The sequence below is a fragment of the Microchirus variegatus genome, assembly GCF_963457635.1.
Source record: "Microchirus variegatus genome assembly, chromosome: 7".
NCBI classification, from domain to species: domain Eukaryota; kingdom Metazoa; phylum Chordata; class Actinopteri; order Pleuronectiformes; family Soleidae; genus Microchirus; species Microchirus variegatus.
The window spans coordinates 3,612,313-3,756,491 of NC_139808.1; the positions used below are offsets into that span (position 1 = coordinate 3,612,313).

Here is a 144,179-nt window from a genome sequence, read left to right on the forward strand (position 1 = left end):
GAATAACTGTGGATGATGAGGACACTGAAGGTTCACTTGTTTCAGAGACACTCACAGAAGTTGTTGATTCTGTGATCGCTGTTGCTTCACTTGTGGGAATAACTGTGGATGATGAGGACACTGAAGGTTCACTTGTTTCCGTGACACTGGTAGAAGTTGTTGATTCTGTGATCACTGTTGCTTCACTTGTGGGAATAACTGCGGATGATGGGGACACTGAAGGTTCACTTGTTTCAGAGACACTGGTAGAAGTTGTTGATTCTGTGATCGCTGTTGCTTCACTTGTGGGAATAACTGTGGATGATGAGGACACTGAAGGTTCACTTGTTTCAGAGACACTCGTAGAAGTTGTTGATTCTGTGATCGCTGTTGCTTCACTTGTGGAAATAACTGTGGATGATGGGGACACTGAAGGTTCACTTGTTTCAGAGACACTCGTAGAAGTTGCTGATTCTGTGATCGCTGTTGCTTCACTTGTGGGAATAACTGTGGATGATGAGGACACTGAAGGTTCACTTGTTTCAGAGACACTCGCTGAAGTTGTTGATTCTGTGATCGCTGTTGCTTCACTTGTGGGAATAACTGTGGATGATGAGGACACTGAAGGTTCACTTGTAGATGTGGATGTAATTTGTGATGTTGTGAGATCGGTGTTCAGGGAAGTCGTTTGTGAAGCTTCTGTAGTTTCAGGATTCTCAGTGCTCGGTGCTTGAGTGAGAGTGGTCAGAGGGGCTGTGATGGATTCACTTGTTTCAGAGACACTCGCAGAAGTTGTTGATTCTGTGATCGCTGTTGCTTCACTTGTGGGAATAACTGTGGATGATGGGGACACTGAAGGTTCACTTGTTTCAGAGACACTCGCAGAAGTTGTTGATTCTGTGATCGCTGTTGCTTCACTTGTGGAAATAACTGTGGATGATGAGGACACTGAAGGTTCACTTGTTTCAGAGACACTCGAAGAAGTTGTTGATTCTGTGATCGCTGTTGCTTCACTTGTGGGAATAACTGTGGATGATGAGGACACTGAAGGTTCACTTGTTTCAGAGACACTCGTAGAAGTTGTTGATACTGTGATCGCTGTTGCTTGACTTGTGGGACTAACTGTGGATGATGGGGACACTGAAGGTTCACTTGTTTCAGAGAAACTTGCAGAAGTTGTTGATTCCGTGATGGCTGTTGCTTCACTTGTGGGAATAACTGTGGATGATGGGGACACTGAAGGTTCACTTGTAGATGTGGATGTAATTTGTGATGTTGTGACATCGGTGTTCAGAGAAGTCGTTTGTGAAGTTTCTGTAGTTTCAGGATTCTCAGTGCTCAGAGCTGTGATGGGTTCACTTGTTTCAGAGACACTCGCAGAAGTTGGTGATTCTGTGATCGCTGTTGCTTCACTTGTGGGAATAACTGTGGATGATAGGGACACTGAAGGTTCACTTGTTTCAGAGACACTGGTAGAAGTTGTTGATTCTGTGATCGCTGTTGCTTCACTTGTAGGAATAACTGTGGATGATGAGGACACTGAAGGTTCACTTGTTTCAGAGACACTCGCAGAAGTTGTTGATTCTGTGCTTGCTGTTGCTTCACTTGTGGGAATAACTGTGGATGATAGGGACACTGAAGGTTCACTTGTTTCAGAGACACTGGTAGAAGTTGTTGTTTCTGTGATCGCTGTTGCTTCACTTGTGGGAATGACTGTGGATGATGAGGACACTGAAGGTTCACTTGTTTCAGAGACACTCGCAGAAGTTGTTGATTCTGTGCTTGCTGTTGCTTCACTTGTGGGAATAACTGTGGATGATAGGGACACTGAAGGTTCACTTGTTTCAGAGACACTGGTAGAAGTCGTTGATTCTGTGATCTCTGTTGCTTCAGTTGTGGGAATAACTGTGAATGATGAGGACACTGAAGGTTCACTTGTTTCAGAGACACTCGTAGAAGTTGTTGATGCTGTGATCGCTGTTGCTTGACTTGTGGGACTAACTGTGGATGATGGGGAAACTGAAGGTTCACTTGTAGATGTGGATGTAATTTGTGATGTTGTGACATCGGTGTTCAGAGAAGTCGTGTGTGAAGCTTCTGTAGTTTCAGGATTCTCAGTGCTCAGAGCTGTGATGGGTTCACTTGTTTCAGAGACACTCGCAGAAGTTGTTGATTCTGTGATCGCTGTTGCTTGACTTGTGGGAATAACTGTGGATGATAGGGACACTGAAGGTTCACTTGTTTCAGAGACACTGGTAGAAGTTGTTGATTCTGTGATCGCTGTTGCTTCACTTGTGGGAATAACTGTGGATGATGAGGACACTGAAGGTTCACTTGTTTCAGAGACACTCGCAGAAGTTGTTGATTCTGTGATCGCTGTTGCTTCACTTGTGGGACTAACTGTGGATGATGAGGACACTGAAGGTTCACTTGTTTCAGAGACACTGGTAGAAGTTGTTGATTCTGTGATAGCTGTTGCTTCACTTGTGGGAATAACTGTGGATGATGAGGACACTGAAGGTTCACTTGTTTCAGAGACACTGGTAGAAGTTGTTGATTCTGTGATCACTGTTGCTTCAGTTGTGGGAATAACTGTGGATGATGAGGACACTGAAGGTTCACTTGTTTCAGAGACACTGGTAGAAGTTGTTGATTCTGTCATCGCTGTTGCTTCACTTGTGGGAATAACTGTGGATGATGAGGACACTGAAGGTTCACTTGTAGATGTGGATGTAATTTGTGATGTTGTGACATCGGTGTTCAGAGAAGTCGTTTGTGAAGCTTCTGTAGTTTCAGGATTCTCAGTGCTCGGTGCTTGAGTTGAACCTGTGAGGGTGGTCAGAGGAGCTGTGATGGGTTCACTTGTTTCAGAGACACTCGGAGAAGTTGTTGATTCTGTGATTGCTGTTGCTTGACTTGTGGGAATAACTGTGGATGAAGGGGACACTGAAGGTTCACTTGTTTCAGATACACTCGGAGAAGTTGTTGATTCTGTGATCACTGTTGCTTCACTTGTGGGAATAACTGTGGATGAAGGGGACACTGAAGGTCCACTTGTTTCAGAGACACTCGTAGAAGTTGTTGATTCTGTGATCGCTGTTGCTTGACTTGTGGGAATAACTGTGGATGATGGGGACACTGAAGGTTCACTTGTTTCAAAGACACTTGCAGAAGTTGTTGATTCTGTGATGGCTGTTGCTTCACTTGTGGGAATAACTGTGGATGATGGGGACACTGAAGGTTCACTTGTAGATGTGGATGTAATTTGTGATGTTGTGACATCGGTGTTCAGAGAAGTCGTTTGTGAAGCTTCTGTAGTTTCAGGATTCTCAGTGCTCAGAGCTGTGATCGGTTCACTTGTTTCAGAGACATTCGCAGAAGTTGTTGATTCTGTGATCGCTGTTGCTTCACTTGTGGGAATAACTGTGGATGATGAGGACACTGAAGGTTCACTTGTTTCAGAGACACTGGTAGAAGTTGTTGATTCTGTGATCGCTGTTGCTTGACTTGTGGGAATAACTGTGGATGATGGGGACACTGAAGGTTCACTTGTAGATGTGGATGTAATTTGTGATGTTGTGACATCGGTGTTCAGAGAAGTCGTTTGTGAAGCTTCTGTAGTTTCAGGATTCTCAGTGCTCAGAGCTGTGATCGGTTCACTTGTTTCAGAGACATTCGCAGAAGTTGTTGATTCTGTGATCTCTGTTGCTTCACTTGTGGGAATAACTGTGGATGATGAGGACACTGAAGGTTCACTTGTTTCAGAGACACTGGTAGAAGTTGGTGATTCTGTGATCACTGTTGCTTCACTTGTGGGAATAACTGTGGATGAAGGGGACACTGAAGGTTCACTTGTTTCAGAGACACTCGCAGAAGTTGTTGATTCTGTGATGGCTGTTGCTTCACTTGTGGGAATAACTGTGGATGATGAGGACACTGAAGGTTCACTTGTTTCAGAGACACTCGCAGAAGTTGTTGATTCTGTGATCTCTGTTGCTTCACTTGTGGGAATAACTGTGGATGATGAGGACACTGAAGGTTCACTTGTTTCAGAGACACTCGTAGAAGTTGTTGATTCTGTGATCGCTGTTGCTTCACTTGTGGGAATAACTGTGGATGATGGGGACACTGAAGGTTCACTTGTTTCAGAGACACTCGCAGAAGTTGATTCTGTGATCGCTGTTGCTTCACTTGTGGGAATAACTGTGGATGATGAGGACACTGAAGTTTCACTTGTTTCAGAGACACTGGTAGAAGTTGTTGATTCTGTGATCACTGTTGCTTCACTTGTGGGAATAACTGTGGATGATGAGGACACTGAAGGTTCACTTGTTTCAGAGACACTCGTAGAAGTTGGTGATGCTGTGATTGCTGTTGCTTGACTTGTGGGAATAACTGTGGATGATGGGGACACTGAAGGTTCACTTGTTTCAGAGACACTCGGAGAAGTTGTTGATTCTGTGATCACTGTTGCTTCACTTGTGGGAATAACTGTGGATGAAGGGGATACTGAAGGTTCACTTGTTTCAGAGACACTCGGAGAAGTTGTTGATGCTGTGATTGCTGTTGCTTGACTTGTGGGAATAACTGTGGATGATGGGGACACTGAATGTTCACTTGTAGATGTGGATGTAATTTGTGATGTTGTGACATCGGTGTTCAGAGAAGTCGTTTGTGAAGCTTCTGTAGTTTCAGGATTCTCAGTGCTCAGAGCTGTGATGGGTTCACTTGTTTCAGAGACACTCGCAGAAGTTGTTGATTCTGTGATCGCTGTTGCTTGACTTGTGGGAATAACTGTGGATGATAGGGACACTGAAGGTTCACTTGTTTCAGAGACACTGGTAGAAGTTGTTGATTCTGTGATCGCTGTTGCTTCACTTGTAGGAATAACTGTGGATGATGAGGACACTGAAGGTTCACTTGTTTCAGAGACACTGGTAGAAGTTGTTGATTCTGTGATCGATGTTGCTTCACTTGTAGGAAGAACTGTGGATGATGAGGACACTGAAGGTTCACTTGTTTCAGAGACACTGGTAGAAGTTGTTGATTCTGTGATCGCTGTTGCTTGACTTGTAGGACTAACTGTGGATGATGAGGACACTGAAGGTTCACTTGTTTCAGAGACACTGGTAGAAGTTGTTGATTCTGTGATCGCTGTTGCTTGACTTGAAGGAATAACTGTGGATGATGGGGACACTGAAGGTTCACTTGTTTCAGAGACACTCGCAGAAGTTGTTGATTCTGTGATGGCTGTTTCTTCACTTGTGGGAATAACTGTGGATGATGAGGACACTGAAGGTTCACTTGTTTCAGAGACACTCGCAGAAGTTGTTGATTCTGTGATCGCTGTTGCTTCACTTGTGGGAATAACTGTGGATGATGGGGACACTGAAGGTTCACTTGTTTCAGAGACACTCGCAGAAGTTGATTCTGTGATCGCTGTTGCTTGACTTGTGGGAATAACTGTGGATGATGAGGACACTGAAGTTTCACTTGTTTCAGAGACACTGGTAGAAGTTGTTGATTTTGTGATCACTGTTGCTTCACTTGTGGGAATAACTGTGGATGATGAGGACACTGAAGGTTCACTTGTTTCAGAGACACTCGCAGAAGTTGTTGATTCTGTGATCGCTGTTGGTTCACTTGTGGGAATAACTGTTGACGATGGGGACACTGAAGGTTCACTTGTTTCAGAGACACTCGTAGAAGTTGTTAATTCTGTGATTGTTATTGCTTCACTTGTGGGAATAACTGTGGATGATGGGGACACTGAAGGTTCACTTGTTTCAGAGACACTCGTAGAAGTTGTTGATTCTGTGATTGCTGTTGCTTCACTTGTGGGAATAACTGTGGATGATGAGGACACTGAAGGTTCACTTGTAGATGTGGATGTAATTTGTGATGTTGTGAGATCGTTGATCAGGGAAGTCGTTTGTGAAGCTTCTGTAGTTTCAGGATTCTCAGTGCTCGGTGGTTGAGTTGAACCTGTGAGGGTGGTCAGAGGAGCTGTGATTGGTTCACTTGTTTCAGAGACACTCGCAGAAGTTGTTGATTCTGTGATCGCTGTTGCTTCACTTGTGGGAATAACTGTGGATGAAGGGGACACTGAAGGTTCACTTGTTTCAGAGACACTGGTAGAAGTTGTTGATTCTGTGATCGCTGTTGCTTCACTTGTGGGTATAACTGTGGATAATGGAGACACTGAAGGTTCACTTGTTTCAGAGACACTCGTAGAAGTTGTTGATTCTGTGATCGCTGTTGCTTCACTTGTGGGAATAACTGTGGATGATGAGGACACTGAAGGTTCACTTGTTTCAGAGACACTCGCAGAAGTTGTTGATTCTGTGATCGCTGTTGCTTCACTTGTGGAAATAACTGTGGATGATGAGGACACTGAAGGTTCACTTGTTTCAGAGACACTCGTAGAAGTTGTTGATTCTGTGATAGCTGTTGCTTCACTTGTGGGAATAACTGTGGATGATGGGGACACTGAAGGTTCACTTGTTTCAGAGACACTCGCAGAAGTTGTTGATTCTGTGATCGCTGTTGCTTGACTTGTGGGAATAACTGTGGATGATGAGGACACTGAAGGTTCACTTGTTTCAGAGACACTCGTAGAAGTTGTTGATTCTGTGATAGCTGTTGCTTCACTTGTGGGAATAACTGTGGATGATGAGGACACTGAAGGTTCACTTGTTTCATAGACACTCGTAGAAGTTGTTGATTCTGTGATCGCTGTTGCTTGACTTGTGGGAATAACTGTGGATGATGAGGACACTGAAGGTTCACTTGTTTCAGAGACACTCGTAGAAGTTGTTGATTCTGTGATAGCTGTTGCTTGACTTGTGGGAATAACTGTGGATGATGGGGACACTGAAGGTTCACATGTTTCAGAGACACTGGTAGAAGTTGTTGATTCTGTGATCGCTGTTGCTTCACTTGTGGGAATAACTGTGGATGATGGGGACACTGAAGGTTCACTTGTTTCAGAGACACTAGCAGAAGTTGTTGATTCTGTGATCACTGTTGCTTCACTTGTGGGAATAACTGTGGATGATGAGGACACTGAAGGTTCACTTGTTTCAGAGACACTCGTAGAAGTTGTTGATTCTGTCATCGCTGTTGCTTCACTTGTGGGAATAACTGTGGATGATGAGGACACTGAAGGTTCACTTGTAGATGTGGATGTCATTTGTGATGTTGTGACATCGGTGTTCAGAGAAGTCGTTTGTGAAGCTTCTGTAGTTTCAGGATTCTCAGTGCTCGGTGCTTGAGTTGAACCTGTGAGGGTGGTCAGAGTAGCTGTGATTGGTTCACTTGTTTCAGAGACACTCGCAGAAGTTGTTGATTCTGTGATTGCTGTTGCTTCACTTGTGGGAATAACTGTGGATGATGGGGACACTGAAGGTTCACCTGTAGATGTGGATGTAATTTGTGATGTTGTGACATCGGTGGTCAGGGAAGTTGTTTGTGAAGCTTCTGTAGTTCCAGGATTCGCAATGCAGACAGGGCCTTGGTGAATGTCATTGACGCAGTCTTCATGCAGATTACAGTAATTGGGGTTTGTTTTGCATGGTCCAACACACTGCCATTGACCATCAACGATCTCGGCAGTGTATTGAGCAAAGTTAGAGCAGTTAATATAAGGCATCAGGTCGGTTACATCTGATGAAAAAAAAAAGTAGCACGTTTATTCAATTTTATTTTACTAGAGTAACAACAAGGCCAAAATATGCCAAAGGCGCATGCCAACTATCGTACACTTACTGTAAACTTCAGTTGGCAAGAAAGTGACGTCGTTTAATGTCACTTTACTGTTGTTGAAGGCTTGAGAAATCTGATCACGACTGTCCGTACTATTCAATATAGCGGTCAACGCTCCATCAAGTTGAGTGTTGATGAACTCGATTTGAGTTGCATTATTTGGATAGGTGTACTCTGCCTGACTCGCTGCAACAACAGATCCATTTCTGCAAATAGCAAATTTCAAACACATCACCGATAGTAAACAATCTGCAATTAAATGAACGGTGATTTAAATCAGTAATGCTCAGTAAAAACTTACTTTAAAGACGTGACTTTGATGAGTTTAAAGTTCTGTGGGTCTGCCATCTGGCATAGCGCTGTGAGCTGAAACAGAAAAAATATTGAAAGTCATTGTTTAATGAAACACAATGATAAAGCTGCAATTATTTTAGAAGAAGAAGAAGAAATAGCGGGAAAACATTCTTCAAATTTGATCACTTGTAAATATTATTAAAAAAAACATACTTACCACCTGTTCTAATGTGCGGATGAATTCCAATGATGCAGTTGAGGTTAAATCATTAAAATCAGGTGAAAACACGACCTCGATTTTCACAACAACATTTGCTTTACCAGTCGGAAGTGCTCCAGTATCTAAAAAAAACAAAGTTAAAATTAAACCGAGATGGTGATACTGAAACTTACATGAAGTTGTTGTTTTTTAATCACTGAAAACACGTGGCAGGAAATTTAAAACTGTTTTGAAATATACAGTGGATAAAAAAACTCACCAATACTGGGAATGGTGTCATTTGCTCCATATGAACAATTAGCACCATAAACAAAATCTTGACAGGATGGTGTTGTTAGCTGAGATGTTGGAATTGGTCTTGTGGTCAGTGGTAGTGGTGTAGTGGTTTGTAGAGTGGTTGACAAAGTACTTTGCTGTGTTGAGATGTGTGTAGAGGTGACGGATGATGAAGAAGTCAGAGAAGTCTTAGATGAAGTTGTTGTGAAGAATGTTGTCTTTGTTGAGGAAATGTTTGCTTCAGTTGTTTGAGAGATACTGGTAGAAGTTGTTGATTCCGTGATTGTTGTTGCTTCACTTGTGGGAATACTTGTGGATGACGGCGACACTGAAGGTTCACTTGTAGATGTGGATGTCATTTGTGATGTTGATGGAGTTGTCAAAACTGTGTGCTGGGGAGACGTCTGTGAAGATTCTGTAGTTCCAGTATTCTGAGTGGTGGATGCTTGTGTTGAACTTGTGGGGGTGGTCAGAGGAGAAGATGTGATGGATTCACTTGTCGAAGTCTGTCTGGAGGAAGTCAGCACTGGTGACGATGTTTCTGGTGTGATGGAAGTGTGAATTGATGTTTCTTCTTTCGTGGTTGCTTCACTTGTGGTTGACAAAGCTTCAGTACTTTGCTGTGTTGACATCTGTGTAGAGGTGACGGAAGATGATGAAGGCAAAGATGTCTCAGATGAAGTTGTCGTCGAGAATGATGTTGTCTGTGTTGAGGCGGGTTCAGCTGAAGTTGTTGGAGAGATACTGGTAGAAGTTGTTAATTCTGTGTTCGTTATTGCTTCACTTGTGGGAATAACTGTGGATGATGGGGACACTGAAGGTTCACTTGTAGATGTGGATGTAATTTGTGATGTTGTGACATCGGTGTTCAGAGAAGTCGTTTGTGAAGCTTCTGTAGTTTCAGGATTCTCAGTGCTCGATGCTTGAGTTGAACCTGTGAGGGTGGTCAGAGGAGCTGTGATGGGTTCACTTGTTTCAGAGACACTCGCAGAAGTTGTTGATTCTGTGATCGCTGTTGCTTGACTTGTGGGAATAACTGTGGATGATGGGGACACTGAAGGTTCACTTGTTTCAGAGACACTCGCAGAAGTTGTTGAATCTGTGATTGCTGTTGGTTCACTTGTGGGAATAACTGTGGATGATGGGGACACTGAAGGTTCACTTGTAGATGTGGATGTCATTTGTGATGTTGTGACATCGGTGTTCAGAGAAGTCGTTTGTGAAGCTTCTGTAGTTTCAGGATTCTCAGTGCTCGATGCTTGAGTTGAACCTGTGAGGGTGGTCAGAGGAGCTGTGATGGGTTCACTTGTTTCAGAGACACTCGCAGAAGTTGTTGATTCTGTGATCGCTGTTGCTTGACTTGTGGGAATAACTGTGGATGATGGGGACACTGAAGGTTCACTTGTTTCAGAGACACTCGCAGAAGTTGTTGAATCTGTGATTGCTGTTGCTTCACTTGTGGGAATAACTGTGGATGATGGGGACACTGAAGGTTCACTTGTAGATGTGGATGTCATTTGTGATGTTGTGACATCGGTGTTCAGAGAAGTCGTTTGTGAAGGTTCTGGAGTTTCAGGATTCTCAGTGCTCGGTGCTTGAGTTGAACCTGTGAGGGTGGTCAGAGGAGCTGTGATGGGTTCACTTGTTTCAGAGACACTCGCAGAAGTTGTTGATTCTGTGATCGCTGTTGCTTCACTTGTGGGAATAACTGTGGATGATGGGGACACTGAAGGTTCACTTGTTTCAGAGACACTCGCAGAAGTTGTTGATTCTGTGATCTCTGTTGCTTCACTTGTGGGAATAACTGTGGATGATGAGGACACTGAAGGTTCACTTGTTTCAGAGACACTGGTAGAAGTTGTTGATTCTGTGATCGCTGTTGCTTCACTTGTGGGAATAACTGTCGACGATGGGGACACTGAAGGTTCACTTGTTTCAGAGACACTCATAGAAGTTGTTGATTCTGTGATCGCTGTTGGTTCACTTGTGGGAATAACTGTGGATGATGGGGACACTGAAGGTTCACTTGTAGATGTGGATGTAATTTGTGATGTTGTGACATCGGTGTTCAGAGAAGTCGTTTGTGAAGCTTCTGCAGTTTCAGGATTCTCAGTGCTCGGTGCTTGAGTTGAACCTGTGAGGGTGGTCAGAGGAGCTGTGATGGGTTCACTTGTTTCAGAGACACTCGCAGAAGTTGTTGATTCTGTGATCGCTGTTGCTTCTTTTGTGGGAATAACTGTGGATGATGGGGACACTGAAGGTTCACTTGTTTCAGAGACACTCGCAGAAGTTGTTGATTCTGTGATCTCTGTTGCTTCACTTGTGGGAATAACTGTGGATGATGAGGACACTGAAGGTTCACTTGTTTCAGAGACACTGGTAGAAGTTGTTGATTCTGTGATCGCTGTTGCTTCACTTGTGGGAATAACTGTGGATGATGGGGACACTGAAGGTTCACTTGTAGATGTGGATGTAATTTGTGATGTTGTGACATCGGTGTTCAGAGAAGTCGTTTGTGAAGGTTCTGGAGTTTCAGGATTCTCAGTGCTCATTGCTTGAGTTGAACCTGTGAGGGTGGTCAGAGGAGCTGTGATGGGTTCACTTGTTTCAGAGACACTCGCAGAAGTTGTTGATTCTGTGATCGCTGTTGCTTCACTTGTGGGAATAACTGTGGATGATGAGGACTCTGAAGGTTCACTTGTTTCAGAGACACTCGCAGAAGTTGTTGATTCTGTGATCGCTGTTGCTTCACTTGTGGGAATAACTGTGGATGATGGGGACACTGAAGGTTCACTTGTTTCAGAGACACTCGCAGAAGTTGTTGATTCTGTGATAGCTGTTGCTTCACTTGTAGGAATAACTGTGGATGATGGGGACACTGAAGGTTCACTTGTTTCAGAGACACTCGTAGAAGTTGTTGATTCTGTGATCGCTGTTGGTTCACTTGTGGGAAAAACTGTTGACGATGGGGACACTGAAGGTTCACTTGGTTCAGAGACACTCGCAGAAGTTGTTGATTCTGTGATCGCTGTTGCTTCACTTGTGGGAATAACTGTGGATGATGGGGACACTGAAGGTTCACTTGTAGATGTGGATGTTATTTGTGATGTTGTGACATCGGTCTTCAGAGAAGTCGTTTGTGAAGGTTCTGGAGTTTCAGGATTCTCAGTGCTCGGTGCTTGAGTTGAACCTGTGAGGGTGGTCAGAGGAGCTGTTATGGGTTCACTTGTTTCAGAGACACTCGCAGAAGTTGTTGATTCTGTGATCGCTGTTGCTTCACTTGTGGGAATAACTGTGGATGATGGGGACACTGAAGGTTCACTTGTTTCAGAGACACTCGCAGAAGTTGTTGATTCTGTGATCTCTGTTGTTTCACTTGTGGGAATAACTGTGGATGATGAGGACACTGAAGGTTCACTTGTTTCAGAGACACTTGTAGAAGTTGTTGATTCTGTGATCACTGTTGCTTCACTTGTGGGAATAACTGTGGATGATGGGGACACTGAAGGTTCACTTGTTTCAGAGACACTCGTAGAAGTTGTTGATTCTGTCATCGCTGTTGCTTCACTTGGGGCAATAACTGTGGATGATGGGGACACTGAAGGTTCACTTGTAGATGTGGATGTAATTTGTGATGTTGTGACATCGGTGTTCAGAGAAGTCGTTTGTGAAGCTTCTGTAGTTTCAGGATTCTCAGTGCTCGGTGCTTGAGTTGAACCTGTGAGGGTGGTCAGAGGAACTGTGATGGGTTCACTTGTTTCAGAGACACTCGCAGAAGTTGTTGATTTTGTGATCGCTGTTGCTTCACTTGTGGGAATAACTGTGGATGATAGGGACACTGAAGGTTCACTTGTTTCAAAGACACTCGCAGAAGTTGTTGAATCTGTGATTGCTGTTGCTTCACTTGTGGGAATAAATGTGGATGATGAGGACACTGAAGGTTCACTTGTTTCAGAGACACTGGTAGAAGTTGTTGATTCTGTGATCGCTGTTGCTTCACTTGTGGGAATAACTGTGGATGATGGGGACACTGAAGGTTCACTTGTTTCAGAGACACTCGTAGAAGTTGTTGATTCTGTCATCGCTGTTGCTTCACTTGTGGGAATAACTGTGGATGATGGGGACACTGAAGGTTCACTTGTAGATGTGGATGTAATTTGTGATGTTGTGACATCGGTGTTCAGAGAAGTCGTTTGTGAAGGTTCTGGAGTTTCAGGATTCTCAGTGCTCGGTGCTTGAGTTGAACCTGTGAGGGTGGTCAGAGGAGCTGTGATGGGTTCACTTGTTTCAGAGACACTCGCAGAAGTTGTTGATTCTGTGATAGCTGTTGCTTCACTTGTAGGAATAACTGTGGATAATGGGGACACTGAAGGTTCACTTGTTTCAGAGACACTCGTAGAAGTTGTTGATTCTGTGATCGCTGTTGCTTCACTTGTGGGAATAACTGTGGATGATGGGGACACTGAAGGTTCACTTGTTTCAGAGACACTCGCAGAAGTTGTTGATTCTGTGATAGCTGTTGCTTCACTTGTAGGAATAACTGTGGATGATGGGGACACTGAAGGTTCACTTGTTTCAGAGACACTCGTAGAAGTTGTTGATTCTGTGATCGCTGTTGCTTCACTTGTGGGAATAACTGTTGACGATGGGGACACTGAAGGTTCACTTGTTTCAGAGACACTCATAGAAGTTGTTGATTCTGTGATTGCTGTTGCTTCACTTGTGGGAATAACTGTGGATAATGGGGACACTGAAGGTTCACTTGTAGATGTGGATGTTATTTGTGATGTTGTGACATCGGTCTTCAGAGAAGTCGTTTGTGAAGCTTCTGTAGTTTCAGGATTCTCAGTGCTCGGTGCTTGAGTTGAACCTGTGAGAGTGGTCAGAGGAACTGTGATGGGTTCACTTGTTTCAGAGACACTCGCAGAAGTTGTTGATTCTGTGATCGCTGTTGCTTCACTTGTGGGAATAACTGTCGACGATGGGGACAGTGAAGGTTCACTTGTTTCAGAGACACTCGTAGAAGTTGTTGATTCTGTGATCGCTGTTGCTTCACTTGTGGGAATAACTGTAGATGATGGGGACACTGAAGGTTCACTTGTTTCAGAGACACTCGTAGAAGTTGTTGATTCTGTGATCGCTGTTGCTTCACTTGTGGGAATAACTGTGGATGATGAGGACACTAAAGGTTCACTTGTTTCAGAGACACTCGCAGAAGTTGTTGATTCTGTGATCGCTGTTGCTTCACTTGTGGGAATAACTGTGGATGATGGGGACACTGAAGGTTCACTTGTAGATGTGGATGTAATTTCTGATGTTGTGACATCGGTGGTCAGGGAAGTTGTTTGTGAAGCTTCTGTAGTTCCAGGATTCGCAATGCAGACAGGGCCTTGGTGAATGTCATTGACGCAGTCTTCATGCAGATTACAGTAATTGGGGTTTGTTTTGCATGGTCCAACACACTGCCATTGACCATCAACGATCTCGGCAGTGTATTGAGCAAAGTTAGAGCAGTTAATATAAGGCATCAGGTCGGTTATATCTGATGAAAAAAAAAAGTGGCACATTTATTCAATTTTATTTTACTAGAGTAACAACAAGGCCAAAACATGCCAAAGGCGCATGCCAACTATCGTACACTTACTGTAAACTTCAGTTTGCAAGAAAGTGACGTCGTTTAATGTCACTTTACTGTTGTTGAAGGCTTGAGAAATCTGATCACGACTGTCCGTACTATTCAATATAGCGGTCAACGCTCCATCAAGCTGAGTGTTGATGAACTCGATTTGAGTTGCATTATTTGGATAGGTGTACTCTGCCTGACTCGCTGCAACAACAGATCCATTTCTGCAAATAGCACATTTCAAACACATCACCGATAGGAAACAATCTGCAATTAAATGAACGGTGATTTAAATCAGTAATGTTCAGTAAAAACTTACTTTAAAGACGTGACTTTGATGAGTTTAAAGTTCTGTGGGTCTGCCATCTGGCATAGCGCTGTGAGCTGAAACAGAAAAAAATATTGAAAGTCATTGTTTAATGAAACACAATGATAAAGCTGCAATTTTTTTAGAAGAAGAAATAGCGGGAAAACATTCTTCAAATTTGATCACTTGTAAATATTATTAAAAAAAACATACTTACCACCTGTTCAAATGTGCGGATGAATTCCAATGATGCAGTTGAGGTTAAATCATTAAAATCAGGTGAAAACACAACCTCGATTTTCACAACAACATTTGCTTTACCAGTCGGAAGTGCTCCAGTATCTAAAAAAAACAAAGTTAAAATTAAATCGAGATGGTAATACTGAAACTTACATGAAGTTGTTGTTTTTTAATCACTGAAAACACGTGGCAGGAAATTTAAAACGGTTTTGAAATATAGAGTGGATAAAAAAACTCACCAATACTGGGAATGGTGTCATTTGCTCCATATGAACAATTAGCACCATAAACAAAATCTTGACAGGATGGTGTTGTTAGCTGAGATGTTGGAGTTGGTCTTGTGGTCAGTGGTAGTGGTGTAGTGGTTTGTAGAGTGGTTGACAAAGTACTTTGCTGTGTTGAGATGTGTGTAGAGGTGACGGATGATGAAGAAGTCAGAGAAGTCTTAGATGAAGTTGTTGTGAAGAATGTTGTCTTTGTTGAGGAAATTTTTGCTTCAGTTGTTTGAGAGATACTGGTAGAAGTTGTTGATTCCGTGATTGTTGTTGCTTCACTTGTGGGAATACTTGTGGATGACGGCGACACTGAAGGTTCACTTGTAGATGTGGATGTCATTTGTGATGTTGATGGAGTTGTCAAAACTGTGTTCTGGGGAGACGTCTGTGAAGATTCTGTAGTTCCAGTATTCTGAGTGGTTGATGCTTGTGTTGAACTTGTGGGGGTGGTCAGAGGAGAAGATGTGATGGATTCACTTGTCGAAGTCTGTCTGGAGGAAGTCAGCACTGGTGACGATGTTTCTGGTGTGCTGGAAGTGTGAATTGATATTTCTTCTTTCGTGGTTGCTTCACTTGTGGTTGATAAAGCTTCAGTACTTTGCTGTGTTGACATCTGTGTAGAGGTGACGGATGATGATGAAGGCAAAGATGTCTCAGATGAAGTTGTCGTCGAGAATGATGTTGTCTGTGTTGACGAGGGTTCAGCTGAAGTTGTTGGAGAGATACTGGTAGAAGTTGTTAATTCTGTGATTGTTATTGCTTCACTTGTGGGAATAACTGTGGATGATGGGGACACTGAAGGTTCACTTGTTTCAGAGACACTCGTAGAAGTTGTTGATTCTGTGATTGCTGTTGCTTCACTTGTGGGAATAACTGTGGATGATGAGGACACTGAAGGTTCACTTTTAGATGTGGATGTAATTTGTGATGTTGTGAGATCGTTGTTCAGGGAAGTCGTTTGTGAAGCTTCTGTAGTTTCAGGATTCTCAGTGCTCGGTGGTTGAGTTGAACCTGTGAGGGTGGTCAGAGGAGCTGTGATTGGTTCACTTGTTTCAGAGACACTCGCAAAAGTTGTTGATTCTGTGATCGCTGTTGCTTCACTTGTGGGAATAACTGTGGATGATGGGGACACTGAAGGTTCACTTGTAGATGTGGATGTAATTTGTGATGTTGTGACATCGGTGTTCAGGGAAGTCGTTTGTGAAGCTTCTGTAGTTTCAGGATTTTCAGTGCTCGGTGCTTGAGTTGAACCTGTGAGGGTGGTCACAGGAACTGTGATGGGTTCACTTGTTTCAGAGACACTAGTAGAAGTTGTTGATTCTGTGATCGCTGTTGCTTCACTTGTGGGAATAACTGTGGATGATGAGGACACTGAAGGTTCACTTGTTTCAGAGACACTCGTAGAAGTTGTTGATTCTGTGATCGCTGTTGCTTCACTTGTGGGAATAACTGTGGATGATGGGGACACTGAAGGTTCACTTGTTTCAGAGACACTCGCAGAAGTTGTTGATTCTGTGATCGCTGTTGCTTCACTTGTGGGAATAACTGTGGATGATGGGGACACTGGAGGTTCACCTGTAGATGTGGATGTAATTTGTGATGTGACATCGGTGGTCAGGGAAGTCATTTGTGAAGCTTCTGTAGTTTCAGGATTCTCAGTGCTAGGGGCTTGAGTTGAACCTGTGAGGGTGGTCAGAGGAGAAGATGTGATGGGTCGACTTGTTTCAGAGACACTCGCAGAAGTTGTTGATTCTGTGATTGCTGTTGCTTGACTTGTGGGAATAACTGTGGATAATGAGGACACTGAAGGTTCACTTGTTTCAGAGACACTCGTAGAAGTTGTTGATTCTGTGATCGCTGTTGCTTCACTTGTGGAAATAACTATGGATGATGAGGACACTGAAGGTTCACTTGTAGATGTGGATGTAATTTCTGATGTTGTGACATCGGTGTTCAGGGAAGTCATTTGTGAAGATTCTGTAGTTCCAGGATTTTCAGTGCTCGGTGCTTGAGTTGAACCTGTGAGGGTGGTCACAGGAACTGTGATGGGTTCACTTGTTTCAGAGACACTCGCAGAAGTTGTTGATTCTGTGATCGCTGTTGCTTCACTTGTGGGAATAACTGTGGATGATGGGGACACTGAAGGTTCACTTGTTTCAGAGACACTCGTAGAAGTTGTTGATTCTGTGATTGCTGTTGCTTCACTTGTGGGAATAACTGTGGATAATGAGGACACTGAAGGTTCACTTGTTTCAGAGACACTCGTAGAAGTTGTTGATTCTGTGATCGCTGTTGCTTCACTTGTGGAAATAACTATGGATGATGAGGACACTGAAGGTTCACTTGTAGATGTGGATGTAATTTGTGATGTTGTGAGATCGGTGTTCAAGGAAGTCGTTTGTGAAGCTTCTGTAGTTTCAGGATTTTCAGTGCTCGGTGCTTGAGTTGAACCTGTGAGGGTGGTCACAGGAACTGTGATGGGTTCACTTGTTTCAGAGACACTAGTAGAAGTTGTTGATTCTGTGATCGCTGTTGCTTCACTTGTGGGAATAACTGTGGATGATGAGGACACTGAAGGTTCACTTGTTTCAGAGACACTCGTAGAAGTTGTTGATTCTGTGATCGCTGTTGCTTCACTTGTGGGAATAACTGTGGATGATGGGGACACTGAAGGTTCACTTGTTTCAGAGACACTCGCAGAAGTTGTTGATTCTGTGATCGCTGTTGCTTCACTTGTGGGAATAACTGTGGATGATGGGGACACTGGAGGTTCACCTGTAGATGTGGATGTAATTTGTGATGTGACATCGGTGGTCAGGGAAGTCATTTGTGAAGCTTCTGTAGTTTCAGGATTCTCAGTGCTAGGGGCTTGAGTTGAACCTGTGAGGGTGGTCAGAGGAGAAGATGTGATGGGTCGACTTGTTTCAGAGACACTCGCAGAAGTTGTTGATTCTGTGATTGCTGTTGCTTGACTTGTGGGAATAACTGTGGATAATGAGGACACTGAAGGTTCACTTGTTTCAGAGACACTCGTAGAAGTTGTTGATTCTGTGATCGCTGTTGCTTCACTTGTGGAAATAACTGTGGATGATGGGGACACTGAAGGTTCACTTGTAGATGTGGATGTAATTTCTGATGTTGTGACATCGGTGTTCAGGGAAGTCATTTGTGAAGATTCTGTAGTTCCAGGATTTTCAGTGCTCGGTGCTTGAGTTGAACCTGTGAGGGTGGTCACAGGAACTGTGATGGGTTCACTTGTTTCAGAGACACTCGCAGAAGTTGTTGATTCTGTGATCGCTGTTGCTTCACTTGTGGGAATAACTGTGGATGATGGGGACACTGAAGGTTCACTTGTTTCAGAGACACTCGTAGAAGTTGTTGATTCTGTGATTGCTGTTGCTTCACTTGTGGGAATAACTGTGGATGATGAGGACACTGAAGGTTCACTTGTAGATGTGGATGTAATTTGTGATGTTGTGAGATCGGTGTTCAAGGAAGTCGTTTGTGAAGCTTCTGTAGTTTCAGGATTCTCAGTGCTCGGTGCTTGAGTTGAACCTGTGAGGGTGGTCAGAGGAGCTGTGATTGGTTCACTTGTTTCAGAGACACTCGCAGAAGTTGTTGATTCTGTGATCGCTGTTGCTTCACTTGTGGGAATAACTGTGGATGATGAGGACACTGAAGGTTCACTTGTTTCAGAGACACTGGTAGAAGTTGTTGATTCTGTGATCGCTGTTGCTTCAATTGTGGGAATAACTGTGGATGATGGGGACACTGAAGGTTCACTTGTAGATGTGGATGTAATTTGTGATGTTGTGAAATCGGTGTTCAGGGAAGTCATTAGTGAAGCTTCTGTAGTTTCAGGATTCTCAGTGCTCGGTGCTTGAGTTGAACCTATGAGGGTGGTTAGAGGAGCTGTGATGGGCTCACTTGTTTCAGAGACACTCGCAGAAGTTGTTGATTCTGTGATCGCTGTTGCTTCACTTGTGGGAATAACTGTGGATGATGAGGACACTGAAGGTTCACTTGTAAATGTGGATGTAATTTGTGATATTGTTGGATTTGTGTCATCGGGGTTCAGGGAAGTCGTCTGTGCAACTTCTGTAGTTTCAGGATTCTCAGTGCTCGTAGCATGAGTTGAATCTGTGAGGGTGGTTAGAGGAGTTGTGATGGGTTCACTTGTTTCAGAGACACTGGTAGAAGTTGATTCCGTCATCGCTGTGACTTCACTTGTGGGAATAACTGTGGATGATGGTGACACTGAAGGTTCACTTGTTTCAGAGACACTCGTAGAAGTTGTTGATTCTGTGATCACTGTTGCTTCACTTGTGGGAATAACTGTGGATGATGAGGACACTGAAGGTTCACCTGTAGATGTGGATATAATTTCTGATGTTGTGACATCGGTGTTCATGGAAGTCGTTTGTGAAGCTTCTGTAGTTTCAGGATTCTCAGTGCTCGGTGCTTGAGTTGAACCTATGAGGGTGGTTAGAGGAGCTGTGATGGATTCACTTGTTTCAGAGACACTCGTAGAAGTTGTTGATTCTGTGATCGCTGTTGCTTCACTTGTGGAAATAACTATGGATGATGAGGACACTGAAGGTTCACTTGTAGATGTGGATGTAATTTCTGATGTTGTGACATCGGTGTTCAGGGAAGTCATTTGTGAAGATTCTGTAGTTCCAGGATTTTCAGTGCTCGGTGCTTGAGTTGAACCTGTGAGGGTGGTCACAGGAACTGTGATGGGTTCACTTGTTTCAGAGACACTCGCAGAAGTTGTTGATTCTGTGATCGCTGTTGCTTCACTTGTGGGAATAACTGTGGATGATGGGGACACTGAAGGTTCACTTGTTTCAGAGACACTCGTAGAAGTTGTTGATTCTGTGATTGCTGTTGCTTCACTTGTGGGAATAACTGTGGATGATGAGGACACTGAAGGTTCACTTGTAGATGTGGATGTAATTTGTGATGTTGTGAGATCGGTGTTCAAGGAAGTCGTTTGTGAAGCTTCTGTAGTTTCAGGATTCTCAGTGCTCGGTGCTTGAGTTGAACCTGTGAGGGTGGTCAGAGGAGCTGTGATTGGTTCACTTGTTTCAGAGACACTCGCAGAAGTTGTTGATTCTGTGATCGCTGTTGCTTCACTTGTGGGAATAACTGTGGATGATGAGGACACTGAAGGTTCACTTGTTTCAGAGACACTCGTAGAAGTTGTTGATTCTGTGATCGCTGTTGCTTCAATTGTGGGAATAACTGTGGATGATGGGGACACTGAAGGTTCACTTGTAGATGTGGATGTAATTTGTGATGTTGTGAAATCGGTGTTCAGGGAAGTCATTAGTGAAGCTTCTGTAGTTTCAGGATTCTCAGTGCTCGGTGCTTGAGTTGAACCTATGAGGGTGGTTAGAGGACCTGTGATGGGCTCACTTGTTTCAGAGACACTCGCAGAAGTTGTTGATTCTGTGATCGCTGTTGCTTCACTTGTGGGAATAACTGTGGATGATGAGGACACTGAAGGTTCACTTGTAAATGTGGATGTAATTTGTGATGTTGTTGGATTTGTGTCATCGGGGTTCAGGGAAGTCGTCTGTGCAACTTCTGTAGTTTCAGGATTCTCAGTGCTCATTGCATGAGTTGAATCTGTGAGGGTGGTTAGAGGAGTTGTGATGGGTTCACTTGTTTCAGAGACACTGGTAGAAGTTGAATCTGTCATCGCTGTGACTTCACTTTTGGGTATAACTGTGGATGATGAGGACACTGAAGGTTCACTTGTTTCAGAGACACTCGTAGAAGTTGTTGATTCTGTGATTGCTGTTGCTTCACTTGTGGGAATTACTGTGGATGATGGGGACACTGAAGGTTCACCTGTAGATGTGGATGTAATTTCTGATGTTGTGACATCGGTGTTCATGGAAGTCGTTTGTGAAGCTTCTGTAGTTTCAGGATTCTCAGTGCTCGGTGCTTGAGTTGAACCTGTGAGGGTGGTCAGAGGAGTTGTGATTGGTTCACTTGTTTCAGAGACACTCGTAGAAGTTTTTGATTCTGTGATCGCTGTTGCTTGACTTGTGGGAATAAATGTGGATGATGAGGACACTGAAGGTTCACTTGTTTCAGAGACACTCGTAGAAGTTGTTGATTCTGTGATCGCTGTTGCTTGACTTGTGGGAATAAATGTGGATGATGAGGACACTGAAGGTTCACTTGTTTCAGAGACACTCGTAGAAGTTTTTGATTCTGTGATCGCTGTTGCTTGACTTGTGGGAATAAATGTGGATGATGAGGACACTGAAGGTTCACTTGTTTCAGAGACACTCGTAGAAGTTGTTGATTCTGTGATCTCTGTTGCTTCACTTGTGGGAATAACTGTGGATGATGGAGACACTGAAGGTTCACTTGTTTCAGAGACACTCGTAGAAGTTGTTGATTCTGTGATCGCTGTTGCTTCACTTGGGGGAATAACTGTGGATGATGAGGACACTGAAGGTTCACTTGTAGATGTGGATGTAATTTGTGATGTTGTGACATCGGTATTCAGGGAAGTCGTTTGTGAAGCTTCTGTAGTTTCAGGATTCTCAGTGCTCGGTGCTTGAGTTGAACCTGTGACGGTGGTTAGAGGAGAAGATGTGATGAGTCCACTTGTTTCAGAGACACTCGCAGAAGTTGTTGATTCTGTGATCGCTGTTGCTTCACTTGTGGGAATAACTGTGGATGAAGGGTACACTGAAGGTTTACTTGTTTCAGAGACACTCGTAGAAGTTGTTGATTCCGTGATCGCTGTTGCTTCACTTGTGGAAATAACTGTGGATGATGTGGACACTGAAGGTTCACTTGTTTCAGTGACACTCGTAGAAGTTGTTGATTCTGTGATCACTGTTGCTTCACTTGTGGGAATAAATGTGGATGATGGGGACACTGAAGGTTCACTTGTTTCAGAGACACTCGTAGAAGTTGTTGATTCTGTGATCGCTGTTGCTTCACTTGTGGGAATAACTGTGGATGATGTGGACACTGAAGGTTCACTTGTTTCAGAGACACTCGTAGAAGTTGTTGATTCTGTGATCACAGTTGCTTCACTTGTGGGAATAACTGTGGATGATGAGGACACTGAAGGTTCACTTGTTTCAGTGACACTCGTAGAAGTTGTTGATTCTGTGATCACAGTTGCTTCACTTGTGGGAATAACTGTGGATGATGAGGACACTGAAGGTTCACTTGTTTCAGTGACACTCGTAGAAGTTGTTGATTCTGTGATCACAGTTGCTTCACTTGTGGGAATAACTGTGGATGATGAGGACACTGAAGGTTCACTTGTTTCAGTGACACTCGTAGAAGTTGTTGATTCTGTGATCACAGTTGCTTCACTTGTGGGAATAACTGTGGATGATGAGGACACTGAAGGTTCACTTGTTTCAGAGATACTCGCAGAAGTTGTTGATTCTGTGGTCGCTGTTGCTTCACTTGTGGGAATAACTGTGGATGATGAGGACACTGAAGGTTCACTTGTAGATGTGAATGTAATTTGTGATGATGTTGGAGTTGTGTCATTGGTGTTCGGGGAAGACGTTTGTGAGTTCCTTCTATCAATTAGATCTGTGCTCTTCCAATCATATCCATCCGTCATCGTGATTTGTTTTGATTCTAGTGATTCATTTCTATATTGCTGATATTTGTATTCTATTACAGGTGTTATCTCCATCATCTTTGAAGTCGCATTTGTTGTCTCATTTTCCTTTGTTAGCACTTTAATGTTCTCCATTGTTTCTTTTTTCCTCCATGGCTTCACATGTTCAGTTTGTTTTGCATTTTCTGTTACTGTAGAAGTAATATTAGACAAATTGTTAGTGAACGTTGCAACAAAGTTTTTGCTTTACACGTGACACGGTTTACTTATGACCATCCACTTTCTTAGGCAATAAAAACATGCTATACCTTTCATTTTAGTGGCCACCAATATCTTATTTGCCAATAGATAAAGTGAACAACAATGGTGATCATGGACACCCCCGGCATGTTCCTCTGCCGTACATACATGGTTGTGAGATACTGATTATCACTCAACTCAGACCATGCTTTAAAGAAACTAACCACAGTCATTGTACCCGTTCAATTATGTTTAGGTCAATACAAATGTTCTTTATGGTTTGTACAAAAACAACCTTGCTATGGGATCAAATGCTTTTTCAGCATCAATTGCTCAGTTACTAATGCTATACAGTGAGTATTTGCTGCTGAAATTCTTATTATGTCTTGAATAAACCTGGCATAATACGTTATATATGTGTGTGTATATACATGTGAATATACATATATATGTATATATATATATATATATACACACATATATATACATATGTATGATTTCCTAATGTGAAGATACCCAGGGGCCAATTGTCCCTTCAAACCTTTTTTTTAAACAGTAAAATCTAAGACACGCAGGAGTGAACAAATGAAAGAATTCTGTCTTTCTATCACATCTGGAGTCAGATATCATAAGAGGAGGTGACTGCATGTATCTGTTTGTCATGGTTGGGTTGGAAACCTGGGATTATGGTTGCAAAGTGCAACTCCACCTTAGCTGAGCTCATGGGAATAACTTGTCACACACGTCATGGCACTGGCCATAAAAAATCTGACCTAGGGCCATGATTGGACTGCGGGGCATAAAGCCTAATTCTTCTCAATTGATTTTTCAGGCACATCCTTGAGGGTTGGACATTTGAGGCAGAGTTTTTTTTTTCTTTGTAATCTAAATATGGATGAAGTACGCAGTTAAAATCTTCTGCTATGCGTAGCATGACAATCCACTTTAGAAGTGACTACAATGCATCTGTGTACATGGAATTATTCAACATAATTTAAGGGTTTTAAATCAGCTTCCTAAACTTTAGATTATGTATTGCAATGATTCCCAAACTGAGGCACGCAAAGTAATAGAGAGCGTCCATGGAGACAAAAGAAACAAAAACATGATTTTGCAAACAGCCTGATTACATTTAGAAACTGAGAAATAATTGACTTTGAGAGATTTTAAGTGGCGAGTGCTGTGCGTACAGATTTTCCAAGTGCACAGGAGTAGGGGGAACATGGTTGGAGGTCAAATATCAGAAGGGGTACGGGACTGTGAAAAGTTTGGGAACCACTGATGTATAGGGTACAAGAAGTGTTGCACTTAAAATCATTACAGGGTTTAAAAAAATAAATAAATTTGGAAATACACTACTTATATAAAGTTAGACAAGAATAGTGATATTCTACCAGTCTACAGTGATAGTCTACCATGAAAGCAGGGCATTTATGTAGAAGGATGCAATGGTAGTTTCTTTATCTCAAACGAGCTAACAACAGTGGTGGCAATTCCACAACAACAAAAAATCTCAATGTCTCAATAACTTGATCAATTTTAGTGTTGTCTTGGTCTTATGATGTCAAAATTTGATCATCATGATGAAGACGACTGTTTTAAAGGGGAAATAAGTAGTTTATAGTGCCATCTAGAGGAGAGGCTGAAATTTACAACAAAGACCTGCTGCTCTGCTCACCCCCTCCCTTCCCTGAGCGCTACGGTATCCTCAGCTGGTCAAATGTCGTCCTCGTCGTCTTTCTCCGTGTCAGCAGATGAGGTTCGTGAGGTGAGGGAGAGGGCGAGCTACCGCGGCCGTAGCAAACGAAGCGGAGAGAGTGGAGGCGGGACTTCAGCTACAAGTAAAGAGACGCTTGATTTGTTCTCTCGCGTTTGTCCTTACAGGCTCCAGTAGAAACATGGCGTCTCGCTGCTAACAGTGGCTATGCAACCGCGGTCCGTGGTCATGTTATTTTACATGACTTTTTGAAACACTACGAAAATGAAACAAAAACTATTATACAGCGACTAGACAATGCAGGAGCACATAATATGTATAAAAAAGTGGATTTTGGGTTATATAAACCCTTAAAAACTACATATTGTACCTTTAATACAAACTGTCATTGAACCAGAACTTTGAGTGAATAACAATTGAACGACTACATCAGACGGATTTTTGCGGTTCATCACCTTGTTAGAACAGCATGTCATTCAATAAGTACTGAAACATTTAAAAATTGGACATGTGCATTCAAAGGTTTAGAGAAGGTTCATTTAAGTTCACCTGTAAAGGTTATAGTGTATTGTAGGTGCATTCTGAAATTGAATCCAAAAGCCAAACATCCCTAACTCTCTGTGAAAGTTAGTGTATCACATGAATGTTGATTGTATGACTATTTCTAAAATTTGTATGCATGATTATATTGGATTAATGACTCATTTGTATGCACCAAAGCACGCTGTCCGTAGCCTAAAATGACAAATGATCTCATAATGTTAAGAGTTACTGTGTGACATTTCTCTCACATGGTCTTCTTGGGTCGTTTTCACACCTAATAGTCCACTGGACTCGGTACGATTGAGGACTCGCTTCAATTGGGGGTTGCTAAATTAACCGACCTATGTTTTAGGCAGACAAAGCATTCACACCTACCCAAACGAACCGGACTTTCTGAGCAAATGCACTAGGATTCGGATTAGAAGGACTGGTGTGAATACATTAGACTAGAGCTGAAACGATTAATCGACGAATCGATTATTAATCAATTACTAAATTAATCGCCAACTATTTTGATAATCGATAATCAGTTTGAAGCTTTTTTCATGATTAAAACAAGATTTCTGATTGTTTTAGCTTCTTAAATGTGAATATTTTCTTAGTCTTTGCTCCACATAAACAAAGAAATCGTTAAAACTGAATCATTTTGGTTCGTGGACAAAACGAGACATTCAAGAACATCGTAATTTCCATGTTTGACAAACACTGATCAACGTTTTCTGACATTTTATGAACCAAACGATTCATCGATTAATCGAGAAAACAATCGACAGATTAAGCGATTACGAAAATAATCTTTAGTTGCAGCTCTACATTAGACATTATGTAAATTGCTCCTTGAATAGTTATCCCACCTAACAATTCAAAAGTTGACTTGACAGATGTTATTATCCATAGGATATGAAAAAAAAATTTCATTCAGCATGAAATAGTTTTAATATAAAACTCTGCCTACTTCATATGCTGTTTTTAATTTTACCATTAAGTTGAATTATTGGCTACAACGTTTTTACAGTTTTACTATGTTAACATTTTTGCCAATGTCTTTTAAATATGCTCTCAACACTTATTAAAAGTTAAGGTCCTGTTTAACTGAACCATACAGACACAATAAATGAGTGTCACATCGTTGACCCGGCAACGATGACAATGTATACAAAAATACGGTTTAAAGATTCACACATATAATCTGCACAACTCTCCATAAAATGTTACAGGGTCAAGTATAACTCTAACCCTCTGGACTCTGGACAAAGTTATTCTAAAGTAAGCTAAAACGATTCTTTCCCGCCTGGTTGTACAATAAAGAATTAAAAGGACAGACTTACCACTGCTTTGTACAAAGGACACACAGAACCCAGTGAGCACGATGACAGAAGTAAAAATTAAAGCATTTCTGGAAGTCCTCCACCAGTTGAAGGATCCCGAGGTCGTCCACGTTTTCATTTTCCAGCGCATTTATGTGATAATCCAAAAGACGAAGAACTGACAAATATTCACCACCGCGTTGTCATTCATTCCATTCCCTTCTGTAATTCCAAGTCAACGGAAAACAATTAAATTTTACCACCTGATAATCGCAGATGGACTGGCTGTTAAGTTTGCTCCTACTGGCAGTTGTGGACCAAATAACAGTCGTCTATCAGTTTATGATCTGCGTAATGCGATATCAATGATCAACCGATAAACCAGGGTGATGCAGCGCCTGCCCTAAGCAAACGTGTTATGTATCATGAATTGGTACTGCAGTGATATTTGAAAGCATACACACACACACACCCTGTGCACTTGTTAACAAAGGTCAAGATGACTGGTAAAGGTGAATAAGACAAGGAACGGTGGGAGTGGGCAAGGCGTGTGGGTCTGATTCGAGTAGAAAACAGTTCAAAGAAAAACTGATTTACATTTTTAATATGCATTGTTTTGGTCTTCTCAGGCTTATTGGTCAATTCCAAAAATCTGATAAATAATCAGTATTTCAGTCCAAAAATTGTACCTGCGGAGCAACAAAACTGTCAACTGCATTGAATAGACATGCTATAAATAGACTGTTAATCATGATCCCAGTTAATAAGTGCTCTCAATAACGTGCAGAATAATTGAGCTATGACGAAGTTAAACTCAAACATTTCTCTTGATCTTGATCTTTCAGCCTCAAGTGGTTTGGGTACAGCTGTCCACACCTCTCTTTGCTTATTGCTAAATCATTGCTACATTTCTTCAAATCGGCGCTGCACAAATAAACCCAACATTTCCTGCTCACGTCAACATTTTAACATTTCAACGACATACTTTTTTTTGTCCGTTTTCATATTATGCATCAATTGAGATCCAGTGTTTTGATAACTGCCATGGGGGAAACGATTGACCCCTGACTGCTGCTTTTTGAGTGAATTAACTTACATAATCCTGCCATTTATGAAGTATATATATATATATATATATATATACATATATATATATATATACATATATATATATACATATACATATATACATATATATATATATATATACATATATACATATATACATATATATATATATACATACATATATACATACATATATATAGATACATATATACATATATACATACATATATACATATATACATATATACTCAACAAAAATATAAGCGCGCAAACTTGAAATGGTGAACAAAAATAGAATGTCACGACATTTGCTCAGATTCTTGATGCATTTGTTTATGGTATGATTTGTTTTGCTCAAACCCAGTAGTCCAGTGTCACTTGGCCACTCCTATCGACTACAATCTCAGCTTGAGTATTTCAACTCACGGGAGTCATGGAGCATGGCAGAGTGGTGGTCAATATGCGTGACCAGTAGACAAGACACTCCTTATGGTCTGGTCAATAAAAGGGCACACCAAAATGTGGACTTTCTGTCATCTTGTCAATATGCCACAGATGCCACAAACCATGCGGGAACGTGCCGTTGGCTTGCCGAGCGCTGGGTTGAACGTTACATCTGTGGCAACACAACTGAATGGGCATCATTCCACGATCATTCCAGGCCACGATCGACAACCGGGGGATGTCCGTGCGTCGCCGGTGTAGCGCTCTGCGCGAGGCTAATGGTGGACACACACGTTATTGAAGTTTGTAAAGTTGGATCAACGACTCCCGTTGTGTTCTTCCTGCCATTACTCCAGGACTTTTGTTTTGAAATTGATCCTAATGCTCCCAAATTAAAGCCACTTTATTGATAAAGATGTACTGTTATTTTTGGATAGTTGCTTCGTTTCGTCACATAATAACTTCCAAGTTTTTCTTTGTGCGTTTATAATTTTGTTGAGTGTATATAAAAACTGTGAAAATATGGAAAAACCTCAACAGCAGCAAGTATCTTAAGACAGATTTATGTAAGAGCTGTGTAAACCTGAGTGTTGCCAGGTGTGTCTTGGATCTTATCTTTATCACCAGCTCAATGACACGAACGCCCTCTGTGGCTTTGATTACAAAAGTGTTAAAAGCAGAACAATGTGTGTGTGCGTAAGAGAGTGAAAGAGAGACTCACCACCATTATCTGGAAGTTTGTATGCATGCGTGGTGATGTGATTTTATCTTTGAGAGCCCAAAATAGTGTGTGTGTCCACCCTCCCCATCTTATTCAGATAAACCTTTGTACGTTATATAACTAGATTCAATCGTACATTGTTTTTGCTGAAGCAGAAGAACTTGAGCACGTGTCAAAAACAGTAGACTAACCTCGTGCGACTCGTGTAAGTCGGCAATTAGTTTGTAGGTTGGCGAACGGTTAACACTTGCGTGACAATCTCTCTGCCAAACACGTGAGTAATCGATCTGTAATATTTACAGAGTGGGGCGATAAATCTCCGCAGAACTGAAAACACCCAGCGCAGTAGGCGGGTGGAGAAGTTTCCATTCGGCTAAAAAGAAACTGGTGCTAGGAGGCATGACAATAATCACATCAACAAACCCAACCACTTGTGATTTCTTTGCATTTGACACTTGTAATATTTACTTAAGATGTGCGTGTGCGCACTGACGTACATTGACGTACATTGAGGCCAAAAATAAAAATAAAGTCAGACAAAAGGAGGAGGAATGATCGACAAAATGAAAATAATTAATTTGAGTAGGTTAGAATAACAACAAAAAAAAACTGCAACCTAACTCAAATAGTATTCAAACACTGCAATTTAATGACACAGAACATTAAGTAGAAACAACTGCCTGTAATAATCACCCTACATTTAAATATATGAAGTCCCCCGTTTTTATTTCTCACACCTCAGCCTGCATCTGTCCCTCCTCTGGACCTCCCTTTGCTTCCGTTGTCGCTTGCGTCGACTCGGCTCGTGCTTTGCGGCGCTCTGCTTCCGTTACCGTCATGGGGTGCAGAGGGAAGAATCCCGCCAACCCTACCGAAAGAGAGACGCCACAAAGTATTAACAAACCACACAAATCACAGAAAAGTTTAAACGACACAATGTTGTTAGAGATACATTACAGTAATGTTAAAATGGACAAATACAATAAAATAATACTTTTTCAAACCTGTATTCAGTCAATGCGAGGTTTCACAGCTTTTATGTTTTATTTGACCAAGGTCAATTTATTTTCAAAGTCATTGCGTCCGATGGGTAGCACACATGCAAACAATCAAAATTCATATTTTGATGATAACTCAAATTAGCAAAAAAAAAACACTGCTGTTTACAAACAAATGGGAACACCCTAAAATCTCCAAACTGCCAAACCCCGCTCTCTTCTTCTGTATTAACTGTAACCAGCCATTTATTATATTTTCAGTTCCCAGTTTCAGTTGCAATTTCAAACAGTTTCTGAATTCATAAAACACTAAGTGATATGATTACATGAGAATATACATGAGTTGCTTGTTGTAATCCGTGGCATATTTTTATCTGCACCTGTACAATTCTTTTAAACGAGCGAGCACGGATGAGGTGCTCGAGGTAGTGCCATTATTATCTACGGAACCTCCTTCATTAAACAGATTAATATGGGCATAGCATAATTCCTTTGACAGGCTGATGGCAACATAATACAATGTTGATATGACGCACGTACGCATTTAATACACACCTAGAAGCTTGGACACAGACTGTGTAGGGTGTGCGCCACAACCAATCCAGTATTTAATCCGGTCATAGTTGAAGCCGACGAGTTTCTCGTTGTGGATGTTGGGGAGGGGGTCATAGGTACCCAGCTGCTCAATGTATTTCCCATCTCTTGCCCTCTTATTGAAAGCCGCTACAATGCGATAGAAGGGTCTGTTCGCCTGTTTGTGACCCGCAAGAGCCAGTCGGATGACCACGTAACCGCCGTGGTACTTCTTCAGGAGGAGTGACGCTGCAAAGGGAAAAGAGCGCGAATGAATTCAGTTCATCAGTGAGAGATGCGTTTTTTTTTTAAAGCTACGACTGCTGCCGTGGGATGAAATCTAATAAACACTATCATGAAAATCTAATAAACACTAGTGTAGTTTCCATTACTCTGATTATACACAAAGCTATAATCAAATTTACTTTCTTCAAGGGACGAAGAGTGAGTGTTAGTGTTGTGTATGCAATATCCGTGTCTGTAACTTGTTACACCCATGTGTGACGGTGTGGCTACGAGGGGCTTACGGCTATGATTACCAGTTCAATTAAAGATGAAGGCACTGATCAAAGTCTGGTAATAAAGCCGATAGCAAAGCGCAATGTATGAGCATGACATGGTCATTCACAAAATGATTTTATTTTTGGCACAGAGGTCACACGGTTGGTGTAGTAGTGGTTGTTAGCACTCTTGTTCTTCCCCTGTGTGTGTATTTGGCTTTTCTCCAGGTTCTCCAGCTTCCTCCCACAGTCCAAAAACATGCAATACGGGGGATTAGGGTAAACTGGACACTAAATTACCGCAGGTTGAGCACACCCTCCTGTGGAGGATAAAGTGGTAGAAAATGAATGGATGGATTTGAGACAGAAAGACATAATTGGCAACAACAACTTATCTTTTAGTGTTCAGCGACGTCTGCTGCCGTGGACCAACCGCTTCACGGTTGAACATTCAAAGATGCCCCTTCAAATATTGTCAGTTGGTATTCGAGTTACCCAGAGTTCCTACACGTTTTCCATTTCAATATTCCATACTTTTCCAGACTTCTCAGAGGATTTTTACATCAATATTAATTAAAAATCTGAATACCAATTGTTAAATGCTTATTATGTAAATAAATGGTTTTAAAATGGCCCACGGTTGGTGTAGTGGTTAGCACTCTTGCCTTTGCAGCAAGAAGACCCGTTTGGAACATCTTCGGAACAAGGGCCTTTCTGCAAGGAGTTTGCATGTTCTCCCCGTGTGTGCGCGGGTTTCTCCGGTTCCTCCCACAGTCCAAAAACATGCGATATGGGGATTAGGTGAATTGGTCACTCTAAATTGACCGTAGGTGTGAGTGTGTGAGTGGTTGTTTGTCTCTATATGTGGCCCTGTGATGGACTTGGCGAACTGTCCAGGGTGCACCCCGCCTATCGCCCAATGTCGGCTGAGATAGGCACAGCACCCACCGCGACCCTCTGGTGGAGGATAAAGCGGTAGATAATGGATGGATGGATGGATGGTTTTAAAATCCTTCACTGGAAAACAACACATGACACTGTCGCTGCCGACAATCGGTGGCTGGCTCGACCACACGTATGGAAAATAATAAATAAATGAGAATCGCAGTCAGAAACGGTAACCATGATAACTCGACACCATTCTACAGCCAGCTTAATTAGCTTCATATCATCTACAGGTAGGCTATGTTGCGTTAGTAACATGTTTTAATTTGTATATAGTAATATATTTAATTTTAGACAGTGATATAACAGTCTGGAAACAACACAAACATACTTGTTTTCATACTTATCCAGACCTGGAAATTACTCAAATTAAATTCCATACTTTTCCATGCTGCGTAAGAACTGGTTACCTTTGTCAACATTATTAATAAGGTATTTCCCCCCTGAAAAAATGCTGCCCATTCTGTTGCTGTAAACTTAAGCAGGTCATGCCTACATATCTAAACGTTGCCTCCATGTGACCCGCTGATATGATATTTACGTTTAATGAGCAGCTGAACAGGTGTACCTAATTATGTGGCGGGTGAGTGTGTAGGTGCCTGTTTATCATACTCACATAAATGGACCATCTTGTAAACTCGAGTATATCTGGAAAAGACAAAAAAAAAAGTAAATAAAACACCTGTAGTCTGGCATGTAGTACGATATGAAATACGATGTAAACAACACATTTTTACATGACGCATTCAATGACGTCTCTGGCTACTTAGCGGCTAACTTACGAGCACCTTACTACGCTACATGCAGGACATAAATTAGCACATTTAATTACGAAATACCTCCGACGAAGTCCAGTTAAAATCCCCGCAGCTTTCTCCACCTGTTTACGCTCCAGATATTTCAAAAAACAGATGTTATTCACTGTTTGTTTTCAGCACACGGAGTAATGTGACATTTGCCTGTGAGCCGCCATGTTTTTAGCTTCTTTTTTTTCAATCGGAAGTGACGCAGCTGGTTCCGGTTTTTAACGTTTAACGTGTTGCCTCTTGTAGACGCTAGATGGCGCAGATGCAGCACTATTTTTCTGAACCGACAGTGAACTTGCAGATGTTTTATGTCTAAACATTTATGTATTACATTTATTTATTAATTTATTTAACTATAGCTCGCTTAAAACATTCCTGAAACGCGATTTAAAAAAAATAAAAATAAAACAAACAAAAAAACGTTTCTCAAAGTAGCTTACAGTGCACATACTATTTTTTTGTAAACTAAGTGGTTCTAGAACAATCTATTGATTTAATAGAAAAAATATACATCAAAAATCAGTTGGAAAAGTTAATAAAATTAAACTTCTATCAACCTACAAAAGTAATTTTCACATAATTTTTAATCTTGCCATAAAACACTGGTGACTTTCGCAGTGTGGCCTAGTGGTTCGGGCTTCGAGCTTGGGACCGGAAGGTAGCCGGTTCAATCCCCGACCAGTCCACAGCTGAAGTGCTGTTGAGCAAGGCACCTAACCCCCTCACTGCTCCCCGAGCGCCGCTCACTGGCATGGCAGCTCACTGCGCTGGGTTAGCATGTTATCCACCTCACTGTGTGCTGTGTGTGTTCACTAACTCACTGCAGAATTGAATTTCCCCTTGCGGGACTTAAAAGGGTTCTTAATCTAATCTGTTATAATGACCATATCGTTATCATTATTTCCCAATCACGTGTTAAATGTGTTAAACTTGCTCGTATAGAAGTTTGCTAAGACATAAAACCAACTTTTCAGCCACATCATTCCACAGTACCTTTAGTGTTTTGTGAAAATCTTTCTTTGATATCTAATTTTCGGGTGGTTTTGGACACTTTTGAAGTTCCCTGATCAGACTATTCCACAAGTCTTCTGTCACTACAGATGGAAAAAGAAGACATTTTCAATACCACACATCTGGCCTCTTCAACAAGCTTTGCAAGGCAGTGGTGTTCTGCAAAAAATATGGACTTCACAGTAATAAAACACATTGAAAAAATATGACAAAGCAATACTTTGATATTCAGTGTTTAAACCCTGCAAGCACAAATACTGAAAGTAAATATGAAGCAGCTTTATCGAACTATTGAATTATTACATAGGAATTTGAAATGAGGATAAACTTAACCACTTTATATAGCCACTGTTGGTGAAGTATTTTAATTAAAATACAAGCAATTATGTTAACATAATGAGTAATCTACACAGTGCTATACTGTATTATTGTGTGTACAATGAAACAGTCCAGTAATGTAAAATCACATCGCATATGTACATTAATTTTGCAAATTTGTACCACATTTACATCGACTTAATTAGGAAATGAATGTCTAGCTGCTAACGCTACACGTGTCTGTGGATAATGCAGCCAAATACCTAAAACTCATGTGTGAATTTAACAATAATCTGCACCTCATGCAATGCTTTTTTTCTAGTAATAACGGAGCTAATGGGGCTGAAATGAAACGCTTGTTTGGTTTTAGAACTGAGATTAATATCATCTATAGTGAAACGTAAATAAGGCTCTCTGGTGTATAATCCTGCACATTGTTTAATGTGTGTGTGGAGAGTTTTTTTTTATTTTATTCCATGTGTATCGGTATAGCACAGGGTTTTTCAAATCAGTTTCCACCATTGACCCCAGATGAAATGAGACACTCTGACTTCCTGAATGAATTCAGGGGGTCACTGCTCTGCCTCTCCCCCCCCCCCCCCCCCCCCATCCTCCTCCTCCTCCTCCTCCTCACCCACAGTCTTGGAACATGGTGATTTCACACTCCTGTTGTGTAAAGCTTGTTTTTCTCTTTCTCCTACACTCTCTATGTGTGTGTGTGTGTGAGGAGAGGTCACTGAAGAGATGGGCCCTTGTTTGCAGAACTGAAAATATCCCACTGTCCCTCCATGACTCCTCGTACACACAAATCACTGACTATTCATGACAAAGACGCCTTCCTATGTTTCTATTTGAATTGATTATATTCCCATTTCAATCGCTTTCAAATAATGCTTCGAGTGAAGGATAAGAACAAGGCTGTGCCACTTAATGCATGGCAACATCGCGCGCGGTCGCTCGCTTGGTACGCTCTTAGAAATAAAAGTGCTAAAACCATATAAGGTATTTGGCTCCAGGTGGAACCTTTATAATAAAAAAAAAGGTTCTACCTGGACACTTTTGGAGGGTTCCACCAAGAACCCTTTTAAAACCCTTTAAGGTAGGATGAGTTAAGATAGTCCTGTATTCGTCCCGCATTGGGGGGGTTCACAGCGTTACAACAGCAAGACAGTAAAGATAAGGATAATAAATAACAAGCATGCATTTAAAAAAAGTACAAAATAAAGATATTAACACTAAGACTATATAAAAAATGATTGTGTATTATTGTGTTAATGTGTTTATGTTTTCATGTGTTTGCATGTTTGTCTGTAGTATGGACTTAAAACTCATCCCTTTAACTCAAGCCTTCAACTACAACTACGCCGAATGTCCTCATGGAAGAACCCTTTATGGTTCGAGGTGGAACCTTTTTTATAAAGGTTCCATTTGAAACCCTTTTGGAGGGTTCCACCGAGAACCCCTTTAAAACCCTTTATTCAAGCAAAGGGGTTTTAAAGGGGTTCTCTGGATCAAAATAGTTCTTACTGGAACCATTAGTGTTACCAAGAACCCTTGAAAAACCCTTTCTTCGGGAAAAGCAAATGGTTCCAGGTAGAACCTCAGCCCTCGTAGAAGAACGCTTTAGGAACCCTTATTTCTAAGAGTGTAGCATGCTGGCGTCCATAATGGCTGCATCCCTGTATCCTCATTCTGGATACTTCCCTGACACATGCACAGAATTATGTAGCGTTAATGCACGACACTGTAGCTGTGATGTTAGCGCAGATTAATTTAGCCGGTCTGGAGAGAAAACATCACAGACTAATTGAACAATTGAATCATAGGAATCAAAAGTAGAATACTGTCAAAAATATATCGAAGAAGCGTTGGCACTTTTTTATCCAGACAAGCAGGGATCTGAGTTTTTTTTTTTTTTTTTTTAAAGGAAAGCGCCGCGATCGAGTTGACCACGTTGTCCTCCGCGTAGAAAATGTGAAAATGAATAGAGGCTTTTACACAGCGAGGCGGCAAACGAAATGCATCTTACACGGCGAATCAGCAATGCGTGATTATCTGAACGGTGACATTGATTCTCGTCGTGGATAACTCTCTCGTGAGGACCTCATGCTCTTTGGGATACCAAGACGAGTTGTTCCTCCTCTAATCGCCTGTGACAGCTCAGTTAGAGACGCTCAGATGACCAGATATTTTTTTTCCTCGTAAAAAAAAAGTTAAGAGAGGTCTGCTTTAAGAGGAGAAGTTAATTTGATTATGTGGAAGATGTGAGCGATATCACCTCTGTGAGCTGAAAGAAACAATTTGTTGTTCTTAGTTTTCTGCATTTACTAAAACTCTTCCTCTATTTGCTTGGATGTGAACGCAGATAAATGACCAAAAACACACGTTTTTGTTCATTATTATGGAGTAAAGATGATAATTAATGCAGATATTTGGCTGTCAATGAAGTTTTGTCCCGGGGTTTGATTCTCCCGTGTGAATATGGGTTTTCTCTGGTTTCTCATGTCTCATTTGAATCATACAAACGAGTCAACACTCTTAGAAATAAAAGTGCTAAGTAGAACCACATAAGGTTCTTCGGCTTGTCCTCATAGAAGAACCCTTTTTGGCTAGCCAAGAATTGGAGCCAAGACTTGGAGGGTTCCACCAAGAACCCTTTTAAAACCCTTTATTCAGGAAAAGGGTTTTAAAGGGTTCTCTGGATCAAAATGGTTCTTACTGGAACCATTAGTGTTACCAAGAACCATTGAAACACCCTTTCTTCAGGAAAGGGGTTTTTCAGAAGCAAATGGTTCCAGGTAGAACCTCAGCCCTTGTAGAAGAACCATTTTGGAACCCTTATTTCTGTCATTTATAACGTGATACAGTGGCAGTGATACGCTTTCCGAACAAAATCGGGTGTTGGAGCAGGGAAACACCAGGATTGAGAAACACTGGTATATATAAAGTTGTTTATGTGGTCATCGTGACGACAAAATACTTCTTCTTATCTTGTCTCAGGGAAAGAACAATGCTAATAATAATAATAATAATAATAATAAGTTTTCCTGAAACACCAAAGAAGACAACGAGTCGTTTCACTCTTAATGACAGCATGCATAAATGTTCTCAGAAGAACGATTGCTCGAAAGCAGGATTCCATGAAAGTCAGCAGATAGTTAGTTATCTGTGCCCTCAATACTTGCGCAGTCAAATAAGAATAAGATATATAACCGTAAAGATTGACATGCAAACTAATCAGGGGACTTTACTTAATTAAATTGTGTCCATTTATACCATTGGTTCTCAAAGTGCGGCCCGGGGGCCAATGGCGGCCCGCAGAAACATTTCTGGCGGCCCCGCAATGAATTACAGTTGATAGTTTTAATCCAGGCGCTAGTAAGCTTGTTAAATGTTTATTGGACATTACTGGATACAGACCAATAAGTGTAAACAAAAATACTGGGTATTTACCTGGTTTCTATATGGTGAATTTGAGTGTATTATTGGGTTATAAGCTGGTAATAAGCAGGTAGCTACAGCTACCAATTACTAGCTATTTACCCAGTAAATATATGGTAACATAAATGTGTTACTCGGTATTAACCTGTAATTAGAAGGTAAGAACAATGGCCAAAATACTGGGTAATTACCCAGTAAATTATAAAGCGTTATTATATTAATGCTTAAATTACATTATATTAACGCTTATATTACTTAACGCTAAACTGTAGAACTGCAATCTGGTCATTAAAATTATTACAAATGTGATTTATTTTTTTCCCTTTTTTTTTCCCTTGGCGGCCCTCAGTCCAATGTTGGGTTCCTAAATTGGCCCTCAGGTATCAGAACTTTGAGAACCCTTGATTTATACGCTTAAAGGCTTGAAAAACATGTTTTCTACCTACTTATTTCAACTTTAGAGCCAATTTAAGCCCATCAACTATAAAAGGCAATATTCACAATGACATGTAGACCATATTTGAGCAACACTGACTTTAATGCCTGTGAGTTGTGGGATGAAATCATATGAGTGCACATCAGAAGACGGAAAACGTTGCTTGGAAATCTGCTTTTTTTCCCTCTTAAAACGTTAAAATACAACACAAAACTCCTTGTTGTGAGTCCTTGTGTGAACCACTGAATTGCTGTGGATTTCTGACCACCATTTTTGCACAAAATAATACATTTTCTAAGGTAGATGAACAGACAGTGTCCTTGTGTGTGTAGTAGACGATGAATGACAACCAACATCTCCCTGATAGCCCCATGGTAATTTGTGAATAAACATGTATAATTAATTTGTTAATGTTTAAAGTGTGTGTGTGTGGTATGTAATTATGTTGCGTGAGGTCAGGTTCTGATTTATTATTGTGTTCATGTGTTTGCATGTATATAGTATGGACTTTCAACTCATCCCTTTACTCAAGCTTTAACTACACTCTTAGAAATAAGTGCTAAGTAGAACCATATAAGGTTCTTCGGCTTGTCCTCATAGGAGAACCCTACCTGGAACCGTTTCGGAGGGTTCCACCAAGAACCCTTTTACAACCCTTTATTAAGGAAAGGGGTTTTAAAGGGTTCTCTGGATCAAAATGGTTCTTACCGGAACCATTAGTGTTACCAAGAACCCTTGGAAGCAAATGGTTCCAGGTAGAACCTCAGCCCCTGTAGAAGAACACTTTTGGAACCCTTATTTCTATGAGTGTAGCTCATTTTTATTCCACCCTGTGTTATGTTTTATTTGCATTTTTGTCTATTTTAAAGTTAAAACAGGGGTTTTAACCTCTTGACTCGAGCCTTTTCCTATTTCATTCCACCCTGTGTTGTATTTTACTGTTTTATTTGCATATTTTGTTTTATTTCAAAGTTAAGACAGGGTTTTACTTTTTGACTTTGGATTTTTCGTATTTCCTTCCACCCTGTGTTGTGTTTTATTGTTGTATTTGCATTTTACATTTTATTTTCCCTTATATTGTGAAGCACTGTGAGCTACAATCATTGTATGAAAGGATTTTTATTATTATTATTATTATCTTTATTTTTAGGGAAGAAGGTTGTCAGCTGCTGTTTGAGACTTGTACTTTTCAGCCATATTGTCTTATCTTTTTAGGGTTTTGGACTTAAAATCAACAACAAATCTATTACCCATAATATTCACTACTTTGTTGCCCGGGGCGATCGACCACATGTCTCTCACTTCCAAAGAAGACGGAACGCTTTCTGCTCGAATCAGTGGCTGCAAAAAAAAAAAGTCAACAAATCGTAGAAAAACAAAACGTCTCTGTGTTAATGAAGATAAAAGTAGTGCCTCCATTTTGCATGCTATCACAATTAGTCTCACCACAGCCATCTGCAGGATCTTTCCAGAGCAGGGAGATCACTTGACCCTCCTATCTGTGACTGAATCCCTGTCTTTCTCCATGAGGTGCTCGCTGCAAAAAAAACCATAACGGCTGCCTCTGCTCTGGCCCCGGACAGAGAGGGCATCACAAAGAGCTCACAGACAAGAGGTCATACGGCGCCTGTGACTGAAAAGGTCTATTATTCTGCCTAAAATATATATATAATATACCCAATGTCACTTATATTTAAGCCACTTTAAGCCCATAACATAAAAAAGGCAATATTAACAAGTCGGTGTTGCTCAAATGTGGTCTACACCGACTCTGTGGTTCACTTTAATGCCTTTGAATTGTGGGATGAAACCATACACTTAGAAATAAGGTTAAAAGTGTTCTTCAACAAGGGCTGAGGTTCTACCTGGAACCTTTTGCTTCGGAAAAACCCTTTTCCAGAAGAAAGCATTTTTCAAGGGTTCTTGGTAACACTAATGGTTCCAGTAAGAACCATTTTGATTCAGAGCAAAGGGGTTCTTGGTGGTTCTCCTATGAGGACAAGCCGAAAAACCTTATGTGGTTCTATTTAGCACTTTTATTTCTAAGAGTGTATGAGTGCACATGAGAAGCTCGCAAAAACAGTGGGAAGAGGTTTTTCTGTCCTGAACAGGCTGTAAAACACACATTTAGTTGGGGGATTTCCTAAATCATGCCATTATCAGATCATTTGTGACATGCTAAATCATATTAGATGGACACTAACAATTTAATAAGAGGATTTTTTTTTTTTTTTAAAGAAAGAAAGAAAGAAAAAAAGAAAACATATCGCAATCCAAGATGAAAACAGTGAAAAGAAAGACTTTTGAATTTGTGATATTTTGAAATACGTCACAAGTTCACTTTTGCTCGTTTTTATGAACAAAAACAAAAGAAAAAGGGTCTGATTTTGTGACTTCGGCACATGCTACGTTATATCACGACTAAAAATGGGACATAAAATGAATCATAACTTTGACTCAACAACAACACATAAGAAGACGAACAAAATGGTAGTTTTTTTTAAAGGGGAAATAAGTAGTTTATAGTGCCATCTAGAGGAGAGGCTGAAATTTACAACAAAGACCTGCTGCTATGCTCACCCCCTCCCTTCCCTGAGCGCTACGGTATCCGCAGCTGGTCAAACGTTGTCTTTCTCCGTGTCAGTAGATGAGGTTCGTGAGGTGAGGGAGAGGGCGGAGCTACCGCGGCCGTAGCAGACGAAGCGGAGAGAGAGGAGGCGGGACTTCCGCTACAAGTAAAGAGACGCTTGTTTTGTTCTCTCGCGTTTGTCCTTACAGGCTCCGGTAGAAACATGGCGTCTCGCTGCTAACAGTGGCTATGCAACCGCGGTCCGCGGTCATGTTATTTAACATGACTTTTTGAAACACTACGAAAATGAAACAAAAACTATTATACAGCGACTAGACAATGCAGGAGCACATAATATGTATAAAAAAGTGGATTTTGGGTTATATAAACCCATAAATACTACATATTGTACCTTTAAAGCCTGAATACGTGACCTATAAACACACAGCCCCAGGATGTCCATATAAGGAGTCGTGCATTATTCCCACAGCACTTTACCGAGAGTGCATTAAGGGTTAAGTGATGGCGTCAATAACAGACACGGAAAGCAGAGCTGATAATGCAATAGTTTAGGTTAAACATTATTGTCATTAGTGGAAAATGTATTTGACTCCACAATAAAGGCACTATTTCAAAAGAAAGACAGAGTCAAATTACAGAAAACTGAATTAAGTCTAACCAAGTTGAATCATTTCATAAATTGAACAATGTAATTTCTGTGGACCGTGGGAATCCACAAAAAAAAAAACGCCTTTTCAATATTTTCCTATGTCCTCAAATTCCGTCAGTGCACCACGTTACATTGTTGCTGCTGCTCTCCACAGACCTCTGCTGGCGGAGCTGAAGCTGCAGAGCCACACTGGTGGGTTGTGTGAGAGGACAAGTGGATTTGGCATGCACATCAGAGCGTGATACCCAAGCATCTCGGTTGTATCACATGCCCCACACGCACTCTCTCTCACACACACAGAGCATTTTTTTGGGGTTGTGTAAAATGGATTGTAACACTGGCCACTGGAAATGAAACGATAGCAGCATCCCATATAGTGTTCCTTCACTGGCCGAACGCGAGCGCAGGTGAATTGGTACAGAGCGGAGTTTAAAATTCAAGGAATGTTCACGTATACGTAGAGATGTTATTGTATTATATATAATTTGATAATCTGATGCCTCTGGTTGTTTTAGGAAAACCTTTGAAGGAAATCTTTGGAAGACGAGCAACAAATGTCATCAAAGTCAAATTCTTTCTGATTTGCTTGTTCGCCGATTCACACGCGCGCACGCACGCACGCTTCGGGGGGGAAATCTCTCTTCATCTGTGATCTTTCACATTCGGGGGGTGTTTATTATAACCTGAATACCCAATAGCGACACCGAGATTACTCCCCTGACATTAAACCAAAAAGCAAGCCTTATCTCGGGGGATATTGTGGGCGGCTCTGACAGGTTACGCACCATTTAAAGCGGTTTGCGCCATATCTCGACGGAGTTTGTGCCAGTCTGAGGCGAATCATCAAAGACCAGAGATGGGCCGCGGTTTGGCCGCGACACGGTACCTTGTTTACACGCGAGTAAGCGTGTTAAACTCTCACGACCATCCTTATGTAAACCGACGTTTAACGGGGCTGGTTGGTTGCTTTTGAAGTGCGATCTCACGCCGCGTGACAGTAAAAAAAAAACCAGAAGGAGGCGATTTATTGGGTTTCTTTTCCCCCATTAAACACAAGTGGACAGGTGAGCTCTGCTGCGAGGTGATAAGAGCTTCCTTATCCTATTGTTTAAGTGGGGATAAAGGAGCAGTGTTCGAACGGCGTCAGACGCTCGGGGGACAACAGCCATCAGCAGTGCTTTGTCATGTGCCTCGTGTTTTCTACTTGTTTGTTCCTTCAGTGTCTTCCTTGCTTCAAAGCACGAGATGGGCTCCCATTTTCCAGACTAACCCCGACCCCTTTGTGCGCTTCACCGTCGACCATCTCCGATGTCTTCCACCTGTTCCTCAGGGATCAAATTGGATTTGCACTCTCTGATTTGCGTCTCTAGCTCCGGTGTCACGTCACTAGTTTGTGCTGCTCACGCCAAGCGAAGGTGTTACTGAGGGAACGGAATTCACACTATAATGAGCAGTGACAGGGTGTCACCCACTTTGCCATCGATCAACTCTCGGGGAGCCACTGCTGCACCCACACCTGCACTCGTCCAGCTGAGGCTGCCAGTGTGAGAGTGACGTCACCCCCCCCCCTCCCCCTCCCCCACACTAGTTTGTGCAGCGCTGATCTTCCCGATGATGGAAACGCAACAAAGAGGCGACGTTCACTCTCTGCTCCGGAGCTGGAGTATAACTGTGTTGTCTTCTCGTTACAGAACCACACTTTCTCACGTGTCCTTGTCTAGTTTGTCAGAGAGAGACAGAGGTGGAAAGAGGTCAAGGTGAAATATTCTACTCAAGTAAAAGAACCACTATTTTTGATGCATTTTTACTTACGTGTAAGTAAAAGAACTGGCCTAAAAATTTATTCAAGTGAAAGTAAAAAAAAAAGAAAAGAAATAATTGCTTGTTTTTTTAACAACGTTGGGTTTCTTTCTTGCGTCGTGCAAAAAGGACAAGGGAACACAAATCTCACATGAATTGTTTTCAATTAAAGGCAAACCTTTACAAATTAAAGTGCTGTCCTCATCATCCTTCACCTGTAATGATGATTCACCTGTCCTCATCATAGCTCACCTGTCCTCATCGTTCACGTGTCTTCAGCATTCACCTGTCCTCATTCACCTGTCCTCATTCACCTGTCCTAGTCTTTCACCTGTCCTCATCATTGTTCACCTGTCCTCATTGTTCACTTGTCCTCATCATTCACCTGTCCTCATCATTTTTCACCTGTCCTCATCATTATTCACCTGTCCCAGTCTTTCACCTGTCCTAGTCTTTCACCTGTCCTCATCATCGTTCACCTGTCCTCAGCATTCACCTGTCCTCATCATCGTCCACCTGTCCTCATCATCATTCACCTGTCTTTATCATTCACCTGTCCTCATCATCATTCACCTGTCCTCATCATCGCTTACCTGTCCTCATCATTCGCCTGTCTACATCATCGTTCGCCTGTCTACATCATCGTTCACCTGTCTTCATCACTCGCCTGTCCTCGTCATTCATCTGTCCTCATCATTCACCTGTCCTAGTCTTTCACCTGTCCTCATCATTGTTCACCTGTCCTCATCATTATTCACCTGTCCCAGTCTTTCACCTGTCCTAGTCTTTCACCTGTCCTCATCATCGTTCACCTGTCCTCAGCATTCACCTGTCCTCATCATCGTCCACCTGTCCTCATCATCATTCACCTGTCTTTATCATTCACCTGTCCTCATCATCATTCACCTGTCCTCATCATCGCTTACCTGTCCTCATCATTCGCCTGTCTACATCATCGTTCGCCTGTCTACATCATCGTTCACCTGTCTTCATCACTCGCCTGTCCTCGTCATTCATCTGTCCTCATCATTCACCTGTCCTAGTCTTTCACCTGTCCTCATCATTGTTCACCTGTCCTCATCATTATTCACCTGTCCCAGTCTTTCACCTGTCCTAGTCTTTCACCTGTCCTCATCATCGTTCACCTGTCCTCAGCATTCACCTGTCCTCATCATCGTCCACCTGTCCTCATCATCATTCACCTGTCTTTATCATTCACCTGTCCTCATCATCATTCACCTGTCCTCATCATCGCTTACCTGTCCTCATCATTCGCCTGTCTACATCATCGTTCGCCTGTCTACATCATCGTTCACCTGTCTTCATCACTCGCCTGTCCTCGTCATTCATCTGTCCTCATCATTCACCTGTCCTAGTCTTTCACCTGTCCTCATCATTGTTCACCTGTCCTCATCATTATTCACCTGTCCCAGTCTTTCACCTGTCCTAGTCTTTCACCTGTCCTCATCATCGTTCACCTGTCCTCAGCATTCACCTGTCCTCATCATCATTCACCTGTCCTCATCATTTGCCTGTCTAAATCATCGTCCACCTGTCCTCATCATCATTCACCTGTCTTTATCATTCACCTGTCCTCATCATCGTTCACCTGTCTTCATCACTCGCCTGTCCTCGTCATTCATCTGTCCTCATCATTCGCCTGCCTTCATCATCGTTCACCTGTCCTCGCCATCATTCACCTGTCGTCATCGTTCACCTGTCTTCATCACTCGCCTGTCCTCGTCATTCACCTGTCCTCATCATTCGCCTGCCTTCATCATCGTTCACCTGTCCTCATCTTCATTCACCTCTCATCATTTACCAGTCTTCATCGTTTACCTGTCCTAACCATTCACTGACAAAGATTCCAGTGCATGAATTTTCTTTTCTTAAATTCAGGCTTTTTTTTTACTCATTAATGGATGTGATTTAAAGCACAGTACTGATCTTCCAAAAAAAAAAAAAAACATAAAGCACAAAAGTACAAAAACCTACTCAATGCCAGTAACGCCAGTAAACTTTTCCACCTCTGTGTTTGATCACTTGCTGAGTTATAGATGTCGCCGTGACTCATAACTCAGACTCCAGATCTCGGATGTCAACATAACGACGTAACACATGTCGCTTTCCCGCTCCTCTGCCACACACGTGTGTGTGAGTGTGTGTGTGTGTGTGTGTGTGTGTGTGTGTGTGTAAACATACAATGTTTGAGGTTGTTGTTGTGTGAAGTCTTGTGATCTAAAGCAGATATTGCTTTGAAATGTCAAAAATGACAACAATGTGAACTTGATGCGACATGACATCAATTCATACAGTGATTTTCTCTCCTCTGATAATTAATCTGATGGATTTGTAGATGTAGCGATTTTCCCCGATTGCATCTCTGAAGGGTTATTTAAAAAAAAAAATTGGAAATGGTTCAACAGAACATTATATTGTGTGTTGTGTATTTCCTGCATGTTCCTGAGTGAGTTCAGACAAGGTTCACACATCGGGGCTAACGTGTTCCAAATGAGTGTGAGGAATTCCTGGGCCCTTCCTCTCTGGATTAGCCAAACCTGCACCTCGTCAGACCCGTACATACGGGGCCGTTTCGGTGGCAACACATGACGCCATGTGTGTCTCAAATCAGCTTTCTTTAATTAAAAGGTATAAAACAAAAAACAAGCATTTCTGCAGTGTCCTCCTGCAGAGACGTTCCTCGCCGTCGCCGTCACGATCGAACAATTCCCACGAGGAAGTGATTACACTTTTTGGATAATTCTGAGCAGATGTGAGAACGTCTCAGCGACTTAAAGTGATGACGGCAGAAGTGCAGGCCATGTCCCTGTGTGTGTGTGTGTGTGTCACTCTCTGGATGACGGCGTCATCAACTCCCTCCACTTTTAATTGGAGGCAGATATTCATTATGAGCACTGTTTAATTAAATGTAGAAGCTTTTTTTGGTGCCGTTCACTCAATTTCAACAGAGGTGAGGTCAGCTGAGAGGAAATCATTTTTGGAAATAATACAAAATGGGTCAAAAAAACGCTTCAGGAAACAAACTAATTAGCTTTGCTAATTGTCACAGACACAAAAGTGATGTATTTGTCTGAAAGTTTTAGTGTAATTTGAGTCATTTTCTTGTATTCTAAACTAGTTTTACAGATTTTAATGTCTCTCCCATCCATTTAAATTGTTAATCCCTCAAGCATTTCCCCTCTTCATGGTTAATATACCAGTTGCTAATATACATAATCTAAGTATATAGAAAAAAAAGTGTTGTTTGTTTGGATCCAATAAAACAAAAAAAACAACAGAACTATTCAAATGAAAATGTTTACGTACTTAATGCCTCTCTACTTATCTCCTTCGTTCAGCTCTGAGAAAAAAAAGATAAAGTGTAAACCGAGGCCTTTCAACAAAGGTGTTTTTGTCTTTTGTGCTTCATAATGTGAACGGCAAAACATTGGGTGTAGAAAAAAGAGAGAAAAAAAAGATGGGAAAATACATGTAGATGTAGAGGGAGGTTCACCTACAAGCTGAAAAGAAACTTTGGTAATTTCCATAACACAAATAATGAGAGGCTATGGGGGGAAAGTGTTTGAAGATCACTGTGATCAAGATAAGATTGGAGACACTGTATCATGAGGCTGTGTGTGTGTGTGTGTGTGTGTGCCGCAGCAGAGACGTACTTACGTGAACCAGGCGCTGAGCTGAACCCTGCAGAAACAACCAGGATAAAACGGCGTGAACTTCAGGGTGTTGTGACGAGGACGGGGGCGTTTGTGCGTGATGCAGATGCCGTTTGTGGTCAGGCGGCACTGAAACACAACACACACACACACACACACACACACACACATTCATGCACATGTTGGGTCTACAACACTGGTGTTTGTGGGGCAGCAGAAGGTGGCCAGACATGAGTTATGAAGCAATATATCAACTGAACAACACATGAAGCAGGAGTCGCCCACTAGTGGACATGGTTCGATGGAGATTCACATTGTGTTATTGTGTGTGTATATATATACATACATACAAACATACAAATACATATATATATACATACATATATACATATACATACACATACATATATATGCATACATACACAAACATATACATATATATACACACACACACACATATAGGGATGAGACATACCACTTTTTTGTGTTTTTGTGTACCACCATCAAACACTTTAAATTGCTTTTAAAGACCCACCTCTTCTCCTTGGCCTTCACCTCAGTATAAAAATATGGAACTCGGACACTTCTATGTAGTTTTTAACATTTTACTATTCTATTATGTCATTTTTTTTGTTGCTGTGCCTTTAAATCTGTAAAGCACTTTTGTTTGTTTTTAAAGGTGCTCTAGAAATTAAGTTGACTTGACTCGACCGATATCACAAACCGATACCGATACTAGTCCGATACCATCATTTTAGTCCATTTATGAACGTATGAAGCTGTGAACGACACATTTGTGCCGAGTCGTCATGTCAAAGACATAATTCTCCAACTGTGTAACAAATGAAAGAGGGAATAAACAGCCCAAACATGACTCGGCTAAAATGCGTTTGCCGATTTGTAATTTACACTTTTACGGTCTGTGCATGTGAAGCATGCTATACATATATATATATATAGGATTTTTGATTTTGAATTGTATCAAATTTTATCCGTCTGATATCCGATCCCGTGATTTTGACTGGTATTGGACCGATACCAATACTGATATACCGATATATACGTGAATCTGCGCTATATCAAAAATCCATCTATTTATTTATTTATTTTAGGGGGTTACATTTTTTTTGTAACATATACCTGTTGAAGCTCTCAGAGAAGTGCCATAGACTGGGGATGTGGAGCACTTTCACGTTCAGCATAAGAGAAATTCGGCCATTGTCTGCCTCTCACATGATTGATGCTTGACTTAATCCAGTGCTGTCTGCGTCTTCCCAGGAGGGTGAGCCGCTCTCTTTGTGCTCCTCTGTCCCATGTGAAGCAAAGCAAAGCAAAGCAGCGAGAGTTGAGGGTCACAGCTATTCGGCAGGGCACTAGATCCTTCCCACCGGCACATCTGCATGTGAAATCGCCATTTCACCCCTCCACACTCCCTAATTGTTGCTAAAATTATTTGTGAAATTGCCTTCCACCAGGAGTGTTTTCCACGGCAATTGGGACAATTTTATATGCACGGTGGGCCCACAGAGTTGACACATGCACCTCTTCTTTTCTGCCATATGTGCTCTTTTTTTTTTTTTTTTATTATTATTATTCTATTCCAGCCTAATGGTGGCGCGTCGTTTTTTAACAATTACCTTTCAGCAATTACTTATGGTGTGTTCTCCGGGGCAAGTCGACCTGTTGTCATCAGCAGCAGCGGGTCGATCCACTGTTGTAATTATGGCACAAAAGCTGTGGGGAGCGATTAAGACGCTCACGCTGCGCACATTTACTTAATTGAAAAGGTTAACAAGGCAACAGTCTGTAACTTTCACCACACCGCTTTGTCCACTCACACACGACGACATAAATTCCTGCCTCCGATTATAGATGGTTGGATTTGTTTTTTTTTATGGTTTCCACGCGAATCAAATGGCTGCACGTGTGGTCAAAGTTGAGCGAAGATACATGTGGATGTTCGTTCATTTATTCTATTATTTGTTAAGAATTTTTTTTTACAGATTATTTAAATGTATTATTTGTATTTATTTGTATGTATTTTTGCTTTTATGATGACATTTATTTATTTATTTAAGTAAAAGAAAGAACGATCTCATAAAAGCATTAATATTCCACAGGTTTGAAAAATGCATTAATATTTAGATGTAACATTTTGAACAGGTTGTGGTGTGTGTGTGTGTGCGTGTGTGCGCGAGTGTGTGTGTGAGTGAAGGGTCTTATTAGGGAGGCAGCAGTGAATTAAAAGTGCAATGCGCGCCTCTGATTGGTCCGCGCGCTCCTGGCTAAACCCACTCTCTTTCATCCATAAAAGAAAGGCCAGCGAGCCTATGGGAGCGCGCGCCTGTCTCCTCCTACGACATGCAGGAAAAAAGTTGGCCACTTAAACTACTTGTCCTCCGCCGTCAGACATTACACTGAACCACCATCTACATCCAGAGAAAAGAATAACATTGCAATCTTCCCAAATTCAGACTCACAACTTTTGGTGCAACTCATCCATATTGTGCAGCTTCTTTTGCGCAGAAGGTGTTTTTCCCCCTCCAAATATTACTCGACTCTTTTTTGATTTATTTTTTATTTTTTCTTGGTACATTCATCGCACCGGAGGACTCTTTTATTTCCCCCCCGGTGGAAGAAGGGCTAATCCAGTGTCTCCGCCTAGGATTGGGATTTGACAGCAAACAGAGCGTCTTTTTTTTTTTTTTTTTTTTTTGAGCGCATTTTGAAGACATCCCGTGTTTTCTCTTGGACTTTGTTTGGACAGAGTGTTTGTGTGCGTGTGTGAGGCAGAGAGAGAGAGAGAGAGTGTGTGTGTGTGTGTGTGTGCGCGTGTGCGTGTGTAGCTTAAATGATGGCTACTTTGCCAGGAACGATGCCTCGGATGATGCGCCCTGGGCCGGGACAGAACTACCCCAGAACCGGGTTCCCACTGGAAGGTAAGACACATGACAGTGTGGTGTTTGAACTCGTGTGTGTGAGTGTGTGTGTGTGTGTGTGACAGAACTCGTGCGTCACCGTGTGTTTGTGTTCGAGGTCACTTTGTTTCCGGCTACACGCAGTGAACCAACACGACCTCCAGTCAGCGATGATTTAACTTAACAACTTTGAATTTAAAAAGAAAAAAGCAACATCTCACAGGTATTTACAATTTATTTATAGATGTTTTAGCCTCATCTGAACTTTGTTATAATAATCCCTGTTTTTATATAATAGCTACATGTAATATGTATATCTTTAATCCTAATGCAGTGTTTAATTTTATTTTTTTAAATGACAGAATAATTGATTTGCTAAATGCAAGGCCTTTTCTGAATTATTTAAAATTATTAGACACCTTCCATCAATGATTTACCTTTATTATAATTTAGATGAGATGATAATAGAAGACCTACTTTATAGTTTAAAGGGCTCTTTTACAGCCTCGATTGTTATTCATACGCACACACGAACACGCGCGCGCACACAGAAGCGATTTAATTGGTAATTTTTTTTTTTTTTATAAACTTGTATACCCAAGGCACTCAAGACGTCTGCACATATGGGCGTAAAAAAGATCACTTTTGTATTTGCATGCATTTATGGGAGCAGTTTTCCCATTACGCCGCGTTCGTGCTCAAGTGCTCTGGAGCGAAACGCGCAAAAACCACGTAGCTCGCAAGTGACTCGAGCTGCGGGATTTGCTCGAGTGTCCTGTTGCTGCGAGATGGCAATAACACACAGAGCAGAGAGACGGCTCAAAGGATCACATCAATATTTGTACAGCATGCCTAGGAATAATCAAGGTGGGAAGTGTCAGCGTGTTTAGTGTCTCTCCAAATGTGAGACATGCGTCCTGGAGTGTCCTCCGGATCCATCTCGTCCTCCACGGGTGAATTTGGCTCTCTGCTGTATGTCGCAAAAAAAAAAAAAAACATCACACACATGAATGAGACTCGGTGTACTCACATGTGAATAAAGATGATCATGACTTGTGGTTGTTTTTTTGTTGTTGTTGTGTGTTGCGGCGCAGTCTCTACGCCTCTGGGCCAGGGTCGAGTGAACCAGCTCGGCGGAGTGTTCATCAACGGGAGGCCGCTGCCAAATCACATCCGACACAAGATAGTGGAGATGGCCCACCACGGCATCCGGCCCTGCGTGATCTCGCGACAGCTGCGAGTTTCCCACGGATGCGTGTCCAAGATCCTGTGCCGGTACCAGGAGACTGGATCCATCCGTCCGGGAGCCATAGGAGGCAGCAAACCCAGGGTGAGTGGCGGCCCACGAGCGAGTCAGAGGGTGATAGAAGCGGTGAGGGTGAGGGGTGAGGGACATGATGACACCTGAGGAACTTGGACCATCACTGTCTGATGGTGTGAGGAAAAAATACACACAATACACATAATAATAATTACTATAACTATGGTTATTACTATAATAAGTATTATTATTACTATGAACCAATATAATAATTAGAATTATGGTTATAAAAATAATAATATTAAGAGGAATTATTATTATTATTATTATTATTATAATATCCACCTAGTTTTCAATGTCCATTATTCAAAATAATAATAATAATAATAATAAAAATGTGTCAATTTCCATAATTTACAGGACTGTAAAAACTAATAATCATAATAATACATTAAAAAATATTGATACGTCAGGTCCCATAATGATGATTGTGATAATTGATTTGTACAGTATTTAGAGCGTGCAACGAAAAATTATATATCTATATTATAATATAATATTCTACATGCTTTTCCACTGTTATTCGTTGTGGCAATATAATATTCCCAATTAACAATTATTTTTTTTTAAATGTATTATTTTCTTCAGATTTACATACTAGTATATTTTTAATTAAAAGTGCATTTCCTTCCATTTTTTCCCTCTCACCTCCTTCACCTTCACACCTTTTCCAAACTAAAGCAGGTGGCAACTCCTGACGTGGAGAAGCGGATCGAGGAGTACAAGAGGGAAAACCCGGGTATGTTCAGCTGGGAGATCCGGGATAAGCTGCTGAAGGACGGGGTGTGCGACAGAAGCACAGTTCCTTCAGGTGAGGCTTCATCTGGTAAGCTGCACTTTCTCCTTTTCCCTCTCCCATTATTACCAGCGAACACTGCAGCGTCAGCCATGAATGAACTTCACTGTCAGTCCAACCTTTTTTAAAGCCCCAATTACTGATCATAATAATTATTATTATAATAATAATAATAATAATAATAAATGTGTCAGTGGAGCAGGAAGCCGAAGTGTGGTTCTCTCTATATATTGTTGTATTTATACTTAAATATTGCTCATTTTGTTCTATGATTTCCTTTATTTTTAAATTATTATTATTATTATTACTATTATTTTTATTTCAACGCAGCTGAACTCATGTAAAGCTTTACCTGTCTCTGTTGTGAGGTTTATTATGGTTCTTCTATGGGTTTTTTAAGGGGCTAATCACCCATTTACCTCTTTGTTGCCATTAGTGAGCTCCATCAGCCGCGTATTGAGGGCCCGATTTGGCAAAAAAGATGACGAGGATGACTGTGATAAGAAGGATGAAGATGGAGAAAAGAAAACAAAGCATAGCATCGATGGCATCCTCGGTGATAAATGTAAGTTAACAGAATAGTAATATGGCCCTTTTGTATATATATATATATATTTATTTATTTATTTATATATATGTCTGGGAGTAACTAAATATCAGATTGTTATTATTTAAAGTAAATGCTTAATTCCTTCTTCACGTTCCTCATGGGGGAAAAAAGCTAAACGAAGAATTTATTCCTGCCTTTTTCTTTTGTTTTTTTTTTAAACTCCGAGCCAGCAGTTGATCATTTACTCAATTATTTATGAGAGCCTTTGGCAGAAGGTATTTAACTGCAGAGAATTAATTTGTGTAGCGAATTCCTTCCTCCATCCATTCACTCCCCTTTTAACGAGCCCTAAACGACAGCTGACAGTTTTGACCCATTTCACAATCGATGTCAGCGCGCTGACATTTCACCACTTGTCACTTTAAGAGGAAATCAATGTCCAATATTATTATTGGATGTATTAGCGATGCTAAGAGGAGAGGGGTGGTGAATAAAGCCTTTTTTATGACGCAGGTATTCGCTGTCAGTGATGATTTCACGAGCTTTTTTGTTGTTGTTGTCATGTGGCTTTCACATTCTGCGGCATGCTCTTTATTTATTATTATTATTATTATTATTGTTATTATTTGAATATAAATAGGTGGAATTTAATTTAAGTTTTTTGACATTATTGGAAGGAGAAATATGTGTTTTTATCGTTTGATTGTGATTATTATTTAGTTTATTTGGATGTTTTTTGGCCATGTGGGGGGAAAAGTGCGCACATCCTCACAACAATACAAATATAAACATAAAAACACGCCTTTAAAAAGAGACACTGCCTTCAAAAAAAACTTGAATTTGGACTTCACACACAAACAAAAAAAAAAATCCTCCCCTTCTTTGACGCTTTTCTAAAGTTCAGAGTCCGAGGTACAAAAGTAAATCCCGGAAAAAGAGGGGGGAAAATGGCAACCAAAAAAAAAAAAAAAGAGGAGAATGTGGACGCGTCCATTCACGTTGGAAAAAAAGAAGCGGGTCAAAAAGAGAGAGAGAAAAGTTTGGACAAAGGGCAAGAGGAGACATAAAAGGAGATGAATTATTCAGTGCGCCCCGCTGCTAGATAGTTTTGTAATTTTGGATAATGGCGTCTGAGAAGAATCGCTTGATAGCGTGAAAACGGTCTCCCCCCTTTTTTTCCTGTCACACCACGCATTTGTGTTTGGAGGAAAAATGGCACCTTTTTTTTTTTTTTAATTCTCGCAAATATAGCGCCAGTGTTTCCACGCACTTAGTGATTTTTTTTTATTATTTTTTTTTTAGAGATATTTTATTGGATAAATATAAAATATTATTTCATGATGTTGGTGCAAAGCATCCTCACCAGTGTTCCCAATTTGAATTATCTGTGCGTATTAACGCAGTTGACAGATTTACCTGCATTTTAATAAGGTTAATACTTACATTAAAGTGAGGACGATGGGGCTGATGAATAGGTGGCTGTGTTCGTGTCGGGTGTAATAGCTCGCAGGCACAGTGAGAAATGTATTTATCCCCAATCAGGCGCTCACTCCGCGCGTCTGAGGCGCAGCTCTTATGTGGAGAAGGCTTTTAAAACAGATTAAACAGAGCCTTTTATTTCTTTTTTTTCCCCCCACTTTCATCTCAGAACGCAGCTCACAGTGCATGGGCTCGCCCTGGGCACTAAATTCATGAGATTTTTCCATCTTCTTCTTCTTCTTATTTCGTTTACTTATCCAGCTTTTAAGACCTTATATATTTATCTGTTTGTTTATTAGGTTTGCGTATTTTTCTCAGCGCGTGTACATGACGGATTTACCCCCAGCTCTGGCTTTAGAATATTTATTTTTCAACTGTAATTTTTCAGTGGGAGGTGACGCAAACGCATGGTTTAATGCGCTGAAAATAGTTTATCTTTTGATATTTTTTAGGTGGGGGGGGGTAATCGTTGGTGATCACCATCCTGCGACACCCCACCCACCCACCGTGCCTCATCCACGTGTGTGTGTGTTCTGTGCCAAAGTTTTTATACGCGCAAATAATTGTGGGGGGGGGGGGGGTAAGGTTGCTTGGACAAACTTGGACATCCTTTTGTTTTTGCGCCACACTCGAAGATGGAGAGAGACTTTGAAGCAGCTGTTGCTGTGCGTAAAGCTGAGCTGCCACATGGATGTTTTCAACCTGAGCGGCAGATGAGACAGGAGACAAGAGAGATGAGACAGGAGATGGACACTTGAGCAAATCGCAGTCTTACCTGCGGTTCTTCAACCCTAATTAAACAGATGCCACGTGGGATTATTAATCCCGAGCGTCAGGGAGGGGAAGTGACAGAGCGATGGAGAGACGTGTGACAGACAGAGCAGGAGGTTACTGTTAGGTTAATAAATTATTACCTAGACACTTAATTGTTTTGGAGAAAATTATACTCTATTTCTGCATCAGTTTGTGTTGTTTATCTGCAAATAGTCTCACATTTATACAAGAAATTACGCGTTAATATCAAGTTTATCTCCATATATTATTATTGATATCATTATTATTAAGTGATTTAAAGTGGGGAAAAATTATTTTTCAACGTCACAAACACACGTGGGCCCTCACTGACACACACTTTGAGTGTATGGTAATACAATGTAAGTATATTTCGGCTCTAAATCCGTGCTGAATGAGAAGGACAGGGGAGTGAAGCGAGAGACCACTTCAAACAAATCCATCTGGAACAGTGTGCGCGCGCGCGTCGAGATTCACTGAAAGTATGGGCAAGTTATTTAGCTATTAATAACGGTTTCTCCTCGGGCATTGAGAGTGACTCCATCTGCACTTTCTCGCAGCTATTTGGCGGGGTTGGAAATTGAGGGAGACCCAAATGTTGGGCAGAGATAACGTACCCATCATAGCCCAGACCCTGCGCTGTGCTTCACTGCATTAAACTCGGATTAACCTCCTCCTGTCCCCGCAGCCACTCAAGCCATATTTCACTGGATTTTTTTCTTTTTTTTTTATATAAATATAGATATATATTAATATGAAGGGGACAGAATGTGGGGGGAAAAAAACAGTACATGATCGATAAAATAATATTAAGCAGAAATAAAATGAAGTCAAATAAATCATCATCATCATCATCAGTCATTTTATATATTTAAAAAAAATATAAAAAAATACAACGTTTCAGATTAATATAAATTAAACCCCAAAAATAAACACTAAATCCGCTCTATAATCACACAATTAGCAAACTCTGACCCGGGCTTTAAACAGTAAAAAAAAAAAAAAATGGTGTCAATCTAATCAAAGTGAGTTATGTCAGATTACAGTGTACACTCTGACATAAGTCCCCATTAACATCAATAGCAGGTAATCCAGTATACAGCCTACTCTGGCTGTTGCTTAGTAACGACTAACTTGATTAAACGCTTTCTCTGTTAGAGGCCTACATACGTCTAAAATGCTGTGACAAATTCCAATTTTAGTTAAGTAATTGAGCAGAACTGTAGGGTTTTTGACACACTAAATTCAAAATAAATAAAATGATGATTTATTTCGCAGTCAGGCTACTTTTTAAAAAAAAAATATTTTGTGACTATAGTTTAATTAAATAGAAGTGTTTATATTCATAAATAATTCTCTATGCATGTATTACAACACGCTTTGTGCTTCTGTTATTTAAAAAAAAAAAAAATTATGATTGTCGGCAGCAATTTGCTTCAAAATAAAACAATGTGTTTTGTAAATTAAATTTAATGGCGCCATATTAATCGCAATATTCGATCCGCGTGACAAATCCGCAGGTAACACGAGCGAACTGTGCGGCAGTAACGACGCGCAAACCCCGCTGTTTAGAGGTAATGAAGAGCACATCAAGTTTTAAAAGGAGCGCACTAAAAGCGTGTGTAGTCTTACAGAGAGAGGTGTCAGTGTCGACAGCATTAGGATAAATAAAATACACCCCCCCCCTCTCTCCTCCTTCTCCTTCAACAAGAAATAAAAAAAATGGTGTAGGCTTCAATTCATTTTGATTTGACTTTGATCACATCAGAAAAATATTCATGGAAGCACAAACAGTGGCTGTGCCGCCATTATCCCGGCTGACAGTGATACCTCTCAAGGCTGTCTATTAATTAAAGTGGCGCTTAGCATGTGGGATGTGGGACGACTTCCGCTATCTGGGCGCAAGAAAAAAAAAAAAAAAAAAAAAATATGGCTTTTTTTTCCCTCCATCTCTTGTGGGTCTCTTGAAAAGGAGCAATCTTTCCTCTCCAGCTTCTTGTGGGAAATTTAAAAAGTGTACAGAGGAAGACATGGGGATTTCTAGCTCATTTATAAAGACGAGTTTATAATCCTTTCCTGCTTAATAACTTAAAAGGATTCAATTTCTCTCTCTCCCCCCCCTCCACCACCACCACCACCACCACCACCCCACCCTCCAATCCACCCCATTTATGGGGTTATGATCACACATTGTTAGACGCAGATAGGAGCATTTTCAAGGTTAACATTTCCTGCTCGAAACGTCAGAATATAAGCTGTAAACCCCATAGGTGCCCTTTGTTTTGCCCCTCACACATTTTAGATGTTGTAAATATTAATGTGATAACAACAGGAAAAATATATATATATGATATGATATTTAATTATAGCATATAATTCCAAGCATCAAGAATAATAATAATAATAATAATAAAAAAGGCTTATGTAAACTCCAAGGACTGCATGTCTGGTTGGGGGTCTCAAACCCATACGAGACAAATTAAAGAGGAAGTGTTGCCCTCCAGGTATCCTGTCACAACAGTAGGGGTTTTATTTTTTCTGCAGTGCGCGCGTCTCTCGTCTCCGTCTGCGTTTTATTTCGCCAATTTTCAACCCTGGGGGCTCCGGCGCTCTGTGTGCGCCACTGAAGTCCAACACAAGTAAATAAATAAATAAATAAATAAATAAATGCAAAAGTCACAGTTGTCCTCTTCCTCTCTCAGGTTCAGGCCAACAGGTGTGGCTTTAGTGGTAAAAGTATATGTGGCTGAAATATTCGGGTTAAGGTTATCAGAAAATATATGGCGTTATGATTTATTTTTTTAATCAAAAATATCAGTTTGTATGGATCAGTTTAATGCCTATAGTTATACATTTTGTACCTATTTTGGGGGAAAAAAGCAGATTAATCCAGAAAACTTTTATGACCTATCACATTTAACCTGTATTTTTGCTATTTTTGAGTCTCATTGAAACAAAAGTTGTGACTTGTTATGATTATATATAATATTATTACTGTTGTTGTGGTTTGGGGTTGAGCCTCAAGCATTCACATCCACCCTCCCCTCCCCTTCCCCACCTCTCTTGATGGCTAATTGCCTGGAAGAAGATGAATGAGGCTGACAGGAATCAGCTGTCCACAGATTCCCCTGCGAGTCTGACTCGGAAATCATAACCTGACCAGCTTTTCCTCCTCTGAAACCAGCTCGTTGAACTTGTCACATCTAATTAGGGTGTTAGAACACACCGAGTGCATCGGTGGGAAACAGTAGGTGGTTTTGCAAGCGGGGCAAACCAATGAGTCCTTTCTGGGTCAGATGGTGGTGGTGGTGGTGGAGGGAGCGCAGCCTGGTTGGATGATGTGTTTTGTGTTGAATTGGACTGCATGCAGGCTTTTATTTCTAAGTTGCATGCAGCGGGGGGCTAAAGAGGCAGGTCTGCATGGACCCGTGTAGCCTTGTTTTAATTGGGTATGAAATTAATTAGAGCAGACATCTATTAAAGACTTTTAAGTTTAGCTAATTTTTTTTCCCCCTTCCCCCCACAGAGTTTAAAGGTATGACAGTGGATTAATGGCTTACAGCCAAAAATGACATTTTATTGCATCCCGTCACACAGCTTGTCTAACAGGTGTCAAGCAATACTTTCATATAATTCAGTTTTGGACTTATTATGTAAAAGCAAAAACGCATATCTGAAGTTGAAAAATTGGGCTTTACAAGAAATTGTTTTTTTTATAGCACGATTATGAACCTTATATTTAATTTTATGAAAATATGTATTATGCTGCCTGAGTGCCTTTATCTTCCTTGCAAATGTGAATATACACTTTTTTTTTTGTTGCACTTTCTCCTCTTCTTCTTCTTTTTGTTGAAAACTTTTTTCTTGTATTGGCACAAAAAAAGCCCTGTGATGTCTGCCTGCTCGGTGACAGCCTACTCTCGCCATTGTTAAAAGAACAGCCACTAGAAAAGGACGAGAGAAAGAAGAGGGAGGAGAAAAGGCCCTTCTGTTATTTTCTGTTTTGAGACTTGCTGCATGGGCCATTCAGGCGAGTTGATGAACTCCTCCAAAAAGTTTATTAAGGGGCCGAAAACAATAAGAACTAAAGCCTTTGGGTGCCCGGGCAGACAGTTTATAAACTAGCTGCTATTGTGCCTCAAAGGCAGATGCATGAATACTTTTGAATAGGGCCCTTCAAACTGACACGATCAGGCTGGACAGCAGCGGGTTTTAAAGGGAGATGGAGCTTCTGCAGCGGCAAAGAGCCGCTGCCTTTTTCTGCATTAATGTACATCTGCAAAAGAAAAGGGGAGGAGGAGGAGGAGCTGAGCACTGTCTGTCATGGTCATGCTGGTCTGCTGCTTTTCCCTTGGCCTTTGCACTTCATCTGTCAAAAATTATATATCATTTCATGTTTATTTATTCTGACATTTAGTCTGAATCAGACGCCTTTAACAAAAAAAAAAAAACAAAAAAAAATACTGATATGTGAATATAGAGAGTGCACAAACGGAGTGACGTTTTGCCGTTAACGCAGAATTTTAAACAAATATTTGAAATAATCCCGATCATTTATGCGGCCCCAAAGCAAGACAGAGCGACGTGGACTCACTGTTGATTCCTTTGGACGGGACACACTGCTTAAGCACACTCAAGAAGATACATTATTCCCCTCCTTTTCACCAAACAATAGACTGTCACTCTTTATCCTCCTTCCCTCCTCTGTTCCTCCCTCTCCAGCTTTCTCTTTTAGTCCGCTCACTCGCTGGCTCTGTGCCTCGCAACATCAGAGGGAGTCCAGTGATTTGTGACCCCAGCAACCCACACTTAATCTTGCTAAAGAGGGGGAGCATCCAGTTTTGCAGCTTGGCGGGCCCCAAATAGACCAAGCCTGCTCTGGCAGGTGTCAACATTAGCAAACAATTGGTCCCTAGTCCCATGCCCCTGTACCCCCAGTGCGACACTGAACCTAAACTATTTGAGGCGCGCTGAAAGAAAAGCACATAATAGGGAATGTGGATGGGGAGGAGAGGAGGGGGAGGACAAGGGAGAGATTACACTCTCAGACAGCTATTAGCAGGGATGAGGCTTTTCTAAACAAACAAACAAAAAAAAAAAAAGATGGCGATCAATACTGCGTTAGTTTACAAAGTGGAGTCATCATTGTGGCTTTGGAGTATTTATTTTCTGCTCCATTGTTTGTTTTTTTTCCCCCCTCGACTTCTCAAACGTCTGTGGGCTGTATTGGCAATCCAATTTACTCTGGAGGGGGTCCCTTGGATGCCTATTTCTTCTGTGTGCGTTTGTGTTCGACTGCGGTGGACACTTCATTCATAGATTTAGCCCCTGTAATGAATCTCAGTAGTTGGACACCGGCCTGCCGTCCACGGGGGGAAAACAACACGCGGGGATGACAGTGCTCTGCTTTGGCCCCTGTGGGATTGCACTCCATCGACTTCATTAGACACAAGTGTCTCAGCAAAGATCGCAGGGGAAACGAGGAAGAGAACGAGTTGACATGTGGACTGATGCTGCTGCTCTCGAGTGGGAATGTAACTTGACAAGAGGGTCAGTGGTTTTCTCCAAAGGCCATTTATTTATCGCTCACTGCTGATTCCTTGCAATAGCACAAGGAGAGACAAGTGTTCTCAGTGGGGAAGATTAAGGTTTTAATAGGGGGGGGGGGGCAAAACACCTATGGTATTGGACAGAAACTCATTAGATTGCTTTGAGATCTTGATGCCTGGTGGTCACACAGGAATAAAAAAGACAAATAAATAATTTCAGGTAGCAACTGCTAAATTCAACCTCCTGCTGCAATCCATTTGCTCCAATAAACAAGCGTAATTAACAGACCTCTTGACCTTGACACACAATGGCGACTGTTGTCGAAAAAGAACCAATAACAATGTTAACAGGCAATAAAATCATTCTGAACATTTATGGCATTAGGGTATTCAAACTCCAAACAGTTAGTTTGGTCTTGACTAGGTGAACTGCCAAAGCGTGGGTGGTGGTGGTGGTGGTGGTGTGGGGGGGGGGATCAGTTTACAGAGTAATTTCAGCTGTAATCAGGATTTAATTAACCATGTCATTTCATAAATTGAAGTTATTTCGCCTGATAGGTTATCCGCCAAAACAACATAAATACGGCTGCTGGTTCACCGACGTCAAATCATGACTTAAGTCCTCAAAACTCTCGAGGTCCGGCAGTAATTCTGCAGGACAAATCGGTCAGGAGACACAAGTTTGCATGTCCGAGATTAAAGCAGAATAAAAAAAAACCAGAGGAACAAAACAGATAAATCACTGCTATCTTTGGCTCAGACTGACTAAACATAGCTGTGATATCATAATACCGATTAATGCAGGTTCAAATTTACTGCTATTTGTCTGCATTTATTTTGTCATCGTTAATTATAAAATTTATTTTTGTGGTTTAGAGAATATAAAACATGTCAGGAACCACAGGGGGAAAAAAACAGACAAAGATCTTTGTCCTGGTGATTATAAGCAATTGTTCCTTTTCTCCATTAATAAAGTGGAGAGTAGAATGAGCGCGTGTAGAGCAAATCAGAACATCTCAAGCTGTATTATGTCCATGTTAAATTTTGCAATGGATGAGCAGGTCGTCAGAGTCATAATCGTTCATTGAAAGAAATGTACTTTCCTCCAATTTGCCTTGGCAGCTAAGGTTGTCAAACTCTGACAGCTGGCACAGAAAAGTGGCAGTGTGTTGCATTATGGCCGACCGCTGGTAACCGTGGAGCGGCATTAGAAAAAGACAAAAAAGCATTTCTGGCTAATTTTATTACAATACAGGAATAGGCCACATAATGTGCAACAGTAATTACGTTTAGCACAGTCCGTGTTCTCCCCCAGTGATGAATGAGGGACACCGACCATGGTCTGCTAGTTTAAAAATCGCCATTAGCCTATGCTACTTAACGCCAGAACATTTCACATTTTATGCTCTTGATGTGCTTCACCACTGAAATATTCATTTGTTTTAATTGCGTGCGGGATTTTTTTTTTCTTACAAGCACAAAGACAATAAACATGTTCCCTAACTGTTACAAATCAGAAATGTGTTTTTTTGCCACCAAGTGAAAATGTGAACGCTGTTGTCCAAACAGTGGGGTGGAGCTCCTGTCCTATAGCCGACGAAATAACAACTTCAAATGTTGTCCCCCTATTTTCTACTAATGGGCTTATTTCTGCATCGTCAGTCATTCCCTCCTTGGGGAATATGTAGTCTCAGTATAAAAAGCTTTGCTACTGTGCCACATTACAAACCCTCAGTGTGGAGGAATATCTGAAATTAATGCCAAGCACAATAATGCTCTGCTGTTCCCAGAAAGAAAATTGCTCCTCACAGGAAATACTCAATTTCATTTCTGGACTTAAAAAGGCTCCATTTGGAAAAATGTGTTTACTTACAAACCACTAAATGCATAACACGGTTTAGGATATTAGTTTTTTTAACACAGTGCGTGAAGATCTTTGTCAGTTTTTTTAAGGTTTCTAAACCAACTGTACTGTATTTATTTATTGTTAATTCACATACTGCTCAGAGTCAGATAATGGGGATAAAATAACATTCAATCACATAGACCAGAAACATAAAAACCTCAATTTTCATTAATTTAGTTTTTCAGTTAAGCTCACATTAGTTTTCTTTCAGTCTTTCCAGCCCTTCTCTCCTCTGCAGTGTCCTCTACATCGCTAAACTTTTACACAATATTTGCTGCCGAAGCCTCGTTCCTGAAAATTGGGAAACTTCCCTGGGGCACATAAAAATGTCCGCTGTGCATTCCTATACTGTGTCCAGTAATCTCTCTTTGGCCTCGTTGAGAAAATGATTTGTTCCTCCAGGAGACCTCAGCTCATGGCCCTGAGACATTACTGTTTGATTTCCTGTGTAGGTTTTTCAGAGCTTTTTGCTGGGGGACGGCGGCTCTGGCTCCAATGCCATTTGGCAGAGACCCCCGATGGGCTTCTTTTTACTTTCTTGTGCTCTCTGTTAATTTCATTACTTTCGCTGTGACCTTAATTAGCAAAGACTTAAGCTCAGGCGATGACATTCTGCTCTATATGAGAGGAAGAAGGAACCTGGTGGGGAGGTGATTGGCAGCATCATACTTCCTAACAAGGTTCACATTTATGTATCCGAGTCTTTAAGGCTCCATGTGGCGCCGTTAGATCCTCTGTAATCTGGCTTTGTTTTAGAAAACAGCACAGTGGAAGAGCATGGGACGAATTAAGCAAGTAAATGTACATTTATCCTCATAAAAAATGAAGGTTTTTTTTTTCGTTATATAATATACATGCACAAAAATAAGTCTATATATATTAAAAAATGAAACAAAAAAGAGCACTTGTGTCGGAGCCAAAAGCAAGAAATTATACTGTCACTAAACTGCAAGTTTTAGTTTGTAGTATATTAAAGAAAAAGAATCCCACCCTTCAAGCCCTTCACGCTTTCACACTCAGGCAGTGCAGAGGCATGGGGAGTCAATATGTCAGCGTTTATGGATGCCCTGCAGAGCTGCACAGTGCTGTCAGGCCCCTATTCATGCTCTAATGGCCCCCTGAGGAGCTCGTCTCTCCAGGCTGAAAAGGCCGGGAGGCCCAGTGGATGCCCTGTTGTTGAAGGTGAGCGCTCTCATGGACGCGCTGCGCCTTCATCCATATGACAAGAGCCATAAAAGAGCATCGCTCTCGCTGCTTCTCCCTGTCCGTCTCCTCTGCTTTCTCTTGTTTCCCCCCCTCCTCCTCCTCCTCCTCCCTCTTCTTCTTCTTCTTCTCTGCCACTTTTCTCCCCACCTCAAACAGAGAAAAGCAGGCTAATTGTTTGTTGTGAGAGCCAAAGATGATAGAGCCTCCCATCTTTCTTCCGTCTTTGCATATTCCCTATTCCCCCCCCCCCCTCTCTTTTTTCAAGTGCCTCTGTTCCTTTTCTAAAGAATGTGATTCTGTCTATGAGACAAGAGAAGAAAAGTGTTGGAATTTTCTTCAGGAATGCTGATGTATAAGCGTCTAAAACTCTGACGCTGCCAGTGAGAGGTTGTGCAGTGGTAAAAGAAGGCGGCGTTCTCTTAGAATTTTCATCAGATAGTTGTTGAGCTTATTTGAAGTTTTTAACAGCTGCCTTTATTTTGGAAAAGTTCCTTTTTTATGGATTTTTTCTGAGCAGGTTGTTGCTCTTCTACTTGTCCACGATTGTAACTCATACATTTTGGGCGTCATTCACCTGTTAATATAACAACATGAGACATTGAATGACATGGCAGCCATCCATAAAGGTGAGAATGATTTTATTTTTAGATAGATGAATCTTAAATACCCCTTATAAACTGTATATCATTACACATCTCATCCAGATTCAATTCTGGCTAAATGTCAAATCAGTGCCTGGAGAAGGTCGCTGATAAACAGTGGAAAAATTATTATGTTTTCCGATACGTTACCGTTCCGATAAGTAACTCAATGTTTTTTTTTTTTACAAATTCTTTGGTATGCTGATCTTAATATAACTGCAGAAATAAACATCCTCCATGTTTAGTTTTGTTTTTCTCTAGCTCGGCGATAACGACAGGAAGAAGATTATTCGTATGGAATTTGTCTTTAAACCATTCCGGTTATCGCTGTCGTCAATCTTGTATTCACATAAGGTTCCTATCTCAGATACATCCTTTGGTAAATGCCTTGAATCACATACCTCCTTTTACTTGGCAAACCCCCTTTGGGATGAACAGGCAAGTGCATTAAGCATTGATGCCACACCATTCTCAGAAAAATGCAAATTGGGAAGTTGTTAGCTATTTGATGTTGCTGCGCGACCCCCCCCCCCACCACCACCACCCCGCCCCCAAAACATCGCTCTACTCCAGTGTTAGTGGTTGAATTGCATGCAGTCCTGAGGACAGGCTGTTTATATGCAGGCCCGGAGCAGCAAAGACAGCAGAGAGACAGATGCATGTCAGAGATAGCAGATCCCATCTCAGGCAGATGCCTTTTATCACAGGCCTGTTTGCATAATTAGGCCTTTTGATATTCACCCCCTCTGACTGACAAAAAGTATAATTGCAGTATCAACTACGACAAAAGGTAGGCACAAAATAAACAAGTCAACATAAATAGGGAGAAAAGACGCGGTGTTATTTTTGTCCCGTGGGGAAAATAGAGGGAGGGAGAAAAACAGCATTTTGAACTAAATCTGCTGTCAATCACAGTCAACTGGTGTGACTCGGTGCTCAGAGGCTGGTCCTGTAAACGCTTGCAAAACACAGAGCATGAGGCCTGATTGTAATTATGCTGGAACTAATATGCTTTTCAAAATGAGCCATTATGAGCTAATGCTGCACTGCCAAAGCCCTGTCTGTTTTTGTCCCTCTGTATTGGATAGTTCTGCAAAGGTACGGCTGATATCAAGGCCATGGGCTTTGATATGTGACATCTTTGTTTTGTTTTGCAATGAATATTTCTAGTATTTCTTTAAATCAGAGCCAATACATTTGTTATTATTATTTAAATTGTTGGATACACTGGATCTTTTTAACAACCTAGTAGACATGGAGTTTATTGCGGTTGTTTTGCATCTTAAACGTGGAGCTGTGCAGATCACTTGGTTCATTGCTGGCTTTAAATGGACAGCTGTGTGTTTAATCAGCATTACCTCTGCATCTTGGGGGTAAAGGTGGAGGATTGAGGAGCTCGAAGAGAAAATGAGGAGGAGGTGGTTCAGAGGGGGTCAATATAGAGAGGGTTTTGAGGAGTCAGGGTGTTGATGAGGATCCCATCTGCCTGTAGTCTGAGGAGTTTGTGTGTGAGGTCAGCAACAGAGCATCAGAGCAAGGAGCAGGCTTTAAACCTCAGAGTAACCCTAAATCTATTAACTACTCCTTTAAGGATACGACGCCGTTTTATCGAAAAGGTCTGGTCAGAATTACAGCCTCATTCGAGCGAAAGCACAGCAGGATGGAAGGGAAAATGTGGTTCGCCACATCTGTGGGGTTTTTAATACAAACCCTCCCTCAGTGACACAAGGCAATCAATGTTACTTGTAAGCGTTTAACCACTGTACAACCAAGACTGAGAGTGAGAAGAACAATGCCCACATAAACACATGACTCTGTTTATCACTCAATCCAGCATGCCTATATATAAGCCAGACTAGAAAGCCCTTCATTTATAACTGTATAACACACTGTTTTTAAACAATGCATAGTGTACATTATCACAGCTGGAAAACATTTCAAACTAAATGTAAATGTGAACTGTTAACTTGCTTCAATGACCTGAGATTGCTTCGTTTTGTAATATTATCTGTTAGAATAAAGCAGTTAAGTTCTTCTCCATGTACGCTATAATTACTTTTTATAATATATGCAAATGTGCACATTTGGGGGGGAAAAAACTGTTATCTTTCTTTGCAGATGTTATCAGGTATCTTTCAATCGTGTTTGGTTTATCAATATAGAGCATTTGTATCAAAAGGTCAGTGACTGATCCTCCTCAAACCCTGTCCCAGAGCCATGTCTTCCATAAGTCATGGCATTTTTATGACAATTTGGGTTAAGAGGGTTTTTACCTCAATAATACCCAGTGTTATCATCAAGCTTAATCAAGCACTTACCCAGACAAAGCATTGTGTTGCCCCAATGAATTCTCATTTATAATGGGCACAATATTAAATCAATATCAGGGCATAAGCACAGAGGGGCCCCTGGAGGAGAGTACATGGCAGTAATCATGCCCACTGGATGGCACATAATTAGATTCTAATTGGATGGTAACTAATGAGACAAGGCATGAGCGGTTTATCAATACCCCTTTGAATGGAAATTACATCAGTTGTATTATACAAAGGTCTAATCATAATGTACCTTTTTGTGCTTAGTGGACAAATGAGCAGCTGACCTCGAGTGTCCTGGAGGAATATTTGTTTGCATAAGCGCTTTCTAGCCACTTTCTAAATCACCCACTGTCCAATGACAGACCAGTATAGATCTTCTTGGTGTAGAAGTACTATAGAAGGAGTTCTTTGTAACTTCTTAAAACCCTTTTTAAACTTTACTTGGCACCGTTACCTATTTTTAACTGACTTGTTTAATATTATAATAATAATAATAATAATAAGAAGAAGAAGAAGACGAATATCTACCCTTTTATCCCATTAACAGTTACCAAATATGAATTATCTTATGAAATACCTGAAGTATACTTTAAAAACAAACCCACAATTGGGAATTTATTTACAAATGGTACACAAATAATAAACAGCATTTGGTATCACAAAAATATTTGTTTCCCAATGTTAATAAACACATCAACGTCTCTTTAATGGAAAAACTAAATACTAATGGTGTAACTTTAATGTCCTCAAGTCCCCTTTGTTGATTCACAAGCAATTTAAATGAAACTTTAATTCGTAAACCTCAGTAAAATGTGGGCCCACACTCTCTCACACACAGCTACAGTCGAAAAGGTAAAAACCCTTAAAACGAGTCGTTGCTTTGGAGCGAACAAAACGTAATCTGTACTCACGAATCCTGGATGTACACAACGAACAAACTGGCAGCAGGCGGAGTGTCCGGGAAAACCAACCGGAAGAAGAGAACGCAACAGCGGACAGTCTGTAACCAGCAGGCTACGTGGTCCTTCCGGGTCCTCTGTCTCTCATTCACGGTCACTTCTCAGTCACGGCCAAGCAAACGTCCGTCGTCCTGAAACGAATAATTCAGCTAACCGTAAGTCCATACAGCATTAACACAAAAACAACTAGCAGTAGCTTATCTTAACAACACTTTTTTACACGGAAAGCTAACAGTCTGACAGCTATGTGAAACACGAATATGCTAATGCTAGCGGCTATTCTCAGTTAGCGACACACCCGTTTTTTAAAACTATAACACATAGTCACCGCATAGTGAAACACATAAATATATATTTACCTTTAGTAGAAGCACAGTAGTCCAAACCGCGTCATAAATGACCACCGGCCACAAAGTTAATAGCTATACCGACTCTCCTACAACATTCGGCTATGATGGCTCTGCTGCATTAGCACTGTGAGTGCGACGGCTAAACCCCGCCCCTCTACCTGGGATCATAATTAGATTGGCTGCTAGGTTATGATTGACAGGTGATGCTGCTATCAAGTTTGGCTGTGGGTCGTGTGTACATCGTACAAACTATGTTAATAAAAGGTGAAGTAAGTAGTTTATAGTGCCATCTAGAGGAGAGGCTGACATTTACAAAATCTGCTCACCCCGTCCCTTCCCTGAGCGCTACGGTATCCGCAGCTGGTCAAATGTCGTCCTCGTCGTCTTTCTCCGTGACGAAGCGGAGAGAGTGGAGGCGGGACTTCCGCTACAATTAAAGAGACGCTTGATTTGTTCTCTCGCGTTTGTCCTTACAGGCTCCGGTAGAAACATGGCGTCTCGCTGCTAACAGTGGCTATGCAACCACGGCCCACGACCATGTTATTTTACATGACTTTTTGAAACACTGCGAAAATGAAACAAAAACTATTATACAGCGACTAGACAATGCAGGAGCACATAATATGTATAAAAAAGTGGATTTTGGGTCATATAAACCCATAAATACTACACAGTGTCCATTTAACTCCACGAACCATATTATTTTACCTGTAAATAATAAACTGCTCATATTGTGTCTTGTATTTCAAACAACTTGTTCATTTCATTTATATGTTAACATATTGACTTAAACCACATTGGAACTGAATGGATCTGAATGATTTTATTAAATTGCTTTTAAAGTTAATGTCTAAATTAAATTTAGCCGGTGGGGGCTCCATCAGATCAATGTGGACAGCAGCTGTGTGTGGCTGCATATACATGAGTTTTTACATTCAACCCTGATCCCGGTTGGCCCCATGCAGCGTGTGCCACCTTCCATTTTCCCTTACTCATTACAGGCAGTGCTGTCGACCTTGCGCTCCTGGTTCACGTACAAGAGCAGATGTGTTGGCTCTGTGGGGCTTAATTGAGAGCAGCAACGCAGGCTATTGTCTTTTGAGGTTTATCAGTCATTAGCCTGACAGCATGCTAAATGTGACACAGATTACCACAGCGGTTTACTCGTAAAAAATAAAGTCAGAGAAAGTAGTTCAAACACAGCAAGGGGAGAGAAAATGATTTGAGGAGGGGAAGACTTTCTGGTGTCTTTCTCGGAGCCTCTGGAGTCAACTCGTACTCGAGGGGGTCTCCTCGTAGGACACAGAGGTGACTTTGGAAAGTGATCTGTACACTGCTGCTGTCTGCCGGGCTGGTCTCAAGTGTCGTCATGGCAAGTTAACGGGCAAACGGATAGAAGCATCCTCACGAAAAAACCAACAAAGGGATGTGTGGCGTATGTACATATTCAACTTTGTATGTTCAAGGGTGTTCTGCAGAGGAGAGAGAGCCCGTGCTTCAAGAATCAATCTTTATTAAAAAGGATAAGACTGGAGAATTGATTTAATGAATGCGGCCTCATGTCCTGCGGCCACATGTAATCCACAGAGAATCACTGAGCATGAGCTCAGGGGGACAAAAAATGTTCGTCGAAGACTCATGGAGTGGCCTGTAATGATAGTCTCCATATAATCCCCTAATTCCTTGTTTAATTAAACTCTGGAGCTGGCCTTGAGACTCTGCCAGCTCTGTTGCTCTTTTGTTCTCACAGTTGTTATTTGGAGGCTATAGGTTTGAGTATTCTTTTGTCTCTCGTCTGGACGGAGCTCGAAACAGACGTCAGAGCCGTAAAAGAAAAACATTAAATTAGTCAGCAGGAATTAGCTCAGGTGAGACATTGAAGTGAGCATTATAGTTCTCATTGGAGCTCGAATTGCAAAGCGGCCACTGTCAGAAGCGTAAATCTCTTCTTACACCCTCTTCTCCAATATCCCCCTTTTCTTTCACCCTCTCCCACACTTTCTGGACGGTGCGTGATGCAATCCAACTGGGCCTGGAGCAACGCTGGCACATCACGCCGCCTTGTCACTGTCTCAATGAGGAAATTATGAAAATGTGAATTTTGTGACACGAAATGAAAGGCCCGTGTAGTTTGAATAGACGTGCAGAGGAGGTGAAAATGATGCAATTTTTCTAAATTCAGTTATAACGGTAATGTGCGGCGGTAATGCGTATTTGCTGTCAAGCATTTCCCTGTTGGCCTGGATTGTACATCTTTGTGCTGTATCTAAATTCCTCGAGCAGAAACGCAGCTTATAGTTTGAATGCCTAAAAAGTAATGTTAAAAAATGATGTTCCGATTCATTTCATGACAGCACAGGGGGAAACACACGGTGCAGAATGGTTTTGGTGTGATATTGTGTTCTGTTTTATATCCACTCTGACTGTGATGTATATGAGCAGTGTGCCCAAGGGCCAGTGTGAGAGAAAAGCAGGGTGAAGAGCAGCAAGGTGTCCTGTGCAGATTAACCCCACTACCCACCAACACTCCCGCTCCCCTCCCCTCAGCCCTCTGCCTCCACAGCCTCTGGGGCCCCTTTCACAGGCAGGATTGTGTATCAGGGCCTCTACTATATTAAATAAATATCCACAGATTAAGATAATATTCCCCCAGTTGTGTATTGACAGAGGAGTAGCTGTCATTTGAATCTTCTATGTTGCCAGTCTCGAGTTCTTCAACAACAAAAGAATCTCCAAATAGCAGATAACTCTGTCAGAGCTCATTTATGATCATTTTTTACTCAAACGTGCCTCAGATAATTCACACAAAAGACTCCTTAACTTTTTTTTGTCATTCCACAATCATGTACAGATGGTCCTCTCTCCCCTTTTTCTTTTTCACCTCAGGTAACCGCACGGACGAGGGTTCAGACGTAGATTCGGAGCCCGACTTGCCCCTGAAGAGGAAGCAGAGGCGCAGTCGCACCACCTTCACCGCCGAGCAGCTGGAGGAGCTGGAGAAGGCCTTTGAACGGACACATTACCCAGACATCTACACCAGAGAGGAGCTGGCTCAGAGGACGAAACTCACAGAGGCCAGAGTACAGGTCAGAGACTCACCGCGTAGTGCCAGAGAACTGGTGTACGCACTGTTAACGCTGCGTAACAGACCTGCACGAAAACACATGTTCTCATATCTCCGGTAATACCCTGCTATGCCGGACAGTTTTTGCTCCATGTTTGTCGAAAAAAACCCATTCCTGAGAAATCTTAGGGATAGAAAAGGAGGATTTTTGCATTTAAAAAAAACCTAAACAGAAACACATTTTTATCCAGAGGCAATGAACCTGATATTTTTTGGATAACTCCCAGAGCAAACTGTCAGCAGTTATTTTTTTTTTTTTCATAACGACACATCTTTGGAGGAAATCGGCTCCAATCAAAAGTGTTCACAGTGTGATAAGGAACAGCAACACAGAGAGTCAGGTTGTCTGTGGAGATTTTTTTAAAATTACATTTACCTCTATTGCACAATATCCACGCCGACTGCTAGAGGTTAAGTTGTGCCACATTTAGTCAGTGTGTTCGTTCCTATTTGCGTGAAAGCGATCCCTTAAACACATAATTGTTGTGCTGCAGTAGCTTCGTCCTGAAAAATCACAGACGAGACGAAATTAACTGCACAAAAGATTAAAGGGAACAGTTTAATCGCACGTAACCAACTCGATGAATGACTGATAACAAATATTATTTGACAACAACATAATGTAACGTCCATCACTGGAAACCAAACTCACCGCTGAGGCCCTGGATTCAAAACCGCACAGTAAATCAAATGAAGTGTTCCCATAATATTTGTGAGCCGTGTATTTGGCCTCTGCTGTGGCATGCAGAGCTGTTGTAGAGGCTCATACTTGAACACCTTGTGCAAGCCCCCATGAGGCTTTCACTGCAATAACAGCACATACTGACTGAATTCACACTCACTCAAAATAATGTATTCCTTATTTTTTTTTTGCAAATTGCACCGTGCATATTACGGAAACTTGCTGCTCACTGTTAAGACTTCATGTTCAAGAGTTTTTTGGACAGTGATACTCCTCCATCTTCACACCCCAGGAACGGGGATCCGTCTGCCAGCCGCTTGCCCTGTGGTTGTATGTGAGATTGAATAAATATGTGTACAGTAGAGTTATGGCAACAGCTGTTCTTTCAAATACTGAGAGAGGGAGGAAAAACCAGAGGAGAGAGAAAGGGAACGCATTCCTGATGGATTTCTCATTTCGGCCTTTGGCCAGGATCTCATCCCCATCACTTTTGAAGCTTGCCGCTGCTTGTAAAATCTTCCACATATCACACGGGGTTCCTCATCCTCTCTGGGGAGCCTATGCCCCGACAACAACATTAATCAATCAGCCGCTAGTAAAAAAAAAAAAAATGGTCTGGGGCACCGCTCTCCTCTTACCACAGTCATTCACACTCCCTCTGAACCCCAGCAGAAGTCCTCGCTGCATGCTAACTGTTCATCACACTGGAAACATGCAGTTGGGGGGTAACTGATTCCACACATGTCTTTGTCCGTCTTAAAAAACCCCCAACATGCAAGGATGTCCAACGTCTGAGCAGTTAATGCCTCACTCAAGGGAAGAGATCTCGTGTCTCTTATGGAGCGTAATATTTGTGTTTTGTGTGAGCTGAATGTGGAAAAAAAAGGTGTAGAATTTAAAGCTGCACCAATACAGTTTAATGAAAATAGACAGTCTAATAATATCATTCAGGGAAAAAAAATGTGGACTTCCAAGAGTACAGCCATAAATTTGTGTTAGCCACACAACTGCACAACCCCAAAAAATGTGACATATACAATTCATAGTCATCATTAACACCTCAGATTTTAAAGAATAATCCATGCATGTATTAGCTCCGTGTGTATTTATGGAGACTGACGAAAATATCTCAAGACGAAAGCAAGAGAAGAAAGAAAATGGAGTGACTGTTGTCTCTTTGCTGCGAGATAATAGACTTAAATGATATCATGTGAAAACCTGAGGAATTTGAGTCATGGCTGTAATTTGTTAATGCTGTTTCCCTCATAATCTAATTCTCAAAGTCTTTGAAAGTCTCGAAAGGTCAACTCAAACTTAATTTTCTGGGAAGGTTAAGAAAAAAAGCAATGCCCAAAATTGCTCTGCAGAGTGAGGGTAAGAGTTTGTGACAAGATATGCAATGAATTTATCCGATTGATGCGAGTTATGATTGTTTTGTCAAAGCAAATGCCCCCTGAGAAAATTAAAATCCCTAAACTGCTGGATTGCAAACATTTTAACATCTAGATCATGAGGATAAAATAAGCGCAGATCATTTTCTGCGTGTGTTTGCGTCGCAGTGTTTTCCGAAGATTGTCTTTCACATGGGTGCCCAAATAGGCCAAAAGAGGGGAGACCCTTTGGCCTGTGAGCAAAGCCTCTGCAGCACAGCTGCAATGACGCATCTTCCAGATGTTGTTTGAGGGGGGGAAACTATGGGCAGCGGGGGTCTCACAGACTCATCATTTAGCTTGAATTTGTGTCCACAGTCATGCTTCATCTCTCTCCATTTGTCATTAAACATGGGGGGATGATGCGGAGCGCAGTTTGCTCAGGTGGCGTCGCTTAGGTGCAAACACGACGACCGACCACACAGCTGAAGTGTTGTAAATTAAACCTGCTAAAGTGTTTGGCTTAGCGCTGACACACAACCTAAACTCATAAACAGAGCTAATTCCCCATGCGTCTGCCATTTTAAGACCTTTTCACCATCCATCTTTATCAGCCGCCGCCCCTTTCAGCAGAGCCACCGGTGCTGCTCCACCATCACAGGCCCCACAATGGTTTTATCACCCCGGCTGACAAATTGTGGGATATGATCCATATCTCTCGGGCAATTAGTTACAGACCGTCTCAGTGGGAGGGGATACTGCCAAGTCTACCTTCAGCATATGCTTCGCCGATGCACTGTGCACTGTCACTTTTTCACATCTGATAGCCCCTCACTTTTAACCGAGGCTGGCGGCAAAGCCATTCTCGGAGCTATTAGGGAAGAGAGCAGCGTTTGTGTCCGCTCCCTCTGAGGAGTGGACCAGGTGGGGGGGGGGGGGGGGGGGGGGTGCAGTATATAAGCTGCAGGCCGCTCTAAATCAGCACTCACAGATTAACCAAATTACATTCTCCTCTATTTAGACCAAAGTTTCTTAAGAGACCAACTTCTGAGTCTCGGCTGAAGCTCATCATCTCAGCATGCCGCCACTGGCTCGATTCACCAAATCTGTCACATAGATCCTCTTTCATTACCAATAAACATTCTGCGCGTAGCCATTATAGTTCGTGGAATCTAATAAGGTATAAGCATTGCTTTTCTTACGAAGCGTGCAAATCAATTTGGTAAAAAAGTTTCTCTCTTTATCTGCGGCTTGTGCTCGCCTGTTGATGTATGGAACGAGCACAGAAGTCTTTAGCAAAACCCACAAAACCCACCGCACCGATGCTTTTCAAACCACTTTTCGACGTAACAAGTGAAAAAATGTAATCCCACGGCAAGGTATCAAGAGGTAATACGCCATTTTTTTCCCCCCGATTGTTATAATATTAGTCAAGTACCAGCGGCAAGAGAGCAAATCACAATGGAGCCGAGTGGCGACAACCAAACCCAACAGGCGACGCTATTCCCGCCAGTGTGGGTTTATGTTTCATAAAGGAATAAATAGGATTTGTGCAGATTGCAAGGGAGAAATTGTTGCAATGCATCAGTGTGAATGTTCTAACAGTTTCTTATTATTAGAATTTAAATGACTTTGGGTACAGTGCTTCTGTACTCCTGATACTTATCAAGCTAATCCCACTCTCCCCTCAAATTCATACTCCTAGCTACTTTAATTAGCATAGTGCCAGTCTGGAAGGCAAGCAGGGAGGGAATCAGAGAGAGGGGAGGGGGGATGTGTGCGGGGTTTGGGGGGGAGGTATTGCGTGGTATGAGACAGAAGAGGATTTGTATGTTGAGGCTGGTTGCATCACCCCGCTGTGTTATTGTGGATATGAAGTCAGCAGCACATTTTGTTTTGTCATTATCTTGGCTCCGAGTGTTTATCTACCCGAATGTTGCAAATTGGCTCCTGAAAGGTGTCACATATTCGCTACTTTGTCTCCGACAAAATAAATAATTGGCGGATCGACTGAACGGTGATTTTCGTGAAAATGCGAACCATCATCAAAGCTGGGGGGGGGGGGGGGGAAATTGTCACTGGTTATTTATAAGAAAATGTATGGGAAAAATGGAAGTTTAAAGGCAGTGGACGGCAGCCAGACTTAAGCTTGAGACTAAAACGAAAACCGAATGCTGTGTTTTGCAGGTTTGTCATCCAATTGCGTGTTTGAGGTTTTTATCTAAGACCTCCTTCTCCCTTTTGTCCTCGTCCAACCAAGTCCTCCTTCAAGCCTCCTCCTTTTGTTTCACAAGCAGAGAGTTAAGCTTGACTTCTATAAGTCGGGTTTACTGCTCCGAGGGGGTTTTCTATCCTCCCTCCCATACTTTCTGCACAACGATTCAGAGATACGTTTCCAACGGCAGAGTATACAGAGAAACCCTTTTTAGTCCATGACAACAAAGACAGAAGTGAGCCCCTTTAATTTGGCTGCACACTTGTAGGTTGAGAGGGAACACGGAGGAGCCTTTGCCACTGCTGCTGCTGCTGCTGCTGCTGCTGCTGCTGCTGCTGGTGCTGCTGCTGCTGCTGCTGCTGCTGCTGCTCTCTGTGCAGCACTGAGTTAAACCGGATTGAGGAGAGTGCAGGATAATCTGTGGGCCAAGGTGACTTTGTGATCAGGTTCCAGAGTGTAGCCTCAAGTCCTCAGCTTCAGGCCGTGTCTGTGTGTGAGTGTGTGTGTGTGTGTGTTTCGACTTTGCAAGAGCGTAGTATGTGTCGGTGTCCGAGAGTCCGCTCGTAATTTATGCATGTGTGTGTATGTGATACTGTATGGGCAGCTGTGTACATGCACAATGCCACGAGACAGATGATTGTGGTAGAAAAGACCCCCCCCGAGTGTGCGACTCGTCTCTTGTCCCACTTTAATATACAGTCTTTTGTCAAAGTGGACACGTTGCACCTGGCGTTCATGCACAATAACGGTGTAGAGCTGCAACCTCTACAACCTCTGCTAGTTCAAAGCCTAAGACGACTACTGCCAGTTCCTGTAAAGTTGCTTTTTGTCCAACATTTATACCTTGCGGACTCTATATACAGCAAGGATTATATATTACGTTATATTTCCTATCATAAATGTGATGGTGTTTCAACTCCTTGCACTAAAAGCACCTGGTTAGGGTCAATATATTATGTTTTTTTTCCATGATATCATCTGTATCATCTGCATAAAAACACACCATTTAGCATCTAAACAATCTCCATTAGATCTCAAACTGTGGTCTGCTTTAGAGAGCATCGTATGGATGCCTCACTAGATTTCACTCCTCCTCCTCCTCCTCCTCCCTATGTCACTTTTGCAATATATAAATGGCGCATACTGTAGTGTAGGAAACATCATAACAACATAATGTCGCAGTTAGAGCCTGTCCATTATCAACTCCTGTCCTTCTTGCCTCAGAGGAAATAATGTCCTCATCTGCAAGCTGTAAAATGTCTGAAAAAAGACATTTGTAAAAAAGTGTGTCTTCTTAATTTCTTACTGGCAATTTATTCAGTGTGTTGTCTTTACAATGTTTGCTATTCTCAGCTAACCTTTCCTAACAATTAAGTTAAAAAACAAGCCATTGTGACTTGAAGACACAACATACAATCTTAGTCTGTTAATTTAAACAAACCCATAATCTCTCCTCACTATTTGAGTCTTGGTTTTCAGACTGTGGTCTCATGTCTCATGGTGCCCTTTCTGCACTCATGCCCCTCTGAGCAGCTTTCATGAAGTCCAGGCACTATAATTCCATTATCTCCAAGTAATTTGCAAAACATTTCAGCACTAACACACTTACATCATTTTTTTTTTTTGGGGGGGGATTATGATTAGTGGCCAGAGGTAGTGGCATATGACACACACATATCTGATGATAAATGTTTGTCTAATGTCTGGTCTCATGAGGCCAAACAAGCTCTGTGTGTTTACAAAGAATTTTATCAGCAAGAATGTAGAAATATATATAATAAATGAAAGAAAACACACACACAAAAACAGACAGACTTCACCGTTTAAGTGGTTTGTGTCGTCCGTGATGGAACACCTCCTTCCTAAAGTTTGGAGGACAACGGGGGAAGGAAGTGAAAGTGGACATAAAAGAGGGTCTGGGTGAGTGGATGAGGTCGGAGGTGAAGTGGCCATTCGGGGTGGGGGGTGAAGGGGAGTGTGTGGAAGGAAGGGGGTGTGCCCCAGCCCCCCCCCCCCCCCCTCGTATCCCCTCCCCTGTCCTAGGCAGCTGTTTGTCTGGCCAAGATGCAGCTTAGTTCAGACCATGACCACGCTCCACTACATCCTAATAGCAGACATTTCGCTGGAGCCATGCACCACATTTTGTTTAGCAATATGTGATTGAGGAAGTGGAGCAGGCGGCAGAGGTAAAGATTTCCTAGTTGCACTGTTGAGGGTTTGCTCAGCCCAACCGTCACCTGTTGCATCGCGAAAAAATGCATAGCCTGTGTGGAAAAGGAAAAAAAAAAAACACATTCAAATTAAGATCTCTGTTGGACTGAGATCCCTTGTAGGCCTTTTAACAGTTTATATGTATGTTTGTGTGTACAAAAAAAGAGGCAGCCCCTGAAAAGCAGTGAGTATGTCGCTGGGTAAGTCCCCTTGAAAGTGTCCTTCTTTAAGACCTGTTTAAAAGGGACGCCCCCCCTTTGTGTCCACTGTTCTCCGTGGCGTATGGAGGAGCTTTTGTCCCCCCCTTTCATGTGTCCTCACAATAGCCCGGGCCGTTTGAAACACAACAGTAGATGAACTGCTCTGACAGTGTATTAAACTCTGATGAATTGCCTGTGCGAGGCATAGATCAATGTCCTTCAACCCTCAGCACACAGCGAAGCCGGGGCCTTGTCTTGGTTAAATGGAACAGGTTGGCGACTCCTTTGAGACGCGTCTGATTATGTTTGTGTTTTGTTGAAGCAGAAGTCTTTTTAAAATGTGTAAATCTTTGCGGTTCAAAAGAGTTCTATTTTCCCCCCTTCGTTTCATTCAGGGAGCTTCGACATTGTGTGTCTGCGCTTCGAGCGCTGCTCGTTTTGTAAGCGTTTTTTTTTTTTTTTTTTGCTATTTTTCCAGGCTCGGGACTCTTGTGTTTGACTCGTAAAGTTAAAACACTTTCTGCAAAGTGACTTTTAAAGCTCTGAAAACAAACCGCGCCGAAGCGGCACATTTTTACAGCAAGCGCACTTAATATTTCTCTGCATCTCCAGGTGGAGATGATGGCCTCTCGCAAATCTTCTAACAGTTTCGCACACACACTGTGGCGACTGCTCACCTACGTCTGACCTTTAAATGACTTCTTCCCTCTGAAGGAGGCTTAGGGCAGCGTGTTTACACAGATCACAGCTTCAGCCACTTAAGAACAACAGGGACAGACCACTGAGCCTCTATTGCTGCTCCCACAGGGACCGCTCACTCTCACTAACCACTCACACTAACTGGCCGATTAATCACAGGTGGCAGGAGCCAGCACACTCTGCAGAGGGTCTGCACAAGTCACATAACCACCAGTTTTTCCCTGTACACAAGACATAAGTAATCAGATTTTGTCTAATTTGTTGACCGCCACCAAGAGGCATATGTTGGGTCTGCGCTTTCCGAGTGCTTCTCGTTGATTATTTGTTTTGATTTTTCTTTCTCTACATAGGTGTGGTTCAGCAACAGGCGAGCTCGGTGGCGTAAGCAGGCCGGGGCTAATCAGCTAGCAGCCTTCAACCACTTGCTTCCCGGAGGATTCCCACCCACAGGCATGCCGACTTTACCCACATACCAGCTGCCAGATTCCGGCTATCCCAGCGCGGCGCTATCGCAGGGTGAGTCTCCCGAGCGAAGCTCTTCCACTGCAAACGTACACTACGCTCTGAGGTTAATGCAATTTCGGTAAAGATTACATTAGTGGTTTATTTATTATTCGGGGGGTTTGCCATCCATATTTCATGTTCATGCTGACGTCATTACAGACCATGTGCTGCCTATAAGAGCCATGCGGCAAGTAGTTATCTTTACAATCGCTGCTTTGTCCACCTATTTTTGCATGTTTCGAGGCTAATTTTTGTGATGTACAGAGATGAATAAAAAATGAGCAGGCGTTCTAATCTGGGATTTATGACCTCATGTGTTGAAGGTAGCGTTTTTTTTACCGTCTCTGCACAGACTTTAACGTGCACTTGCCTTTGATTTGTTCTCACTGGTGCACTCACTTTTTGTGTTGTTTTTTTTCCTGTGTGTGTGTCAGAGGGCGGCAGTACGTTGCACAGACCTCAGCCGCTGCCTCCGTCCTCCATGCACCAGGGGGGTCTGAGCGCTGACGGCAGCTCCGCGTACGGCCTTTCATCCAATCGCCACAGCTTCTCCAGCTACTCCGATACGTTCATGAGCCCCTCGGCGTCCAGCAACCACATGAACGCTGTCGGCAACGGGCTTTCTCCACAGGTCAGTCCGCCCGTGCTTTACCTTATACTGTACTACACCACATATTGCCCCCCCCCCCCCCCACAGGTAGCTTTACCATCCCTCAGCCTTCCTCCTGCTGTTCACTGCTCAGAAATGTAATTGTAATTTGACTGAAATTAAAATTCAGAAACGGCATGTTCAGCGAAATAACTGCCAGTGTGGGCTTTTATGTTCGCCTTCCAAAGCCCGGGATTTACTCTGGCTTTCCTAAATTGCTACATTTGTAAAACAATTGGATTAACATCAACAAATTAAAATTCATCTTGATAGCACCACCAAGTGCTCAAGCTGCTCCAAACAGCGGGTTCGACTTTCCTGGGACGTCTAAATCCTGCACAGCACAGCCAGAACACATGCAGATGAAATAATTAGCTAAAGCTTATAAATGTAGACCCATAATCTTCTTCGTGTAATTGTCAGCAGTGGGAAGACTCCAGTGCTATGTGTGATTTTTTTCTTTTTCTTCCTCTCACTGCTGCGTTATTTCCTCATAAGCTCACGACGATATTTGTCACGATAAATATATACTGTGTGTGTCATCTTAAAGCGTAATCCTGTCATGTCAACGCTTATTTTAACTGCTGGATCTCACACGTTAACCTCCGTTAATGGGTATTAAACTGCAACTCTACGGCTTTAAGTAGAAAAAAAAAGAAAAAAACGATTTGTATTGATGCACATAATGTGTACATAGTGAATTATGCACAATTACCCATCAATACTGGCCACTCTTGCCCACCCGCACCAACAAGATGTGGTTAACAGGCAGAAAATAAGATTGAAATGGTGTGTAAAGAGTTGAAAATGAATTTCAATGCCGCATTTGTCCACAATTACCCCGTCGTTCACACGTGTTTTATTGGTGAGTTTTTTTCTTTTTTTTTTTTTCTTTCTCCTTCTTCAAATATTTCTCAAAGCAGATTGGAAACATTCTCGGTATTACCGTCTTTCTTCGGAGAAAAAAGAATTAAGGATTTTGTGACAAAAAGGAGATTTTCCTTGCTGCTGGAGCGACGAAGGATAACATGGAGGCTCACAGCGTGTTTGATTGTTAATCGTGGCACAGGGGCTTTAACTGCTAATGCTCTCACTGCACAACCTGCACAAAAACACCAGGAACAGTCTTTTTTCCTTTTTTTTTTCTTTTTTTTTTCATTAATGGCCCTCTCTAATACTGGTATGGGGTACTCTGGTGCTTTCTCTCCCTCTCTCTGCACAGGCATTCAAGAATGTTGGGATATTAAACATTTCCTGTCATAGTGAGGATTAGAACAGGAGCCTTTGGGCAACTGTACGTCATGGATTTTTTGCGGTATTCAATTATTTTATCAAGTGGCGTTGATGAAAGTCTATAAAAATATGATTTTTAATGCTTTTTTTTTTGGTTTTTACTGATTTATTTTCAAGTTAAATTGCAGATTTCTTTTTTTTACATGCACGTGTGTGTGTGTGGATGTTTTGATGTGCCACGCCATGTTGTGCACTGCACCGAATTGAAATGTGTTGAATGCATGCAGAATGCTGTGTGGCATTCCTATCAGTCTCTCAGCATGGAGATGAATGTTCCCACTGACAGCGAAATCAGAGTTCACTCTGTGGTGCAGTGTCCTGCTGTGCCACAATGTGTGTGTGTGTGTGTGTGTGTGTCACTGCTGTAGCTATCAACAAACACTGGAGTATTCCCTGTCCAAGTCAGTGAATTTCATTCAAACAGTATAAGTCAGTGTCAGCTCGGGGGAAAAGTGTCAACACACATTTGACTTCCTTGCATTTGATTTTTTTTCCCTGATTTATAGCATGTTTTTGCCTCTCCTGGTTTGCGGTCCACCGAGATGGAAATGAGAATTTGATATTGTAAGTTACAGACGGCATCTGTTAGCAGGAGATATGCTTGTGCATTTCTATGTATGAGCTATTTCTTCAAGTGTCTGCCACTGATGGCCTTGCTGTAGAGATTGACAAAAAAAAAAACGTCTCTGATTCCCCGGTAAATGGGCTGTGGTGGCGGGACGCCAAGTCTGTAATGGAATCCTGCAGCGTACAGGAGCCCCGTGTCCATCCCAGTCCAGTAACCTACCCCGACAGCACACATTTGCCCATTACTGTGGTGGGAGAAAAAAAAAAAAAAAGCTATCCACACTCAAACTGGTCGCTGTCATTGTGGGGGCTATACAACGTGTTTGACTGAGGCTGAGAGGGAGACAGTGTATTAGAGGTGGTGAGAGTGAAGCTGTGCATGGCTGGGCAAAAAAAAAAAAAAAAAAAAGTATGGAACCAGAAGTGTGTTTTGTTGTTGGTCTTGTTTCATTTAGCGGCACAGCAGGTGTTGGGAGAGAAGGGTAGGCAAGGGGCATGAAGGACAGGCATGGCATGCCATGAAGTATACCCAGAGATTTACCCATTTTCATTTTCTATTAAAATATTTTTCTAGAAATGGGCTTCTTTAGTGGCTGCAGCAATGCCTCAAAATTGAATTTTGCATTATTCTGACTAGATGCAATGTTTTTTGGTAGACAGTGTCACACAAATATCAGATTTTATATATTATTTGTAACTGAAAAGAGCCATTTAGATTTTCAAATGATCCCTAGAAGCAGCAGCAGCTTCATACGTGGAGAAGCATTGCTCATTACTGCATGACAGGGACACCTGCTGGGAGAGGGAAGAAAACAGTTCAAGTGCAAGAGCAACTCGGCGGCAGTGCTCAGGGGTTTGGCTGCTGACGGCAAGCGACCCAAAAGAAACCGAAAGCTTTTCTCGTGCAGACTGAAAGTGGGAAATGCACTGTGTGTTTCCTGGTGTTAGGAGAGCATTCAGGAACGGCTAGGGTTTAGTTGGAAGTCAGAGATATCTGTAGGTGTCGTGCCTGTTTGATGAGGGGAAGTTTGCAAAGTTTTGTGTGGAACTTCCGTTCTGTTTTGCAGTTTTATGAAAAAGTTGTTGTGTTATGGAATGACAAGGATGTATATGTGTGTGAGGATGGCCCTTTGGGCTGTGTGAGTGGGCCGGGCCTCCACATACACACACACACATACACGCACACACATGGGATCAGAGGCAGAGCGGCTCTCACCCCTGCCTCCCTTTGATCTGTGTCCCCAGGCCTGCCTGCCTGCCCGCGCGGCACTGTACCGCACCACGCATGCTGACACCATGCTCACCAGAGACTCCCCACAACTGTCTGAGAGAGATAAGCCAGGGGAGACTCCAAACTGTGCTGCTTCCTCCTTCCATTAGCTAGTGCAGACGCTTCTTTTTTTTTTTTTTTTAAAAAGCGGGATGAATTATTTTTAAGAAGCGAGCTCTGTCGTTGCCAAAAAAAAAAAAAAAAAAATGGAGAGGGGAAAATGTACGGAACAATCTGGAGCTCTGGCTTCATTCCGCCTCCCTCCCTGACTTCTAACAAGACATTCTGCACCTGAATACCAATGAGAGGGGGAGATTCATGTAGTCCCCCACATTATTAAAACTTGGGCATTAAGCCTCTCACCGGGCACTGTGTCAGCTGGCAGGCTCCACTGACAACAAATCAAAGGGGATGAGCACATAGCCTGCATTCATCGCTCAGCCACTCGCAGTGCAAGAGGGGGAATACATACTGGTTAATTAGAACTCCCATTAAAACAAATACTGTTTCAATTTGGCAAGTATAAAAAAAGATGTAAGAGGCTTTCAGGGAAAAAAGGGACCTGCTGTCAGCAGCTGCCAAGAAAATCCAGGGACTGTAAATCATATCCACTGGCTATACTGTTTCTGAACAGATTATTAGTGTTTGCCGTTGTTTTTGCAACACTTTTGAACTCGGGGAGGGAAGATTTCTCCAGAAACGCACACATGTACAGTACGGCTGCACACGCTGTGGTCCATGTGTTGGTCTGTGTCCCTTTTACTGTATGTGATCATTTTTGGTAGATGTATGAGCATAGAACACAAACTTTTAGGACACTTTAGAGAACCAAAGAGTGATATATATTCCCCGATGCTGCTTGTGAAGGACCAGGTTAAGCATGAAACTAGGAGAGCGGGACAATATGACACATATAGGGGGTTTTGATGGGCAACAAAACCAAGAATAATCAATAAAACTTTATTAAATTGCCCTTGAGTTCATGTCAAAAGAGCCACACACACCATCTCCTCCCTGCCTGATTTTATATACTATACCAGCCAGTCCATAGACAATTGCAAGGGTAGGTGCAGTGCATCAGGCTGCCATAACTGCCATAACACCCCTCTGGTTGTCAGAGAGTGGTTCAGTCCAATCAAGCAGGTTCATCTACTTTAACAGTTGCAGCTTGGTATTACAGTGCTAATGTTTGTTTGTTAGCACTTTACATTTAAAAGATTGTGTGCATCACCATAACCCTTTGACACCTAAGCCTCAAAATGTCTGTCTAGACTTTTTTCCCCGCTTATTTAATCCAGAAAATGGCCAGAAAATGTGCTGTAACTAAGTGATTTTTCCCTATTTTCTAATTACAGTTTACCACATGTTAAAATGGTGTATTATATATAATTTCAAATGACGGAAAACTAAATTTGAACAGTATAAAACAGAGTTTGTGTCCAAAAACAGGCCAAAAAATGTACGGGAGTTGGTCCCACGTTTTCCCCTTTCTGGCGACAAAGATGCTTATTCGCCCGGCTTCCTGCAACAGCGTTAGCGAAATTACCGTAATAACCACACGTTGGCTTTGACGTGCAACTCTTCAGCGTTCAGAAACCGTCGGGATTTTTCCGTTGGCACGAACCGTTGCGTAATTACAGCGATTGCGATGTGCGCTTCCGCGAATGTGACGTTTGCGATATGCGATGCGCTCGCTGTTAAATGTGTCCTGTTGAGCTGATACTAGCAACTGCCTTAAAATGCAAACCTCGTTTGCAGGTACCTGAGACAGTGTTGACATTTGTCGCTCTCTACATCATCTCAGTCTCTCGAGCACCTAATTACAGTCATTTTTCTTTCCATTCCAAAATATTCTCAGTCAGAGCTTTGTGTATTCAACTATTTTTTCCCCTCTACCAACCTTCCTTACCTCTATTTGGCTTTTTGTCATCACTCCGATGCTTTGCCAATAGTAGCTTTGCTCTCTATTTCCCTCTCTCCCTCTCTCCCCACCTTCCTCTCTTGCTCCAGCTCTCTTCCCTGGAGAGGCAGCTCTTCTCCCTACGCCCAGATGAAAGGCTACGGCGGACAATAAAAATGCTATTTAAATGCAAGGGTGTTTGTGTGCGGGTGAGATATTTCCTGCTGAAAGTGAGCTGCTGCAACCTGATAAATAGCAAATATAAGGGAATGTGATTTACATTTATCTTGCAGAGGCAGCCAATATGAATTTCAGTAAATCCTAGAAGATGGGGATTTAAAGGAGGAAAATGACTGCGACTGATTCACATGCTGTGTCCCACGCAGCTGAAATGCCTATAAGGTGGAGAGAGCCAGTGCCTTTTATTAAAGCATAGGCGCAGACATCGATCCTATCTAAAATACCTATTACACAGTAGACGTACACTGTGTCGCATTCTCATTTGAGGAGATATCAGCCTCACACACACACACACACAATTTGAAGGTTACTTGCACTAAAAATAAAAAAAGCAAAGCTACAGGGCAGGTGAAGGTGTCTGCGGTGAGTACACGGAGTGACCCACCTCTGACGGGTTCAAGGGTCAGGGTGCAGAGGGTTATAGGACAGCTGAGGGGAGAGGGCCGGTTTCGATGTGAACCTGCCCGTACGAGCCAGAGGTTTGGGATGTTTTCTGGCTGCATGTGGTTCCCGTTAGTTCCAGATGCCACTCTGACAGGTGCATAAGCTGTGATTAATACTCTCCCCTGACTTTTTCCTCTCGCCCTCGTTCTCCTCGTTCACGTCCCCTTCTTCCCTCCGTCTCTCCTCGTCTCTGGCTGGTTTTTCTTCATTAACTTAATCATAGTATATATAATTTAGATTGCGCAATCGTCGTAATCCAACAATTGTTCATTGTTTAAAAAGGACGAATGTGAGGCTTTTATTCCATGCGTCGCCTTTCTTTTCTCTCCTCCTCACAATAGGATGAGCGTATGGGAGGTGGCCACGGTCCTCAGCTGGTTGCCTCATGCACAAACTCGCCCCCTCTCAGTCTCCAGCTGAGAGCTATTTCACTATGTATTTACATGTAATTATGGCTATGAGGTGGAGATATTAACACTGTCAAGAACAATTTGACCTGACATTTTTCACTAGACCTGGCCCCTGCTGTTTTCAGCAAACAACCCCCTTCTCCTCCTCCTCCTCCTCCTCCTCCTCCTCCTCCTTTTCTTCCCTCCTTCACTCCCTCGATCTGCCTCGCTCTTCCCTCTGTGGCTGCTCCCTCACACACACACACACACACACACACAGACTCTTGCCTCGCCGAAACCATTCTGCTGGAATCAGAAAATCTGCCGTTTAATTTAGAAGAGGGGTTGGTGCAAGGTGCGGAGAGTCAAAGTGTGTGTGTGTGTGTGTGTGTGTGTGTGTGTGTGTGTGTGTGTGTGTGTGTGTGTGTGTGTGTGTGTGCACTTTGAAGGGGCCTCTCTTGTTCCCAGTGGCTGAATCCATCCCATAGTTACTCAAGCATATCACTAGCAGAGAATAGAGGATTGCTCCCCACACGTTCTCCAATTGCAGTCCAATAGACGGCATATTAACCTCTGGTTAGTGCAGGGCCAAGTTTCGAGCTTATACTGTGGGATGTTTAGGAGGGTGGAGGAGGTGGAGGAGGTGTGTGTGTGTGGGTGGGGGGGGGGGGGGGGGGGGGGGGCTTTCTCCTGCATGAGCAGCTGCGTTTTCTTTAACACTGATCCTAGCAATGAACTTAAAATGGGCTGGAAATCATTTAGCAAATGCATTTAGTAGAATGTACACTGATTAATTAGTCGGGAAGATTTTGAAAAAAAAAATATTTTAATAATTGGCACTTTTTAATGAAGTTTACACATTTCTACACATTTCACTTTATCTTTTCATCCAAAAGTCTATGATGTAACCCAATGTTATGTTTATACACACCAACCTTTATTATGTTATTTGTCTAAATAAATGCAGTACATGCATAAAATCTGATCAAAGAGACAGAGACATAATTGAATAAATGTTCTTTCTTTCTTTTTATTTTGTGCCTTTCATGAGTGTACAAGTGTACAAGAGCACAATATTACAAAAATCCATAATTACTTGTTTTTAAACACTTTTCAGGATTGCAAAGGATATAAAAGAATATAATTCTAATTTATATCTGCCCCTAACTTAAGCTCAACAAATACAGTTAGCAGTTAGCTACACCCTCATCTACACCCTTGATTACAACATCAACAACAACAAAAACAACCCATAAGTGTTCATTTTTAGGACCAAAACAACTCAAAGTTAAACATCTCAAAATTTAAACATCCAGTCAGATTTCCAATACATATATTTTCTCACTTGTTTCTCTTTATAAATATATATATATTTTTTTTTTTAATGGAAAAAATATTTCTAAAACCCTTCAAATTGTTCTGTTGAGAATTCCAGGAATAGAAAATCCTGATTCTCTACCTTTGACACGTTTAAAACCTTGAAAAAGGTGTAAGCGCTCTTCTGGTGACCTGTCCACCGTGAACCCCCGCCTTTTTGCCCTCCCTCCGTCAGCTGGGATTGGCACCAGCGACCCCCCCCCCCCCCCCTCCCCTTCCTCATGCGGAGGATAAAGCGGTAGAAGATGAGTTTTAACTAAACGCGGGGAGAAAAGACCCCGGCGCGGGGAGGCTAACGTGATGTGAGGAGTGACAGCTTGTTCCAGTGCCCTGCTAATCGTCTTCATCTGTGCCTGACTTGTCAATGCCCAGATTCTGTCAGTGCCAATCAGCCACTTAATTGAACACAATTAGCACCCTACCGTAACCCCCCCATATGCACCATATTCTTCAAAGGCCAATTTCTCTCCCTGCAGCACCAACACACACACACACACACACACACCCCACCCTTCCACCCATGCTTCCTCTCATTCTGCTTCTGTCTCTTCATCCTCTGGCACTGGTGGAAGACACTTTTCACTTTTTATTAATGTGCTGCGGCCAATTAACGCAGTGGCATGCAGGCCAGAGACAGTCATCTGGTGCCTGCCACCATCGCAGCTCTCTCTCTCTCTCTCTCTCTCCCTCTCTCCGCTGTGGCCCAGCGCCACCCCTCACGCCACCTCCGCCGTGACCAAAACGCTTTAATTCAATTTATGCAATCACTGTTATTTTTAAATAGTCATTTTGTCTGCTCAGATGAGGGGCCTCGCTGCCCGCTGGGCTGGCCCACTCATGTGAGGTTTGTGGGGGGGGGGAAGGGTGAGACATGAGCAGGAGTCGACTTAAGGAGTTAGAACCACTCATATATATTTTTATTTTCTTGATTTGATTCAGATTATCAGGGTGTTAGATTTTATTTTTCTGAAAAATATAAGTTTTTCTGAAACAAAGTTATCAAACATCTACTTTGGCTCTCCAGGAAGAAGCTGCGCCGCTCTCAGAGTTCCCTCTCTTTCTAGTCACCAGTGGATCAGTGTGACTCATGGGTCACAGAATTAAGCGCCTACTCTCTCCCCTTCGTAATCACACCCTCAGGACTGGCCTTCAAATATTGATCTTAAATTCAGTGTCATCACTGTGGATCTTTAATCATTCCGCCGAAGCGAGTATCAGCCGGGCCGATCTCCTAAGGTGCAAGATGCTATTCTGCAGCACTCAGATAACTTACAGACACTGGAGTGCTCATTTTTCCCCCCGTCTGCCCCGGTGACCTCTGCCTAACTTAAAGGTACATCTTGGGGGCATTTTGATTTGGGCAGAACGGGGAGCTATCGGTGACAGAGGAACTAATCCAGTCTTGCGCAGATTAAGAGTATTTGTGGAGTGGGGTGTTTTGGCGCTGGCGCCGGGAATGGAACAGAAGGGGCTCCTATCAGCTCTCCAGGCAGGCTAGCCCTCAGGCCAGTGCAGTCCTACAGGAGTCTTTGTACTTCCCAAAGCCTCCACTTTTGCCTCACTCTCACTCTATATCACTTTCTCTTCTCTCTTCTGCCCCCACCCACTCTCTATTGGCGCTCATATTGTCTCCACTCCAGTTCCTCTCTTTAGTCCATGTGCCCAGTTAGTGTTATTGTCTCAGGCTGCTAAAAAAAAAAAAAAGACAAAAAAAATATAAAATATTAGCACTGAATTGTTCCACTGCACTAACACAGACATGTGCACTGTCTTTCTTCTTAGTTTAAATGTCCTTTTGTCTCGCTCACAGTGCCTCACCGAGGTTGTTTGTCTGTCACATTGTTTTTATTCCGGAAAAGAAATCCGACAAAGAACGACTCGTCAAACATTCAACCCAACAAAAAAGCAAAAAAAAAGAAAAGAAAAATGTTAATTTGACTGTTGAAGAAATTAGGGAGGTTTGAAAGGAGCGGCTTTTTGTGTCTCAAATGTACTATTTATTTATCTGAAAGGATGCACATTGTATCAATTTGCACTTCCCCACTCGCTGCGCCACAGGCTGGAGGCTCTGAAGTTGGGAGAATTAATTACTTTTTTATTATTATTTATAAAGTAATCTATCTGTAGAGAGGCAGCAAGGGAAAATAGAGAGGGAGAGAGAGAGAGGGTGAGGGGAGGCTTGTGAGAGAGAGGCAGGGGAACGCCCCGGAGCATTGTCCTTTAAACTAGGTCCTGGCTCACATTATCTCTCAAACCAGCACTCACACAACGTCAAACAAAAAAACACCAACTCTGAGCTGCTGAGAAAAACGCTGTATGCTACAGAAGAGGAGGAGGAGGAGGATGGTGGTGGTGGGGGGGGGGGGGGGAGGGGAGAGAAATGTCCTCTTTACAGAGTGTGTGTGTTTTTTTAAATATTAGAATGATTCAAACTCCACAAGTGCTGGTTCAATTACCTGCGTCTCCGCTGAGACGCATTACGTAAAAATCTTAGTGACACGTCGGCGCCTCGGGCTTCGGTTTGTGGAAAAAATGCCGTCAAATAGTGCGTCAACGCTAACCTTGACAATCCCGAATCACGTCTTAATGTCTATTAAGCTGCGTGCATTTAATGCAACAAAAACCTTTTCATTCCTCCATGACAGTAGAAACACTGACGAGGACTTTGAGGGCGGATTTTAATCATCAGCTGCACATTTTAGCAGAATTTAATATATATATATTTACAGAATATCAGCTGTTTTTATGACCTTTATGTGACCAAGTATCACTTCAACTATAAGATCTTTATGGAGGCATCAAAGTGGAAAATAAAGCTGGCTTATAAATAAGATAAAAGTAGAGGGATGGAAGTGTTAGAGGCTGAACTTAGTCGGACATGACACCTGATAGATGGTCAGATTGTGGCCCGAGCAAAGCCTTGTTCATTAAAAACGAGCTCCTCGTTTTCTTTTCTGAGCTAAGGATAACTGGCGTCATCGCAAGATTAAAACACTTGTCAGACACTAAAGAGGCCGATCCATCATCATTTGCTAAAAGAGCAAAACTGCAACACTGTCAACGATAAGAAGAAGCCATTTTTTTTTTTGTCCTCCTTCTTCTTCTTCTTCTTTCTTTTGAAGAACTTTAATGAAGCATGGATGACGATCGAGCAAATTGTTGGCTTCTCTTTTTCCCGCAAAAGGCAGCGATGTAATCGAGCTCCAATTAACCAGCGACTAAAATGGACTCACGGCCTCCGGCGGTCTCTCTCAGGACACTCTCGTTCTCCTCAGCTGCCTCAGTGTGTGTGTGTGTATGTGTGTGTATGTGTGTGTGCGTCTCCATGGTCCATGTGGACGAGGGAGCATCACATGTGTCCGGCATGGGCCCATAATTCTCCCCGTTATGGATACATGTCATATGCTTTGTCCGCAGATGTGGACGAGATGATAGAATTAACATGTGGAAGTGACTAACCAGCCTGTATGTGTTTCCTCGTGGTGCTGCGAGTGAGCTTCACATTTCCTGGGAGGGCCCCCGTATTGTAAAGATATGATTAATTTTGCGGAATACGCTTAATTTTGCCCCTCTGTGGGATTCTCCTGGCTCGGCGCGGTCGTTTGCCGCGACCATTTGCCCCCCCCTCCCTCCCCCTCCCCTCGAACATGCATTGGGTGCATGTGTGCAAACATATGTGTGTGTGTGCATCACCCCCCCCCCTGTGTAACCACCTCCATGATGGGCTAATTGGTTTAGCAGCCAAAGAGGCCAAAGGGCAGCGCAGCATAGCGAAACTCAACATGAACCTGATGTTGAAAGGAAGCCTTCCCTGCAATAAGAGGGGAGCATGTCTGGGACATTTTTACCACCCTCTTACACACACACACACACACACACACATATGCCACTTTCCCATTATTAGCTAAAGAAAAAACAAACTTGCAGCATGAGAAAGCCGAATTCTTCACAGTGTTCTTCGGACTGCACTAGCACTAGAGCTAATCTTCTCCATTTTAACATAATTTGAGGCCTTCTTCTGACAAAATGTCACATGCTATTACAGTAATCTAGAATATTGAATTGGAAGCTTTTATGCACTACGAATAATATACACTGTAATGTGCAGGCGAGCCCCAAACCTGCAGTATCAGCGGGGCCCCCTCAGTAATGTTTGTGGAGCCCACTTTGTGCGGGGGATCTGAGGGGATCATTTACCAGTTCCAACTCCATTACTATTCATGAGATGGGTAGGCTAGGGGCGAGGGATTATGGACTCCCTTGGTGCTTGTTGTGCTGTAGGCTCAGGCTCAGGCCTCAGGCTCCAGGACAGAGGCTGTCTGGCATGGATGGTGGGTCTATTATCACCCTGGGACCCTTCTGTCCCACAGCACAACACTCCCTGGCACTGCCAGCTAATGGAAACAGTCTCTCTTGTTCCCTTTCTCCCTTTTTTTGTAACCTCACCACCCTTCTCGTATCCTTTCCCCCGGCTCTTGGAGGAGGAAAGGAAAGAAAAAAAAAAAAAAGACGGGGAAGTTTCTGCCTTTCCGTATTTCAAAGTTGAAATGGTTTATTTCTATCAGGATAAGAGGATGGCGCTATATTTCCCCCTCAACTCTGTCAATGCTTTGATCCTTAATTTTCCAAATGTATAACATCCTCTGTCCCCCCCCCCCCCCCCACTTTTTCCCTTTCCCCCTCCAGGTGATGAGCATCCTGAGCAACCCCAGCGCCGTACCCTCCCAGCCGCAGCACGACTTTTCCATTTCCCCCCTGCACGGCAGCCTGGAGAGCTCCAACCCCATCTCAGCCAGCTGCAGCCAGCGCTCGGACACCATCAAGAGCGTGGACAGCCTGGCCTCTTCCCAGTCCTACTGCCCCCCGACATACAGCGCCACCAGCTACAGTGTGGACCCCGTCACCGCGGGCTACCAGTACAGCCAGTACGGCCAGAGTGAGTACACCCCCCGGAATTGAAGATATTATATAGAACATTTCTGAAACTGACAAGACCGTAGTTTTGTATGTCCAACACTCAGAATTCTGTATTTATATTCAAGGTAGTATTTTAGTCCCCACCTTTTTATAAAGGTTCTACCTGGAACCCTTTTGGAGGGTTCCACCAAGAACCCTTTTAAAAACCCTTTATCCAGGAAAGGGGTTTTAAAGGGTTCTCTGGATCAGATGTAGGTTTAAACCACTCCTGTGACCTTCTTAACGTGGAACAGTAGTCCAGGTGTCTGGGTTTAGATATTCAGGGGTTTTAGAACATGATACTCAGATGTTTTCAGCTCAAATCAGAGGTTTAAGGTATGACTAGCACCCAGTGAACCATACCATATAACTAAGGTTCTCAGGACACCCTATTTAACTCATCCCTATCTTAGTTCAGGGATGGCGTAAGCTATTTAGTGACCTTCTAAACAACCCGGTTGAAATATTCAGAGGTTTAAGATACATAACTCAATACTCCATCTATTCTATTCAACGTATCGTCCTAAAGTGAATAAGCAGCATTAACAGATACAGAGTTGTCATCAAACTCGGTTTTCTGTTTACCGTTTTAAACGAGAGACCCCTAGTGGTAGAACATACATTCCTTGTGTTCAACATTTATACACTGAGCACTTTTGTCTACTTTTTTTTGCGTGTCCTGTTGAACTCGAGGAGGTCATTTGTCATTTGTTTCTGCCGTCCTTTTAAAGTTAAGTTAAATTTAAACTCCCTATGAAGTGATGCCCGACTCCCGGCCGAGAGAGAGAGCCTCATGACCTTTGCACCCTGGTTGGTCGAGGAGGCAGACACGTGCTCTTGATAAAGACCCCTCGCCCTCCTCCTCCTCCTCCCATCACCACCACCACCACCATCCTCTCAGAGAGCTGCCTTAGTCACACCCCACTCCACTTGGATGGGAAAGAGGAGAGGGCCACTTCAAAGAACGACACACCCTCAGGGGCCACAGTGTCCTCTTGTCCACCTCTCCCTTTCCCTCTTTCACTGGTCTCCATCACACACACACACACACACACACACGCTCATGCACCCACAGGGCAGGAAAGAGTTTGCTTTATTAGATTAGCATAATTGACTGATGCTGTCACAGCCGTTCGTAAGAGGTAAAATGAAGCACACTTCCCCGGCATCGGCAACATTTGTTTGTATTTATGTGCGGGTTCTGCTAGCGAGCTGTTGTATTTGTTCCGTGTTGCGGTGCACGGGCCAAGCAGTCCCATTTGGTGTGTGTGTGTGTCTGGTGTGTGTGTGTTGTCAGCAGCACTAAACTGACAGGGGAAGCGCGGATGTGAGCTGATGTGGGGGTTAATTAAGATGGTGATTGAGCACAGTGGATGAGTAATGAACGGGAGGGGGAGGGGGGAGGGGAGAGAGCTGCTGTCGGAGGACGAAAATGATCGGCCGTGTGGAGTGTGGAGGGCATGAAATCAGAGATGCCAAGTGTAATGAAGACTGGCACGTCAAACACACGCGGGGATCCGCTGCTGAGTGACAGCGACGGAGACTTTACCCCGGATGCACACGCTCCGTAACCAGCGCTGTGCCAACCTCAGACAAGGGGAAGGAGTTCGGTTGCTTCTTTCTTTTATTTTAAATGCTGGGCACGTTAACGGCGGTTAACATTAACGCATGGCGCGTTTCCATGACGACTGACCGGGAAAAAGACGTGCGTGACGTCGTGTTTTTACGTGCCGCGGCACCGGAGTCCAGACACCGCTTACCAGTTAGCCAAGCTAGCTTTTTTAGAGCTCGGCACATTAACTGCGGTTAACATTAAACGCATGACGCCTTTCCATGACGACTGATCGAAAAAAAGGCGTGCGTGTGACGTCATGTTTTTACGTGCCGCGGCACCGTTCACCCGTTAGCTCCTTTAGCTTTTTTAGCGCTCGGCACGTTAACAACACTTAACATTAACGCATGGCTCATTTCCATGACGACAAACCTGGAAAAAGACGTGCATGACACCATGTTTGCGTGACGTCGTGTTTACGTGACGCCGCACCGGAGTCCAGGCACCATTTACCAGTTAGCTAGCTCTGTTAGCTTGTTTAGTGCTGGGCACATTAACGACAGTTGACATTAACGCATGACGCGTTTTCATGCCGACTGACTGTCGACACCGTTTACCAGTTAGCTCCATTAGCTCCATTAGCTGCATTAGCTCCATTAGCTGCGTTAGCTACTTTAGCACCGTTAGTGCGCCTACAGTCGAACTGGAGCAGTCTGTTTATTAAACTAAAAATAACCAGTGTACCTGTGTGCCGCTGTTTTTAAAGTGTAGCGTTACTTTAGAGACTCATTTTAACAACCTGGAGTCATGTAAAATGTCGTTACGCGCGTCTTTTTCCAAGTCTTTACGCATTAACGTGCCCAGCGCTACTTTTTTTTTTATCTTTTACTTTCTCTAAGTGAATTGTGTCTGATGTAAGAAGTGAAATAAAAGTGCTACCTGTCTCACACGTGTTTGCTTTCTCTCTCTTGTTATTTTCCCGTGTAGCTGCTGTCGACTACCTAGCCAAGAATGTGAGCTTGTCCACTCAGAGGAGGATGAAACTCGGAGACCACTCGGCCGTTCTGGGACTCCTGCAAGTGGAGACGGGACAGGCCTACTAACGCCCTCTTCTGGACACATACCTGGACCTCTCTCTCTCTCTCTCTGTGTCTCTCTGTCTCTCTCCACCCTCTGCCACCCTCCGTCCCTCTACGCTCCATCACGTCTGGACTCCAACTCGCTCTCAGCTTCGGAGAATGTGACAAATGGGCGTGAGGAGGATCATCTGGGAGTAAAAATTAAACTTTTCACACCATTGTCCACCACCACCACCACCACCACCACCAGGCGGCTCTTCAACCTTCTCCTTCCCCATATTTGGGCACTTCTGCCTGCTCCTTACTACTCTCACCCCCATCCCCTAAATCCAGACCGTGTTTTGCTTCACTCAGAGGACCGGACAGAACCTCAAATGACCCAAGAATCCTGGGCTTGCCCCGGACCCCGGGGGGGGGGGGTTTCTCCTCGTCCGACACACATTTTTCGAGCCGTGTGCTTTGACCTCGCTGTTCATAGTAGTTAACAAAGCCGATATCATTTGAGAGACCTCTTCTCGTTTCCTTTTTTGATATTGTTCAGATTTATTGTTGCTGTTAATATGATTCTGGTTCACGTGATTTATGTTGTTCTTTGATTCCATTTCGTAGCTCTTTTCTCTGTTTAGATGTCAGTGTGTGTGTGTGTGTGTGGAAAAACACAGTGGATGAGACAACGATTTGGAAGCGTCTGTTGCTGCGGGTGTGCACTGTGCATGTTTTATCGAGAGAGAGAGACAGAGGATGATCGTTTTCCAAGCTGCTGCTCCCCGAGCTCTAATGTTCGTGAGCGCTTTGACCTTGCCCACTTTCATATTCGTCTTGACGTTTGCTAAAGAACTTGGCCACACTGTGGGAAGTCTGGCTGGATCAATTCTGCGGGGAATTTAAAGCAGGCATTTTGGCGGCCAATAGCTCCCACCCCCCCCACCCCCCCTTCTAACCTCCATCCCATCCTTAGCCATGGTCCGTGGGGAGGGAGGGCATTGTTTTGCAAAAAAGGATTGGGGAAATTAATGTATTTTGTTTGGAAATATTGAGCCAACTCAAGCCTGGCGCCCCCCCCCCCCTTAACTCTGTCTAAATCCTCAACTGCTAGGGAATACTGTGTGACTTAAAGAGTGTAAAGCAGATTAAATCACACCAATATAACGTCAAAACTAATTCACAGTGACCCTTCCCATTACCAGCTGTCTGTATTGCTCCAATTAAGCACATTCTGTAAATGCACCTTTCCCATTTCCAGGTGAAATAATCATTCCTTCAAAACATTCCTCGCAGGCTCTATTTTACAAATGTACTTATTAGCATTCCAGCAACTTTTTTTTTTTTTTTTTTGCCCCTTTCTTTTCATATGAGATTTGAGACAAGCTGTGCCATTCACATGCACAGTCATGTGGTGGTCAGTGGTGAAAGGGCACACGGGTAACACCGCTGATATGCCCACGTCTAATCCGACTCGCGCTCACAGAAATGTACAAAAACACGAAGAAAAACAAAAGAACGGTGAATACGAGACGTTTTCGTAGCACTCATAGTTGACCTGACGCGATCCACGAACCTGCCGATCACCTCGAGATGTGTGCACATTATTTGTTTTGTTTTGTTTTTTGACGTTTTTCCATCAGTACGACGATGTTACACAGAACTCTTAACTTTATCTCACGACAGATTTAGGTCCCTTTTTAGTAAACGCTGAGAAATGTACTGTACAGTAGGTGGAGCAAAAAAAAAAAGAAAAAAATAGTGTATTGCATTGTTTATAAAGAGTATGTTTTATACTAAAACAGAGCTATGTTGAGTATTAGGTAAGCAAGGGATCTGTGGAAGTAAGTTTCTTTGATTTTGAGTTTTCTTCGAACGGCTTGTTTTTCCTGTTTTCTTGTATTTAATTGGTTTAATCGGTGTTCTGACCAAACGTTTTGTTTGCTTTGGGCCCAGGCAAAGAATGAATTTGTATAAATTAGTCAAAAAAAAAAAAAGAAAGAGAATTCCATGACAAATGTTGCAAGTAAAATTGTACGAAAGAGGATCAAACTGAGCTCAACGGAGAGCCGAACACACACACACACACACACACACACAGAGACTCCACTGGACCACTGTATATTTGAATATGTGGACGTGTTTTTTTCCGAGCGCCTGATCTAATCTTACACACAGACTGATTGTGCAGAGACGGACTTTCGACTCGACTGTGAACAGAAGTCACCTGAAGCTCCCGAGAGCGACGGTGACGTGAGATGACGCTGATGGAGTCTCCGCTCTTTGGAAACTGGACCAATGAAGATTCAGGAGGAGATTTCAAAGCGGCACTGGATAGCAGCAGTGTCCTCATGTGTATATTTTAAAAAGGAAAACATTTTAGAATTGTCTTTAGTGTATCAAACCCCCCCCCCCAACCTCGCCCCCCCCCCCTCCTTTCTAACACTTCGTCGAATAAACGTTTGGATATTTAAAGCGTTCAGCTCCTTATCCCCCATTTGACACTTTTAACCTGTTTGTTTGATTTTAGTTCCTTTCTGACATCTGTGCTTTGCGTTACTCCTCCTTCTTCTTCTTCTGTTTTCCGCATGTGTATATATTATCATGGTATAATTTATTCTGCTGTATGAAGTATTAGACTAGTGGGAAACTTGTATTTGGTATTTACTACCTTCAGCCTGTTGGTGTGTTTACTGTAACACTGGCGTAACTGTTATCAATTAAAGGTCCAAAATCTCCGCCACTTGTCTCTTTTTCACTGTGTCCGTTGATATTTCTGCACGTTTTTTGTCGAGTTGTATGTGAAGTAGACAAATAATGAACTATTTTTATATTGAGTTTTCACACGTGTATATAGGCAAAAACAATACAGCAAACAAGGTACAAGTTAGAGTAACAATAACACGAACAAACTGTCTGGAGATAGGCTAAACTCTTAGAAATAAAAGTGCTAAGTAGAACCACATAAGGTTCTTCGGCTTGTCCTCATTGGAGAACCCTTTTTGGCTCCAGGTAGAACCTTTTCATAAAGGTTCCACCTGTAACCCTTTTAAAACCCTTTATTCTGGTTTTTTTTAGAAGCAAATGGTTCCAGGTAGAACCTCAGCCCTTGTAGAAGGACCCTTTTGGAACCCTTATTTCAAAGAGAGTAGAACTGTTCAGTCCGCTGTTCCATTTAGCATTCGTTCAGTTGGTGTCCTGTCTCATACTATAAATTAAAATAATATAAATATAAATTTTCCCCTTTTTTTTTTCCGAATATGTTCTCTTTTTGAGTCTCAACAGGTAAATACATACATATAAATATATACATATATATATATATAAATATATATATATATATATATATATATATATATGAACAGGCAAGGCGGCGGGCAACTGCTTGGGGCCCTGAGTCTCCTCACGTTAACCTGTGTGAAGCTGAAGGAAAATGAAGAGGAGTTATCAATCAGGAAGTTAGAAGAGGAAGAAAAAAGAGAGGATGAAGAAAAAAGAAAGAAAGACACACAGTTGTAAGTGGCGCTACTGGTGCAGATAATGATATAATCATAACATTAACAGTCACTGTCTAACTAACGAGGACACAGACAGCAGCTAACATTAGCATCAGAATGCTAGCTAACGCTAATGCTAACACTGACGCTAACGCTAACGCTAACTAGTAGAAGCAGTGCTTCAAAGTGCTAATGAGGATTTTCCTGCTGTGGGTTTAGTTCCCCCAAGAAAACTATTTAACTTCTATACTTCATATTTTGTTTATAATGTGAGTTATTTACAGTGTAATGTATAGTTTTTTTTATAAGTTATTTACAGCATTTTATTTTTTCTATTTATTTATATTGTCTTATAATGTGGGTTTTTTTTACAATGTAATGTTTATTTTTTACTAAGTTTGTATAGGTTTTTTACAAGTTATTTACAGTATTTTATTGTTCTTTACATTTATATTTTCACATACTGTATTTATCTCTCCGTTCCTACAACAATGGAAAGAGAAAATTATAATTTTTTTGGCATATTTACAAATGGCAATTAATCGTGATTAATCGTGATTAATCCACAGCTACCCTGTGATTAATCTGATTAAAAATTGTAATCTTTTGACAGCCCTAATATATATAAATATATATATATATATATATATATATATATATATATATATATATCTTTATCATATATATCATATATCATTTTTCCATAACAAGGAATTCCCAACCACTGCTCCTGCTTTGGAGTGTTCACATTGAGTCAGTTTCCAGATCTTCTTTCATTACAACCTTCTCAATATTCCCAAGATGCATCACTGGACAAGTATTTGGGATTTCATATCCCAAAACTGAGTTAACATATTGCCAGTATATTCTCATTTTTATACAATTCCAAAATATGTGTTCTGCACATTGTCTGCCCCCACACTCTTAGAAATAAGGGTTCCAAAAGGGTCCTTCTACAAGACCTGAGGTTCTACCTGGAACCATTTGCTTCTGTAAAAACCCTTTCCTGAATAAAGGGTTTTAAAAGGGTTCTTGGTGGAACCCTCCAAAAAGGGTTCTCCTATGAGGACAAGCCGAAGAACCTTATATGGTTCTACTTAGCACTTTTATTTCACAAGAATGCACATAACATAATCTCCAGCAGTCTTTTTGTACAGCGAGTGTCCTAGATTTTATCTTTGGTGTTATAAATCCAGCAGAACTCCCTCCATATTAATGAATTTGTTGATGAAATAATTAACTAATTTGATAATTAAAGTGGTCATTTAAATCATTAATGAAGCAGATTTTCTGGCGCTACACTCTTAGAAATAAAAGTGCGAAGTAGAACCATATAAGGTTCTTCCTTGCTTGCTTGTCCTCATAGGAGAACCCTTTTACCTGGAACCCTTTTGGAGAACCACCAAGAAAAAAGCAAAGGAAAAAAAAAGTGTATTTGTATTTTTTATTATTTTATTTTATTTCCTTATGATAACAATCATGACAATATATATATATATATTATATATATATATATATAATATATATATCTTTTTTAAATTAGACCCCATAGTATTTTAGATACAGGCCTCTACCAAACGGTTGAGACGTCTGTTCATAATAAACCTGGTTTGCATAATTCATAAAGTACAACATTCGGTCACATTAATTCAGTGTTAGTGAGTTCAGCCTTGATGCATTTTTCAATGAGATATAGTGACTTAAAGTGTGCTCGACCAAATGGTTGAGTAGTACCTTAAAGGGTTAAAACCCTTTTTTCTGGAAAGGGGTTTTAAAGGGTTCTCTGGATCAAAATGGTTCTTACTGGAACCATTAGTGTTACCAAGAACCCCCGAAAAACCCTTTCCCCCGAAGAAAGGGTTTTTCAAGAAGGACCCATTTGGAACCCTTATCTAGTGTAAGAAGTAAGACTTTCTCTGGACAAAAATATAAAGAATCTTGGCGTAAAAACGAACAATAATGAAGTTAATTGCGTGAACGCGTGATTAATCACACAAGTGCATCATATGCACAGATAAGTCCTTGTGTTCATGTGTTCGTGTGGAGCTCGGCCTGTTCAGCGGCCGGTGATGTGATTAGGAAGTGGTGAGAGTTCTGACGTCTTGAGAGAGTGTGTGAGTGAGTGAGTGTGTGTTTGTGTGCTTCTGTGTGCAGCTGTGGGAAGTCATTCATTCTCCCTCTTCCCCTCTCTGTCCAGCAGCAGCAGCAGCAGCAGCAGCAGCAGCAGCAGCAGCAGCAGCAGCAGTGGAATGCTGTCTGCACATCCCTGTGGAATGGCGTGAATGCGGAGGGGGAACTAACAGGGAGTCATCCGCTGTGCCGTATATTACACCGTATATTACACACTGCAGCTCACTCAGCACTGTTGGAGGTATGTGTCCCAACACATCTTAGCTATGTCCATTTTAGACCTGACTTGATTTTATATGCATTTCACAACCTGTTGGATATATGAGCATGTGTCAAAAACATACAAACTGTATTTTTATACCACAAAATAACATCATTAACGTCAAAACTGTAGTAGATAATACTGCAGACAGCTACCTGTCATTCACTCTTCATAGTTTGTGAAGTGTTTGAGCTCAGCGAGTGAGAATAGCTGCGTTGCGAGTGTTTAGTATTCCCGTTTGGATCTTCTGATTCCAATCAGGAGACAGATTATCCGCTGTGGCGACTCCTCAGGGGAGAAGAAGAAGAAGAAGATCTGCAGATTCAAATCAACTCTAAAACTGCTCTGTTATCACGACGTTTAATGCAGTATATTATCGAGGATGCAAACACACTCTTGCGGTGTGATCTGCTTTATTATATAAACCATATTATTGCCTGACAGGACTTTCACTGCATCCTCTTCAACATGTTTAGACCCATTGTTCGGTGGTCGAATCTTCGTAATCCCTCGTATTTTCCTCTTTACAAAAAAAAGTTCTGTTTGTCCACATTAGACCTTGGCAGAGGTGGAAAAAGTACTAAAATATTGTACTCAAGTAAAAGTACCAATACTTTGATTAAATATTACTCAAGTAGAAGTAAAAGTAGTCATCTGAAAATGTACTCAAGTAGAAGTAAAAGTAGTCATCTGAAAATGTACTCAAGTAGAAGTAAAAGTAGTCATCTGAAAATGTACTCAAGTAGAAGTAAAAGTAGTCATCTGAAAATGTACTTAAGTAGAAGTAAAAGTAGTCATCTGAAAATGTACTTAAGTATAAGTAAAAGTAGTCATCTGAAAATGTACTCAAGTAGAAGTAAAAGTAGTCATCTGAAAATGTACTCAAGTAAAAGTAGTCATCTGAAAATGTACTTAAGTAGAAGTAAAAGTAGTCATCTGAAAATGTACTTAAGTATAAGTAAAAGTAGTCATCTGAAAATGTACTTAAGTAGAAGTAAAAGTAGTCATCTGAAAATGTACTTAAGTAGAAGTAAAAGTAGTCATCTGAAAATGTACTCAAGTAAAAGTAGTCATCTGAAAATGTACTTAAGTAGAAGTAAAAGTAGTCATCTGAAAATGTACTCAATTAGAAGTAAAAGTAGTCATCTGAAAATGTACTCAATTAGAAGTAAAAGTAGTCATCTGAAAATGTACTCAAGTAGAAGTAAAAGTAGTCATCTGAAAATGTACTTAAGTAGAAGTAAAAGTAGTCATCTGAAAATGTACTCAATTAGAAGTAAAAGTAGTCATCTGAAAATGTACTCAATTAGAAGTAAAAGTAGTCATCTGAAAATGTACTCAATTAGAAGTAAAAGTAGTCATCTGAAAATGTACTCAAGTAGAAGTAAAAGTAGTCATCTGAAAATGTACTTAAGTAGAAGTAAAAGTAGTCATCTAAAAATGTACTCAAGTAAAAGTAGTCATCTGAAAATGTACTTAAGTAGAAGTAAAAGTAGTCATCTGAAAATGTACTTAAGTAGAAGTAAAAGTAGTCATGTGAAAATGTACTCAAGTAGAAGTAAAAGTAGTCATCTGAAAATGTACTCAAGTAGAAGTAAAAGTAGTCATCTGAAAATGTACTTAAGTATAAGTAAAAGTAGTCATCTGAAAATGTACTCAAGTAGAAGTAAAAGTAGTCATCTAAAAATGTACTCAAGTAAAAGTAGTCATCTGAAAATGTACTCAAGTAGAAGTAAAAGTAGTCATGTGAAAATGTACTTAAGTAGAAGTAAAAGTAGTCATCTAAAAATGTACTCAAGTAGAAGTAAAAGTAGTCATCTGAAAATGTACTCAAGTAGAAGTAAAAGTAGTCATCTGAAAATGTACTTAAGTATAAGTAAAAGTAGTCATCTGAAAATGTACTCAAGTAGAAGTAAAAGTAGTCATCTAAAAATGTACTCAAGTAAAAGTAGTCATGTGAAAATGTACTCAAGTAGAAGTAAAAGTAGTCATGTGAAAATGTACTTAAGTAGAAGTAAAAGTAGTCATCTGAAAATGTACTTAAGTAGAAGTAAAAGTAGTCATCTGAAAATGTACTTAAGTATAAGTAAAAGTAGTCATCTGAAAATGTACTCAAGTAGAAGTAAAAGTAGTCATCTAAAAATGTACTCAAGTAAAAGTAGTCATGTGAAAATGTACTCAAGTAGAAGTAAAAGTAGTCATGTGAAAATGTACTTAAGTAGAAGTAAAAGTAGTCATGTGAAAATGTACTCAATTAGAAGTAAAAGTAGTCATGTGAAAATGTACTTAAGTAAAAGTAGTCATGTGAAAATGTACTTAAGTAGAAGTAAAAGTAGTCATGTGAAAATGTACTCAAGTAGAAGTAAAAGTAGTCATGTGAAAATGTACTCAAGTAGAAGTAAAAGTAGTCATGTGAAAATGTACTTAAGTAGAAGTAAAAGTAGTCATGTGAAAATGTACTCAAGTAGAAGTAAAAGTAGTCATGTGAAAATGTACTCAAGTAGAAGTAAAAGTAGTCATGTGAAAATGTACTTAAGTAGAAGTAAAAGTAGTCATGTGAAAATGTACTCAAGTAGAAGTAAAAGTAGTCATGTGAAAATGTACTCAAGCAGAAGTAAAAGTAGTCATCTGAAAATGTACTCAAGTAGAAGTAAAAGTAGTCATCTGAAAATGTACTTAAGTATAAGTAAAAGTAGTCATGTGAAAATGTACTCAAGTAGAAGTAAAAGTAGTCATGTGAAAATGTACTCAAGTAGAAGTAAAAGTAGTCATGTGAAAATGTACTCAAGTAGAAGTAAAAGTAGTCATGTGAAAATGTACTTAAGTAGAAGTAAAAGTAGTCATGTGAAAATGTACTTAAGTAGAAGTAAAAGTAGTCATGTGAAAATGTACTCAAGTAGAAGTAAAAGTAGTCATGTGAAAATGTACTCAAGTAGAAGTAAAAGTAGTCATCTGAAAATGTACTCAAGTATAAGTAAAAGTAGTCATGTGAAAATGTACTCAAGTATAAGTAAAAGTAGTCATGTGAAAATGTACTCAAGTAGAAGTAAAAGTAGTCATGTGAAAATGTACTCAAGTAGAAGTAAAAGTAGTCATGTGAAAATGTACTCAAGTAGAAGTAAAAGTAGTCATGTGAAAATGTACTTAAGTAGAAGTAAAAGTAGTCAATTGAGAATGTACTTAAGTAGAAGTAAAAGTAGTCATCGGAAAATGTACTCAAGTAGAAGTAAAAGTAGTCATCGGAAAATGTACTCAAGTAGAAGTAAAAGTAGTCATCTGAAAATGTACTTAAGTAGAAGTAAAAGTAGTCATCTGAAAATGTACTCAAGTAGAAGTAAAAGTAGTCATGTGAAAATGTACTTAAGTAGAAGTAAAGTAGTCAATTGAGAATGTACTCAAGTAGAAGTAAAAGTAGTCATCGGAAAATGTACTCAAGTAGAAGTAAAAGTAGTCATCTGAAAATGTACTTAATTAGAAGTAAAAGTAGTCATGTGAAAATGTACTTAAGTAGAAGTAAAAGTAGTCATCTGAAAATGTACTTAAGTAGAAGTAAAAGTAGTCATCTGAAAATGTACTTAAGTAGAAGTAAAAGTAGTCATCTGAAAATGTACTTAAGTAGAAGTAAAAGTAGTCATCTGAAAATGTACTTAAGTAGAAGTAAAAGTAGTCATGTGAAAATGTACTTAAGTAGAAGTAAAGTAGTCAATTGAGAATGTACTCAAGTAGAAGTAAAAGTAGTCATCGGAAAATGTACTCAAGTAGAAGTAAAAGTAGTCATCTGAAAATGTACTTAATTAGAAGTAAAAGTAGTCATGTGAAAATGTACTCAAGTAGAAGTAAAAGTAGTCATCTGAAAATGTACTCAAGTAGAAGTAAAAGTAGTCATGTGAAAATGTACTCAAGTAGAAGTAAAAGTAGTCATCTGAAAATGTACTCAAGTAGAAGTAAAAAGTAGTTCATTTGAAATGTACTTTAAGTAAAAGTTACTTAGTTACTTTGCGTGTGGTTTGAGGGTAGTAGAAATATGACAAGAGGTCAGAAATCCCAAACTATTTTGGAGCTCACACGCCCAACGCGACACAGGATATTACATCACTTTTGGCCACGCCCTCTATGTTCACGCGCCAGTGCTGGTGCTAATCACATCATCATTGGTCTGGTTCTGCTGTATATTTTCCCCCTGTAGCTCTTCATTGTGCTGAATTTTTACTCAGTAACGGACAGGATTTATAAAGTAACTAAGTACAATACTTGAGTCAATACGTACTCAAGTAAAATACAAACTCCTGCAATTTTAAATTGTGCTTAAAAAAATACAAAATTCACAAAAAAAAGTATTCAACACAGGAACTTGAGTAAATGTATTTCGTTACTCTCCACCTCTGGACCTTGCCATGTGCCATGGTTGTCGCCCTTTGCTCCAGCTCGTCCCCCCCCTGAAGGTGCCCGCCTGTCTGGTTCGCTGTCACTCAGCGTGTGGACGACAAGGTGGCAGCTCAGGCGGTGGCGGTGGTGGTGGTGGTGGTGGTGGTGGTGGTGCTGCTGTGTGTGGGAGAGCTTTATGACACTCGCCTCATCTCCTTCTTTGATCCCCTAATTGATTGACTACAGGAGCAGGAAAGGATAAACAGGACCCACAAGAGCCGATTCCACTCGCCTCTCTGCAGCGGTTTAGATAAAGTGCACAGAGGCCCGAGCTCTCGCTCCGTTCTCCCTCTCCTCCCCGGCTGCATGTATATATGGACATGCGGCCATTGAAGGTGGCTCCATGCCATGGTAGCTTAGCTCTGGGAGGGAGGTGGGGGGGGGGGAGGGGAGAGGGAGCTGCGTCCTCAGGTCTGTGGACTCGCACACTGTCCCACTGCATAAATGGAATGGCGGTAATAGGTTTGTTTAGATCACAGGGATGGAAAATGAAACTCCTGAGCCTCACTGTGGGGAGAGAGAGAGACCAGGAGGTTCCCATATCGCTCAGGAAGCAACGGATAAAGAAGTCACAACCTGAGCCGCGGTCATACTCACTTTCAATATGAGCCGTGGAAGAGAGAGGCTGTGATTTAGATCTAACTTAGGACCCAGCTTTCCCGACCTGACCATAAATAACTCGCTGCTGAAGAGCAGAAAAAAGGGGGTAACACTTTATAATACAGGTACACACTATTAGCATTAATAAATATTGAATTCATCATAACGCATGAATACTCATTAGTGTGTCGTTTATAAACACAGTTATAAATGATTTACCATCAGATGAGGAACATAGGAAATAGCTGCTGTACTCAGGCAGCCAATCAGCATCCACCTCACATAGAAATGTCCTTATTTTTGAAGGAAAAATCACTTTTTTGCAATGAATATAACATTAAATGAATCAGAAATACACTCTATACATTGTTAATGTGGTAAACGACCATTCTAGCTGCAAACGTCTGTTTTTTAATGGAATATGTACATAGGTGTATAGAGGCCCATTTCCAGTGTTCTAATGGTACATTGTGTTTGCTAATGGCGTTAGAAGACTATTGGATGATTAGAAAACCCTTGAAAACCCTTGTGCAATGATGTTAGCACAGCTGCAAACGGCACGAAAGGGCAAAATGATTATTTTGAATAAAAAAATCCTTATTTCTAATCTTGTCAATGTCTTGACTATATTTTTACTATACATTTTGCAACTCTTTTGATGAATAAAAGTGTGACTTTTAATGGAAAACCCACCAAAAAAAATGTAAAGGTGACCCCAAACTTTTGACCCTAACTATACAAATGAATATTCACGCGTTAAATTCATAAACAAATGATGAACCTAATATTTATTAATGCTTAACTAATGCTAATAATGTGTACTTATTATTATTATTAAGACGAACCACAAACAGCCACTAAAGGCCTTCAGTGAAGAAACTTTTACCCCCCTCGTTTTTTTAAAACAAAAATATGTTTGATTTATCCCAGCATATGATAATGGTATTCTAATTCGACAAATCTGCCTCCGCAGAGCGAGTTCGCAGCCGTGTGCAGGTATGCTAAGAAATGATTAAGAGATGTTCAGAGGGCCTTTGGTTTTATTCTTTGAGATTACGTGTCACAAGGAGTGAAGAAAAAAAAAAAAAGAAGCTCCCAGCTGTCGCCATGGAGCCACTTACAGTATAATAATCCCCCCCAAATCCCGTAATTATGCCAGCATACGCCGCGTACCTGAGCCTCAGCTTTGTGCTTGTCACCTTAAGGGTCCGACTGACACAGACGCACAGCTTGGTGTGCATATATATCTCTTATTCGCTCTCCGAATGTGTGTGTGTGTGTGTTTGCATAGGGAGGGAAAATCTTATTTTCAGAACATTTTAGGCATTTTGAATTTCATGGTCGGCCCTCGCAGGTATTAGACAATCTGTCACATGAGGGGAGGGGGGGGGGGAAGTAAAAGCTCCAAGAGGGTATTGGGGTATTTTAACCATTTAAGGTACGCACCAAGAAAAAAGCAACAAAAAAAAAAATATTTCTTTGTATTTTTTATTATTTTATTTTATTTCCTTATAATAACAACAACGACAATCAATATTGTTTTTTTTTTTTTTTTTTTTTATTAGACCCTACAGTATTTCAGATACAGGCCTCTACCAAACGGTTGAGACGTCTGCTCATAATAAACCTGGTTTGCATAATTCATAAAGTACAAGTCACATTAATTTAGTGTTAGTGAGTTCAGCTTGATGCATTTTTTCAATGAGATATAGTGACTTAAAGTGTGCTCGACCAAATGGTTGAGTAGAACCTTAAAGGGTTAAAAACAACAACAACAGCTGAAACAAAGTTCTGTACATCAGAGATGAATAAAATACATAAAACATAATGTGACCTACACTCTTAGAACCCCAAAAGGGTTCTTCTACAAGGGCTGAGGTTCTACCTGGAACCATTTGCTTCTGAAAAACCCTTTCCTGAATAAAGGGTTTTTCAAAGGTTCTTGGTAACACTAATGGTTCCAGTAAGAACCATTTTGATCCAGAGAACCCTTTAAAACCCCTTTCCTGAATAAAGGGTTTTAAAAGGGTACTTGGTGGAACCCTCCAGGAACCAAGGGTTCCAGGTGGAGCCAAAAAGGGTTCTCCTATGAGGACAAGCCGAAGGACCTAGTAGTACCTCAAAGGGTTAAAGTCATGAGATTTAGCCAAAGTCTACTATATTTTGCATGCGATTGAGTTCATGAGAAAATGACTGATTTATTTGCAGAGTAATGCACGAGAGTCACACGTCGGTGCAGTTTTTAAATGACAAAAGTGCAAGTGAAGTTGTTAATCTGAGATATCTGAGCGAGATAAAAATCGCCCGTGAAGCCAAAAGCTTCATTTACATTTAAAAAAAAAAAAAAAAAATCCCGAGCGGTGCCACTCGCAAGCTAATTAATATTAATAACAAAAATGGAAATGAGTGCAGTTGGCCGCCCCTAAGTGAAGAACAAGCTGGGTGCATTCAGTCAGGAGATTCGTATAAAAGCCCTTTCTCAGGAGAAGTGGGCTCTAAACAGGCGTGACGGCAGGGCATAGACCGCCATACACAGAGACAATTTTTCTAGATAATAGCCTATCACGCAGGATACAATTTAAATTAAAAAATGCAATTTTCACCTTGAAATGAACAAATGATTACAATTTCTATACAAATTAAGGCATCCAGGCTGCGCCTCAGTACTGTGCCAAGGCCATGAAACCTGACATAATTACCATGAAATACATTTTCAAATATTTGTATTTTGTCCATCACTTTAAAACATGCCACTCTGCTGCCTTCTGTGGGGTTTGTGATCTCACCTTCTGGGGGGAAAAGAAGAAGAAGAAGAAGAAGAAAAAAAAAAAAAGTGAGAGAAAATCATCAGAGATGAAAAGCTCTTCAACAGGAGAGATAAAAATGTAGAAGGGGAAGAAGAAAAAAAAAAAAAAAGCAGCAACCTCCCATACACCCCGGCGAATCAGCGCAGCCTCGGCACAGCGGCCCCCAGAGCTATCTCTAAAAGCCAAATTACTGCTCCTTATCTAAGGAATCATATCTACTAGTTATCTGCTCCTGAGATAGCTCTTCTCACCCTCTCTCTCTCTCTCTCTCTCGTGTGCCTTGTGCTCAGGAATCGCCAGAAATGCTATTTATTTGTGATTACAGACGCTCCTTTGAATAAAAGATGTTTGCGTGCGTTTGAGATCCAAAGTTTTTCGGGGGCACATTCTGAACTCCGCAGATTCTTCAGAGGAGAGCACTGAAGGCAGAACACCTTATTTGGGCAAGGGTTGCTAGGGGTGGTCTGTGTGCTGCAGAGAGAGAGAGAGAGAGAGGGATGAAAGTGTAGCCGATGGGAAATATGAGACAAGACCTCAAACTTTTTCTTGCTCTTCATATCACATATGCTTTTTCTGAGGAGGAGGAGGAGGAGGAAGAAGAGAGGGGGGGCAGGGGGGGGTTCATACTGAGATGAGGTGTCGAATTGACTTTAAATGCAGAACCTTATGTTTGCAACACACAAGAGGTAGGAAGTTTTTGGCAATGCGTTCTGTGGAGAAGCCGCCAAAAAGCTGCAAAGTTTGAAGTCTCTTTTTTTTGGGGGGGGGGGGGGATATGTCGAGCTACTGAGGAGGTGAAGACATGAAAGTGAGGAAAAGTCAAAACATAAATGAACGGCGGAGATTAAAAGCGTTCACGACTGCAGGTGAAGTGAGAGGAAACATGAGTGGGAAGTGTTTTAGGAGGGAAAACATGGCAGGAAATAAACAAGATGTTGTACATTTGACTCGTTATTATAGACAAATATGTGTTGTTTTTATATATTTTCTATTATTGTTTGTTCTTAGGTCTACACTCTTAGAAATAAGGGTTCCAAAAGGGTTCTTCTACAAGGGCTGAGGTTCTACCTGGAAACATTTGCTTCTGAAAAACCCTTTCCCCCGAAGAAAGGGTTTTTCAAGGGTTCTTGGTAACACTAATGGTTCCAGTAAGAACCATTTTGATCCAGAGAACCCTTTAAAACCCCTTTCCTGAATAAAGGGTTTTAAAAGGGTTCCAAGTGGAACCTTTCTAAAAAAAAAAAGGTTATCCTTAAAAACCTTATCTGGTTCGCACTTTTATTTCTAAGAGAGTAGAATTGAAAAGAGGCTAAAAGTCGTTAAATTTGAATATTATAATCCAATCCAACTTTATTGATAAAGCAACAACAGCTGAAACAAAGTGCTGTCCATTAGAGATAAATAAAGAAATTAATAAATTCACACATTTTTTTTTCCCCCGGAAATGAAACAACACAGAATAAAGTAGATTACCAGTGTCAGTGTTATTAGTTTTTTTTGGACATACACTGTAGCTACAACACATATCGTGTACGATTCTCCCCCCTTTACCTTTCCTCTCTTTCCCTCCATCTGTTGAAGTCCCTCAGCCAAAGAGGCGCACATCAGATTTCAATAGTTGACCTCTTAATGCTGAGGTCAGTGCTGCACCGGCACCGATTTCACACTCAAGATGAAAGGGAAATGAACACTGAGGATGCGAGAGGGGGGTGACACGGAGGCCCTGACCACAACCAGCTATTGCCACTCTGAACGCTTCACCGCACCGAGGGCTCAGATGTGAGAGGAGGAGGAGGAGGAGGGAGGAGGAGGAGGAGGCGCCAAAGTTTGAAGTTTGCCACCTGTATATTAATGGTTAAAGCCAGTGAACCTAAAAACACATACGTACACGCTGATTGATTTTTCTATTGACAAGACACAGAGAATCTGTCGAACTGACCTCACATACAACAAAAGGCCTCTGGAAACATTCTCCTTCCTGGAAAAGCGTCGTCTTTAAAGGTGCCCTGATGCTCAGTGTCACACTCTCTTACAATCGGCTCGTTATCGGTGCGTTTCTCAGCGGCGGCGGCGGCCATTATTGAATGAACACTGAAGACGAGACTGGCGAAATGGTGAATGGACAGTTTGGTTACACCGCCGCGAGGCTCCAGCTCCTCCGGAGTAATGTGCCGCTTAAGTACCTGTCAGCTTTATAAAGGAGGGAGTAGACTGTGTAAACGTGTGTGTAAATAGAGTGTCAGATCAGGACCCCGGGGAGCAGAGGTAGGCAGTGTGAATACACACGTGTGTGTGTGTGTGTTTTCCGCTCGCTGACACATATGTGTGTGTGCATGCGAGTGTCACAATAATGATCATTTAACCCTCCTCAGCGTTCCCCAGGGCTCCGTGTTCCCCTCTTTTCGACTTTATATTGCCGCAGCCGTCCTCCGTCACCCCCACCTCCCTCTCTCTCCCTCTCTCTCCCTGTGTCTGCTCCTCACGGCTGGGCACAGTCGGGGAGCGCCTCCTTATTCATTCATGAGAGAAGCACCGGATAAATAAAAAGGTTCATTACTGCGCTAAAGTGTTACTAATGACATGTACCTGCCACTGAGCACCTCCAAAAATCTAATGTGACACACTGGAATGGAAAATCTATTCGGCTCCACCGAGGGGGCCTCCAGTGGCGCTCCGGGCGCGAGCACACTCTATGGAAATTTCCCCCCAGCTTGCCCCTGCCAATTGTGTCCCTCTAAAACCAATATTTACAATCCCATAGCCATTATGTCCTACGACGCCCTCTGCGCCTGCTGTTGCGACCTCCGTATTAGCTGAAAATTGGACTTTGCGAACTTAGCAGGGGAGAAGAGTCTCGTCCTCATAGATGAGAGGGGGGGGGGGGGGAGCTCAGCGTGCCTCTCAACTCAACACCAACCATGTGACGCACACGTTTTTATTGATATATGCTCATTCAAACGTCGGACATATTTAGACGTTAATAGAAATGTGCTAATGAAATGCATTTAGAGAGCCTTTTAATCGGCGGGAATAGCCGTGAATATTAGGAATGAAGGCGATTTAGTGCCCAAAAAAATTTTTTTATAATGTAAAATGGACTGTAGGTTAAATGTAAACAATAACATAACATTTTATTATAGCTGTATTTGACATAATATTATATTTTTTTGTTTTTTTGTAGTATGTCTCGGAAAATAAAGAGTAAGATATTATTATTTTAATATATATATTATAGTTTTATTGTATGACCCTATTTATTTGTGTTGTTGTTTTTCTACAGTATTTTTTATTGTTTTCATTGCTTGTTCTCACACTCTTAGAAATAAAAGTGCTAAGTAGAACCATGTAAGGTTCTTCAGCTTGTCCTCATAGGAGAACCCTTTTTGGGCTCCAGGTAGAACATTTTTATAAAGGTTCCACTTGGAACCCTTTTGGAGGGTTCCACCAAGAACCCTTTTAAAACCCTTTATTCAGGAAAGGGGTTTTAAAGGGTTCTAAATAGTTCTTACTGGAACCATTAGTGTTACCAAGAACCTTTGAAAAACCCTATCTTCGGGAAAGGGTTTTTTAGAAGCAAATGGTTCCAGGTAGAACCTGAGCCCTTGTAGAAGGACCCTTTTGGAACCCTTATTTCTAAGAGTGTAGGTCACATATGTATTTATTCATCTCTGATGTGCAGCACTTTGTTTCAGCTGTTGTTGTTTTTAACCCTTTAAGGTCCTACTCAACCATTTGGTCGAGCACACTTTAAGTCACTATATCTCATTGAAAAATGCATCAAGGCTGAACTCACTAACACTAAATTAATGTCACTTGTTTTGAATGTTGTACTTTATGAATTATGGAAACCAGGTTTATTATGAACAGACATCTCAACCGTTTGGTAGAGGCCTGTATCTAAAGTACTGTAGGGTCTAATTAAAAAAAAAATAACATTGTCGTTAATGTTATCATAAGGAAATAAAATAATAAAAAAATACAAAGTAATAATTTTTCCTTTGCTTTTTTCTTGGTGCATACCTTAAAGGGTTAAAGTGCTTAATAAATAAAGTTGAAATGGATTGGATTGGATCATTCGTAGCAACGACGACGACAACAACAACAAAAGATGTGTTATTTTCTGTTATATCTCCAAAAAGACTTGTTGCATCTTTCGGCGCTCGCTGTTTAATTGAATCACAGCTTCCATCAGTGTCTCAGCAGAGTCTTAAATGACTGTTTGCTCGACATGTCTGCCCATTTCCACTGATTAATTCATACCAAGCCAAACCAAATGTTCTGCCTTGTTTGTCATGTTGTGTCGCAGCTCCGCTGTCTTTTTACCCCGTTTATATCAGAAGGACAACCTGCTAATACAAAGAGGGAGGATTCATATAAATAATAATAATAATAATAATAATACATTCAGTATATATATATATATGACTGTTAAATCGTATTAAAATGCAGAGGCAGCGTGAACACACACACACACACATGTGTCACTGTTAAAGGCCAAGATCCAGGTCATTAAAATGAATGGTTTGATTGACAAATGAATGGATCTCTTAATATAGAGCTGTGACACAAATCACTCTCGTTCACGTTAAATATCTTTCATTCCGGAGGAGCATGTAGGCACAGAGGCGCAGAGAGAGGCTGCATCACTGTGGATAAATCAAACCCACCTTGTCAGGTGTGTTAAAACGCAGCGAAAGGGAAACAAGAGCAAAACAACACACGGTGAAAAAAAGGTGTAAGACTAAAGGCATTCCAGAGCAGAACAGATGGAACATCCCTGCCTGTGAGGTCCCATGCAAATTAAATTATTATTCACGTTATTAAACATTAGGGATGCCGGAGTGTCCACACACACACACACACACACACACACTCATACACATAAATGAGCAGCAGAAGTTTCAGTTTCAGGTTGACATTTTAAAATAAGGCCCATTTATGGTGGTAAATTTGTGTGTTTTTTTAGGTGATTTTACATCCAAATACTAACTTAAGAAAAAACACCCAGTGAGTGTGAGAGGGGAAAGTAATTAGAAATATTCAAAGGTCATTAGTCTCCTGAATGATCGTCGTATTTGTTGAATAGATGTCATGACAGACACTATAATCATCTCCTCACCCAGTGTTTCCCCAAGGGTCCTGTAAAGCAGTCTATTCAATCCATTTCAATCCAACTTTATTTAAAAAGCACTTTAACAACAACAACAACAACAGCTGAAATGAAGTGTTGTACACCAGCAACAACAACAAATAAAATACAGAAACATAAGACTAGTAAAATAATAAGCATAATAACCTGAAAACAACAAGAACACCTAATTTTTCCCTTTGTTTTTCAAAACATGTGATGAACAACCGGATATTTCCTGAGAAAAGTAAGTGCAGTTTCAAGAATATTATGCTTTAATTCACCATTTACACATGTGCATTAAAACCATAAAGGCACATAACATTTAGTCACAGGTATCGGGAACTGAAAAAAATATAGTATTTCACATTGTGATTGGATTCTAATCATAATGTCAATTTTGCAGGCCAGATTGGAGCCTCTGGTGGGCCGGTCCTAGCCCACGGGCTGTATGTTTGACACCCCTGACCTAATAGACCTGAAAACAAACAATGGAATGAACAATAAAATTACAAAATATTGTAGAAAGTATAAAAACAACACACAAAAACAGGTAAATTAGAAATTGGCACATCATCTACACCAGTCCAGTGATTCATGCAGAATTCTGATGCTGCTGTAAACATTTAAAAAAAATGTTTATTTCTTTGCAAATGCTAATTAGATATTATAGTACTTTTTTACGAGTAAAGATTCAAATATATAAGACTAAGACTATTCTCGTAACATTAGAATCTAAAATCGTGGCTCACCTGATAGACCTAAAAACAAATCAAATGGACAATAAAACAATAAAAGAGTGCAGAAAGTATAAAAACAACACAATAAAACAGGTGAAACCAACGTCTGGGTCCAAAGCCAGATTATTATATTCAAAAATGTTGATTTGGCTTCGTAAAAACCTGAGCTCATTTTTATATTATGCCACTTTTTTTCTGGTGAAGTTTGAAATACAAGTCATTGACTTCCGTGTAACATAAGAATCTAAAACCACGGCCGTGTTGAGCGTACGTCTGTCGCTCCGTGTCCGCTCCAAAAACCTCGGCTCGGCTCTTGTTCGGGCCGTGATTGACTTTTCCCTTTTTTTCCTTTCCCCTCGGCTCCCCCTGCAGCAGATGAAGGAGCGGAGCTTAAACCTGTTACTGTGTTACTGTCAGCTTCTCACCTGGATCATAAGAACTCCTGCAAACCAATATCACCCCCCCCCCCCACCCCCCGCCCCCACACCCCCCACCATTCTGTGCTCACCCGCCCGGGATTCACAGCAGCAGCTTTTTGCACAAAGAGCAGGGGGCAGAGCGTGCTCCGTGTTATCTTATTGAGTTACCTGTGGCTAAGCTCTGAGCGAGCGCGCACAATGGCAGGCGGTTAATGACAGCACAGAACCTAACCCCTTGTCCCCGGCCTTTCCCTGAGCCTCATTTCCGCGCGGCGGCTGCCATTTCACAGCTGTTAGCCACAGACTCTCTTTGTCGTGATTAAGGACAAATTAATAGATGCCTCCTGGTAATCAGCTTTCATTAGGGCCTGTCAAACCATCGGCGGTGTTCGCTCAGCGCGCTGGACAAGGGACGATCACCTCCCCAGTAGAGCGACATTGCGGCCGACTGTGCTGCTGCTGCTGCTGCTGCTGCTGCTGCTGCTGCTGCTGCTGCTGCTGCTGCTGCCACTCAGCTGCCGTATTTGTGCGCCTGGTGTGGCTAAAGTGTGGGTAACCAGTGCATTAGCACGCTCCTTCGTGGCACAAGTGCTCGCAGTTTGCTGCATTAACCGAGCTCCATGTGGAGCAGCGAGATGGAGGTCATCGTGGGAGTGACATAAAGAGCAGTCTTTCTGCTGGGTGTAATTGGCCCCAGCATGCCGAAAATGGACTGTGAAATGTAAAGGGGGGTCAAATAATTGATTTTCACCCCGAATGCAGAATCCGGGGCAGGGATGTTTAGCGGAGTAATTTACAAGAGCAGTTCGGGGGCCCGGTGCTGACTGGCATATCTGTTGAAAGTTTCCCAGGGGCACCGAGGGGGAAGAGATAAGACACACCTGAGACCCTGGAGCAGATGGACAGCAAGTCAGTGTTGCTTGCTGCTACTCAGAGGGCAGAGAGAGGATCCACATCAAAACTTACACCTCTCTGTGTATGCAAAACCACACACACACTCAGAGGATAATGGACGTCAGCTATTGTACGTAGAAATGGACTTCTCTCACTCCCTCCGTCCATCTCTCTCTCTCTCTTCTGATAACCTCCTCTTCTTGATGTGAAATAAACTCATCAGAGTTCCAGTAAGTTTGGCATTGTGCGACAGAGCTGAAGTCATTTCAGTATGTAGATTTCCAGACTTAAACCCATAACCGCGTTGCATGGTGCATGACCACCCCCACCTGCTGGAAAAGAGAAGGCTGGGGTGTGCATGATGGGATAGGGACGTCTGTAAGACAGGATATAGCCTGGACCTCTCTCTCTCTCTCTCTCTCTCTCTCTCTACACCACAGCCTAAGGGAATTAAGACAATAGCCTTATGTCAGATGGCGTAATCTAGTAAAAGAAATGGGCTCAAATACACATGTAAGCTAATTGAGACGAAGCGTCTGCAAGCACTTACATTTGGTTTCATCTTTAATGAGGAAAAAAAAAAAAAGCCAAATACGATTGAATTCTAAACACAACGATCGGCTATTGTTGCACCAGAAAGTCACAGGTAGATGATATTCGCGCTCGTCACATTTGTATGTCGCGCACACACACACGCAGCATCTCGGTAAATCGCAGCAAACAATTTTAAAGATCAATCAAAAAAAAAAAACAATGCACACACAAATCCCATTTCTTCAACACACATTGTGCCGGAGACGAGGGCCCCCTGTTTGCATGGAGGTAATTACAGTGGGATTTGTTGTCGCGATGTGCCCAGAATTCTCCAGCTTTAGATCAGGCTCGGGGTGATCCACCCCATTAATGCTCCATATGGGGAACCCAGCTGTGATCAGAATTGGGTAGAGCTGGAGGTGGAAATCGATTTCACTTGCGGGGATTATTGACGTAACCGAGATGCCGTCGGTATGAAACATAAAAGTCTCATTTCAGAAGGTTATGGATGAAACTGGATCGAGGCTGCGCCGCCTGTTTGTTTTATTCAATGAAAACATTACAGAAACAGAGAAGTCAATACGCGTCACTGATGTACAGTCCTCACCCACACTGCACCACATTAACACTCCCAAACTACCTTTCTATATATATATATATATATATATATATATATCGTTTTCTTCTGTTTTCTTATCTACCTGCCCATACTGACACAAACTATACTGCGTACAGTGGAGGTGGAGAACTAACTATGATATAAAAGACCTTTTAAAAGGGAGAAGATGGGAGGAATTAGCCAAATAAAAGTGATTTACGGCACTGCACGGGGCTTCAAAGCATCATATAATGTTGGCAGTGAGCGCTGACCTGGCATGAGGCCTTTTCTCCCCCGCCCACCCCCCTCCCCCCCCACCATCTTTTGCCAAACTTCCCCTTCCACCTGTTCCCTACATTTTTAGGGGAGGCTTTATAAGTCAGGCTCACTCATATATTAAAAACAATATCAGACTTTCCCAGGGCTCAGATGGTCTAACAGCTGGATCTTTCAACTGAATCCATCCTTCTCTCTCTCTCTCTCTCTCTCTCTTTCCCTCTCTCGCTCTTCTGTTCCTCTTGTTCCTCCTTTTCCTGTGCCCAGTGAAAACCATTGTAGTTCCCACACATGCAGTGGAACACCAGTTGGAGTGGGGGCAAACCAGATGGGACGGACGAGGGGTGGGTGGTGGGGGGGGGTTCACTTCATTCCTCTGATGACAACAGCGAGGTCAAGACAAGGTAATGTCGTCCTCTGTAAAAATACTTCCTCACTCACTTTTGATTACAGTTTATAGGTCTGGGGAGAGAGACGTTTCTGCTTCTGATAACGCAGCGACACGTGTCATACATGTGTTAGCTAACGTTAGCACATTCTTCTAGTAGCTAGTTCTGGTTATTGTCCTCAGATGTGTGTTAAAGGGGACATATGCTAACTTTTTTTTATCATTTTAATCCTTATATCCGCCTCAGTCTAAGTACAGGAGATAAAAAAAACAATGTGGACTTCCGCGCTCATTGCTACGTCACAATGACACATTCCTGGAATTGTCGTCTCGCAGAGCTCCGCTTTGTCCCTAAAAAACACGAAAGTACAGGCGAGGACAATAGTATCCGGAGTGTTCTATTCTTGTCTGCACAGTGCAGCACAGAGTTCTACACAAACTTCCAGCCTCAGAGGATTTATGTATCTACACATGGATACATTTTATATATGACGGCAATAACGATGGCTTTTCCAAACGCTTACTGCTGTAAGCTGCCGTTAGCCTCAGTGACGTAGCTGACATAGTTTCCTGTGTCTCATTTGCATATTTAAAGAGACAGGCGATCAAAAGTGAGTGTTCTGAACAGGGCTGTTTTGGCAGAGTGATTGAACTGCTGTGGTGCTTCATCCTTATGGTATTTTGACCAAAGCATGTCAGACATGTTCATTAGGTTAACTTGGAGAAATAGGGTATAATATGAGTCCTTCAATGTCACCCGTATCGTTGTCATGTGGTCAACTGGCTCCAATACGAGCTTGGCAACCAAGTCTTGTATAAAGTACTTGTAAGCGAAGTATCTTACTGACTTTGGTAGAAGTTAAAGTCACCTTTCAGAATATTACTTGAGTAAAAGTTTTAAAGTACCTGACATTTACTGTGTACTTTAGTATCAAAAGTCATTTTCTGATATAAAGTATTGGAAGTAAAAGTATTGGTCGGCCGCTCAGCTAACAGCTAAGAGCTGAAACCACGAGCCGCTGGCTAACAGCTGAGCGGCTAACAGCTGGTGTGGCTAAAAGCAACTAGCGACAACAAACCGGCATTACCTCACATCAACATAACTTTTATTTTGTAGTAATGACTAACAAAGATGGTTATTTTTTATTTTGGAAATGTATTGTAGTAAAAGTTGTCAGAAATATAAATAACTAAGTAAAGATACAGATAAGTACAGTAACAAAGTATTTGTACTTTGTTACATTACAACACTGCCAAGTTGCTGACCCTCTTTCTCACTTTTCCACGTTCAGGGTTGAACAGGTTCTTCATAAGTAGGTCATTAATTGGACACTGAACACACACACACACACACACACACACACACACACACACACACACACACGTGTGGTCTCCTGCCCCCGCACCAACTTTTGTTTTCAGAGGGCATAATTAGGGCTTTAACAGTCGCAGAATGGGGCTTGTTGCGGATGATGACGGAAATTGCAGAATTCCATCAGAGAGCGTTTTGTATTTTGACAAGGAGAAAGCTGAGCCAAGTGGAAGGAGAGAGAGAAGAAAAAAGAAAAAGAGAAAAAGAGAACATGGCCATTTTTTCGGTTGCGGCGTGTCTGTGAAGGGGGCCAGTGTTTTGATATATATGGGCCTGTGTGTGTGTGTGGAGCTGTGCGGATGGAAAGTGGGTCCCCGCGTCTGGGAGAAAGGACTGAAGCTCTGTTACGGAGCTTAGGGCCTCCATCTATCCTAATAAAAAACACTTAAGCCAAACAGCCTCCTCTTGCTCTCTCCCTGTGTCTGATCCTGGGAGCTACCTGCAGGCACCTCCACAGAGCACATTTAATAATGGCCTCCACCCTGAGATGTGGACAGTTGTAGAGAGACGACGGGCTGAGGTCTACGCTTGGAGCAGCAGCAGCAGCAGCAGCAGCAGCAGCGTAGCATTCTGGGTTGTGAAGGGCGTGGTGAGGGCAGAGGGGCAGGCAACTGCTTGGGGCCCCCCCCGAGCCGATAGGGGGCTCCCCCGACACTCGGAGCCTGAGGGCTGTTTTTACTGAAATGCCTCCCCGTCCCCCTTAAACAACACTGGCCGATTTGCAATGACATCTCACTGGGAAACCTCCCTAAAGGGGCCCCACCTCACTGTAACCTGTGTGAAGTTATCATTCTGCAAGATGGAAAATGAAGAGGATTATTTACAGTGTAATAATATCTTTTTTTACTCAGTTTATATATGTTTTTTTTCAGTTATTTACTGTATTTTATTGTTCTATATATTCATATTGTTTTATAATGTGGGTTCTTTACAGTGTAATGTGTTTTTTTCAAGTTTATATAGTGTTTTAAAAGCTATTTACAGTATTTTATTGTTATTTACATTTAAATTTTCACATACTTTTTTGAAAAAAAAAATATTTTGAACTTTTGAACAGATTGTTTATAACATAATGGTGATGAAGGGCCCCCCTGGGAATTTTTGCATAGGGCCCCTACAGACTCTAGAACCGCCTCTGGGTGAGGGTCTGCTGATAGAGCGATGGTGACGTGTTTGGGATTCTTCCAAAACTTTGTCGAATGTAACCACCACACTTTCATGTCTCCACCCCCCCCCCCCCTCTCTCTCTTCCTCCTTGTTTCCACCCTTCCTTCACTGTTTTCTTTGATGGTGTTTATGGAAGCGGTTTGAAGTGCTTCTTCCCTTTTTGCCGCCGTAATCCAGCGTTTGTGTTTCAACACGCAGACCCGCGACGTGTTTTTCGAGCGACGAAAGACTTGTGCTTTCGCCAATTTGAACCTGAATTAAAAGTGGCATTTTTTTTATTTGTTTTTCCCCCGTGTTTGATTCTCGGTAATGCAGACAATCAACAGGGGCAGAGGAGTTAAGTGCATTATAAATTACTCCGAGGGAGCCACCTCGCTCTTGGAGCTCATCCTGACGCTGCTGCTGCCACTTTGGGTTATGTGAGGAGTAAAGTACTTTAGAAGAGAGCGTGGAGCTGCGCCACAGCGCTCCTTTGCATATCAAACAAACAGCAGGGCACGCTGCCGGTGCCAACCCAGACAGCTATTTTACATGTACATAGTGACGCGCATGCATGCGCCTGCAAAGGTGCTACTTGAAGTCTATTGAATGTCTCCTGTGATACGTATCGCGCTGACACAGTGTCTGAGGCTGCAGAGGTTTTTTGTACAGATGGGCCGTTTCCAAGCGAGCCACGAGAAGGAAACACAGGTAATTAAAACAAACGCCCTCACAGAGAATATGATGATGGGGGATTTAACCAACACAGTTGCCCAAATCATCTGTGTTGGTTTTTTGTGTTTGAAAAAAAACGACATTGTGATGATAAACAGCTACTTTTGAATAGTACATGCTTTTATTCGGAGTGAAAAAGGCAGAAAGAGGGAGAGAGATCAGGATTTTCATGCTGCAATCCCCATGTTTATAGTCCCCTTTACTGTGTCCTCAATCCGTAAGGTGACGATCCACGACTCTTATTTTCATAACAAAACCTTCCGGGGTCCAGCAAAAACAGACCGTTGTATGGATGTACCATTGATTTCACATTCACACGTCCGGACTTAAAGAGACTATAGGATTGCCCCGTGAATCCCAAATCTGTGTGCTACTCACAGTCCTGTCAAGTTTGACATCCACTCTTCCTCTGTAAACTGGCGAGATTATTCACTCAACAGGATCTCGCCTCTCTTTCATCCCGTGAACTACTGGCCAATCCAGCCACTGACAGCCAAGTGATAGCATACAGATGGAAATGAAGGGTGCGAGCAGAGGAGGGGAATGGTGCTGTTTGTCAAACACTGGAGAAACTTCCCCCCCGGGTTTCAGGGAGCACAAGACGAATGCTGAATGACGGATAACTTTAATTTGAGGTTTCAGCACCTGAAATCTTATACTCGGGCTGAACTTAAAAAGTCAGTAACATCCGATTAGCACAAGCTATACAGCTATCAGATGGACAAAAGGAAATATTTGTATGTTTTACCACAAGCGTGTTGAAATCCCCTTATTGTTCCAATTGCTACAGACTAGGGGTCTCAAACAGTCGACATCCTGTGGCCCTATACACTTATTTTGAAATTATCCAATTCAACATTTAAAGGTGCCATATGTTAGAATGTGGCCAAAAACGGTTACTACATTCAAATTCAAAATACAGAGGGTCTTTTAGGTTTCGTTTTCTGACGTAACCGGCAACCCGTGGTTGCTCGGCAGCTGAGACTCTACTGACTGCAATGATTGGTAGACGGCGGTAGGTGGCGCCACATGCCGAAACATGACTTCAAAACAAAAACATGATTTGCAGTCTGCAAAATGTTTTTTTTAATGCCAATATTTTGGCTGTACTGTTGTTGTATGAACATTGTTCCTGAGTTAATTATTCTAGAGATTAGGAGGATTTTATTATTAGATTTATCACACAATGCACCTTTAATTATAAATAAGCTTGCCTAGTGTTTTAGTTACAATTGTCTCCATGTATATGTTGATTTAGTGTTTTATTTATGTCTGTTTTTGTTATTTACAGATTGATTTTGCCTCATAAATGTTTTCTTTTTCTTTTTGTGAGCTATATACACTACCATTCAAAAGTTTATGGGGTCACCTATACAATTTGTGTGTGTTTTCCATTAAAAGTCACACTTTTATTCATCAAAAGAGTTGCAAAACGAATAGAAAATATAGTCAAGACATTGACAAGATTAGAAATAAGGATTTTTATTCCAAATAATAATGTTGCCCTTTCGTCAAAGAACCAGCTAAACTGTTTTCAGCTGTGATAACATCATCGCACAAGGGTTTTCTAATCATCCAATAGTCTTCTAACACCATTAGCAAACACAATTTACCATTAGAACACTGGAAATGGGCCTCTATACACCTATGTACATATTCCATTAAAAACCAGACGTTTGCAGCTAGAATAGTCGTTTACCACATTAACAATGTATAGAGTGTATTTATGATTCATTTAATGTTATATTCATTGAATGAAAATAGCTTTTCCTTCCAAAATAAGGACATTTCTAAGTGACCTCAAACTACGAACGGTAGGGTATATATATATATACATATATGTATATATATATATATCAAAACAAACACTTTTGTATAACTTTAATTTCTAATCACTTTTGTCTCTTGAACGTGGCCCCTCCTCCTGACCAGACTAGAAGTTCACTGGCCTCCAGGTCCTTTTGAGTTTGAGGCCCCTGCTATCGACAAATATATATGATATAAAAGTCTGATTATTAATGAATAAACAAGTCAAACGTTATGTTAAGACAATTCTGAGCAAAGACACACAAAGTTAAATATCTAAAGACACTGATGTCAATCATGTTAAACATCCAAACTGGTCTTAAGCAGTGATTTAAACAGTGCGAGCAGTAAAACATGTGCTTCCTTCTCCTTGAGGCGACAGATACTACGAACGCATTCTTCCCCCGTCGTCCACCGAGCGACACAAAGACTGCATTCTGCCTCTCTCGGTGGTAATGTTGGTCTTCTGCATGGAAATGGCAATTGTGCTCCCCCCCTGGATGACAATTCACAGCCACTGGAATGAAACCAATTTGAGCTCCTTTCAAGATAATGCAAATAAATATCAGCCCTGATTTGCCTGTTTCATAACTTTTCCTCTATTCTCTCTCTTATCAGCACACAGAGCATTCCTCTCTCTTTCTTAAGGGTCGAGTGAAAAGGTCTCCGTTCTCTTGAGAATCAAGGCAGAGGAGAAGCCTGGTCCAGGACTGATTCATGTCTCACACACTGGTGGGATGTTATGCATGGATAATTGATTGTTGAAGCAGCATGGCCACCGTTGGATCTTGATGGTGCTGCCGAAATGTCACCTTACTGATGTTACAGCGGTGCCCATATTAAAGAGAGCGGTCTCAAAGGCTTCCAAGCCCGAGCACAGTCCTCTCTCCCACTGTGCCTGCGAGAGACGGCGCTGTTTGTCAGGGCTTCTATTTCAGAAAGACAGATCTTTGCATTTGCAACCTTATCTGCACAGGACAGCGCACCCGCTTCCCAGAAGTGCATTGAACATTTCCAATCGTAGGAATATATCAGCCTGCTTTTAAAGTGGAAATCAAAAGTGCGGGAATACCGAAGGCAGGGGGAAAAAAAAAGACATGAGTGAGATTGCACGGGATTTATTTGTGGATAGTTTTTTTGCCTCCTCCTAAAAACCCCACCGGATAAATTACACTGTACGAGCCGCGAGCGTCGCTGCCTCCGACGACAATAAAGGAAACCATCACTTTTTCCGGGAATGTTTTCATACCAATTTGGAAGACGTGTTAAGAGTAAATTTGTTAGGAAAACATCTCCGACATTAAGTCAAATAATGCAAGAACGCTGTCGTATGAAACGTGGGGGGGATTAGGCGAGTTAATTTCAGAGTTGGGATAGTCAACCAAGAGCTGAGGAGAGACTGGTAAACTGTGTTAATCTATAAAGGCTTACGCAGGTAGAAAAAGTGAGTACACCTACACGCCTTTTTGCCTCCATAATGCTTTGCTATTGAGGGTCCATGTCCATTACAGAAAGGAACAGAAAATGGATATTTTACCATCGGTTTTCTCCGAGTGGCTATGGTAAGTCATCACTGCAGAGGCCTTAACCCTTTAAGGTACGCACCAAAAAAAAAACAAAGGAAAAAGTATTTCTTTTTTCATTTATTTTTAAATTAGACCCTACAGTATTACAGATACAGGCCTCTACCAAACGGTTGAGACGTCTGTTCATAATAAACTTGGTTTACTTGCATAATTCATAAAGTACAACATTCATAACAAGTGACTTTAAGAGTTAGTGAGTTCAGCCTTGATGCATTTTTCAATGAGATATAGTGACTTAAAGTGTGCTCGACCAAACGGTTGAGTAGTACCTTAAAGGGTTAAAGCAGGGGTGTCAAAGTCATTTTCACTGAGGGCCACATCAGCATAATGGGTACCCTCAAAGGGCCAGATGTAACTGTCAAACAGAATAAAAGTAACTAAATGTAGCCAAATATAATGTAAAATAAAGGTAACTACTCCGTAACATATTGCTAAATAACTTTCTGTATTTATTACTTATTCAAGTTACAAATATGATGCATTATAGATGTAGCCGTCCGTGGCGGGACGCCGCCACTTTGCAGGTAACGCAATCGCCGTGCATTGTGGGAAATGTAGTTGATGGTCAACGCACGCCTTAAAGAACCAATTAACCCTAGAACACTATCGCTCAAATTCAAAACACCATCACTCACGGCCAAAAAAAGTACTTTGGGCGAATCAAAATATATAAAAAACATGACAATACATGGCAAATTTAGAGTAGTGTTCTTTTATTTTAAACTGTGTCATGTCTAACAAAATGAAAGAAAGGCATCATGACGGGACCATATAAAAATTCTCCAAAATTACTGGAAAATTAGGAATTTGGGAACAAAAAAAAAAAAAATAATGAAGATGTTCTATGGTTAATCACTCGCGGGCCGCATAAAATGACGTGGCGGGCCACATTTGGCCCCCGGGCCTTAAGTTTGACACATGTGCCTTAAAGAGACTCAAACAAGAAGTAATCATAATAATAATAACACAGATTGTTCTGTTTCAGTGTTTCTGATGATATTACACCATGTTCCGTACTGAATTCCCTTTGAGCATCGCAGGACAGCCGTTTCTTGTTCTGCCAGACTGAAACCATTCCGAAACGCAGGGCTCCCCCCCCCCCGCCCCCCCCTCCATAATCAAGTGTGAATGAACATGTAAACTTAGCCAAGTATTAACAGAACTTGGCCTTTCTTCCAGACACAGCAGTACATGCTGCTGCTGCTGCTGCTGCTGCGTGAATCCTGGCTCCCGTGACAGAGGTAAAAGTCAAACAGCTTGTGGAGTGAAGAGGACCCAGATCAGACAGGCGAGGGCGGGGGGGGGGGGGGGGGGGATTGGGGGGGGACACGCAGGCTGCACTGTCGGGCAGCAAAGGGAGCATTAATGGCCACCATATGCCTCCGTATTCCGTAAATTTCATTACCCTACGCACAAGACGGAGCGTCTAAAAGATGTGTGTAACGTGGCCTGAGCTACAGCTACCGTGTGAAAAGCAGACCGTTATGTGTGAGAGCCGCGGCCTAATCTGTCATGCTGTGTTTTTTTAAAGCAAGGGGGAGAGGAGAAGAAAAAAAAAAACGGGGATAGCAGCTGTTTGGTTCACCTGTCCTGTCCTGTACACGGCTCTCCATCAAACCCAGAGGCTACTGTCCTCGCAGGCCCGTGGGCGCCCGCAGACGATGTTCCCGCACGGTAATCTGGGATGTAACACTCCTATCAAATGTGACGACAGTTACAAGACACAAGGCCGACTGTTTTTATCAGGCTTGTACAATTATATATGGTGCTCCATTTGTGTAAAGCACGCGGGTTATAGTGAGGAAGATATCCATAAACACAGTGTGCAGGCATTAGTGTGCTTTGTGTTGTTGTTTTTTTATATACTGTATATATATGTTGTCCAGTGAGTGGGAGTAATCAACAAAAGGAGACTGTGTTGTGGAGCGGCAGGTTGTCGTAGGTCAAGGCTATTCAACTTAAAGGTGCATTATGTCATAAATCTAAAGCAACTGGCCATAAAATCCTCCTAATATGTCACAGAGACTCAGGAATAATGTTCATATAACAAACTGAACTCACCAAGAAGAAAACAAGAAAAAAAAAGATATATATTTCGCAGACCGCAAATCATGTTTATGTTTTGAAATCATATTTCGGCATGTGGCGCCACCTACCGCCGTCTACCAATCATTGCAGTTGATTGCAGAGTCTCAGCTGCCGAGCAACCACGGGTTGCCAGTTACGTCAGAAAAACGAAACCTAAAAGACCTTGGTATTTTGAATTTGAATGTAGTAACCGTTTTTGGCCACATTTTTACATATGGCACCTTTAATGCCCCCGGGGGCCAGATCAGGCCCTTCAACCAATTTGGACCGGCCCTAACCCTAACCCATAAGTAATGAACGTATTATTAAAAAGCCAATAAAACTATAGCTTCGCCTATTTCTGCTAATTTTGTGAGAGCCTTATCCAAATGTTGGCGGTACTGTAACTGTAACTTTTTTGCACTATACGCAAATTGCATTGTACCTGAATGTTGGTGGTTTTGTTACTTACCTTTTTAGCACAAAACTAGCAGCTATTTCGATACATAAGTGCTAAATAATTGAAAACATTCTGTATGTATTTGTATCCATGCAACACAAAATAGTAGTACAGGGCTTGAGCGGCCCACTGGCTGCAGGGGCCTTCCGAAAAGCTGGCCCTCTGGAAATTTTTTCGTTGAACAGCCCTGTCATAGGTGTCGGTGGTGATGATTTTTTAAGCGTCCAACCGAGAGAGGGTGAGCGAATGTTCTCGAGTTCACTGTGGGGAAAGTCGCACGCGGCGCAGTGCAAGAATGTGATTTGAATTCAATTTGACTGTTTGCACATATGTTCTCTTGTTTAAGAGAGGGAAAGTTACTACGGCGCTGCTTAAGCCGCGGTGGATTATCTGTCTGTGTCCTCTGCCTCTTTAGCTTCAACATGTATTCACCCACTCAGAGTCTATCACACATCCACAGAGCTCCCTGAGAGAGAGAGAGAGAGCGAGCGGACCTTAGGGAAGCCCGTGCGGGGGGTGGGGTGGTGGTGGGGGGGGGGCACCTCGGCAGGCAGAGTCGAGCGGAGCCCGAGCAGGGTTGCGTTTGAGCCCATGGGCATGGCCCTCTCGCTCTCTGGCAGCCACTTTGTTAGGCACACAACACTAATCCTCCTTGTGTCTTTATTGCCCTCTATGTAGAGGAGCAGGCCGGGGCTGCGGCTGTGGGTGAGAGGGAGGGAGCACCGCTGCAGGCCCAGTATCATCATCAGCATTCCTGTTTGAAGATAGGCAACGCTGTACAGCATTAAGGCATCTAATAGACACAGGCTGAGGGCAAAACAAAATCGCACTCACTCAGACAGGGAGGGGACATAAAGAGAAAGAAGAGCCACTTTTGTAAACCGTCCATCCCCCCCTCTCCAAAAAAAAATATGCATTGGGGCATAATTTGAGGATAGGCAGATTATTGCAACCCAAAAATGACTGTGAGGCACTTCTGCTTCATGTTGCGACACATACTCAATAATCTAAACAACACGTTAATGTGCTGCCTTAATTTGTAATACTGCCTCTGTGGTTGAAAACCATTTTGTCATGCATTGGATTTGTGGGGAATCTCATTTTGTATAAAGCGTTTAACACAGAAGGTTTAATGAAGGCTGAGACACCCGAGCGCATCTTTGTTCACTTAATCAGTCGGGTTCACGCACATCTGAAAAACTTCTGATGCTCTGACAAAAGGCGGCTGATTGCCTTGTGCCGTCGCCTCAACAAAGTCAACTTTTGTGTTATTTTCTTTTTCATTATTTTGCAGAGATGAGAGTTGGTAAAAAACAAAACAAATATTCTCAATCAGTTGGCCTTGGTTTTTGAACTATGTGCCCCCCACACACACAAAGTTCAGCTCACTCTGCTGGCGCCATCTAGTGTCTGTGTCCCGGGCTGCTTGACTGGCGAGTACAGGTGTGCAAAATTCAATGTCACCTTTTATCCCATCAACTCGCTGTCCCCCAGCTGTTACCTGGGCACTTGGCATCGCAGGGTAATGGCATCAAGATGCAATCCAGATGATATGCTTGTCACTCATGCCAGCGCGCTCACTGGCACACAATGTGTGAGACAGACACAAGACGAAGCCCAGGCTGGTCCTTAATATTCATCAGTATTTCTGGCCATTAGATCAGTAACCACAGAGCAAAAGGTTAGACACAATGAGCTGGAAGGCTGAAGAACGCACAGAATAAATAGACAGAAAAAAAACCCTGAAAAAGTTTAATCGAACCATTGACTGTGACCTGCTCGCTGCAACGATAGCCACTGCTCCACCGTGTGGCCGCAACTCCATCCATCCATCCATCCATTATCTACCGCTTTATCCTCCACATGAGGGTTGCTGGTGCCAATCCCAGCTGACAGAGGGCGAAAGGCCTGGTACAGATTGCCAGTCTATCACATGGGAGAACATGCAAGAAAGGCTCAATAAAATAAAACAAAATAAAATAAAATAAAAATGACTTAAAGGTGCATTATGTAATAAATCTAGCCATAAAATCCTCCTAATATGTCACAGAGACTCAGGAATAATGTTCATATAACAAACTGAACTCACTAACAACAACAGTACAAGCAAAATATTTGCATTAAAAACATTTAAAACATGATTTGCAGACTGCAAATCATGTTTATGTTTTGAAATCATGTTTTGGCATGTGGCGCCACCTACCGCCGTCTACCAACCGTTGCAGTCAGTAGAGTCTCAGCTGCCGAGCAACCACGGGTTGCCAGTTACGTCAAAAAAACGAAACCTAAAAGACCTCGGTATTTTGAATTTGAATGTAGTAACCGTTTTTGGCCACATTCTTGCATATGGCACCTTTAATTAGTCCCATTATAAGCAATTAGAAATAAGCAACATAAAAAACAAGCTACCACCAGGCAAGTGAACTAGGAGCAAAGTAAATGAATAGTAGTTGATATAAAACAATATAAAAAGTGTACAAGTGTGAAAACGCCTACAGTGATTCTCAAAAGTCTGACGGCAGAAGGTACAAGGCTTTTAAATTCAATGTAGGTGTTGTTATTGTTTATTATTTACATGATTATTAGCAGATGCTCTGTGTGCGTTGTTTCATTTGAAACTAAACAGATAATGTATTGTAGACGTTTGCACATGTTCGATTTAAATGTTAAACATTTACATTTTAGCGACAGGACAATATGTAATGTGCAATCCCTAAGGAAACTAGCGCTCGTGTTCATCACGCTGTAGATCAGTAATGCGTCATATGTTTCAATGTATCAGGGTTTATGTAGGTTCAGTTTATTGGTTCATTTTAAAGGATTCATTTACAATAAAAACCATGGAAACCCACGCCTCTCCTTTAACGTGTCGTATTTAGTTTGCAGAAAGTGTTTTAATGAACTCTATATTGTATAAAAATTCATTTTTTTTACCTCTTGACCCCGACAAAAACAGACACAAAAAGTTGTTACTTAGACTATGTGTTTGTCTTGTCTTTGTGCGTCACAATGTGCGTGTGCGTGAGTCAGAGGGACTTTGTAATTAAGGAATTAGCAAACAGTATATAAGTGAATTAATGTATGGAAATTAGCCAGCGCAGGTTTGGTTCAGTTGATCCCCGGCTGCATATGTTGGTAATCACCACTGCCTCTTGGATTCACTCTCAGGCACGCAACAAACAACGCGCTGCCAGCTCCCCCACGCCTTTGTCTAATCTGCTGTTTCACCGGGGCTTGAGTTTGAGACGCACAAATATGAGAGTGGAACTCAGCAGCAGAATGTACACAGACACATTATCTGGGATGGATGTGAGCGCAGCAAAGCCCCAGACATTAACCCTGTGTGTGTGTGTGTGTGTGTGTTATACTGGGATACATGATTCCCTGACTGTCTTAAGAATTTGCTGCAGGAGTTCTCAGACAGACTCAGGAGAACTTGGTGACCTGCACAAACAGGGTATGTACTTTGTTTACCTCCTGGCTGATGTTGTTGTTGTTGTTGTTATTTAAAAACCACATTCATTACCTGACTGAAATGAATCAGTCTGATGATTGAGCTGTTATTAAGTCACAGAGCTCATAGATTTTCAAAAAATAATACAAAAAGATATAAAACACAGCATGGATAGACAGCTTTTTATTTATTTATTAATTTATTTATTGAATCTTGAGTAAATGCTACCACCTTGTGGAATAAAGCATGTACTGCCATGCAGAGACCAATAGCTCCAGTAGCAGTTTCCTTTTGAGCTACTTATTTGTGCATGTAAATACATGTGTATCTTGCAGTATCTTACACATGCAGTCTAAGCAGCAAAACAAAACAATAATAATAATAATAATAATAAAGATAATAAACATAAATGACAGATATTAATTTATATATATATATCTATATATACATATAGACGATATATATATCTTCAATGAGAGAATATACTTTGAGTATGTTGGTACGTGAGAAATACAGAGCAGTAGCATGAAGCGCAGGCTGTGAAAAAGGGATAGACAGGCGCAAACCTGGCAACCCGCACCTGTCAAATCCTCTCTCTACAGAACATGCCAACTCTTGCTGGAAGTAGCTCGCACTTGTCTCCACTGTAACAGTGTCTGCTGCCTCAGTCTCTCTCTCCCACAAACAGTCGCCATGGCAGGAAAGAGAGCGTTAGTGATTCTGTCTAAAGGTGCAGAGGAGATGGAGACGGTTATTCCCGTGGACGTCATGCGCAGAGCCGGGGTCTGTAAACTCTGTCTGTGACGTGTTGCTAGTTAGGCTGTTAGCAGCTAGCTTAGCTAGTGCTAGTTACACAAGAGCAATGTACAAGCTTGGGCAGACACCTTGCTGCTTTAAGTTAAAACACTGCAGTTGTGTAGTTGAGGTCACAACAATAGTGTATGAGTTTAGTATTTTATTGGTAGTTTATTCAGTGTAGTATGTGCGTACACTACAGAGCTAACGTTAGCGTGCTAACTTTTGATCTAATGATGACAGTCACTGCTTTGCCAGGATTTGCACATGTTTTATTTTCGTATAATTTAATAAACTCTTTGGCTAACTAACATAACATGTGCGGACAAAGGTCAGGTTAAATGTCAGATAAAGGCGGTGCAGCTCTGCCATTTGATAGCTTAGAACGTCTGAAACGTCATACCCAAACAGGTTGCCACTATGTCCCACATCTATGCTAACTCAGTCCCTCCTGTCTTTCTGTTTTGTGTTGTTTGTTTGTTTGTTTGTTTATGTGACACACCCAAACCTCTATAGATTGAAGTCACGGTTGCAGGACTGACTGGCAAAGAGCCAGTCCAGTGCAGCAGGAACGTGGTGATCTGTCCTGATGCCAGTCTGGAAGATGCCAGAAAACAGGTTGGGCATTGCGTCTGCATTTGTGTGCTTTCCATATTTCAACGTTTTGACAAAGCCACAACAAAACGTGTATCGTTTGAATTTAATAGATAGATAGACACAAACAAATACACAGCAGACAATCAAACAAGAGCCTTTATTTATTCTCTGTAAAAAAAAAAGAAAAAAGAATTAGAGTCAGCATTCAGAGAGTACAAACCTTAGTCATGGTAATACACTCTTGATGTGTGTGATACTGCAATATTTTTAATCGAGTCAATATTTATACTATTATCAATACTTTTTGCTCATCACAAAGTGTGGGCCGTCAGCAGGTCGCTCTATAGTGCAGCTTACAGGGCAGGTTTGTTTATGTATTCAAACACATGCCTCATTGTGTTGGAGAGGATAGTTTTTGTGCTTTCATTGATTTAACCCAATTCTAAACACAAAAACAGCTGATCCAGTCAACACAAAACAACAATTAACAAAGCTATAGCTTATGCAACCCACTCTATGGCACCTCAGAATATTATAGTTGTGAATACAGTACATGCAAACATGGCATCTGCACACCCGAATGTTGCTCAAGAAAAATGTTTGTTCTATAACTTACACTCTTCTTTACTTCAGTTTAAGGTTTTTGTTCCGAAACAACAACATAAAAGACAACCATTTTCTGGCCTAAGATATGTCCAGTCACGTGACAAAATGAAACCGATACCACCTCTGGTATTGATAGTCAATATCAATATTTGGATCGATCCGTCCACCCATACTACACTCCCCAATCTTCATCCAAGGGCAACAACCACCACTACCACCTAAATCTAATCCTTTTTTTGCCTAATCTCTGTACATGTTCAGCTTTTGAGATTGTTTGACAGTCAGCAACACTGGAGACATTACATTCATGGACCCTAAATATCATATTGTGCAGTCGAGACCGAGAGATCAAGAGAGACGGGTTTCTACAACAGGACGAACGATTCAAAGCAAACCTCCAAATCCACCATGAACTACCTTTAACAAACACAAGCTGTTTGAAGAGATCCTCACAATCCTCGAACATGGACATTATCTGAAAATCTGTGGGCTGATTCTAAAACATGCTGTGTGCTGCTGCTGCTGCTGCTGCTGCAACAGTCTAAAAATATCTCGCAACCTGAGGTGATTTAGTGGACGAGTGGATGAAAATTCATAAATCAAAAATAGAAAGACTTGATGTGGCTACATGCTACAGCAAGCATTTTCACTGTAATAACTGGCCGTGTTTTTTAGATTTTTTGTTTTGGTTTTATTTGTCGAAATGATTATTTTCATACAATGTCAAAGGTTTTCACTCTGCATTTATTATGGTCTGTTCCTCAGGGCCCTTATGATGTGGTGCTTCTTCCAGGGGGAATGCCAGGGGCCCAGAATCTGGCAGAGGTGAGAAAATCTCAACCACTCTCTCTCACTCTCTCTACTCTTGAACTGCATGTTTTCCATACACAAAATTCTACACACGTGTTAATTTCCCTTACCGTGGAACCATATTACCATAGAAAAAACATGTATTTGTGTTTCCCACAACCTCGAAATGATGATTTAATACAGATGTTTTCCTCCACCTTTAAACACTGGAAAATGTAATTGCTGATCAGGTGAAATACAGCAAAATACAGTTTTGTCTCACAGTAAAAACAAAGTTCTTGATCAATTTTAATACTGGAAGATGGGACAATACATGCTTTGAATTCATAAGATTTAACAGACCAGATGGAACGAGAGACTGGGAACTTAACTTGGACTTGACTCAAAAGTTGGCCCAAAGATGACAACACTGAGAGCACAGCTTTAAATATTAATTATTAAATGATTTCCTGTTTTGGGATAGACCATAGGCCCGAGATCAGCATAACAACTGGATGAAAAAAAATACTTTTAATCAGAATTTAGAGCGGAAGAGAATTACTGTTTCTATGTGTGACATCATATTCTCTCTTCTGTTGAAAATGTTGTCGGTTTGTTTTCATAATTACACACACACGCACACACATTCTTGTACTTGCTGCATACTGAGGACCAGCATTTCCACTTTATAAATCAACACAATTACAAATATCTACTTCATGAATGACATCTACAAAGAACTACTGTTTGCAGTACCATAAAATGTCTGCAGGTGGAGCCCCAGAGCAAAAAGGGCTGGAAAACTTTTTCGATTTTATTTTATTTTTTTAATTTTTGGTCCAACATTTTACTAAAACGTCATACTATACTATGTCAACCAAAATTTAAAAAAGAATTTGAAAAAAGAAATTGACCCAAAATTTGAAAAAAATATTGACCCAAAATTTGAAAAAGAAAATTGACCCAAAATTTGAAAAAAAAAATTGGACCCAAAATATTTGGTCCAACATTTGACAAAAACGTCATCCTATACTATGTCGCCCCCCCCAAAAAAAAATGTTGGTCCAAAATGTGAAAAAAAAAATGTTGGTCCAAAATGTGAAAAAAAAATGTTTGATCCAAAATTAGAAAAAAAAAATTTGGTCCAAAATTTGAAAAAAAAAATTTGGTCCAAAATTTGAAAAAAAAAATTTGGTCCAAAATTTGAAAAAAAAAATTTGGTCCAAAATTTGAAAAAAAAAATTTGGTCCAAAATTTGAAAAAAAAAATTTGGTCCAAAATTTAAAAAAAAAATTTGGTCCAAAATTTGAGAAAAAGTCGTCCAATTTTTAAATTTTTGACAAATTGAGTATAGCATGTTATAGCAACCTAAGGAAGTGATTTCAATGAAAACAAAGTGAGGACCGGCCAAAATGTCCTCACTCCGTAAAAATTACCTCACTTTGTTGGTTAAAAACCCTCACTGGTCCTCAGTATGCCGCAAGTACAAGAACACACACACACACACACACACACACACACACACAGTGATCACATGGCCTGCAAATGACTCACACAGCATCTGCTTCCCGTGCTCTCCTCCAGTCTCCTGTTGTTAAAGAGGTGCTGAAAGAACAAGATGGCAGAAAGGGCCTGATTGCAGCCATCTGTGCAGGTACAGTATTTGAAAACAAACCAAAGTCATCGCTGTTCTAGGGCCAGTTTCTCTTATTTATGCACTTCCCTGACTATCTTGTGCTTTTAATCAAGTAGATTTAATGACAATTCATTTAACAATAAATACTCTGATGTGTGTTTGAGAAATAACTATAATATCAGTCAACATTTTTTTAGAAACGACGTGATATTCTGGTTTTGGTCTGTGTGTTTGATTAATAACTGTCCCTGAATGACCTCACAAGCACATTTTGTTTGACAACCTCTGTATGGGGAGAAAAGGACACTGGAAGGACATCTTGAATAGGACGGGGGGGGGGACCAGTGCGGCAAAGTGGATTGAAGGGTGTCCTAGAAAATGACTGAAACCCTCGCTGGAATACATAGTTTAATGAACCTGCCAGCATGAGGGCTCCTTGCAAGACTTATTATTTTTTGCCCGAGCATGAAAATGATCAGATGAAAAAACCTCTCTCCACAAAGGATTTGATTGAAAACCAGATTCATAATAAGGTGTTAAAAAAAAAAAAAAAAATAGGTGAATCATTATACATTTCATCTTTTTGAGGTAATATTATGTGATAATTTGGTCATGCTCACAAACAAATTACAGTGGGGGGAAAAACCAACTGATCCCCCCCCCCCCCAATAACAGACTATGACCTGGATGAGTGACAACCTTCACAGACACTTTCCATTTGTCTCGCTGTCTGACTCTGGTGCTCAGAAGGTCTCACTCTCACTCTCGCTCTGCCAGACTGGTGTCCTTTCGGGTGGGGACTGTTTGTAACAAGAGTAGCTTGGCTTTAGCTGGCAGTCTGCTGTTGTGCCAGGGGAAAGTGTAATCTTTAGACTGCATGGGACGGCAGCCAAGAAGCATAATCAATAACTTTCTATTTATTAACAGTTTTTGTATGAGCTCACTGCAGTGCTAGGACACTACCAAAGTTAATGCTGCAGCATTGTCTCCCACCTCTCCTTTTTTCTCTCTGAGGCTGAAACTGTATACTGGATGTGTTTATATACTTGAGAAACAAAGGAACACTCGAGGACACCTTAAGGACATTGTGTTGTCATCAAATATTTTGTCCTCAACACATTTTGTTCATGTTGCTAAATGCAGTCTCTAAAGGCAAACGGCATCAGTTTTCCCCTCGTCTTGACCTCTGATAACCCTTTTTCGTTGTTTAAAACCTGCATTTGCCCTTTCACAGGTCCCACTGCTCTTCTTGCACATGGCATCGGCTACGGCAGCACCGTCACAACGCATCCTGGCATGAAGAAGAAGATGATGGTTGGAGGTAAAAAAAAAAGAAAAAGGAAGCAAATGCATCACTGTTAAGATACACTGCTGTTCACTTTAACCATAACCATAGTTGTAGTTAGTAGTAAAGGGCAGCAGATGGTGCCGTAACGGCTCCGTCTTTGCTTGCGAGACAATCATGTCGCTGTGCAGTCTCGGTGAGTGCACCACTCTGAGGTGATGCAGGAATTTGACAGAACATGCTAGAACTGGGTCAATTGAAATAGCCGTAATCTACGAGGAAGGGCTTGTGTGTGTGTGTGTGTGTGTGTCTGTCAACTTGTGACTTGAAGCTGTGATAATCTTTGTGTGTGTGTGTGTGTGTTGTTGTTGTTGTTTTTTAGACCACTATAAATATTCAGAGGCTCGAGTGCAGAAGGATGGACATTACATCACCAGCCGTGGGCCAGGAACCAGCTTTGAGTTTGCCCTGACGATCGTAGAGGAACTTATGGGCGCTGAGGTTGTAGCGAATGTCAAGGCTCCTCTTATGCTCAAAGACTGAATGTTGCTGTGTTCGCCCTCCAGCCTGCAAACAGCACAGCCAGCTATACACAAAGCTCCCACCACGACTGAGACTGCAAATCCAGTGTAGCTGGCACAAAAAAGTCAAAGGCACTATAGTGACTAATTATTCTCCCTGGGAAAAAGACTTTGCGTTCTGTTGTGGTACCATTATGTCACTTAAAGGTGCATTATGTAATAAATCTAAATCAACTGACCATAAAATCCTCCTAATGCGTCACAGAGAGAATAATGTTCATATAACAAACTGAACTCACTAACAACAACAGTACAACCAAAATATTTGCATTAAAAAAATATTTTGCAGACTGCAAATCATGTTAATGTTTTGAAATCATGTTTTGGGCATGTGGCGCCACCTACCGCCGTCTACCAATCATTGCAGTCAGTAGAGTCTCAGCTGCCGAGCAACCGCGGGTTGCCAGTTACGTCAGAAAACGAAACTTAAAAGACCCCATTGTTTTGAAATTGAATGTAAAGTAACCGGTTTTGTGCCACATTCTTACATATGGCACCTTTAAAATACAATACGGTTTTCCATAAAATGCTTAATTTTCTTGTTTCACTTGCCATTAAAAAAACATTCATGTGTCCATTTGTCTGCTGTGTATTAATACTGGAGGTCACACACACTGGCTTGTGTTCACATGCCTGCAGTAGCTTCTATTGAGGCCTAAATATAGGTTACAAAAAAGTCGTAATGTATTGTGAGCGCTGCCTGGAACGCGGGAAGTGGAATCCGAATAGATTGGCAGGCAGCCTGACCAATGAGAAGCTCCGGCCTGTCTGCGGTTGTATTCCGACTGACCAATCGTAGCTCATGCCTGGCCAGGGGGGGCGGGGCTTTGAGGCAGCGCGTGGTAGTTGTGTGTCAGAGCAACAAAATCCAGAGAGCTGCTCACACACTCACTGAGAAAAGGAAGAGACGGATTTCATCAAAGGTAAGCGCGTCCAAATGTTATTTTTTAGACGTTTTGTACGTTTATCCACGACAGAGTTTATCGTACATTGGTCGTAATTACGCCGCGTGCGCTGTTTAAGCAGTTTACGCAACGTTAATCGCGGTAACTAGCAAATTATCGCATCGCAATTGACTTGTTTAAACGCGACAACACGCGTATTAAACGCAGCGTTTAAGTGAGTGTGTGTGTGTTTGGAAGAAGCTAACGACCGGGGGAGTGCTGGAGTGCCGAGCCCGAAGTTCGCCGCAATTTCCCCGGCTAAACGTACTGACATACGCCGGTTTGTTTCGCAACGGTCATTGAAAACACTGGCGTTGCTTCTCTATTTTTTTATTCTTTTGAGACGGGACAGCATACGAACAGCCGTTGAAACCGATACGATCACTGAGCTGTCGTTGTGCAGATGTGACGAGACATGGTAGACGTCAGTGCTCACAGCTCTCCATCCTCCTCAGCTGCAGCAGCAGCAGCTGCAGTCAAACGGTGATGCGTTCACTGACTGGAGCTAACACAGTGCGGCAGAGGCCAGGTTACTTCCGCCTACAGCCCGTGACAGCTCTGTGACAGCAGAGGGAATCAAACTCATAGACATATTCGTCTTTATAGCTGTGCTGTATGTTACGGAGCCCTGCTCGGGTCAGGTGTGGAAAAAATAAAAATGGTTTGTAAACCGTTCCCTCAGTTTAGTAACCCGTTCCCTCGGTTTAGAAATCCGTTCCCTCGGTTTAGTAATCCGTTCCCTCGGTTTAGTAATCTGTTACCTCAATTTAGTTTAGTAATCCGTTCCCTCAGTTTAGTAATCTGTTCCCTTAATTTAGTTTAGTAATCCGTTCCCTCAGTTTAGTAATCTGTTCCCTCAGTTTAGTAATCTGTTCCCTCAGTTTAGTTTAGTAATCCGTTCCCTCAGTTTAGTAATCTGTTCCCTCAGTTTAGTAATCTGTTCCCTCAGTTTAGTTTAGTAATCCGTTCCCTCAGTTTAGTAATCCGTTCCCTCAGTTTAGTAATCTGTTCCCTCAGTTTAGTAATCCGTTCCCTCAGTTTAGTAATCTGTTCCCTCAGTTTAGTAATCTGTTCCCTCAGTTTAGTTTAGTAAACCGTTCCCTCAGTTTAGTTTAGTAATCTGTTCCCTCAATTTAGTTTAGTAATCTGTTCCCTCAGTTTAGTAATCTGTTCCCTCAGTTTAGTAATCTGTTCCCTCAGTTTAGTTTAGTAATCCGTTCCCTCAGTTTAGTAATCTGTTCCCTCAGTTTAGTAATCTGTTCCCTCAGTTTAGTTTAGTAAACCGTTCCCTCAGTTTAGTTTAGTAATCTGTTCCCTCAGTTTAGTAATCCATTCCCTCGGGTTAGTAATCCGTTCCCTCAGTTTAGTTTAGTAATCTGTTCCCTCAGTTTAGTTTAGTAATCTATTCCCTCAGTTTAGTAATCTGTTCCCTCAATTTAGTTTAGTAATCCGTTCCCTCAGTTTAGTAATCTGTTCCCTCAGTTTAGTTTAGTAATCCGTTCCCTCAGTTTAGTAATCTGTTCCCTCAGTTTAGTAATCTGTTCCCTCAGTTTAGTTTAGTAAACCGTTCCCTCAGTTTAGTTTAGTAATCTGTTCCCTCAGTTTAGTAATCCATTCCCTCGGGTTAGTAATCCGTTCCCTCAGTTTAGTTTAGTAATCTGTTCCCTCAGTTTAGTTTAGTAATCTATTCCCTCAGTTTAGTAATCTGTTCCCTCAATTTAGTTTAGTAATCCGTTCCCTCAGTTTAGTAATCTGTTCCCTCAGTTTAGTTTAGTAATCCGTTCCCTCAGTTTAGTTTAGTAATCTGTTCCCTCAGTTTAGTAATCCATTCCCTCGGGTTAGTAATCCGTTCCCTCAGTTTAGTTTAGTAATCTGTTCCCTCAGTTTAGTTTAGTAATCCGTTCCCTCGGTTTAGTTTAGTAATCCGTTCCCTCAGTTTAGTAATCTGTTCCCTAAATTTAGTTTAATCCGTTCCCTCAGTTTAGGAGTCACACACAAAACCGAGGGCACGCCTTACTAAACCTGCCTGGAACGGTTTACTGACCCTTGCAGGGCTCCGTAGTATGTCCTTATATTTTAGAAAATGTATTTGTATCCGTCAGAGTATGTTCTGATATTTTATTGCTTATAATCATTTATGTATATTTTGTAATTTATCACCTGTATTTGTTATTTTTCAAATATTTTAACAGAATGTGAAGTGCCTATATGGTGTTAAGATTCTGAAAAATAGCACCTCTGCGAATGTCATAATGTCAGAGTTGTGGACAATGCCATTAGACTGAATTATCCTCATAAATACCTTTTTTTATTATTATAATTTTTTTTTTTTTACAGTATTATTAGTTTACCCGACTGCCCTGGAGCAGCATTTTGCAACATGACTCTTAGCTTCACCATAGACAGAACCTCTTATACCCATGGTCATGATCATGATCTTCATTTTTTACTTGAGCTCTTTGAAACAGGAAGAACACGAGGTGCTATCATCACCTCTCTCATTTTACATAGACAGGAAATGCAGTGCAAGTTCTTTTTTCTGGTCGGCAGCGTTTTTTCAGTTGCTCGGAAGCCACCTCTTAGTCATTCTGTGCAGAGCGTGCCGAATAAATGGTGAGTGTCACTCAAATTCTGTAGGAGGACGACGTGAGAGAGTGGCCTTTTCAGTGAGGTGATAAAGGAAGAGATAACTATTGTTTTCTGTTAAAATGACATAACGTCAAAATCCAAAAAAAAACGAGTGCACACCTGTTCAACTATTACCTCTGGGTGCACAGCTGTAAATGCCTGGGCTCATTGTTTGTCCTAAGATGTTAGATTTTTGATGTCACTTCATTGTGTCCCAGAGCTAATATGATTTTTACATTTGTGTTTCAAAGTAAAGCACAAATCTCCGCTCTGTGGAATACTTAAAATGAGTGTTTAAATTGTGTCTCAATGACGGTTGTATAGCAGTCCTATTCATGGTAGGTTTCTCAATTGGATATAACTGGAACGTCAACATTTTGCACTGTTGCACATAACATGTTTGTGTTATTCTGCTTGAGCAGCTGTACAGGGAAGAGCTTCAGGCTTGACTCCCTATTTCTGGATAGGGCAGAAGAGGGAGCTGTGGGGTGGAGGAGGAGGTTAAGGCAGAAGTCACTGTGACTGAGTCATTGGTTTAGCTAATGATGCAATTAGAGTGCTGCACTTTGCATCCCCCCCCCCTGATTAAATCCCCTACTTGCAATGGCCTGCATGCAATGGACACTGAATTTTCTTGCCCGAGTTGCTTCAGCGAAGGTAATGGGCAGTTTGAAAGTCACTCCGATTTTGTCACAAATCAACAGGCTGAAAAATGAAGATTTAGGGTGAATTCCAATTCCTTGCTTAACCCTCAATCTCAAAAATGCGCGCTCCCTCTAGTGCAAGTGCTGTCCCGATTCTCAGTAAAATTAAGTTGAGGGGCAAGGTTAAGGGTTGTATCGCCCTCAATATTAAGATTTTCCGAGACCACCCTTGGGAGCAAGGGCTACCCAGAATGCATTGCGTGTTTTGACAGAACAAAGATGGGCACCGAAAGCAGCAAAACGAGTAAGCTACAAATGTAAGTATTTTCTTTGTTAATAGAGGTATACAAATTATGAAAACCATTGTATTATCTTAGTTTAGGCCCATTTAATGGATTACTTACGTCATTGTTGCGTAACATTTATTTTTTATTTTACGATCTTTTGTCAATAGCCGGCCGGTGCCGACAAGCGATCGTAGATATTATAACTATATATATGACTATGTATATTATAACTATATATATCATATTTATAACTAACTGATAGGTTATTACGGATGACGTAAATGCATTCTTCTTCTTTTTTGGGGTTGACAGACTGGACGCAGCTTTCGCGTTATTCTGCCCCCCACAGTCTGAAGACGTATCTGCATTTAAGGGGTGTCCCATTTCTAAGTGACAAAATAACCCGCAACACTTGGTTTTGAGGGCCAGTTAAGATTAAGGGTTGAGCTTGAGGGTTAAAATAGGAATTGGAATTGGCCCTTTAATCACTATTACACAACAAAATAAATAGTAAAGTATTGTTTAGTGCACTGACTAAGTATTAACTTTGCAGCATCATTTGCCATCGCTGAAGACTCTTCAGTCCTGGAATAACCTTTAATCACATAATTTATAGTCTCTTGTCAAGAACAGATCCAATTGGGATTCATATGTTGTTTTGGTTGTTTTTTTTTTACGACTCCCCACAGCCAATAGTTGTTTCTTATGCTGTACTTTCTACTTTTCCCTGGATAAATGTTTTACTTTTGCAACGTAATGGGAATTTAGCTGTAGAGTGTATTTATCCAATAATATACAATAAGCAAATTGATATATTTGAGATCTGAGAGTAAGTCAAGGCATTTCCCTTACATACCCTTTTTAGATTTTCTCACTGTTATATTGGTATAATCTTCCTTCTCTGTGTGAGTAGTATTGCTTACTATGTCCAATTAGGTAGGTTTAATATCTCTTAATATGCCTCTATCAAATAAGGTGATTTGGGATTGTTTTACAAGAAGTTACAGACTTGTTTGTAGTTGTTTTAACTTGGCGCCTGTCACTTGCTCTGCTCTCTATAGTAATCCCAGTGTGAGTGTGTGTGTGCAGAGAGTGCCGCACTAAAAGCCCTAATGTTAATGGTCCTCTCCTCAGCAATACCCCCATAGGACCTCGGTCTACTCAGTATGGTTAGAAAGAATAACCAACCCTGTGATAACTGTTGTGGTAAGTATTATTATTATGTTATGTAGAGAGATAATAATGTCCGGTCTCTGTTTTGATACATTAATTCTTACTGAAACCCCTTCAATGATGACCAAACACACCGGATACCACAAGCTGTAGCAACATACGGTATCAGTCAAATAATCTGTATAGGGGCTCCTCTTATATTGTTGAGCTTAATATTGGAATATGGATAAAACAACTGGGTTTGGACAACTTTTTTCAGTTAAATATTAGGTTATTTCTTGTCATGCGAGTGTCAATATTTACGTGAAGTAATGCAAGACCCAAATCTATCATGGCTCTTGGTCTGGCCAGTTTTCCAACTCACAACTTTACCCGCAGCAGATTTCATCAGAGGGGTCATCGTTGAACTGTTGAACTGAACAGGATAATGTATGTATGAACAGCTTCTCCTCCTCCCTTATGCATTTGTAGTCTGCGATACTTTATGAGGCGTGTAGTGCATCGCCTGTGACTTTAAACAGCATTTTAGAAGGAAGGCTTAAGACAAGGAGGTTCTGACTAATTGGTGAGATGCCTACAGTCAGTGAGTGTGGATGCCTCTAATTAAACTGCTGACTTTTGTTAATCCAGCATGTGTGCTTGGAACACAGTAAATAATGTATCTGTAGTGAATCGGGCCTAAAGTGTGATCATTTGCCAGATGTATTGCTCTGCTGATTGATTGTCTTTCTGTAGACGTGATAGACGAGGCGTTGTTTTACATACATGTAGGGGAAAAGAAGCTCAAGCATTCATAGCTGGGACTGAAGACTGAGTGTGGATGTGCTTTCAACATATTGCATATTGGATGTAGATGATGACGACGATGATGATGATGACGATATCTTGCTATGCCATGTCTGGTAGACACCATGCCATGCTCGGTGTCATGATTTGAAGGAGCGAGCTGTGGAGCTGCAGTCTGGCTGGAAGCAGAAGCCCGAGATGCTGCTGTGTCTGTGTGTGTGTGTGTGTGTGTGTGTGTGTGTGTGTGTGTGACTGAGCTCAAAGGGAAAGGCCAGTGACAGTGGTGCGCAACAGTGATGCTAAGGCTGTCCCCTCAGGCTCTCTGCAATGCATGCATGCACACACACACACACACACAGGGCAAGGCAAATCCATTAACATAAAGTTAGAGGAAACTGATCTGAGCATCATACTGAGAGCAAGCGGTAGATCGGAATAGTGTTTCTTCGAAGTAGAGGGATTGAATGAAATGTGGATTTTTCATTCCCCATCACAGTAGTTACAAACTATGCCACCCATCATGGCTGTTGTCATGGTTGACTTTGTCTAATTAGGGCGGTTTAGATTGTCTTGAGGTCTTAATGACTTAATAAAATTAACTGTGTGCTGTAACTTAATAACCGCACTCCTACTGGATAAATGGGCATGCAGTCGTTTAATAATATTATGAAGTCTATAGAGCACATGTTTGCCTTCGCTTTAACAACGCTGGACAACGAATTATGTGCTCGGCCGTGACTTGAAAAGGTAAACGTGTAACACGCGGCACAGCAGCCCACCGCCATTAATCCATCATCACTGGATGCTTGGTTTATTTCAACCGCGATGTCCCGCAGAACACGCTGTGACAAAATGTATATGAGCTTGTTCTGGATGGCGGGGGGGGGGGGGGGGGGGGCGAGCTATTAAACTGACCCCTTGTGCCGTTCGATCGGCTCCTGCAGCACAGAGGGTCACAACCTGCCAGCTGCTCGATAATTGCGAGAAATCTTCTCCCCCCGAAAGGATAACTTGCAAGTGGCCAGTGTTAGTGTCACATTCACTCACAAATCCGCTGCAGCATTTGTCTCCAGCTGCGCATCAATGGTGTGGTGGAGTTTTTCCACCGACTGAGAGGACTCGTGGAGTCCACTTTTCATTCACAGGTGCCCCAATCTCTCGCACCCTTCACCCGTTCATTATTATCGAGGGGTGAATACACAAACTCCGGAGCACGGCATAAATTATAAATCCCGGGCCCGCCTCTCTCCCCATGGGCCCCCCATCTGCACGGGCCCCCGGTGCCGGCTGCACCTGCTGCACTGCCTTTAGTTACACCATTTTCTGTCCACCCACCCACTCTGTCTTTTTCCTGCTCGCATCCTTCATTCAATTTTCAAAGAGTAGTCTGTTTCATGATGCTATTTATAACGTCATGGAAACTTCCATCTGCTTTTTCCGAGAGCAGTGGTTTCACAGCAGATAGATTTGTGCTAGGATTACTTGCACGTGATGAACATTTGAATTGATTAGAATCTTTTAAATCCTTGGTTACAATTCAGATAATAAGTCAGAGTATGTATCCAAGGGCCCATTGAATTTGTCATTTAAAAACGAGAAAACATACATATTTTAGAAACATTTTAAGAACGTTATTGTTGTAAATTTGGCAAATAACAAACTGAATTCACCTTTATGTACCCACGTTTGAGCCAGCTCACTGGGCTTCTTCTCTGAGGAGTCAGAAATTAATAACATTCAACCACTAAAACTATATTTTCTCTTCAAGAATGCAAGTAAAAAACTATAATTTGACATCCTTAATCATGAAATAATTCACAGATAACAATAATAATAATATTTTAGCATCAAAGCTTCTAAATACTGGTGTATAAAGCATTACAGAAACGTAAACCATTATTTTGATAATTACGGACCAGAGCTGTTCATTTAGGGCAGCTGTGGCTTTGGGGTAGTGGTCTTATAAATGTGTTAATCATTCTATCTTACAACATATGTTACTCATCTACATATTTTTGGCCACACACACCATGTGAGGTTTTTTTTTTATTATAGTACATTGGTTAAAATGTAGCATCTTTCCGGTCTGTTTCACCCTCACTCTCTAAACCGCATGAGTCAGTTACCCCCCATGGGGATGAGTTGATCTGATGCTCTATTTTGAGAATTTGGTTTTAGATCGGCTAAAATCGCTGGATCAGATATTGGAAAATGTAACTGTAAAGCTTAATTCTAAAGTAGG

General features: G+C 41.7%; 3 protein-coding genes across 5 annotated transcripts; 2 read left to right on the plus strand and 1 right to left on the minus strand.

Annotated features, from left to right (window-relative positions):
- Positions 1 to 29,209: 29,209 nt before the first annotated feature.
- Positions 29,210 to 46,448, minus strand: mrps16 (mitochondrial ribosomal protein S16). Of its 2 annotated transcripts, none has more exons than XM_083892854.1 (4): positions 46,379 to 46,448; positions 32,266 to 32,297; positions 30,187 to 30,453; positions 29,210 to 29,501 (listed from the first exon to the last, which is right to left on the minus strand). In XM_083892854.1, the coding sequence occupies exons 2-4, from the start codon at positions 32,276 to 32,278 to the stop codon at positions 29,365 to 29,367; spliced, it is 417 nt and encodes a 138-aa protein (XP_083748980.1). In that variant the 5' UTR covers positions 32,279 to 32,297; positions 46,379 to 46,448; the 3' UTR covers positions 29,210 to 29,364. The 2 variants fall into 2 exon arrangements, with proteins under 2 accessions (XP_083748980.1, XP_083748979.1); XM_083892853.1 differs by lacking the exon at positions 46,379 to 46,448 and adding an exon at positions 32,489 to 32,630.
- A 2,728-nt stretch (positions 46,449 to 49,176) lies between these two features.
- pax7a (paired box 7a) lies at positions 49,177 to 93,931 on the plus strand. Of its 2 annotated transcripts, none has more exons than XM_083892271.1 (9): positions 49,177 to 49,313; positions 50,387 to 50,622; positions 51,295 to 51,439; positions 51,846 to 51,974; positions 70,046 to 70,245; positions 78,011 to 78,176; positions 78,599 to 78,795; positions 90,980 to 91,229; positions 93,789 to 93,931. In XM_083892271.1, exons 1-9 carry the CDS (start codon positions 49,226 to 49,228, stop codon positions 93,902 to 93,904), a joined length of 1,527 nt encoding a protein of 508 aa, XP_083748397.1. In that variant the 5' UTR covers positions 49,177 to 49,225; the 3' UTR covers positions 93,905 to 93,931. The 2 variants fall into 2 exon arrangements, with proteins under 2 accessions (XP_083748397.1, XP_083748398.1); XM_083892272.1 differs by having other exon boundaries at positions 51,295 to 51,424.
- Positions 93,932 to 129,780: 35,849 nt separating this feature from the next.
- Positions 129,781 to 136,050, plus strand: park7 (parkinson protein 7). Its single transcript, XM_083892279.1, has 6 exons — positions 129,781 to 129,969; positions 130,498 to 130,599; positions 131,950 to 132,009; positions 133,558 to 133,627; positions 134,844 to 134,930; positions 135,277 to 136,050. The coding sequence occupies exons 1-6, from the start codon at positions 129,880 to 129,882 to the stop codon at positions 135,435 to 135,437; spliced, it is 570 nt and encodes a 189-aa protein (XP_083748405.1). The 5' UTR covers positions 129,781 to 129,879; the 3' UTR covers positions 135,438 to 136,050.
- Positions 136,051 to 144,179: the final 8,129 nt, after the last annotated feature.

Excerpts from the sequence above, each read along its gene's own strand:
- park7 (XM_083892279.1), top strand. The coding sequence starts at position 129,880 with ATGGCAGGAAAGAGAGCGTTAGTGATTCTGTCTAAAGGTGCAGAGGAG. Across the intron at positions 129,970-130,497 it reads ACGTCATGCGCAGAGCCGGG|ATTGAAGTCACGGTTGCAGG; the intron begins GTCTGTAAACTC and ends AAACCTCTATAG. Across the intron at positions 134,931-135,276 it reads GAAGAAGATGATGGTTGGAG|ACCACTATAAATATTCAGAG; the intron begins GTAAAAAAAAAA and ends GTTGTTTTTTAG.
- mrps16 (XM_083892854.1), bottom strand. Across the intron at positions 29,502-30,186 it reads GTCTGTGTCCAAGCTTCTAG|GGTTGGCGGGATTCTTCCCT; the intron begins GTGTGTATTAAA and ends CTCTTTCGGTAG.
- pax7a (XM_083892271.1), top strand. The coding sequence starts at position 49,226 with ATGATGGCTACTTTGCCAGGAACGATGCCTCGGATGATGCGCCCTGGG. Across the intron at positions 51,975-70,045 it reads TGGCATCCTCGGTGATAAAT|GTAACCGCACGGACGAGGGT; the intron begins GTAAGTTAACAG and ends TTTTCACCTCAG. Across the intron at positions 78,177-78,598 it reads CAGCGCGGCGCTATCGCAGG|AGGGCGGCAGTACGTTGCAC; the intron begins GTGAGTCTCCCG and ends TGTGTGTGTCAG.